The sequence below is a fragment of the Limanda limanda genome, chromosome 17 (genome assembly GCF_963576545.1).
Source record: "Limanda limanda chromosome 17, fLimLim1.1, whole genome shotgun sequence".
In the NCBI taxonomy this organism is placed as follows: domain Eukaryota; kingdom Metazoa; phylum Chordata; class Actinopteri; order Pleuronectiformes; family Pleuronectidae; genus Limanda; species Limanda limanda.
Window position 1 is genome coordinate 20,928,011 of NC_083652.1, and position 135,241 is coordinate 21,063,251.

General features: G+C 44.6%; 4 protein-coding genes across 4 annotated transcripts in view; all 4 read right to left on the bottom strand.

Moving 5' to 3' along the window:
- The window catches only part of LOC133023787 (transmembrane protein 235), a 5,293-nt gene extending 3,647 nt beyond the window's left edge, over positions 1–1,646 (bottom strand). Inside the window, exons 1-3 of the mRNA XM_061090859.1 lie at positions 1,478–1,646; positions 1,438–1,440; positions 400–477 (exon numbers count right to left, since the gene is read on the bottom strand). Of these exons, the coding sequence (XP_060946842.1) occupies positions 400–477; positions 1,438–1,440; positions 1,478–1,646 (250 nt within the window). The remainder of the gene's footprint in view (positions 1–399; positions 478–1,437; positions 1,441–1,477) is intronic.
- Positions 1,647–8,831: 7,185 nt separating this feature from the next.
- On the bottom strand, positions 8,832–13,263 carry fscn2a (fascin actin-bundling protein 2a, retinal). The gene is made up of 5 exons (XM_061090687.1): positions 12,441–13,263; positions 9,660–9,816; positions 9,444–9,565; positions 9,154–9,321; positions 8,832–9,037 (listed from the first exon to the last, which is right to left on the bottom strand). The coding sequence occupies exons 1-5, from the start codon at positions 13,261–13,263 to the stop codon at positions 8,832–8,834; spliced, it is 1,476 nt and encodes a 491-aa protein (XP_060946670.1).
- Positions 13,264–30,138: 16,875 nt separating this feature from the next.
- On the bottom strand, positions 30,139–105,979 carry LOC133023177 (BAH and coiled-coil domain-containing protein 1). Its single transcript, XM_061090141.1, has 28 exons — positions 105,759–105,979; positions 102,289–102,613; positions 70,517–70,699; positions 62,245–62,370; positions 59,595–62,039; positions 58,703–58,817; positions 58,407–58,606; positions 57,159–57,317; positions 54,309–54,625; positions 53,607–53,952; positions 50,566–51,504; positions 49,068–49,237; positions 48,160–48,296; positions 47,917–48,030; positions 43,005–43,119; positions 42,450–42,684; positions 42,142–42,330; positions 40,168–40,341; positions 39,757–40,040; positions 38,234–38,360; positions 38,019–38,133; positions 37,173–37,248; positions 35,047–35,155; positions 34,822–34,938; positions 34,556–34,717; positions 32,836–34,085; positions 32,454–32,690; positions 30,139–32,346 (listed from the first exon to the last, which is right to left on the bottom strand). Exons 2-28 carry the CDS (start codon positions 102,458–102,460, stop codon positions 32,137–32,139), a joined length of 8,823 nt encoding a protein of 2,940 aa, XP_060946124.1. The 5' UTR covers positions 102,461–102,613; positions 105,759–105,979; the 3' UTR covers positions 30,139–32,136.
- Positions 105,980–128,832: 22,853 nt separating this feature from the next.
- LOC133022689 (uncharacterized) lies at positions 128,833–134,262 on the bottom strand. Its single transcript, XM_061089556.1, has 3 exons — positions 133,748–134,262; positions 132,741–132,858; positions 128,833–131,510 (listed from the first exon to the last, which is right to left on the bottom strand). Exons 1-3 carry the CDS (start codon positions 133,762–133,764, stop codon positions 131,295–131,297), a joined length of 351 nt encoding a protein of 116 aa, XP_060945539.1. The 5' UTR covers positions 133,765–134,262; the 3' UTR covers positions 128,833–131,294.
- Positions 134,263–135,241: the final 979 nt, after the last annotated feature.

A 135,241-nucleotide genomic window follows, 5' to 3' on the forward strand; every position in this document is an offset into this window, starting at 1 on the left:
GTGTCTACAAGTCAACTGGATTTTACCCAGTGCAACCTTTTTAAAAGCCCTTTGATGCTGTCAGATTGATTTCTATAATTCGGGTATCCATTCATTTCATATTTTCTACTTCAGCAAGAGATGAAAATCAACCTGCAGAATATTGGGACTGCCTTGAAATAGCTTCTTGTCTCAGTCTGAGTTCACAAGGTCTAAACTCAAAATGTGCTTGTTTGCTTTGTGGCAAACACGTGGATAGAACTGTCTAACAGCACAGCTTGTAAATACAATGTCTTATTTCTGTTTTCCTTCCTTCTTTCAGCAGCCACCACAACCTTTAAATGACCACTGACAGGGATCTCTTTTTTATGTGAACTTTGAAATCAACTCCTGCTTCGGCTGATGAACAAATCCACTCACCGAGAAGGTGCCTTTCCAACTCTGACAGGCTGGACATGTTTGCCGTGAAAGAAGGGATGACCGAACTACTGTTTGCTCCTGAAAATGTCAAGGGAAAAGGTTACACATGACAGGATATAAAGACAGATCTGTAGGACTCTGCACGATTGCTCTCGGATTCCAAGCAACGTGCTATTGTTGTCCTTGAGGAGTGCAAATAATTAGATGTAGAAAATGCAACCTGTGATTAAATGAATTCAACAAGTTATGGTCGGTACTTTACATTTCTCTTCACCTGTGCATGTGTTGACTGTTTTGCACCAGATCAATTGAGTCAGTGCATGTTCCACTGCTGCCAATATCTCACAGGTGGCAGCTGCTTGAGACGCTTCACTGTATGTTGCCTTATTTCTTTCCTGGCAGCTACTTTGCGTATCATGGTGCGGCCACAAATTGAACGCCTCAAGCTGCGCAGCTAACAAGCAGATAACATTGCAGCTGTGTCGAAGAGCATCCTTTTCTCTTTGCAGCCTCCCCTGCAGGGGCTGATACAGGAGTCCCCACACAGTAGTATCAGTTATTACTTAGGGGGGTTAGTGGAGGGAGCTATTATGGGTCTATTATTGCACACTTAGAGGCAGCCCCTGCGGTTCATCACACTCACCAAATCTGAAGTGAAAAATTGAAAAAATCCATTTTAGAGCAATTGCTATTCATCATGTGACCAGGCTCCATTCATTCCAACAAACATATGGCACTGGGATGACACCTCCTGTGGGCACCAGCTGAGACTCACTTGAGAGTACATCAGACTCATCCTTCATGAGCAATGCCCAGTAATGGTGGGTATCAAAGATTCAACTTCTTTCTTTTTGAGACAAAATCAGAGGCAAAATCAATACTGACACACATGTACGTGCTAGCAGTGCAAACACTCCTGGTTCAATTTAGACCTTATGCAGATGTTTTGCCTTTTACGCACGACACCATTGATATTTAACTGCCCTGGCGAAGCTGTGCAAAAGTTGTCCTAAAAAAAATAAGCAGACGAATTAATACCCTCTTAATAAAAGCTTGTGCAAAGTACAATACCACATACCATAAATCCTCCACAGTCCAGAATGAGAACTCAGGTCGTCTGCGCCTGTGTGGTTGGGTTTAGTCACGTCGATGATGTACCAGTAGTCAGTCCCAATTGCAACTGCGAGGAGGCAGAAACTGAGCAAAGCTGAGCCCCCAGCAGCAACGATCACAGATCCGTACCTCATTGTAGATATCTATGGTCCGCACGCAGGAAGCAGGAACGCTGGAGACCTTTTATTTCACTGTAATCTCGCCCGACGCTCCAAGATGTGCGATGCGTAAAAGCTGTCCAAGCGGATCCTTCCCTGGAAAGTGTCGCTCCTCTGCGCTGCATGCATGTCTATACATGCAGTTTTGGTTGAGCTGAAATAAAATAAACAATCAATAAAAGACACAATAAATCATCATTATTTTTTAACATCTTTTTAAGAAAAAAAAGAAAAGAAAAGAGAAAAAGAAAGAGAGATAAGCAGGATGCGCAACTCTCTGCGCCAGTTTCCACCACACTGACTGATAATTGTGGCGGACAGCAGCAGCACTGCTCCTAATTTGACCAATAGTGTCCAACTCCTGGAGTAAGCCACCGTGTTTCCGGTACTGCCTTTCAAAATAAACGTCCAACCTAGAGAATAGATGTTGAGAATGTGTTTGGCTTTTACTTTTAGATGCAAAATAGCCAATTTCCGACTTCTGTTTGATCGTTAAAGTGTACTTGACTATTCAACTGTAATTTTAGCCTATTTTCACCAGTAACAGTGGCTGCTACTTTGACCAATCAAAGAATCAATTGTGACCCCACCCAGGCTTCAATCAGCATTCCCAGTATGAAAATGCAGCTTAGGATTTAATGTTAAACCAGACGTAATAAATAAAAATCAACAGTTGAGCCTTTATTGCTTTCACCTAATAATAAAGACATTTACGTATCCCTGGCTTAAGAGATGATTGTATTTTCATTTCCAGGTGGGGAAATTCTTATTTAATGTCGCTAATAAAGGAAGACAGCCACAACGTGCTTTGCGAAAAGGAGGAAAAATTCACCTTAAACTGATGCGAGGTGAAGTCACAGGCACCTGAGCCAAATAGCAAACTTTAGCATCAGATTGCAGGGTTGGTGATTCAAAATTAAACACTCAATGTCATTCTGCTTTTTTTTTTAGATCAGACAATAAATGTTAGGACAAAAAAATAACATAAATATCAATGATTAAATAAATTCAGAAATACTTGTAAAATAAATGGAAAAACTGTGAAAAATTATATTTCTGTAGCCCTACATTCATTTATTTACTTTATCAACATTTCTAAATTTATCTATCTATTTATTATGTCAAACATGAAAAGAGGATGCATTGGATTTAAGTATCGACTCATTACTGTAAACAACCAAACAAACAGACAAGGAGGTGGATGTGAACAACATAATATAGTATAATATAATTAGGGCTGGGCAAGTTAACTCGTTTTAATCGAGTTAACTCAAGTGATGAGTTAACTCGATTGTTTATCCGCCAATTATTTTCTTTTTTCCTGTTCTGCAGCAGTCAGCAACAGACTTTCACAAAATAAAAGCCTGACTTTCACAATAAAACAATAAATAATCAAACCTGAGTGAATGCGAGATAAAATAATTAATCGAGTTAACTCATCACTTGAGTTAACTGGAGTTAACTCAATTGAAACGAGTTAACTTGCCCAGCCCTAAATATAATATATCAGTCCTTCACTTCGAGTATCTCTATCTGTACCTTTTGTTGTTGCCAGAACGGAGCCCTGGTTGCCAGGTTGTGTGGAATTAGCTTCAGTGACCAATTGGGGTCAGTCAAATCTCTTTAAGTTTTTAGTTGTTCAGAGCTCAAAGCTAAAAGCCCATTCAGTTTTATCAGTTCTGTGCTAAAGAGTTTACACAGTATGCAGAGTCCCATTGGTTTAATGGCGAAGAGGACTTCTCCACATCCGTTCCTCTCCGTAGCTTTTAACAGGCAGCGCTGGGCTGGGCAGTTTCGTGGCTCTCTCTTGGATCCTAATTATAAATGGAAATTGGTGTCTTTCAGCACAGCATTGGTTTTGTGCTGCTGTGTTTCTGTGGCCTGAGACTCAGAGAGCAGGGTTTAGTAAGTAAGTAACCCTTTACCTAACATCTACATGTATATGGTACAGTATGTGGCTGGTGAGGTTGATCTGTGACAATATAATTATTCTCCTCCGACTTTCTCTGAAGCCTAACAAAATGAAATGCAATTAGTAGTTTCTTAATGTGTGTAATTATGCCGTGAGTTTGTTCGAGCTCAGTGGAGTCAACAAAAACCCTTTGTGGGTTTCACCGAATTCAGGACTTCTTGTTCTGGTCTGGCAGACTGTATGGAGATCCCGCAGCCGCTGTAATCGCTCTCTATTTGAGCCTAATCACATCAGTTCATCTGTACATAGAAGTTCTCTAAATATACAGATGGAGACCTTACAATGCAAACGAATCACTCACTGTACAGATTGTCACACTCCTTTTCACTGCACATGCCAATTAGAACATTTTCTGTAGAGCTGGAGTGCAATGCTCAGTCAGGGGTAATCTTGCAGGTGAAATAACTTTAACATTGTTTGACATTGCGCAAGATTTGTGCGGTTTTTTGGGGATGTGAACATCAAGGCTGTGGGTTTTTCCTTTCAGGCTGTAGGACCTGAAATCTGGCCTCTGTTCTCTGACTTTCTCTCTCCCTGTAAGAGGTTGTCTTTTTTAGACATACAATGTACAGATTCCATATAGTGCATTTACACTGTTTCACTGTCCATGTTGCATATGTGATTCTGATTTTAGAAGGAGGTGTAAATATGATAGATGATATTGTATACTCTATATACTTTATTCTATGAACCTTTCCCTGGGCAGGAAATCAGCTAGTGAATCCGATACAAAGCTTTATTTAGTTTTGGACTCATACATATTTATTTATTCCTAAATTGCTCCGAGCATTGTTTATTTGCAATATTCCATATGAATAAAAAAAGTTGAACACGAGCACTCTCTTTTGATCTACAACAAATAACAAATGGATTTCTCTCTAACGTTTTGAATTTTTTCAGACACTCACCTTGATGGAGCTAATCCCAAAAATGTGAGCTTGTGTGTCTGACAGCGTAGCACAGACACAATTGTGTTGTTAGTCCAGAAAACAACATTGACTGCAATCGAAGAACAGTGCCAGGAGTTCATATTGACGTCGAGCCATCAAGTCTCAACAGAGCTCCACATCTTTCCGGTTCTCACTCACACAGACACCCGGGTGAGAAAAGTGGGTCCCTTAAAATCAACACTTCTGATTTACTTTTAAAGCTCTGTTAGATTCTGTTTGCGAATACTGCGATCTTTGCCCCCTGGTTTTTTGTGCACCTTTTCCAAAAACTGAGTCTATGTGACGTCAAAGGGAAGTTAAGCCGTTGAAACAGTTCAGTGAGCAGTGGCTGATGATCAGGGCCAGTGATCAAGGCGTGAATGGGCTGTGATTCTCAAAGAAAACTTTTGCCAACGTAATCGTTGAATCAAGTCGAGTGTCAATTTAAAATCTGTTGCGCTTGAGAAAAGGTGACGTGCGTGTGTAAATGAAATACCAGGCTATGTTGTTGATGACTGGTTTGAAAACTGTCAGAGAAGGTGATGCCTGGAGGTTTTCCCATAGGTACTGTGAAATCATGTCTTTTCTTTTCTTTGAGGGCTTTTTACGTATTGTGTTTCATGTGTATGAGATGTTGAGTTGCTGGAAGTGTCAGCAGATGATCTCGAATGCAGTGACGTGTGTTGCTAACAGCTGTGTTTTTTGCAGTCGATGGCAGCAGGATATGGTGTTTTTTACAGCACCTGTCACTGAATATTGCTGCAACAGAATGAACTACTGTAGGCACACACTGCCACCCAGTGTAGTGAATGGGAAACGCTGATTGGTTTCTTCTATGCCTGTAATTTATGTAAGAATACCCAAGGAAGTGTTTTTCTATGGTTTTTGGTGTGATAGCGCTACATTGGAGGTATTTTGGAGACAAGAAGACACAGACACACAGTGGAAGAAGCATAAATGATAACACAAATTTTGTGTCAATGTTGTTTAACTGTCCCACTGTCACGAGTCAGGTTTTCAATTCAAATGTCATGTAGATTCAATCAAATTCTGACAAAACTGGAAAAAGAAAATGTGAATTAATTTGTTTCATCCATGAGTTTGAGGAAGGTTCCAGTATTCAGTTCAAATATCTGATGTCTCCATGCAGGTTTTTTAACAAGAAAATGTAACATGCCTAGTCTTAGGTAGCAGACCTGAAAAAGAGTCACCAAGTATAATACATAGAATTGATTATACTTCAAACTTATTATTAATTCTAACTCTTTCGTTGGATAAATTTGACTCTGGCAGGCATATAATTATCCACAGCTTGATCATTTGTTTACACACAGGAGAAATAAATGTTGAGGACATTTTGACATGAACATGAAAGGAGCAGAGTTACAATCAACCCTACAATTGATGGCTGCCGTCTTGATTACTGATTCAGAAATGTCACACATATTCATTTGTAGACATTGGCATTCAATTCTAGTCCCGAAGCCAACATTGATGTTGTCATGTGTTTATTGTTATCAACATGTTTAAAAATCATATTAACAAACGAATATAATAAAACAGCAAACATCTATATATCTTTTTAAAATACATTCTAAAATATGGCCAGAGTCTCTCTATAGAGCTGATACAGGGTGCGTAGGTGTCTGAGCCTTGCAGACCTTTCTCTATCGAATGCAAGTTTCACACGTCACACAACCATTGGTTTAAATATTGCACTTGGACTATTGCAAATTGTATTTCTTCCTGGAAGACAAACACCTACAGGATTAATTGTGTACAGGTTCAGTTTGTCCTCTGCACTGCACACCAACATTTGTTTCAAAACCAGAATCACGGCCTTGCACCTGTATTTCTCCGCCATCTAGTCAAGTTTTGATTACTCCCATGACTGTATTCATCAGGTTTTCTTTTCCACCCCCCCCCATTAGTGGGTGTTGATTGAGTCTAACAGAACAGGATGTGCTATGCTGTACAGATCGTGAAGCCCCATGACGAAATGTATTATTGGTGATACAGGGATGTTTAAATAAAATGTATTAGATTCAGCATGTGTCCATGTGCTTGACCTGGAGGCTGGTTCTGATTAACAGGAATGTTGCAGCAGTGACAGTATAGGGACTGCTTCGATTATGGATGTTGCAAAGAATTAGATACTAATTTTAAAATGTGGATGCTTCACTTTGGGCACAACGGAAGATCTGTACAATCACCACAGATTCAAGGTGGGCGCCTAAGATAAGCGTTACCCACATTTTTCTTCTTCGCCTGAGCTATGTCACTGAATAATGGACAAAAAAGTGTTTTAGCAGGACATTGTGATCTTTATAAATTTTATACTATTGGACATCTGTGTGAAATATTGTCACAATTAGCATATTCTGTCATGTTTTGTGAGGTCGCAGTGACAGTGACCTTTCACCACAAAATCCATTTCCTCCTCCACTCCAGGTGGGCATCTCTGCCAATTTGAAGAAATTCCCTGAAGGTGTTCTTGAGATATCACAGTTACGTGAAAAGGAGTGACGACCTGAAAAACATGAGGTCAATGGAATCTCATGACCTTAGCAATTTGATTGGCGTCAGGAGTATGTAATCAGTTGAGGGAGTATTGTCAGAGATTGGGCCTGCACTGACACAGAGTCAGTTGGAGGCTGCTGATCACATAATGGTTAAGTGCTGAAGACCGAAGGAGAAGCAGCGTTGACTGCTGGCCTTGAATGATGCATCACATCCAACATTATCGATCGACAGGCCGTGGCAATGGCAGCTCGCGAAGATGGCTGACCCCGTTAAAGCGTCAATTCTAACCCTTTTCATTCCTAAAAGCAAGATATATATAAAGCTTTTTAAGAGACAGAACAAATGATTCATTGTTATCGTTGCTATGTTAACAAAACCTCACAACATGCGTCATCAGTAATTCAACTGCTGCATATTTACTTGAACTGCCTAGTATGAGTTATGGAATGGTTTAGTGTTACAGACTGTTGTTATTCTCTGCAAATCATTTCAAATATTTTCCGGACTGAAGCAGAAATAAGTTTGCAGGTGATTTTCTTTACTGCACATTTCTCCAGTGATTAAAAAAGTGTTGAGCCAAGGTCTTGGGGTGTGAGGAAAGTGTTGATATCACACTTGCTGATTAAATTTATCTCGACTCACGAGTCAAGTTATTTCGGTCAACCTAGACCATTTTAATTCAGCCTTGCAATAAATTCTCCTTTGAATCATCAACGCAGTCCTCTTGGATTTGTAGTCCAGAATTGAAATGGATATAAGATGACGACAATTAAACGATTGAGCTATTCCCCTCGAAAACAAGAAGTGACATAGTACAAAATAAATAAATTTCATTGTTTCAGTTTGAATGTGGGTAATCAAATATTTCAGGGTTTCAATGGTCTAATGAGTTGTTACATTCCACTCATATGTATTCCAGTAAGTAGTTATACCACCCAACTCTGGACATAAGAACAGGGTAGAAAGGTTTACAGAGTGCAGTATGGTTTAAGGCCCCCAGGCAGAACACCAGCAAAGCACTTCCACCTGGTACATTAAAAATGATGTATCGTCCATCAGATCCTTTCAATGTGCTCCCCTTTTGGTTTCTTGCTTGTCCCTGACATGCCACACTGATAGATCACCATGATTGATTTTCAATGTGTTTGTGAATGTCGTCAGGACTGATGTCGTCAGGACTGACGTGTGTTATATTTGTTTTGGTTTTGATAGACAGAAAAACCTGCATAGATTTTGACCTTTAGAAGATATTTTTAATGTTTTTCTGAGAAGGCTAAACAGAGAAAGATACAACAACTTATGGAGCAACACAACGGTTAACTGTTAAACTTCTCTTTATTTACTGACCAGTGTGGCTGATATGTGTTTGTCACTGCAACTAGATTTAAAAAAAAAAAAAAAAAAAAAAAACGTATCTGGAAGCATTTGGACAGTGACTTTCAAATTTCATTATTTGTGAAATTACACATTTTCACACAGTGTGTATTGTAGGATGTTTGCATTGACCATTAAACATTTACAAGAAAAACACACACACACACACACATACCTCTCTAGCATTCACTTCTTCCCAATTATAAAAACAACAAAAACAAACCCGGCTTCGGATCGGGCACCGGGAAGCTAGTATAAAAACAGGCAGGAAAATGGTCTCCCGTCAGTTCGCCTCAATGAGCTGATAGAAGCGGGTTCTGCAACCACATCTTCGGCCCTCTTTGAGGACCCTTGTTGAAGGGATCAGTACTCCCAGAGAGAAGATGCATCGACACATGTACCATCACCCATAAGTGTGCCTCCCTGGTCTCCACGAAGGTACTTGCCATTGGAGCCCATGATGGCGACGCGTCCGTGTTCCAGGAACTCAAGGAAAAAGTCCTCCGGCTTCTCTCCATCGGAGCACACTAGGCCACTGCTAGACACGTACCAGAACTTTCCACTCACGCCTGCAGGTGGAAATCAGTGACTTATATTTCAATTTGTTCAATCAACAACCATTACCTAAAACAAGATACAGCTATATGCATTGTTGAAATTGAGTATGTTGTGCACGCACACTGACTTTTTACGTTGTAGGCGCCATCGTTGAAGATCAATGAGAATATGTCGTAGACGGAGCGATTGGCATCCAGTGTGTTGGAGCTCTTGTGGTGACACACAAAGCCATTCTCTCCATGGAGGATCAGCATGGGGCGGTTGATGAGTTTCATCAGGAACAATTCATCGTCACCTGCAGAGAAGGATAAATGCGGCTGAACTGCTGTGCATTTGGGGCATCAGAGCTGAACACCTGGCAGCAATTTCAAACCAACACGGCACTTGATGTCAAGCAACTTGCTTCAAAGCTCTTACCCACTGTATCGCTGACCGCTGAGAGCTGCCCGTTCTTCTTTGTGTACACATACTTTCCGTTTCTTGCTTTGAGCGCCACCCTCTGTCCTCGCCACTCGATGTCAAACATTGTGTTGACCTCTCTGGGGGGGAAAAAGACGGGTGGAGGGTCTCAGGTAAGCGGCGTGTGGAAACATTGACGAAGGCTCTATTCTCAAAGCTACAAGTGCATCTTACACTTCTTTGGCAGTGGACTGGATCTCTCCGTGAGACACGAGAGTCCAGTAGGATCCACCATTGGTCCTGAACATGGCCTTTTTGCTCTCCTTATCAATCTCCATCTGGAAGGTCTCCATGTCTGTCTCCACATCCTGATTGGCTGAAACACTCACTCCTGGTGAAAAGGGAAAAGGAAAACCCTGATAGTTGTGCTTTTGTTCAGAGGAAATTATGGATTACAACAATGCATACTCTTCAATGCCATTAAACCACCTGTTAAGTGCGTTAAGTGCATTAAGTACTCAAAATACCTCAGGTATTATAATCAGAGACTTGTGGGCAGAATGATAATTAATTTAATTACATCGGGGCCTCCTCCTCCTAAAGCAGTGTTCTACAGACAACTGACTCATTCAAGACTTGTGTGCCCCCATGTGGGCAGTGGATGTTACTAAGTCACATAAAGCATTTTATTTGGCAGATGAATGAAATGTCACAGCAATGAATTTCATATCGTCACATTATTTTATCTACAGAAAACACACATTACCTTTTTGTTTTATACTGTTGATATAGACTATATATAAAGATGGACAACATGACTGCTCCCCAAAAGTGAAGCTAAAGCATGGCTTGCTGCACCATTAGTCATTAAGCCTGCCTCCTCCATGTTAAATGATGGGGCATGTACTAAACTATATCAAAGACTAAACTACATCATGATTCTCTTGCCATTGGTCCAACACATATCGACAGGACCCCATCCCCTGTTGCCTACTGTGCAGATTCGTGCTCTGGATAGTGAGATAAAGTGGAGACATATCAATGACCTATATATTATGTACAGTCTATGATTCAGACCTATTTTCAGAATAATCCTGGTTGCTAGTAGCATTCAAGGGTCATCATAAAGGATAAAAGTGCTGCCTACTCCAGCGGCTGCATCACCTGAAAGTGCTTCAGCATTCCTGTTGAGCTGAGCAAATGATCTTCGGTAATGCACGGGCATCCAAACACGCAATGTGCTAACGTCCCATTACACAAACATCCAAATCCAAAGCTAACACAGAACGACATCCAAATTTTGCTTAATATTCTGCCTTTTCAATTAAATCAGTTAGAGCAACGTTTGACTTATCTTGAGTGCCTCACTTGCAGCCAACCTAGTGTTATGTACTTAATCCACATGTATTAACTCTGTCTGGTGGGGTGGTGGAGAATACACAGACACACAAAACGTAGCGGTGTCTGCTGTAGTTCAAATTAGATGCCACAGAAATATCCTTCAACCTTTCTCTTAAGCCTGTTACAACGCTAATCCCCCACAGTCACCCCTCCACCCTCCCTGCTCATTCGCTTGCTGTAAGTCCCTGAGTGGTGAAATGCAAATCTGCACCGCAGGGCCCACTAAGCAGCTTTCAGTGCCTTGTTCCTTAAAAAATGTGAAACTGCCACAAGGCCAAACGCCACAGTCAAAAATGTGATTCTTTGCCCCATATTATGAGGATGAAGTGCCACATTGTTGAAATACTGCCCCGACAAAAACAATTTTTATAGCAGAGTTCTGTAAGTGCTTAAACATAATGATGACTACAGTCTAAAGCTATAGTTTTCCTTTTTTTTCATTAATGCTGTTAGTCGATTTAATGGTGTTTTTAAAGCTTTATAAATCTGTTACAGAACAATGTTTACTCCCCTCTCCTCCCCACATTGTTTACTTGAGTAGTTTTAATAAAAGACAGAGCAGATCACATGCTGCAGGGCTTTGAAGGGATCTTGTAACTGATATGTCTGGCACGGCCTGGCTGAAGCTATTTTTTACCTCCACCTCACCTCCTCACCGGTCGATTTTAATATCTCATAATTTGGAGAACTTCGCCTGATACAAGACTGTAAAGAGGGAGACTCTGCAACGCTTACACTCCATTGGTGGTAATTGACACCCATGGGGCACAGATCCGCCCTGGAGTAATTTGCACTCTGCTTAATCTTCAACGGACACATGGTGGAAATGACAAAGCCCATTACCACAGTTACCTCCACAGCATGACTGTCAACCACTCCAGCATGTACAGTAAACAAGGAGGACAGGGCCTTCTCTCATTAGCTCCTAAATGTTCCTGATTTGCTCTTTAAGTCACTGTAATATAACTGTGAAGATCAAATTAATTCAGGGCAACTCCAGTTAATGTGAATCCCTCATTTTTATACACAGTGCGTTATTTTAATTTACTTCACACCCACAGTGGCACTGCTCCTCTCAAGAAGGTACAACGAGCATTCCAAGTACACTGTTGTGTCTCGATTCTTAGTCAGCATCAATAATTAAATCTACAAAATGTGTCTGTTTTCTTAAAAGTTTGCGAAACTCTTATGGAGATTAAACAGAGACACTCAGGGAACAGGATGCTGAAATAAGGTAGAAGACCAATGAGAGGAGAGGACCACTGATCTGAAACCACAGAGTGACCCAAGGTCTTACAGTACATGCTAACACAATGGTACACTGATTGAAATTGCTGTGCCAATTATGTTTAGCTCACCTGTTAACAATAATCTTTTCATGCCCCTTCGTTTCTCATTAGAAACCTCGGACTTGCTTAATTTTGAATATATTCATTTATTTTAAATGACCATTTGCATTCTCTACAGTCAACATTGATATCACATACTGCTGTACTGGATGGAGCCCTTCATTTTTTATAAATATCAAACTCTCCACTTTTAGCATTAGATTCGGAAGCACTGTATTTGCATGAATGTGTTTTTTTCCTCAAGACTGCACTACAAGCTGATTACCTTGCTTGACCGAGACAAATCTTTTATTGGCGGCTTGGAAAACTACTTGTGGATGACTCTCCTCAAGATCAAACAGCTCATCTTTTCCAGGCTTGGAGCATCGACCTGAGCGCAGCGTCCCTGTCGGACCCATCGGGGTCAGATATTTCCCATCACAGTCCTTAAAGGCCAACTTGCCCGATTTGAGCTCCAGGGTGAAGCTGGTATTATTGTGGTTCTCCTTCACCAGTTTGCCATCATTCCTGAGGAAACGGCTGTCACAGGTCTTCAAGCTGTACTTGCCGTCCAGGTATACCAAGGTGACTAGGGAGTCCACTCCCCAGGGAATGTTGCTGTCCACGGAGATCTCTCCATCTGAGGAAGACAGATGGGCGTAGCGCTTACGTGCCACACTGAGCAGACTGGCCTGTGGGTGTAAAGCCAAGTGGACGGCCCACAGCTCTTGTTCTCCAACGACTTGGGCAAAGCAGGACAGGTAATCAGCCGAGCCTCCAAAGTAACGCAGGTAAGGCTCCGATTGCAATGCCCATCGGCCATCAGACTGGGGCACGATAAGGAAACGGCAGGCGGGGTCAGGCTTCTCCGTGCCACACAAGATCTTTCCATCTTTGTCAGAGGCCAGGTAGCGTCCCAGGTGGCTGCGGAGGAACACCACTTGGCTATCTTGTTCGTCCTGCTCCAAGGTCCAGATCTGTTTCTTCTTCATGCTGGTGCCCGAGGCATTCACCTTGAAGCCAAAGGCCTCAGCGGTCAGGTAGCGGTTCTCATAGTTAATGAGGCCAAACTGCAGCTTCAGGGCCCTGTTAATTCCGTTTGTGGGCATGCTTGAGCAGGCCGCACGTCAAGATCGAGAGCAAAGAGACTTAGGACCAACAAGGGAAAGGGTGATGAGGAAAAGTGGTCATGAGAAAGAAAAGCAAGAATAAAATGCTTGATTTCTCCCTTGTTCCGCCTCTCAAGCTGTAAAGTAGCTCCACTTATCTCTCTAGATGAGTTGTGAAGTGTTCCTTCCCTCGTCACTTTCTCTCCTTCCCCAGAGGACTTGCACGGGCACTTGCTCCCTGTTCCTTAAGGAGTTAGGATTAGAATCAGCAGGACACAGCACCTCAATCCAACAAGCCGCTGACGTCACACACCAGTGCACCAACCACAAACCTCCCCTCCTCCCACTCCTTCGCCGGCACACTCTCAACGCAGGCTCCCTCTCTATCTCTTCCATATTTCCTCCTCATACTCTCATCCCTTTCTTTCTTCCTTCATGTTGTCTTCCTTCCCCTGGAATTCACACTGACACATTCATTTGTCAACCTCACTCCCCATTTGTCCACTCTCATATTGAGGCCCATACACTCGTAGCCACGCTACATCCAGCCTTCGGATTATCTTAGCTCTGATCTGCTGGCGAGCCACAACCTAATTGGAAAATGTCCAGAGAGTAAAGGTGCTTGTGTTTTTCCTGCTGCCTCTCCGTCTCGTGTGAGTCCCCTTTCAAGGAGATCTTGTCTACGATTGATTGCATTTTTCATGGGCATAAATAGAAGCACAGTTGGAATTATAATTCTTGTCCATGTATAAGTTGTCTGCTTGTTAAAGATTTGATGTTAAGATTTAAAATGTTTTCACAAAGAGCCTTTTTTTTTTACATTGCTTCAGACCATGTCCAAAATGCATGGGCGACTGATTTAGAAGAATAGACTTAACTCCAAAAGCAGTACAAAGGTTTCTTTAGTAAAGTTATAATCCCAGTTTTCCACATGCAGGTTCAGACAAGCTATGTAGCAACATTATGTTCAGGTTAAAGTCATCAGAGACATTTGAATTTGTGATCTCTGTGAGTTTAGCTTGGACAAATTTGAATAGGTCACATTTGAATGAACAAGCATTTCCCATTTGCCTTTCCTCCACTTACACCTTGGTTGACGCACAACCTTACTCTTTCTAATCCTTCTCTTTTTCTGTCAGTCCATTGACAATAGAGGTCGCAACTTCTTGCCCGTGACCTTTGTCACACTGCACGCCAAGATCAACCTTTGTAAGAGCATTACCACCCTCTGTCCCTCAAGTTCCCGGGGGACGTTGAGGACAATGCCAAAAAGACATCTGCACTGTAAATACAAAAACACAAAAGTCTGATTCAAGCAACAGCACAAAGAAAAAATCCTTAGGGTCTTTACTTTAGTTGAATACTCTAATAGTTTAATAATAATAATTAACAGGCACATCTAATCTATTGGACTTAACAGTTACGAGGGATTGGCATATTGAACCCTACCACATGGTTAATGCTCAAATGTAAATCTAAATATAAAGATGAGTCAAATCAAATTAAAGTTGGTCTGACAATGGTTATATTAATGTCACACAGGGTACATCCACACTATCTTCCCTTTTAAACCTGCGTGTTAATAAGAATACAACTTCCTTCCAGATTTAACTCATTTCACATAAACATTAACATTCATGGTTGGTCAAGTGCTTGTTGGTGATAATTGGAAACCGTTTGTCAATTTGCTGTAGGTCCTGTAGTTGCAGAAAATTATATGAACAGGAAACCGCAATGGCAAAGACCAGAGATTTCTTATCTTGGACTGACTATTAGCTGGAACTGGAACTGAAAGGTTGCAATGCTTTGCATTTCGTTGGAGCCTTGTGACCGATAAAAACCAATCAGGAAATGAACGTGCGTCATACCAAAAGTATTTTCTGTGCTTTCTGGTCATTCAGGTTAAAGGACTTTTGTTTATTTCTGTCGCTTTTCCTGTGAATAGTGAATTGCAACACAATGAAATCTCTGAAGAGAGATGATGTTGCTACTTGTCCCTCTCTATGATGATTAGTTCTTCACTCTGCCTTTGAGAGCAGCTTTTTGTTTATGAATCATACAAACTCAATCTTTTAGAGAAAAACTCCAGGTTAGCCTCCTCAGTCCCACTGTATTCTGACTAATTCAACCTCTAACCCTAACCCTAACCCTGTTTTGTTTTTTTCATTATCTCAGCCAAAACTCCTTTAAATTATTTTCATTCAATAAGGTAATCAGAAATTAATCATTTTTAACAACCCAAACTAACAAAACAACATATACAAATGCAACCATTACACAACCCCAATCTATCTTTTACAAATATACTACTGTAAAAATTTTTTCATGTATTTTCACCCTGTGCTCATTAGATGGCAGCATTGCCATATATACGTGCATACCAGCGTTTTACAATTACAGGTGTATGAGGCATTGACATTAGTAAATATAATACATCAATGTACTATTTAATTTGTAAATTATAAGAGGTGGGTGTCCCTAGATCTATCTATCTATCTATCTATCTATCTATCTATCTATCTATCTATCTATCTATCTATCTATCTATCTATCTATCTATCTATCTATCTATCTATCTATCTATCTATCTATCTATCTATCTATCTATCTATCTATCTATCTATCTATCTATCTATCTATCTATCTATCTATCTATCTATCTATCTATCTATCTATCTATCTATCTATCTATCTATCTATCTATCTATCTATCTATCTATCTATCTATCTATCTATCTATCTATCTATCTATCTATCTATCTATCTATCTATCTATCTATCTATCTATCTATCTATCTATCTATCTATCTATCTATCTATCTATCTATCTATCTATCTATCTATCTATCTATCTATCTATCTATCTATCTATCCAACTATCCATCTATCCATCTATCTATCTTATTTGTTCTCACCATAGCGTGATAACAAGCATATATTATGTATTATTTAACTTTGAGACTGTCCATGCTGATTAAATTGACGACACAGTCAGTGAAAACCGTTGCTGTGCATATGTAAGAGTTCTGTCAAATATTGGACAAACACACCAGTTACACTGCTTGGGTAATCTTTTGTTTTGAGCTCTGGGTCTACGTATTTTTTTAATGGAAATGGCTCTGGGTTTGAAAGATGTCACTGCTTACCAGGCTGAGTCGCCTCTTTCGGGACACAGCCCAGCTTTCAGTTAATTGTAAAAAAAAAAAAAAATAATAATAATAATAATAATTAACTTGAATCATTTTCTTTTTATAAATCTGTGACCCAAAGTAAGTTTGCTATGTTTGTATTTACACACAGGAGTATTTTTAATGGTTGGTATGATAATAATAACAAATGCCCAGTAGATGGCATTGTTGACTTTAGATTGTAGCTGGTTTGTTTTCTCTCATAAATTAAGATGCTCCTGTTCACTGTGTTATCCAGAGAGACGAGAAATATCTAAATATGTATCTTCTCTACCGGATAAAGAAGAGTCTCATCAATTAATCCATTTAAGGCTTTTCTTAATTTATTGTTATTTTTGTTGTTGTTGTTTTTACAAACTGCTGGAACTTATATTTGCAGGAAATATGGAAAATTGGAAAAAAAACAAGCAAAGATGATTAAAAAAAATTATTTCACAACTGCCTGGGTCCAAATTAGACATTAAGTGACTCCACATAATTTGGGTGTTTCCGATATTCAAAATTAAAAATGTGAAATAACCATGAAACTGATCTAATGACCTACTATCACTGATATCCCACGAGTCTCTGATTATTGAAATATTTTACAAATGAGGAAAATTGTTCTTCTGTCTTTCAGGTACTCCTCCTAAAGGTCTGGCTTGCCCGACGCTCCAGGAATCCTGGATACCTGCAAAACATTTAAACTGTTGTGGTCCAGTGGTCAAGCACAATTTCTCCCCCTCTGTTTCTGTCTGGGTTGTCTTCATTTCTTTTTTTTATCGTTATTCCACACTCTTCTCTCTCCTTCCTGGTATCCCCTGCCGGAGGTCCCAGTCAAAAAGAATAATAAAACCTTTTTACCGTTCAGCTCTAAAAGAAAATGATTGAAGGAGGGGAGAAAATGAGTGAAAAGGTGGCTGGTTACTTGCAAACACACATAGCCGTGCACGTGCACAGGCGTACACATACTGTATACATGCACTCACACACAGATCAAATGGTGAGCTGAGGTCTCCCCCAGGGCATGAACATGGATTAATGTGCCCAGTGCGATTATTTAATTTATAACTGTCCTGGACCTTTTCAGATAAGACCATTTTTCAGGTTGCCATCCATTAGTACCTTTAGACTGCATCTATTAGCCTGCCAAGCACTCACAGCTCCATTTAAAGGGCCAGCGCACTGTTCGGCTTGCTATTGAAAGCACTTTCACGGGAGTCAATGTTGTCTACTGGCAAATTAAACCCAACTAACGCTCAAAGGACTAAAGTGCAAATGTCTTCATCTGACAAATACACTGACAGAGTGGTCAGACCCAGTAAATTCCACTTTGATATGTAAATTCTTCCCAATGAAACATCATTAGAAAGTTGGCTTTACAAATATTTGTTGGATTGAATGCATTTTCTAACGAACCTTTTTCATTTTTTCCTTATAAAAACAATTACGATAGTTATTGTTCATCAGTATTCACCCACTGGAGGGTTTATTAAATCGTAAATGTAAAACTAGGTCAAAAAAAGTGTCCTTTCCTTGCTGTCTTTTGCCCCCCCCCGGGACCCTACTGCGGCCCTCTCTAAATCCAGCAGAGGAAAACGACCCTTGAGACATGCAGTAAAAGTAAAAATGTAAAATGGCTGCCTCGGCTGGGATTCTCCTTCCTCAGCAGCTTGGTGATCACTGACCCCATTAATCCAGGTGTTCATTCATCTACAGGACGATCCTCCCACAGGCCGTTAACGACTCACCCCACCATGTTTGCCCAGCCCCAAGCCCAGCCCAGCCCCTGGACTCCTCGCTCCGGCTCTACCCGGTGTAATGAGCGCGGCCAATGAGCTAAGTGTGGGCAGCCATATAAATGAGCCTCGGTAAATGTCAAGCCTTTTAATTCTCAGTTGTAACGCCACATTTGTGTTGTAGGCTGTCATTTGTTTTTGGAGGGAGCCAAACTTGTTAAACCACCACCCCCTCCTCCTCCTCCTCCTCCTCCTCCTCCTCCTCCACAGTCGCCAAGGAGCGAAGACGGAGGGCCGCTCATGCAGAGAGAGACGGTGGAATAACTTAATTGGAGGTTGCACCGTCGCCAGTGCCGCACATTATTGACGGAGATACCTCAACGCTTAGGGAAAGCAGTTTGTAAATAGGTGCGGAGTAAAAAAAGCAGTTCCCCATCGATGTTGCATGACCGGTGGTGGCCGCTGTGTTTGGCCGTTTGCCGACTGGGGTCTTGTTGCGATGCAGACAGGGTGAGCTTTAAGGGACAGGAGCGCTCATGTTGATGTCATCCTTTGCTTACCGGCTCTGACAGCAGGGCTAATACGAGGCCTCAGCTTCTGCCATCCTGACAATTCCCTGTCTCTTTCATATAAAGTGAAACGATCATGTGAATTACAATGACAGGTATTTGTGTGTCTGTAAAAATGTGCTTCTCTCTCTCTTTCTGTGTGTGTGTGGGTGTGTGTGAGGGAGAGAGAGGATGTCTATATGAGCTGGCATATGGAGCTGATTCGGATGATGCTTGGTTGTTTGTGCGTGCATGTACAGTACATACGTGTTTCAGTGTCTCCACATGTTGGCCTGTTCGGTCAAAGGCTTATATATATACATGTGTATACCTGCCTGTTTGGAATGGGCTGTTTGCCTGTGGTGTCTCTGGCAGTAGCTTTCTTTCTGAAACTCTTAAAGTGCAGTAATTGAGCCACAGCAAGTGAAGACCGGTCGCACAAAGAGCTGTTCACCTATTTACTCAAAGTTGGGTGAAGAAAAAGTTGTATTTGTCGTTTTTCAAAAAGCAGCACATATTGTTATTAACGTCGACGTGATATTCAAGAGTTCAAGCCGCCGATGCTACAAAGCGCTGGTCGCCAGTTTATTCAAAGTTTATTTTATGCATTTTATTGCATTTCCAAACTCAACACTGCACTTCCTTCGGCCCTGTGCGCCTAGTGAGAAGCCGATAACGTGAACGGTTCTCATGATATGAGTTCCACATACGAACAGACACACAGAGATTTCTGGAATTAGCAGATAAATATACATCTTGCCATTCTTCAAAAGCCAGACGTATGACACAGGGAAATTCTCCTGTGCGATTTAAACCAAAGTGAGTAAATACTCTGAGCTGGCGACACCGTCTGCGCACTATTCTGCTCCCGTGTTGATTTCAAACCCTCCGTTCTTCCCGAGGATCAGAGGAGCATGTTTGTTCAGCTTCCCGGCAAGATCTAATAGCCGCAATGGGGGGGGGGGGGGGGGGGGGCAGGTTAGTACATTAAAACAAAAAAAGTTTGCCCTACTGTCTCGAGAGACGATTACACACGGGGATCAAAGTCAGTGCTACGGTAGCTACTCATGGTGACACATGCGATAAATATTGGTGCTGATAGCTAATGGAACTGGCTAGAGGACGGCAGTTAGGCCGGGAGTTGGAGTACAGCGGACGATTGGAGGGAAGAGAGAGTGATAAAAAAAAAAGGAGAGGGGGCCTTTATTATGAAGTGTGAACTCAGCCAAGCTGTATATCCAACGTCTGTCTCCATAAGCCCTGAGCACTTGGTTTGTGTTCGTCTACACAGAGAGATGCCATTTGTCCTACCACACACACACACACACACACACACACACACACACACACACACACACACCCACACACACACACATTCCCCTCACACAGACTACCGTAGCTTGTCTGACAAATTGAGCACATTTGTTCACTGGGGAAATGTTCATTGAACAACTGGGTCTTCTCCCCGTCTCCTGTTGTTTCTCATTCAGAGGTTTCCTCCCCTCTTCCTCCGTCTGGGTAGATTGTTTACAGCAGGAAGTGCCTGGCATCCACTCACTTGGCATTGGGATACTGAGTGACTTGGCTGATGCCGGTAGCCCAACATCATTCACACAGTCCCAGGGCCTGCTTCAATGCAATTCATGTGCTTTTGGGAGACATCCTTACCCGAACAGAGAGCGTTTTTGTTGATTATTCCGTCTGTTTTTGATTACATCCTGGCTGTCGGCGGAAATGCTAGTGGACAATTTAGCTATCATTCCGAGATTGGTTAATGGGGCCCGGGCTAGAGGTTTGTGTTTGGGTTCAAAACAGTGGGTTGGCAGAGATTTTTCAGTTGTTACAGCAATGAATACGGCTCAGAAAAGTGTGTGGACATACAAGTATGTCATTCAATTTAATTATTTTTTGTCCGACAAAGCTGTAAATCATCAGACGCTTAATCCATCTCAAGACGTTTTTGGCCAGGCCCTGTTGTTTGTCCAGCTGTGTGGTTTACATACTGTAAAACAGAGGAGATTGGCGTCTTCAAGGTGCAAACTGAATTTGTGGCCTTTGAACCCCCGAGACGGATGTTGCATGGTCGGAATAGTGCTAGCTTCTGCATAAGTACTCCAATCGCTCTCTGCTGAGGTGCTAAGCCTCCTGGGGCTGTTTGTGCTGGGTAAGCTTGTATTTCCTTGAGCATGCACCACCTGTCAGCAGACAACACAACTGTGTGCGTGGCTGTGTGTTTGTGTGTGTGTTTGTATGTTCATGTGTGGACCTTCGGAGCGTCAGAAGCCACAACTGGTGGCACAAGTCAAACCCATGTGTTGTTTTCAGTCTACTGTACAGCAGCGGGAGGTTGGCATTCACTTGTTGAGGAGCTTTTAGACTGTGTAATTGTCTTTCCAAGAGTGTTTTTCGCTTATGCTATTGCATGGGTGTACATGCAACTTTCCCAGGGGGCTACCTGATCCTATTACACTATCCGGCGCACATCAAAGGGTTAAGAGCTGTCTGCCTCTATAGTCATTAAGCCCTCTCTTAGCCACAGTAAATCAACGCTGTGCCGCCAACAGCTGCTCTGATCACCTATTAAAACTTCCATAATGTGCCGTGTGTACAGAGTGGGGCCTGTAAGCCGACACTAGCCAATAGACCCCAGACAAAGGCCATCGCGAGCCTCTCATCTGGTTCCTATGGTCTGGATGGAGAGCTGAGTGGGGTGAGATGACAGAAAAGCCTTGTCATTAAGGACAACCGCCTCAGGGCTCAAAAACCCAGCAGATTACAAAACGGATATGTAATGTACTCTGGATGTATTTATATCTAAAGGCACCAGAGTTTGAGATGTTATCAAGTCTTTAGTCCAGTTGGTTCGGAGTCTTTAAACCCTAATATATTCAAAGCTGGAGATTTCCTCAGCAAATGCCTTGTAGCAGCTGAGAAAACGTTTTATCTGATGCGATGGGAGCTATGCATTAAAATGAATGCACCACACGCACATGAAACAGCTCTTAGAATGATGACTGGGTGTCAGCGATGGACTGGAAAACGAGCAAAAGAAATTAATCTGAACATTGATGCGGATGAACAGCAGTTTTCTCCACTGATCCCCATGAGTCAAGGGGGCTTCACCGCTGGTTTGCTCGCTGGCACGTATATCAGTAGCAGGACTAACTCGCTGGATGACTGTCAGTCTGTACAGAGGTGCACACTCAGGAGGCCTGTCTCCATGGAGACACAAACAGGGCACAAGGCTGCCTCAGGTGAACGCTCTGTGTGGCTCTGCCAACTGAATTGGTCCATTTAGGTTTCATTTTCTTTCTTGTCTACATCTTTCTGTGTCTCCTTTTCTTTCACTTTCTCCCCCGCTGTGGAGCAGCATGGCCTGATCCCGACTTTTCTATCTCTTTCTTTCATTCACTCACTCTCTGTTTCTCTCCCACTGACAGGTGGATGGGCTAATATTCAAGAGCAGATATAAGGTGAAATTGGCTCTCCGTACATATCAGCCGTAACAGGCCATTCAGGGAATGGAAGCCGATTTTCCTTCCGCCAAGGACGCAGTGATGTTTGTCGGCTGATCTCATGGCGCGGCCTGAATATGTTGTGCCCTTGCCTTTCCTCTCTCAGAGAGATTTCTTTTCCTTTATTCGTCCTCATCTCTTTGACATGTTTTCTTCTTCTTCTTCTCCTCGCTCACACACTCAGATAGTCATATTTGCATCTCACCTCTTTATTAAGCAGATTGTATATGGCTGAGGCTGTTTCCTTCATCACAAGGTACATTTTAGTGCTTTGAGTTTGTTTCGAATTTAGCACACCAACCCCAATGGATTTGTTTGAAGAAAATGAGAGATGTCTCCAAAATGTCTGATCAAAGCCTGGTTTAGTTGCCCAGAGGCTTCAACTCATGTTGATGAGATGTCCAAGTGCCACGGAGCTTATGACTGCAGAGTATCTAAGCAGATTGTATATTTTTAAAAGTGTTAGATGTAAATGAGCAGGAGAGGAGAGGAGAGTAGAGGAGCCATCCAGTGATGGATGTGTTTAAGGGCTCTGGAAACCAGGGCTAGCTGGGGCGAATTCTTTTATATCCTGCTATGACTGGCACATTTATACACACACATAGGCATGCATGACTCCCCGGTCTGCCTATCTCTCTCTTGCGCTCTCTTTCTTTCTAATATGCTTACTTACTACTCGTGCCATATATGCTGATATCCATTTCCTCCGTGGTTGAGGCTACCAGAGAGGTACGCCTGACGTGAAAATTGGTTGTGTGTGTGTGTGTGTGTGTGTGCAGTTTAAACCTCTGTAGACATGTGTCTTCATCACCCTGAGAGGTCCCGGGTCGAATGTGTATGTATTTGTTTCGACCACCTGCATCCCATGATAAGGAGAGGGATTCCTTTCTCTCTTTTTTTATTATTTATTTATCTTGTTCTTTCAGGAAGCTCCGCAAGACGACACAATAGATCAGATGTTAAACAAATGAGTTAATTTGTCCATCTGCTGTCAAAGTTCTTGGAAGATGTCTTTATCAGCCGCCTGGTTTCCCTTCCTGCACAAAATATCATTGCAAGTCTCTAATTGGTTCTCAAAATGAATAAAACCAGCAAAAAAGGACATTGATGGTGATTTTGTTAGAAATAAGCGTTTCCCTCAGTCTCTGATTAAAAATGCACAATTTAAACAATTACAAATGGTCATGGTATGTAACATTGGTCGCCAGGGATCAGCGTGGGGTCATGGGAGTTGTTGCTGAAAATCAACCTGACGCAACTCAGGTGTAAATCATGTTCACGACTGTGGTTGAAGTTTTATTTAATGTTACGTTCATTCATTTTTGTGATCCATTACGTCTGACCAATAGAAACACACGTAAAGCAGATATGAAGTATGAACGCGACTAAAATAAATTTTCCCACTACCTTGAATAAAATTGGGGATTTCTCTGGCTTATAACATTGGTGGAACCGTTTTCGATGATGAAAGTGTACAAGTCAACAAAAAATATTGTTTCATTTTCTATCTTGAAACCAAAATGTAGTGAGATGGAAGGGGAGCTGTAGCTCTCAGATCATGAGGTGTTACTGGCCATTGTAAAATGGATGATGTTTGTGTATTTGGCACTGTATACTGTTACCATAGCAACATGAAATGGATGGATTTTTATCGTTCATGTCACTCAGGTCAAAATTAGTGCACATTAAAAGGATTAGATTGGATGGTACTGGGTCTTTATATGTGGTACTTAATGTACAATATTACTGTGTTAATCAACACAACTACACACACAACAGCTACACACACACACACACACACACACACAGCATGATGTCATTCCACATATTAGCACTTATATACACATGAAGCACCATATAGACCAAGACGGGCCCATACTCCACTCTGGCCTTCGGCAGCAGCTATTGTATAGTGATGAATGGAGTGTCTCCTGTCCCTGTAGCCACAGGGCCCAGGAGCAATCTGCCGGGAGCCCAGGGATGCACGGTGGCCTTTCTTCCAGGTTTCCTGTCTCCTGACTCAGCACCAGCTGTGCACAGCAGCAGGAAAAAGAACATGCGAAGGGTAAAAATACTTCAGTGGAGATACATAGTGTAGAATGACCCTATGGCAGTCAGTTAGAGAATAGTCTTACTTTCACCGGACAGCCATGCCAGGCAGAAGAAATATGATGGAAGGATTGTCATGGCCCCTGTGGATGATGTCATGAAGGAGCAGGAAATAAAGATAATTAACCGAAAAGGATGGAAATGCAATTTGTTTTGTAATGACACCAAGAAAAACCCCTTATTCTACTGTAGAGCTGTTTGTGCCAGTTTAGTCGAGATCATCTGGATATGATTGCTGCTTGTTTAACTCACCACCACAAAACAAGACACTTAATCAAAAGCTGAACTTGGCAAATTTGTCTTGCGGTTTGCAGACAATCTCTGACAGTTGCCCCGGCTGACTCCATGCCCAAAAGCCCCTCTGGCATTTAAGAAGGCTGAGCTTTATGGCGACAATGGCAGACGTGCCAGCAGACCCAGGCAGTCATCGTGGTAGCGACCGCGGTGGGCTGTCAGAGAGAGAGCTGTGTGGCAGCATTGTGTGGTTAAAGCGGCTGCTCGCCCCATAATGGAACAGCTGTTTGGAGCGCGGTGCACCAGGGTGCTGGGGCACAGAGTAAATAGAGGGGAAGAGCAATGTAAACAGAGATGGGATGGCGGGAGTTAGCGGGAGAGGGGGTAAACACCCCCGAGAACTAGACGGAGGGGTTGTCGTCACAGGAATGAACAAACACCACAAAAGAGGAAGGTGTGGAAAGCAAGGGGTGAGTTTTGTGAAAGAACAAAATAATAATACTCTATTACAGCCTCGGGTCCTGTATAATTATCGACTAAATTGTTTTTTATTTTGATGGGAAAGATAATTACAAGAATTAGGACAAGAGTCACACCTGCTTCCTCGGAGACCAGTTCCAGTAATTCACTTTTGGAAAGGTAACACTATAGTCTATGGATTCATTACCAACTACACGTCTTAATTCCATTTGATTTTGGGCACAACTAATTAATGGAGTTCATAGCTGATCTCTGTTCCAGGAAGGCCAAAGGGCTTCCTTTATTATTTATGAGATATAGAGTGTAACCAGCTGTTCAGCACTTACAAATTGGATAGTATGAGAAGGCGCCTGACCCTTTTTATTACAGGCTGTAACTTTTCCTGCTGTTGTTGGGTCAGTAGAGTGCTGTGGACAGTGAGAGCACAACTGTGGCTGTTGGCACAGTAACGTCTTTGCAACACGACAAAATCAACACACACGCACACACACACACACACACACACACACACACACACACACACACACACACAGTTTTGATAGATCAAACTCAAGTTCAGGTAAGGAGCAACAAGTGACAACCAGGTGAACTACCTTAATTGTTTTTTATTTCACAGAATTTAGAAAAGATAAATAATTGATCTTTTTGATGCAGAGAACCATTAAAAAATTGCATCCATCTCATGATTGTGCAGCAGAGAGATTAAGGCCGGATACACACCTGAGAGAGTTTGAGACCATGTGCTCATTGAATCTCCTTTTTTCTAAGCTGTTTAAACTGGAAATGACCCAAATCTACTTTCCTCTGTAAATAGACGTATGAACCATTGACTTTATATAAAGATGGCCTATATGAAAGTCCCTCAAAAGTGAAGCCAAAGCATCTCTTTAACAACTGGCTGGCTGCAGAGGGTCACAAACCCCACCTCCTCCGAGTTGGTGGATGGGACATGGAGCAACCTAAAAAAGTCAAAGCACACATACAAAAATTGTCTAGAAAAATGTTTTTGTCATTTTAGGTAGTTCTTACCACATTGCTATTTGTTCAAGCGTTCATATTTCTGATAAGTTTGGTATATAATTAATTATTCAATGCTATTAAATCAGAGTGAAACATTGTTGACAGCTGAGACTGGCTCGTCCACAATATATTGGCTTCATTTGAATCTCAATACTCATCTTTATATTCAGGATGAATTTCTCCTTTTCTGGACATTTTCCATGATCATTCATTCAAAGACAAACATGTAATACTGTGAAAAGCTCTTTTAGCATAGCTGATACAGAATCTTTACAAGCCACTAATAATGAGCAAAGGAGAAATGGAATCGAGGTGGCTTGGCTGGATGTGGGCCACCGTACGCAGCACAAAGAGCCGTTGAGTGGACTGTGTGCTGCCGTGTGTGTGTGTCAGGAGAACGCATTAGTCCAGGATATCCTCACGAGGAAGTGTAGGTATTTGAAAACAGCAGGTGGTTCGGCATTCAGCGCACCCCCCAAAACCTTCCATTACGCATGTTGTAAACGTGCACGAGCTTTCAACTTTTGGAGGTTTCCAGCACGTGAAGCAAAACGACGGGATCTTGTTTACCACGGAAAATGTTTCAAACTTTCCTGTAATCATCGCTTTTTCATTTATTCAATCTTAAATAAATGTATGTAGGCATCAAAGATATTCTATGTTTTGCTTCACTGAGTAATGGAACTGCTTGAAAGCCTCTGCGTTCACTACAGTCCGGACGGTTGAGGTTGTTTTACAGTGACTGTAACTGCTTTATTATTGATAAGCTCAAAAAGGAACGATCAAGGCTTTAGCGTTCATGAAGAAGACGCAGTCAACATCTGAGTGATGTGTTTGTCGTGCTCTCTTCTCCCAGCACCCTGTTAAGACCCAGGACCTAACCTCAAGACCACTGCTGCGCACGCACACACACACACACACACCTACATGCACACCAGGCTGCCTGTCCCCCGTTCAACCCCCTCATAGCCAGGGGCCAGACAGGGTCAACCCGGGGGCGAGAAATTTATGAGGTGTAGATATTTGTGCAGCAAAGCATTCCTCCTGTTGACACTGTGCAACACAGCCTAGATGCTGAGCGAGCTGAACCAGAAAGGCACTGAAAAGTGAAGCAGACAGGCCGGTCCGTCAAGTAACACAATCCAGGTTGTCCACCAAATGAGGAGAGAAATAGACGACTCTGACACATTGACTTGTGTAGGTGATACAGATGCAGCATGGGCAGTTGACTTTCGAAAAATTGTCCCAAATAAATGCAACTTTGATTGTTTTTATCAGAGCCCTTATGAATCTTATCGCCTCTGCAAAGGAGGTTATATATTTTATCCCTGTCTGTTTGTTTGCTGGCTGGTTTGTGTGTTTCTTTGTTTGACTGCACAAAAAAAATAAATGTATTTCCATTAGCTTTGAGAGAAGCACCTATTCAAATTTTAATGCGGACACAAGGATTTTTGCATAGACTGATTCATGCATGGATCTTGATGAAAAAAACAGGCACATTTAGGGAACTGATATCACTAAGGGTGAGTTAAAAAAAAATGTTTTGAAGGGGACTGTTGGGCCTTGGTGGAGGTACGCACTCTGAGAGCCATTCTATTTAACTCTGGCAAAGAGCTTTAATGAAGGTTTGTTTGTTTGTTAGCAGAATTGAAGCAAAACAACTCAAATGATTCCCATGAAATTTTGTTCAGGGGTTTGCTTATTCTTTTTTGTTTTATAAATTTTAAAGCATTAAGAGATGAGGATGTTTTATTGCCATATTTGTTAATTTCTTAAAGAATTATTCATGGGCCATTTAGGGGACTGATATTTATGAGTGTGTTTTATTTGGTGCAGATCCAAATAAAAATCAGGATTTAGTGAATTTAAATGTGGGTGAATTTGGGCCTTGGCAGAGGTGTGCAGTCTACTGAGTGCCATTCTTATCCTGATTTGATGTTTTTAAGCAAACAGAAGTAATGAAGCAAATCCGCTGGAAACACAGAAACCTAAATTCCCCCCCACCCCCACACGCACACACTCATTAACTCTGTTCTCAGCTCCAGCGGTGAGGAGAGTCCGTCCTACCCGCATGCCGCTGATACAGGAAGGGCCCCGGCTCGGACACGGGGCAGTGGCCACAGTCAACACAAAAGGTTGTGGTGGTAAACAGCTCTGTTTGTGTTCGATGGGCTGCTGTTAGGGATGACTGATGTGCCCATTAGCCCCTGTCTAGGCATTAGGGGGAGGGGTGGCAGCGCTCTGGCTCAATGCAGGACAAAAAGACCCCTGGGCCTGCAGAGAAAGGTCACTGACCCACATTGTGTCTCCTTCGGGCTGAGCCAGTGGTTATTTCCCGTATTCAGGTTACAGAGATTGGCTTTGTCCAGGCAGATGAGCGTGTATGCAAATGAAACGATGCAGAAGAAGCTTATGGATAATGTAGTGGGATAGATGAATATACCTGCTGCTCCAGATAATGAATGGAGAGGGGTACATATTCTGCTCCCATTTTTAAACGACAAAAAATTCATCGTTCTCTATATTCGAGTCAAAATTAGACTGCAAGATTATTTAGTGTGATGTAGCATGCTTTTTGTTCCACTAGAGAGCGCCCTACTTTACATATACTCTCCATTCAAGAGATATGATATGTATACCTATCCCTTTATTTAGATGAGAAACAATAATCTAATTTGTATAAAATTGTACTCTTTTGTTGTGATATTTGATCATTAAATTCTTTATAAAAAATCTTGATCCTAAATGAATTATTATGTCCTTTGAGTTACACCACAAATACAAAAATTGCACTTTTCTATATCACGGACAAATCCCCCACTGAACGCTGACACAGTTGTTCAAGGACCTTGGGTGAAAATGTAGTTTAACTCAGCTTCTGGCTCCACCTCATGAGTTTCTACCACCCCAACAAAGAACCAATTCATTTTAAAAGAAAAATGGGCAAATGTATCATGAATCATGAAAATTTACATTTCTCACTGAATCAGTCAACATCATATTTTCAGAGCTTGGCAGTTAAAACCCGGCAGGCTTTATTTGATGCTGCGACAGATCCGGCTCTATTTGCTAAAGAACTCAAAGCTCACATAAACTTAGTTCAGCCAGAGACACTCACATCAAAAGATTTATCGCAACAAATAAAAGACTTTGGCGGAAAAAGGACTCGTGCTTATTGAATTTTGCTTAAATAAATCCAAGTAGCCTCAAAAAATTCAGAGGGGAGCATGTTAAAGCTCCCAAAGGGGTATAAATAACAGAGCCCCCCCTCCCCAACCACCACCCCACACTCACACACTCACACACACACACACACATATAAATGAGATATGTGATACACATAATGCATAGCGAGGCAAGTGCTGCTATCGTCACGTCGAGTAATTAGAAACTAGAACAGGTGCAGGCCGGGGGAGGGTTACGGGGGAAAAGGTGTGAGCTGGATATGTAGACCCCTTTAAGACTTGTTGACTCGACTGCTGCTGATTGTTTTAGTCGAAGGATCAGCTGACGTCGTGCGCACCTCGCTGTGAGCTTGTTGCTCCATTTATGTTCATAAACTTTCACAATTGCTGTTTTTCTACTTCCTTTTAAAAATGCACTGAAACCCACCTTATTCATTTTCAGGAATAAAGTGCTGCTGCTCGTCACGGACTGAAGACATTTGTCTCTTTTGTGTCCACATGTCCCATTTGAAGGACAAAAATCAATTCATCATGTTCATTTATATTCAGCTATTCCACTCTGAGGGGTCTCTCTGAAATATCTCACACTGTTTGTTTCTGTCACTTACAGTGAGGAGTGGCTTTCTAATGTCGACGCAACCACATTCATATCACACACACACATGCACACACATTGGTGAAGGTAGGGACATTTGTACTGCTTTGAAGATTTTGTTATTTGTGTTTTCATGCAGAGCAAAATTGTGCAAACTGATAAATTCAAGTTTTTAAAATAGGTGAAAAATGCTGAGTGTCACATTCATGTGTTGGTGGGAAACGGCAGATGGAGTCAGATGAAGGGGACAGAGCCAAAAATAATGGAATTAATTCACAGAGGATTGTGGATGAGAAGAATCCAGTGTTGCTTTATTTCTTTTCACTACATGGCCTCTACAAGACCAGTTTTATTTAAGAAATGCAAATGCGACATCACACCAATAAAAACAATGTCACATTCTCATAAAGCGCTCTTGGCATGAACAAACAGCAAAAATGACAATAAATAAAACGTTGGCCAACAAAAACAAATAAAACTTTGTGAACAAAGAATACTTAAGATTGCATAAACAAAACAAAAACAAAAAAAAAAACAGACAAAATGTACTTGGCACAAATTAAATAAACTTAAGGAATTTTTTAGATTGAGTGAACCAACTCTATGTCCATTGCTTTGTGAATCTGATTGTCCTTCACAGTTAGCATTTGAGTATGTGCGTGTACTGTACAAAATAGACAAAGATGGCTGATGAAACTAAAATATAAGAATTCCAACATTGTTGTCAGCACTCAACATCTTACTTTGTCAGTACCTTGACCTTCATAGTCACACTCCCGGCCTTTAGCTGCAATGTTTTGTACTAAACAAAACTGCAGGTACATGTGCAAGAAACCATTGTCACAATGCAAAGCCAATATATATGCAAGTATATGCAAGGACAAGTATTCTTAGTTACCAGTGATTTCTGATTTGAGTTCAGTACAGGTGCTTGACATGTTAAATTTAAATAAAGAAAATAAAGGTATTAAAGACACTTTGGTATTTTGTAAGTAATAATGTGCTGAACCAATGCATCCATGAGAGCAATGCAAAGGATCTAACCCATTTTCATGAAAAGACCCAGTCTTGTTCTAAATTGATTTGAGTGGACATTATTATAGTGATGCCAGGACACTCATCACACACAGATATTGTGTCATAAGGGTTCACACATATCATTACTCTTAAACCATTTTTGACCCGTGATTGCAGTCCATTGGGATCTGCCTCGTGACGATGACCAACTGAGAGGTACATAAATAATTTTTCTCTTGTTTTTCTCTCTCATTTGTTTTGTTTTTTAAAAGGATAACAAAAAATGCAAAGTTACAGAACACGTATACCAAAAAGCCACTTGACCTATTTTAAAACAGGATGACCCCTCTCTCTCAGAAAGTGTGTCTCGTCCCGTTGTAGACTAACTCCTTCTGTCTTTGTCTGTGCTCTGTCTGTCTCTGTCTCAGCAGGGCATATGCAGTGCAACACTAACATCTCCAATCTTGACTTCCCAAAGCAAAGGAAAAACAAGGTCATGTATTTCACACCCATATAAAAATAAATCAATCGCAAACATGGAAAGATACATCTCATATATATACAATAAACTCCTATATAAAATAGCTTTTATGTACATATAGACAACAGATAACAATACAATAACTGAACTGTACAATGTACACCTGAACAGTTAAGACAGGCGAGAGGTACTGAAGTGTATGGCTTGATTGGGAAAATTTCAAAAATATTTACAGACATCAACTTTACATCCTTTACATGTTTTCAACTTCCCTGGAATGAAGAGGTCTGGGAGGAGCCCCGTGCCTCACTTTCGTTTCCATTCCCTCAGGTAAGGCTACCTTTAAAGAATTGGTCCGCTGCGACTCTTCAGCCTCGTGGTATTTTGCACAGTCCATCGCAATCTCAGCTCTCCTTTGGTGACACATGATAGGAGCTGGAAGCATAAGTCCTAAAACCAGTTATGAAGCTGTCAATCACATGGGATCTATTAAAAAGAGATTAGTTCGACGATTGAAACGCCACTTATTGAATTTTGCGACGCCCAGGAAGACCCAGACATTCTACTATTCCTCTTGAAAGGATCAACCAGTTATGGACATCCCCTTAACAAAGATAGATGCCAGTAGACTCCAGTGTGTAACCTCAGACAGCCATGCATTGGTGTTGACATTTAGTCCATGGGACATCGAGGCATGCCCAAGGAACAATTTTGCGTCTTCCAGTGCTGAGCTGTCATATCGGTAAAGTCAGAGGAGTTCTTCAGTAGTGTCCTCATGGAGGCTCAACACAGGATGGAAACCCCTTCAGCAGTGACCAGCTGACCAGCCGTGGGGTCATACGTCCCAGCCAGGTAGTAGAGGTCTGGGGAGGGACTGTTCGGCTTCTGAATGCGAGTCAGACATTCATACTCCTCCCTGCTCACCACCTGGCACTTGTGAGAGATTGTCTGGACGTCGTTCTCGTCCTCATGACATGACTGGTACAGGGCGTGCTGGGTTATGAAAAGACAAGTTTAGTTTCAACATTACAACCAACAAAGAAAGAAAGTCATTTGAAATAAAAACATCTCTAAATGTGTAATCCTCCACGATTACTTACTTTGCCATCTCGATGCCTTTTGCCTAGCTTTGTCTCTTCCGGGTGGTAGAACCATTTGACTTTCACCACCATGCTGGAGGTCCAGGATTCCCAGAGGTTCTCAATTCGACCAATGTACGGGAGATTAGGGCGTCCAGCTGAGAGGAACACGGCACAGTCTCCCACTCTCACTGTGTCTCTGCCTCGTACAATGGCCTTGTAGAAAAGTTTCCTGGCCTTGCCCTTAAGACCTCGCCTCTGTGGAAAACCAGACACTTTAGCCGATGTTTGATGATGACAATTTATGATTATTATTGATATTTCTTGACTTCTATTGACTTAGTATAATACATTAACGGAAATCTTATTTGGTATGCAGTAGAACCAAGGATGTGCTATTCACCTGTGTAGGGTTTCCTGACCATTTCCACATTTGTCGGCCTGCTAGGCATGCAGACATTTTGGGCCTAGGAATAAACGAGTTGTCATCAGCGAGCATCCTCGGCTTCTTCATGAATTCTTTAGGTTTCGAGTTGGAGCTGCTGCATTCTTTCCTCTTCAACGACTTGCTGTTGGACATCTGGTCCGTCGTGCCACCTTTGGTATTGGAAACAGCAACAGCTTTGGCCACAAAGGATTGCTGATGTGACCTTGAAGACGTAGTGGGTTCAGACGGTTGCAGGAGCCGCCGGTGGGAAGACAGACAACTCTGCAGCATTAGAGTAGAACTTTCCTCATCCTCTGAGCTGTAGGACGAATCGTTGTCTGAGGAACAAAGGCTGGAGCTGGAGAGAGAGCCTGAAGAGGAGGAGCTAGAAGAACCAGAAGAGGAGGAGGAGACAGAGAGACGAGAGAGGAAACGGCCAGGTGTCCTAAGTCCTCCTGAGGCTGCAGCCAGTGCAGCCCTCCTCCTCCTCTCCTCCTCTTCTTCTTCTTCATCATCATCATCCAGATCAGAGTAGGAGCTGTTACAGTCTCGGTGGGAGCTGAAGCCCAAATCGCCATAGTCCCCCAGACGCAGAGAAGGGGAGGGCTTTCTTTGGTGTGTGGTTCCTTTCGCGAGAAGTTCGACCCTGGAGGCACCACCCTTTTTGTTGTCTTTAACCAGAAGGACTGGATGCGAGTAGGCCTCTGTCGTGGGCATACTACTCACACTGGAAGATCCACCTCGCAACAGTAGAGCCTTGCCGTTCTTTGTCTTTGGGGAGGTCACTCCTTCATGATCTAATTTGACAAGAAACTCTTGTCCAGACTTCCTACTCCTTGGGGACTCATCCTGTCTGCGCTTCTGGCCATACAGTCCACTTCTGGGGCCCAGAGATAAATCTGGACCTTGCCCTGAAGACTGAGTACAGAAGGAGGAGTAGCCATTTGCAATACTGCTAAATGAGTCCACCTCAAAGGAGCTGCTGCTAAAAAGGCCCTTGGATGGGACTGAAGCCATTGGTTGGGTTTGAGGCAAGGTAAACCGGTCATCCTCCTTCCCTCTCAGCACCTTCCTGGGAGCCCCATTGAGTTGAAAGAGATTGTCGGACGTCCTCTTTCTGGTGTTGGTTAATAAGGGCCAGCCCAGGAAAGGTGAAGGATTTTTATTGGCACTCTCAGCTTGTTGCTGCTGTTGTTTTTGTTTTTTCCCAGAACCCTTTGGTCTCCCTTAAATGAAGAAAACATATATAATATGTTTTAGCCACACAGTCCGATAAACAATATGTCCTACTGCTTCTTTATTATAGATATATATAGTTCATGCTGACAGTGTGAAGGCGATATATTGACTTTTCTCTTTTCACGCCACCCCAATTTATGTGATTGATAAAGACAGAAGATTATAAATAGTTCTTAATATCATGAATATGTCCAAAAAAACAACAAAAAAGACAAGTAAGCTACTTGGAATTAACACCTGTCTGACTAAGTGTGAATAAGCACAACCATTCAAATCGTAAGAAAATACAGCATCTTTCTACAAGAACATGTTTTTAAAAGATAAAGCATCAGATTAAATAGAAAGAATATTAAAGAAGAAACATTTCCATATGATGTGCAGCTATAAAACATTTATTAAAATGTTTCACTCAATGTAATTTGAATTTTATAATAAAATAATTGGTGCTCATTCTTACCTGGTCTTCTTTTGTGAACATTTAGTGTTTGACTACTTGTTAGAGTATTGATAGTGTTGAATCTGTCAGAGTGTCTGTCACTGATGGGGGCCTGCTCCAGACTGGAGCTTCTCTTGGTTGTTGTCCCACTGGGTATCAGCAGGGCAGGAGATGACTCCCCACCTAGAGAAGAAGGGGGTAGAATATCATTAGCACTTAGTTACAGGTGGACAATACATTGCAACATAAAAGGACAATTCCCAGACACAAAGAGAGGAAACACCCACAGTGAATCTGGTATCCTGGAGGCAGGAGGCGGATGTTTGGGACGGAAATCTTCCCTCGGTCTCCATCATCAAACTCTACCATCACCCCTCCTTGTTTCCCCTCATCAGATGAACCAACTGTAAGGAACAAATTTGCACTTAATGATGTGTAGGAAACAATGGTTTGTATATGCAGTAAGATATTAAGTTGAAGAAAAACCGAGATGGAAAAATCTGATGTCTCACCTCTGCGGACATTGCCAGGATATAAGCAGCGTGAGCGCTCGCTCCAGTAAGCACACACCCTGGTTCCTTCGCTGAGCAGAGCATCCGACTCTGGACGTATATCCAGGACCTGAAACCCAGACCAAAACATGATTAAGATTCATTACATGCTGCACACAAGCACACACAGACCGACACATACACATAAACACACACACACACAGATACACTGTGAGAGCAATGGAGCATTGTGCATGGGCAGCCACTGTGCCACGTTTCCAAGCGGCACTTATCTCATGCCAATGTGCCAGTCAGGGCTGAAAAGAACGGAAGCCATGATGCAGTAAATCCTGACTTGCTGAGTAATACTAAAGAGGGCCTGAATAGAGGGCTTGTGATTGCAGGTTGCCAGATCTTCCCTCCAACAATGCAGGCAGCCCCAGCATCCGCCACTCAGTGGGGGCTCTTTCAGGTTGCTTTCATTTACTGTTGCCATGGCAAGGGACCCTTTGACTGATGAGGTGTGGATGTGGCGGTAGAGGGTGGGAGGGACACACGGGCTTGTTAAAAGGGAGTTCAGTGAAAATAGGGGTATTGGTGTCATATAAATGGCTTTTGAGCTAATTTATAGACAAGAAGTATGGCATCATTAGAGCCAGCTGCTATCGGATGAGTGTTGAGATAAGACTGGAATCGCTTGAATGGTGTAGAACTTCCAGGGGAGAAAGTGATATAATATGAGCAAGGGTAAATCGATGGAAATAGACATAGATAAGCGTTCAAATAGTAAAAGGATGCTAGGCTAGAATTTGTGAAGGGGAGTATCTTTAATTGCAGGACAACACTAACCTGATGAATATTGATCTTGGAGACAGTTAAATGTTATTATAAGTCTTAGCCGATAGAGATTAAAATAATAATAAGGAATTGGACTTCTTTTATGATTTTGTTCGAAAGATCAAAATAAAAGTAATAGGAATTTTATTTGAATCTAATGCGCCAGGGACAAAGTGTTAATCTAAAAAGTATTAGCATTTAAATGTGCGTACATTATGTCCTGAGTGTTTCATTCTGTTTTAATTAAAAAAACATTATGGGTATGGCTATTGAGTGCTCAGGACTTCCAGTGAAAATGTTTGCTAGTTATAACCCTTCAAAAAAGAAGCAAACGGCTCAGGTCAACACATGCTGCACTTAACCATAATAACAGACATTTCAGCCGGTTCTAAAATATGTGTACAGTTGCAGAAATTACTATTCATGTGATCACAAGACACTGTTATCTTGCTCTCATTTGTAAGTCCAGTCATGCCAGTTAAACTCTGCTCTTCTCTTCCAGGGTCCTCATGTCCGTACAATCCACTGTGTGCAAACACAACGAGACATTTCCATAGTTAGACAAGATGTGGGTAAGGAGGACTCTGTGTTCGGAGACCATAGTCCACAGAGACTGAGTCAAAACAAAAAGAGACGACAAAAGTCACTTAAACATTAACTCTACCTTCTGGATGCAAAGCACACCAGGAAGTGCAGGTTAATTCAATGTGAATGAATACCAGCCAAGAATGTGCTGTGGGTTCTATGATGTATAATTATGTCTCATTATATGGATGACTGTAATTGTATCTTAATAAGAAACTGAAATGGGATTACAAATACAAATGATCTCATCCAAAGGGAAAAACGTGCTACAGCGCACAATAAAGAGAGCACCGTTGTTGTAATATATATACATATATGTGTGTGTGTGTGTGTATGTGTGTATATATATGTTTTTTCAGTCTTTAAATTACTTTGGCCAGTAGTGATGTAAAGCTCACACCATCTCCCATTAAAACTCCAAAACCTGAACGCATCCAGGTGTTTGCGGCATTATTCCACCCAAAGCTATTTACAGACACTCACACACATAAACGTAAAGAGGATTGTGAGTCAGTGATCCTGAGAGAGAGTCGAAGGACGTTGAAAGAGAGAAAGCAAAGGAAGTGACAGAGCCGCGCAGAAAGGCTGGAAGGAAACGGAGGAATGCAAAAAGGGGTGAGAAGGACGCTCAAGAGAAATAGAAGAGTTGCGCGACCGAGAAGACCAAACAAGCGCTAGCTCTCTCTGTAACAAAGACTGTTTCAGTGCAGCGGGGGTGAACTCACAGCTTCCTGTAGCAGTTGCTCCAGCGAATAGATTCTTGGGCGGTTTCCTCTTTCACCATCGATAACAATGCTGAAGCTAAAGAAAAAGCACAGATAAGAAAATAAGAGATGAGGTTATTTCCAGATGCTTGTTTTTATACTTGCTTGATCCCATGTCAAAGGTTACTCCCACTCTGCTTTTGTAAGAGCATCCCTTCGCTGATTGAGCCAGAGGAGCTGAATTGATAACCAGAGCTATGTATGAGGCGATGTGGGGTTTCTTATGTAAGGAAGACACAGGCTAAAAATTTGGATACTAGAGAAAACTTCTAGTCCTCTCATTTCTTGATTGTAAAGACTAATACATCTAATTTGCATGAGTTCTTATGATTTGTTGCAGTCTAGAAGGGTGTATTTGCATTAGTTGGTTCACGTCATTGTAGCAGAATGAACACTGAAAAAGGAACAAACATTTCACTGTAATTTGAAAGAGGGAAGTAATCTAGAGCTGCTTTCAGAGGTGAACTGAAGTCTGGAAATTTTCCTGAAATTGTCCGTAGCGGCAGAATGTGAGAACCAAACTGACTGAATCACTTGATTTGAGCACTTTCTAGAACTTTTCCTTCCAGTCTCCTGGTAAAATGTCTGGACACTGTCAGCATGAGCCAATGTGAGAATAGAGAGGACATTTTTTGTGAAAGCATCTGACCCACTCAATCTCCTGCTGCATTACTCATGCATGAAAAGTCTGGAAAATGTCCTGATCCAATTTTCCGGACACAAGTTCATGTCTGAAAACAGCTATAATCTTAAATAGCTTTTTAATTAACTACATGGACATGTGAAAACCATTGCTAATGTGCATACATGTCTGGGAGCTCCAGAGTGTGGATCCGGGCGGCGTAGAGAAGCTCATCCTCCTTGGAGATCAGCACCTTCAGTCCATCGGTTAAGAGCTCTTTGGTCAGGACACAGTTAGGAACTGCATGAAGAAAAGCAAACGTGACGATTAATATTTCAAAATCACTGACGTTATCTGTTGCCGGGAACACTATTGCAAGAAATGCAGTGTACTGTCTTACGTTCAGGGCTTTTGTTGAATGAACAGCTGCGGTCTTCCTCCTCTTCTGAGAAGCTGCTGCCATCCATCTGAAAGCCCTCGTCTGCCGCAAAGCTCTCCAGAAGCCGACTCACCGCTCGTCCCTTTGGCTGCAGAATGGAACAGACGGAACGGACAGAAGAAGAGATGGATGTGTGGATGGATTAAAAAAAAAAAGTTAAGATAGAAAGTGTGATGAAAGATAGGAGAAACTGTTTAGCGTGCAACTCAAAGTAGCAGCTATCCACAGGGGACTTCACGGCGCCTGTATCATGTCCAATCTGTAGCCATTTTAATCCAAAAATGTTTTTCACTCTTGTCACAGTAGAAGGTGTGAGACCCCCACTCCCACCTCTTTCCCACAGCTCTTCTCCCAGCCTCTCCTCCCATAGGTTGGGCTGTGTGCAATGTGCAAATCACTATTAATAGTTCTACAGTCCAATTCGTCAGGGTGACAGAGAGATATCGCCAGATTTGTTCAGAGAATGTATGACAGGTCACATTTTCATACGTTTGGATTCAGTTTGGCAGTTTCTATGTGCCTGGTTCCTAAGTGAAGGCTGAACCAAACACAGCCCACAGCCATGAATGTCCAGAACTGGCCGACAGCATTGAGTTGCTGATGAGGCCATTGGTCAGTTACAGGCGGCCAAGTGTTGGGAGTTTCCCCATTGGCTGTTGCTATTGAAACTGAATAGCACACACAGTTTCTATTACGTTATCAGGGGGCATTTACTTTGCCAACTTGGCGAATTTGTGGCTGATTTACCAGCTTTTTCACACCCCCTTAGTAACTTTTTGTCAGAAAAGCGCCCCAGAGACAAACTAATGACTTCCTGGACGAATGTCAGCTTCTTTCCGTAGACGACAGTCGCCAGTATCGCCCCGTTAAACGAGAAGCTCTCTCCTCTCTCCGTCTACTATTCCGTTGCAGAGGAGTTGAGAAGCAGGTTTTTAACCAGGTGGAGACTGTGAGACAAAAGCTAGTTTTCTCAAATGCAACCCCGGACTTTTCTTGGTTTTACACTAAGGAGCTGTTTGTGTGAAACGCAAATGACTGAATCAGGTGAACGAGACTTTAAAACAGATTTGACTTTGCCCGCTCCTCGAGTACAACGTCAATGTAATGTGAATTCTTACTAATGAATGGCTGTATTCACGAGTCCTCGGCTAACAACGAGCAGACGACCAGTATGTCTCCTCTATGTGCGAAAACACATCTCACGTGGGCCGTCTCTGGTTATGTGCTGCATTTTTGAAAGGGCAACTATGCCGCAATGTCCACATGGGATTCAAGACATTTTACAGTTCAGATAAAATAGAGCATGGGCAACGCATACCCTGAGTGTGTGCTGTATTCAAACCCATCAGGGAATGCTAACTTATAAATCAAATAAACCTTAAATGGCATTTCATAATGACATCATCAAAACGTATGCATCGTAGGTTTATGCAGCTGCTCTCATTCTGTATATCAAAATGTCTATCAAATGGTTTGTTGCTAACCTTATTGATGGCCCCTCTCAAGCTGGTGCTCTTGCGAGTCGCCCTCTTTAGCCTCTCACTGGTGGTGGGGAAGGTGGCCAGTCCCATGCTCCTCCTGTAGCGTTTGCCTCTGGTCCCCAGGCCGCCCCACCGAGGCTCCTTAGACCGAGATCCACTCGGCCTTCTGACGCCTTCAAGCCGGTGATCTTCACGCCGGCTTTTGACCGCAGGGGCCAGGCCCATCCTACAGGGGGGCTTCTCCCTGACTTTGACCAGTCCCTCCGCTCCAGACAGACACTGGGAGGCTGTGCGGTTCAATTAGAGAAACAGACTCAGACCAAGCCAGGAGGAGAAACACAAAACAGATGCTCTACCCTGAATGTGAGGGGCAGTTTTGTTGACTCATAAATCAGTTTCAAAGTGCGGCCTTACCATAAAGCTCCTGTCTCTGCTTTTTGTTCCTGGCTTTCTGATTGGCCTCCAGCTTTACAATGGACGAGGGACTCGGGCCTGTCATGGAGGAGCTGGAAATGACGTCTCTGGGGGGTAGGGCTCTGTAGTCTTGACCTTCATCAGTATCATAACTGCCTTCCTCTTCGTCGTCATCTAATGGAGACGGAAAAAAACAATACAGCACAGAGATGCTACTATTAGGTGCGTTTTATGAACCCACTTGGCTTATCAGATCCAGCTCTCGAAGTCATTACCCACCAGTGAAGTTCTTTAACTTCCTCTCCATCATTCCACAGGCACTTCATTAGCATATAAGTAAATAGTTTAACTGTTCATTGAAATGATCTATGAGGTGCTTTGCCTCCGTGGTATTTCCTGGTGTGAACCCACATGCTACAGTGTGCTGGGGAGTGTAGGAGCGAGCGAGTGTGTGTGTGCGTGAGTGTGTGTGTGTGAGTGTGTGTCACTGCACTTTCTCAAGCAGCTCTTTGGCGCAGTCAGCTAGTCTCCAGGGCTGTCAGAGCCTCTCACAGGCGAGTGTCCACAGCTGTGGCTGCACATCTAACCCAGATCAGCCAACGAGGCCGTTCGCCGAGGTGTCAAATGTCCATGCACGCCCGTCTCTGTTACCAGACGTTCATCAACACCTTTTCACTCACCTCTCATTGCTTTTAAAGGTGATTTACAAATTAACAATAGCATGCTGGACATAAAGTGGCAGTGCAGGACACCTGATTCAATGTGTCAGCGATACTCTGGTTAAACACACACTTGGAACAAGTTGTGTGTGCTTCAGGCTCTGCGATCATCACCCAGGCCAAAGAGGTTTGGTTTGTTTGTTGGTTGATTTGTAATTTTGTCTATACGCCAGATTAAAGGTTCAGTGTGTAAGATTTAGGTGATAGGGATCTATTGGCAGAAATCTAAATCAATATAAACAGTTATCCTTGTGATGTTTTCACTAGTGTGTAATTATCTAAATTGTACATTTGTTGTTTTCTTTACCCTTGAATGGGCCCGTATGATTTAAATACTTAAAATTTAGACCGGGAGCAGGTCCTGTCTACAGAAGCCACCATGTTGTTTTACTGTATTCCAAACTGGACCTTTCGAGTTTTATAACAACTGAAGGCTTCCACAGGTTCTCTTTCAGACAGATTTGGACGGGTGAGGTGAGGGGTATTCAGCTGCAACATGCAACTTCACCACTAGATGTCACTAAATTCTACACACTGAACCTTTAAATAGAAACAACTGAACAGATTAACATTAAATTGAATGGTAGTAGGCTGTTTTCACAGGGAATAATTTATGAATCCTAATGAAAAGAAATCTGGCATATTTAGGAGACTTATATCTATGAGTGTGTGAAATTTGGTGCATTAAGGGGAGTGTTGGGCCTTGGAGGAGGACTGAGCTCTACTGAGTGTCGACCTTCATAGGTGGCTTTTCAGTCATTCATGCAACGCTTTCATAGAACAGAGAATAGGAAGTCCCCAGTTGACCTGATTCATCGGTCTATAGATGCTTTCAGACATTCACTGAACTCTGCAGTTCCTCAATATTTTGTGTGAACGCAAATGTTCAAGTATGAGCCTTTGCGGTTTTCTGCAGACTTTCTCTGCCTGGCCCCCTAGTTGATAGTCAGTATAAATTCAGGAGACTTTGATGTGAGAAAACAGCAGGGGATCCCCCACTGAATTCACTGCAAGCAAGTGTGTGTGTGTGTGTGGGTGTGTAGAGGGGTGGGGTTGATGACGTTCTAAAATGCAACAGATGCAAAAATGAAAAGAACCCCAAAAGAAAACATTAATACACCATACAGTAGGGGTCAAGGCCAGAAAACATGCCCAGGTCTCTGTTGCTTTGAGGACATGGCTTACCACTGAGCGATGGGTTGCCAGTTTCATTACCTGTCAGTGTAGAAACAAGTCTCTGTATTCACTGCCTCACCTTGATCAGAGGAGTCACTCTCTGCAGGGGAGCTCTCTCCCGCTGCCATGGCGTCCTGTCTCTGGCCACGGACAATCCTGGATCTGGAGGAGGAGGAGGAGCCCTGTGTAAGGCTGGTCGATCCCTTTTTACGTCCATGTCGCACCTGCCCAGTCCAGCTCTCCTGGGGGCTGCTGTCCGCACTGGCTCCTGAGAAAGTTTGCGAAAACAAATCACAGTTCAAATGTGAGGCAAGGAATATTGTTTGGACATTCAGAATTCAATAATTGAACAAAGCAGCGTGGGGGCGGAAAAATCTTTATTTCTACCTGTGTCACTTTGTCCCCCTGACTCTCGCCGGGATTCCACCTTGCTTGTGCCCTGGCTTCTGTGTCCGTGCTTGGGGTTAGAGTTGCAGGGCGAAACCTCCTTGTCCGTGGAGCCGGTCCCTGAGAGGTTCTTCTTACCCTGGGCTCTCTGTTTGAGCTGAGCCACATCACTGGCCAGCTTGGAGCTGAGCACGCTGTGAAGACTGCTTTTTCTGCAGCCCTGCGCTTTTATCTGCTGCAACAGAGAGAGAGATGAGAGAGCCCGAGACGGCCCGGTTACACTCCCGGTCACAGCAGCTGCAAAAGCATCAGGACGTCAGAGGGAGAGAGGACTCTCATTTGCTCCCACACAGAAAAAGAAAAAGGAACGGCAGAAGCCTCAATGAAATAGAGATATTAATATGGAGAGCAGAGGATTTGACTCCTGGGGGTAGCACCTAATTAGAAATGGTGTGCAACAAAAGAGTGTATATCAAACACAAAGAAACAAAGACGGCCTTCTTTCATTTCAGGTTGCACAGAGGACAAGAGGGAGGAGGACAAGGGGACTCTAACCTGTGAGCTGCTAAGTCGCTCAAAGCCTCGACTGGACAGCCTCTTCTTCCTTCTCTGGCTGTCTCCTCCCGCTCCGAGGTCCTCAGGCGACAGCGCAAGCCCCGCCCCCATGGACCTGCCAGTCAAAACCAGGGAGATGCATTCATTAGAGAAAAAATGGTGGCGGTTTTGCAAGAAGAAAGAGGGGCTGGAACATCACAGGGGAAAACAGAGTTGAGTCACCTCTCTGTGGGATCTGATAACTCTCCTTTCTCTGTCTGATGAACACAATGACAAAAAGGAAGGGAAAAAAAAGAAAGGAGAGCCCAGTGTCTGAGCCACACACTTGAAAAATTGGGATCTAACAAGGACCCTGGGATTGTCTGAGGGCAGTGTGGCATAATGAGCCTTAACGCCACATCTAGGGAGTGTCCTCGCGGCCTGTGAGGCGCCGCAGAGCTTTGAAAGATACACTGAACGGTTGGAGGGCATTGCGTTTGTTTGCGGCTCCATTGTTCTCAGCGAAACAAATCCGTGGCTCTCCAGTTGCATTTTCACATCACCGTGGCACACTCTTTCCCCTACGCTGAGCAGCATCACAGGCCGGGCCACTCCAAATACCCCCTCGAATGTCCCCCTGGAAGCGTGCCCACCCACAGACCACACCGACGTGAGCCCGGCCACGCTCAAACAAAAGATGAACTTCCCCTCTCTCCCGGTGAGCGAGCAGCCTCGGCATGTCACAGAGTAAGCAGTGTTTTTAAATGTAAAATGCTAAATAGATTTGTATTTATATAGCGTTTTTCTAGTCTGATGATGACCACTCAAAGCGCTTTACAGTACAGTTTCACATTCACCCATTCACACACACACATTCATACAGTGCAGCACTTTGTTATTCTATGGGGGGCCATTCAGGGTTCAGCATCTTGCCCAATAGTCCAGGCAAAGTAGCCCATTTTGGAGCCAAAAATAGAAGTAATTGTAAAAGAATTTTTTTCAGCATAGATTATTTCTATGAGGTGTCCAGAACAACATACTTAAAGTCCTAAGAAATCCTAGTTGAGGAAATATGTTTAATTCTCATCAATGTGTGCCAATAAGGCCAGGCAACAATATACCCCAAAAAGGTTATTTTTTTCGTTTACTCCTATCAAAATGAAACTTTACACAATGAAATTATCATTATCAGTAACATTTTTTGTATTACAAGTTTCTTTGAAAATTAATTTTAATATGCAAGTGAGCTATACACTCATCGAATATGCCCAAAATACACCCAGCTCATGTGCTTGTCAAATTCATTTCAAAAGAAACTTGTAATACAAAAAAAGTTACTTTTCATAAATACTTTTACTATGTAAAGTTTTATTGTGGTAAGAGTAAAGGAAAAAATTAAGCCTATTTGGGTGTATTTGGGGCATAGTCGATTAGTGTATAGCTCATTTGCATATTCAAATTCATTTGACTTCATTTGACATTCTTGGGACTTTTAGTATGTTGTTCTGGACACCTCATAGAAATGATCTATGCTGAAAAAAATTCTTTTACAATTAGTCGGTCGGAAAACGCTACTTTGCCTGGACTACAAGGACACTTCGGCATGCAGATGGTTCAGACTGGGGATCGAACCGCCGACCTTCAGGTTGGAGGACGACCACTCTACCCCTCAGCCACAGCCACCTCTGTGTTAAAAGTACTTTTAGTACTTGGCATAGTTCAAGTGATAAAAATAGTGAAATAAATCTCAGACAGCTGTTAATTAAGGACACTTTATCATTTTTTTTTTTTATTAAACTAGTTATCTAGAGTATTCCTGTTAACATGGGCTTTCCTAAACTATAACTGTATCAGTGGGAGGCTGCAGTTAAAATGTATTGAACAATGTGACAAAGATAAATAAAGCATATCCCGAATTTTCATGTCGCGTCTTTGTTTTTGCACATATTTCTGTGACTGCACATTGAGCAGGGATCAAATATGTGGAGGCTTCCCTGTCGCGTTCAGCGCAGAAACACAACCCGTTGGCCTTGATCGTGTGTGAATCTGATAATGGGACTGTGTGTGTGCGCGTGTGTGTGTGTGTGTGTGTGTGTGTGTGTGTGTGTGTGTGTGTCAGTGCACGTCTGTAACAGAACGTGAGGAGAATGAAGGTGATGGTCCGGGAGTCGGACTGTCTGCCCGTTGACTGACAGCGGAGCGACACGCGGGCGGCGGTGGAGTGTGAGTCGTCCCTGTGAGGCAGATCCCGCCACGGCTTGCCTCGCGCTGCTGACAAACACAATGTGACAGAGTCCCACCCCCACTGTTGGGGGGGGGTTGGGGGGTTGGTGGGGCTGAGCGTACAGTGACTAATTAAACAGAATTGATTAGCGGGGTTTGCTGGCAAGCAGAAGTTCTCCGCAGCCCCCCCACCACCACCCCCCTCCCCAATCAAAGTAGCACCACAAAGGACCCGAGTGCTCTACCCAGAGGGCATAACAGAGGCACGCACGAAAAAAACAAACAATGCCGGGGATAAATGCTCATAAGCGCACAGCTGCATCCATACCGAATTGTACAGATGCATTCTAGTGGCAGAAAACTTGGACTACTGGCAGAGAAGCGGTCTCTGGTTCGATGCTGGTTCGACTCCACGGTTCGTCTCCTCGGAGTTTCGGCGGAAACTTGCCTGGATGGTGTAACGAACCCGGACCCGTCCAAAGTTCAAAAGGACTCTTCTCCCTACCCCGTCTAGTGCCCCTGAGCAAGGCACCTTACTCCCCCAACATCTGCTCCCCGGGCGCCGTACCTGGCAGCCCACTGCTCTGCTCTGCAGTGTGTCCTGCACCAGATGGGTGAAATGCAGAGGACTAATTTCCCCAATGCATGAGTGTGTCTTTGCATGTTTGTGCATGTGTGTGGGATTAATAAAGTGTATCTTCTTCTTCTTCTTCTTCTTCATAGAATGCACAGGCAGGGAGGCACGGATCCATCGCTGGCTCCGGCTCTGCCACACGCACTCCCTGTGGCTCCAGCTTAATAAGCGAAGGAACGAGATTGGCCGGGGCTCTTACCCACTGACCCACTGCCCTCCATCATAGCACCCAGGCATCAGCGTCTTGTAGTGCCATGAGTGGCAGGTGCAGTACACGTTTTTTTACATAACCCTGCCATGTAACGCACCGTGGGGCTAATCAGTCCCCAGTCTGCTCGCCTGTTCCCGGCTCAGAAGTGTCATGTCATTCTCTGCAGCGTCACACACACACACACGTATCCGCAGACACTAAAAGGGAGAACAGCCTGGATCCCTTGAAAAGTAAAGTGCCTGAGCTGTGGCTCAAATTTTAAACACAATAGAGAGTCACACACTGCGGTTTACTGTACAACACCCCTCCACCGCACTCCGCTGCAGGGCCCGTTACCCTTTCATTGGAGTGTCATTGTCACCCAGCATCAGCGTCCCCACTCCGATCAGTGCTGGCCTGGCACGGGGGCAGGGGTGCACGGGCGGAAGGAGAGTGGAGGTGACATTGCAGGAGGGGGCAGCTGGGAACGCTACGGACCGTTGCCCAGAAACCACAGTGAGAAACGGCAGAGAGGGAGGAGAAGATGGAGGGAGCGAGAATGCTGCGAGGTGACATTTGGTGCTCTAAGCCTTTCCAAACCCTGACGACAAGGCTAATTGAAGCCTGACAGCGAACCTTTATCCCCGAGGCCTGTTTGGTTTATCAGACGCCGTGCCACACACAAACAGGGCCTGATCCCCCTGTTTTGACTAAAGCTGACACTTGAACTTTTAAAAATGTCACCGGCATATTTTGAAATAAAGTAGGGTTCTTGTTTCTTGCATATCCCTCAGTCTTCTCCCCTATTCTTCTTCTCCTGTTCTTCTCACCGTGTTCCGCTAACTGCTTTATTATTTTTTTTTCTTCTTTCACACACACACATGTTGCACGAAAGCTCGAAATGTCAGCTCGAGTGCCTGGACTGTCGGAGCGTCACACTATCCCTTGGACTCCCGGTGACCCCGTGGGGCCGTAATGGCAGTGGTGTGTCACATTCCTGCTGCTGGGACAGATTACAGGAGAATTCACAGTACTCTAATTACATCCTCTGCCTGTCATCTCCCTGCAGCCAGCCAGCCCCCCCCTCCCACCTTCCAACACTGCCCAGCTAAGCTCGACATGCACCGAAGTCAGGCCACCGTGGTTTGCAGCTTGCCGGGTTGAAACCTCATCCGAGTCCTGGGTATGTATCGTTTACATATCACACATACACCAAATATCCTTTGACTCCCACACACACACGCAACTGACAGCAATCACGCACCAATAAACATCAGCGTTGAATTAATCAGAAGTGGACTTCCTTAAAGGGACTCTTACCTTTGTTGCATTTGAGAATTACAGCACATTCAAATCATCCCGCCTTCCTCCAATGCCCCACCCCCTCGTTCCCATCAGCTGTGTTTTTTTGAAGAAACTTTATTTACAAGCAGACTTACAAGCCACTGCCTCCGCGCACGCACGTGAGTTTTTGTTTACCAAAGCAATGGATCCGGATTCAGAAGCACCGGTAAGTTATATACATTGATGACCCGGGCCCGGAACATCTGTTTCCATGCAGCAAACAGACAGGTCTGTCGGCCAATAAGGTCCTTCGGTCCGAAGAATTTTATTGGTTGAAGTTTTCACTAAATATTATGAGAGTGAAATAATTGTTTGTTTTTACTCCTGGTGGGTCTGTCTCGCATTTTAGAGTGTCATTACCTTATTAATACCAATTTAACCTTATCCAAAAAAAGTGTCAAAATGCAACAAAGGTAAGAGTCCCTTTAAGTGGTTCAGCTGTATTCTCCTGTTTCCTGTTTATGCCAGTGAGAGGCCGTCCCTGTATGCCAGTGGCACAGAGCGGCTTATCAGCAGAGACCGACCGACCGACCGACACTCACTTGACTTTTCTTTGGCCCTCCGATGAGGACGCTGGACCTGAGGTGAGGGTGGGTTTCCGCTTCCTCGGCCGCCCCGGTCCTCGTCTCGCGGGGCTGCGAGGGGTTTCCTCCTTCCTGCTCGCACATGCAAGATGGAGAGGTCAGAGAGAGGAACTCCTGAGATTCATTATATATTGACACACTGTTATCGTGAAGGGTGGAAATGAGCCTGAGGTGGAGGGGGGGGGGTAAGGTCCCACTCACTGGTGATCGTGCTTCCTCTGAAGTTTGGCCAGCTCCTTCTGCTTCTCTTTGTAGCGACGCTGTAGCTCAGCCAACTTCACACGCATCGCAAGCTCAGGACCATCCATTGTTTCCATGCTGCCTTTGGCCGGGCAAACCTGAAGTAGATAGATAGATAGATAGATGGATACTTTATTAATCCCGAGGAAAATTTAGAACATCCGGTAGCTTATACAGTTAACACTTACACACCTCACTGACATACATACATACATAAATCACATACAGAGAATATATATACAGTAGGGCTGGGCAAGTTAACTCGTTTCAATGGAGTTAACTCGAGTTAACTCAAGTGAGTTAACTCGATTCATTATTTTATCTCGCATTCACTCAGGTTTGATTATTTATTGTTTTATTGTGAAAGTCAGGCTTTTATTTTGTGAAAGTCTGTTGCTGACTGCTGCAGAACAGGAAAAAAGAAAATAATTGGCGGATAAACAATCGAGTTAACTCATCACTTGAGTTAACTCGATTAAAACGAGTTAACTTGCCCAGCCCTAATATACAGATACAGGAATGGGATGCAATGATGTGATTGTGTCAGTGTCCAGTAGGGAAGTGTTCTTGTGCTGCTGGGAGTGGAAAGTACAATAAAAATATATATATCTATATATAAAACAACAAAAATATATACATATATAAATATATAAATATATAAGAATATGAAGTGGTAAAGTCCGTGCATGGGGTAAAGCCAGTAAAGGGATGGACAGTGGGTTGGTATATAATAATGAGATTAGAGGAGAAGAGTAGAGAGTAGAGAAGGGGAGTACACATCGGTAGTAGTTATTTTTAGCATTAAAAAACGACATTTCGAAAGATTGCATTCTTTACTTTAACAGTGGACGCCGTAGCTGCAGACTTACTGGTTCGTTGCGCGGCGTCCAGCTGCACTTCCGACGCAAGTTGAGGATCTTGCGGGCGGGGAAGTGTGGCCCTGAACCCGCAGCGCTGTCTTCCTGGGAGCCCATCTCCAGTGCACGGGCCGTGGCCAGGGTGGCAAGGCTCTGGAGGTCAAACATCAGAAACTCATCGTCTGTAGATGGGAGGGAAAAAACATGGATTTAGTTCACATTTATGCTCGATTTAGATACACTAAAAACTTAAATTTGTCAAAAGACACTCATGGCAAAATATATGTGAGAGGGTGTTTGTGCATGCTAGTGCTGCGTGTGCACATTAAATGTCAAATCTTGCATATGTAGTTCCTGATTTCAGCAGAGACCGAGGTGTGTTGTGAATAAATTGGGAGGGACAGACGTTGAGGGACATTATGTATATCCAGACAGCATGGGTTACTGCATTATCGTGGAGCTGGAGAAATGTGACACCGTCTTATGTCTTTACATGAATTCAACAAAAATACTGATTCTCCTTCCTCAGTCCTTGTTTTGGTAAAGACTGCTGCTGCGGCATGTTCCACTTCTCCGAGCTGCCGACAGCATTGCATCACAGAGACAACATCACAGACTCTGGAATCAGTGGATGATACCTTTCTTTTTGTTTTTAAAGCAGCCTCTATTGGGAGCAGTTAAATGCATTAGGATGCTGTGGTAAACACAAAACATCCTTTTGCATGGATAAAAAAAAACAAAAAACACATTGCGCTTTGAAAACAAGGAAGCTTTTAAAGGCACTTTAAAACAATGGGGTCTAATTAGCCAGGCAATGCCCCAGGGTGCTGAAAAACATCGACTGCTTTTGTGATTATACGCTAACTTTCAGTAACATGTTCGGGAGAGTGGAATGCCTACCGGTGTGTTTCCTTTTTTTTCCCCTTTTTCTTTTCGTTTAAGTGCGTATTTGCGGTTGCGTGTGTGTTTTATGTGTGTTTGGGCCGTGCGTGCGTGTGCGTGTGCTCGTGCGCACGTGTGGATCACGCAGCGGCAGGATGGAGAGACAGAGAGAACAGCTCCCTGAGGAAAGCTGGAAGGGAGAGAGAGAGCGAATGAGAACGGGGGAGGTGTGCACCCCTCGCCTGCCGTTCAGCCCTGTCCTCCTGCTTCTCCTCCCTCTCCTGAGGCCTCGGCATCGTTAGAACAGCCTTTTAGGAAAATAAAAGTGCCTTTAACACACCAAAGACGAGGAACGGCAAGCAGGCATCTAGACGGCTTCTCTGGGGACGTGTTAGAATCCACCAGAGGCTCTTTAGACCAGCAGGAAGAGAGGAGAAACTGGGAGGGAACTGCAGAGCTACCGAGGCTAGGCCTGGGGGGGGGGGGGGAGTGGGACTTTGTCACAGAGGATGCAAAAGGAAAAGGAGTGTAAACTCTGAGAAAGAAAGAAGAAGCATTCTGCCGAGAAGTGTGTGTTCCTGGGTGCATCCTAATGTGTTTAGGTAATGGAGGACCAACTGTCCCTCACCCTGGCTTTTCCCACAGGCGCGCTTCCGCTGCTGCAGCTCCAGGTCTGCCAGCTCGCTCAGGAGCTCCATACCCTGGTGGGGGTTGGGCGGCGATGGAGCGACTGATGGGGTGCTGAAGGGATACAAGGGGAACGGAGGAACGTCTGTGCAGAAGGCAGCAGCAATCAGCAGCTCCAGACTCCAGTAACACGGCACGAGAGGTTTTGGGGGCGCAGCGACAGTTGCCTGGCTCGGGCTCGGAGAGGAAGCTGAGGCTGGGGAGAGACACACAAGTTCCACCGAGGCGTCATCAGCGGTCGTCTGGTTCTCGCCCTGCTGCTCACTGTCCTTAGCCCCCTCAGGGGCCGGGGACAGCGGCTCAGCGGCTGCAGGGGTAGCTGGGTCAAGCTCAATGATGGTGGGCAGCTCGGGCTCCTGCTCTCCAGGCATGTTGACCTTTTGAGCCGGCTCCACCTGGGCCCCCTCCACCAGCGCCCCATCATCGTCTTCCTCTTCCAAGGTGATGACAGACTCTGGCCTTTCCGACTCCTCTGTCGACAGGGGGACCGGACAGGAAGCAGCCTCGCACACTGGGCTCTCAGCAGGGGGGCAAACCAGCACCTCCTTCTCAGAAGGTCTCTGCTCCTCCGCCTCCTCCTCTCCAGGCACATAGTTGGCTGCTACCTCCGCCTCCTCCCTCTGCTCCAGAACTGGATCAACCACCGTTCCCGCCTCTTCCTGCTCCACTTCCTCGGCCGGGATTGGCTCTGAAAGAGGCCTGACCACCGCTTGGCAGTCTAGCTCCTCCCCCAGCCTGGAGAGAGACTCAGGAGCATGCTCAGCAGGCTCCACTTGGACTGCTTCCAGGTCGGCTGGCTCAGCCAGTCCAACATCCTGAGGGGAAGGTCCGCTCCTATAGCCCATGGCAACAGCAGGGTAGGTGTATCCTGGAGGCAAGTCTGTGAAGAGAAAGAAAAATAGAGAATCATTAATGTTGGCGAGTGGATTCTGATGAAACCTGCCACAAAAATATTACATAATACGATTAAGATACATTTATTTGTCCCAAACACATGCACAAGCACACTCATGCAAGGAGGGAAATTTAACCTCTGCTTTTAACCCATCTGGTGCAGGACACAGAGCAGTGGGCAGCCATGTACGGCGCCCGGGGAGCAGAAGTTGGGGGAGTAAGGTGCCTTGCTCAGGGGCACTAGACAGGGTAGGGAGGATCCTCTTGTATGTTTGGACAGATCAATCCAGGTTCGTCTTTTTGTTGTTCCTCCGTGGAGTCGAAACCAGAGACGAACCAGAGACCTTTTCTGCCCATAGTCCAACTTTCTGCCACTAGTCCACCGCCTCACATGCAGTTATTTTCACCATCTGACAGTTCATCTGATTCATTACAGACAGCACCATTTTTCTTGAAGCGATTGTTACATGCGGAGGTGATGAACAGAACTCAAAGTCTTGCTCTTCAGGCCCACTGTGAACTTAACTCCCTTGCTACCTTCGAGGTCACGAGGGGTGAAAAAACAGGAAAAAGGAAATGAAGTGGCACGCTGCCTTGATCTCCCAGCAGTGGGATGGGGAGAGGACCACATGCAACCTTTTGTGAGTTTAAAGTTTTTTTTGTTTTTTTTTAACTGGGCCAGGCTTTTGGTTTATCCGAGCGCCTGACACAATTCCTCTGGCGTGCGCCGGCCGTTAGCTCGACATTAATGATGATGAAGAGAGTGCGGTGCCCGTGGGGGTGGAGGAGAGGGAGGGCTGCTATTGAGGTGTTTCTCAGTCATTACTGAGGTAACGGTACTGGAAAGCCCCAGCTCATCTGGCAGTCATTTTCTGCAGCTTAGAGCTGTTCGGTCAATCAGCGGCTTGCCAGCGGAGTCACCCACACACAATACAACAACACCAGCAGGAGAAACAGATTGTTTAAAGTGGCTATTCCATTTACTTTGGGTATCATGGACAAGGTGCTGCTATATCACAGAGTTCACTATCATTATTCTGTTGCCGCATCAGACTTATTCAGTTTGTAACTGACTGCATCTCAATCTGATTCCATACAGCATGCAGACTTTCATGTGATGCTATCCGTGTTGCTCATTCTTAAACCATGCTGGAAACTGATAAGGCAGATTTGTATAGTCTCGAATAGGGTTGCAAAGGGGAGGAAAGTTTCCGGTAAATTTTCGGAAACTTTCCGGAAACTTTCCATGGGAAATTTAGCTCGGGAATTTTGGGAATTTTGAAAAAAAATAAAAAATAAGCAAATTAAACGCTGAGCAATAAAAACATCATTCAAAACTCTATTTTAAAGATGTATGGAACGTTGAGTTTCAACCCTCCACTGTGCATTCTTCCATCACATGCACAGATAACTCCCAGCATCCTTCACTCTACAGCAGGGCTATTGAGGACTGCTGTAGAGTGCAGGACTAGTCAGGTAAGTTTCCATGATATTACTGGGGAAAATATATTAGCATGCTGATTGAGGATTGTTCATCTGTTCATCTAGCCTATTTCCATTCATTTATCCATCAATTGTAAAATATGTTTACAGACGATTCCAATTGTTTGGCTAACTATTTTTATCTCTTGCATTGCATTAGTGTTTTTTTACAAACTTTTTTCTCGTCTTATTCTACAGAACAATGCCACGTGCACTATCTCATGTGTGGAGACATTTCACCCCATCCAATGTAGAATGAAAGGCTGTGTACATTTGCAAATACTGTGCAAAGACCTATGTTAAGAATGACACAACGATGCAGAAGCATATAGTCAAGTGCCCAAAGCTTCCTCAGGGCTCAAATCAGCCATGAAAAAACAAAATGTTTATATTTATGTCTGTATATGACAAGTTAAATACAGTTAGTATAAATTACCCACACCATTTACAGTTTATTCCCGTTAATTCCCGTATATTCCCGTTAATTCCCGTATATTCCCGTTAATTTCCGTTAATTCCCATGGAAAGTTTCCAACTTTGAATATTCCCGGAATTTTGCAACCATAGTCTTGAATGCATATTGGTGCTTTTTTTTTAAATACTCACCAGGCTCCAAAGACTCTGGATAAACCTGTGGGGCCTGAGCCTCCACTCTCTTGTCCTGAGAGTCGCCCCCCTTGGGCATCTGTGGTGGGGCAGGGCTGATGGCGGGCGAGCGAGGGGCCGCTGTGGGGGGGCTGAGAGCAGGGCAGGGAGTCGAAGGAGTGCTTTTGGGATGCGCTCGCAGGGAGGGGGACTGGCAGCAAGGGGACAGGTGAGCAGCACAGGCCCCGGGGGGAGGGGTGCTCCTCTGGGGCGGGTTGTAGGAGTAGGGCTTGGCAGGTTTGGACGTTCTTGGTTCCGAAATGAGTTCCTCCAGCTCAACCGAGGGCTCGTTTGGCCTCTTCTGCATCTGTGGCATTAACAATTTAATCATTTTCATTTCATACATCCTCTGAAGGGTCCAACAGACCAGTAAATCCTAAGCAACTGATTTTGTATAATAGCAATTACATTATCACTTCATCGCAATTTAGTCGTTGACATAAAAAGCTACTTTCTCCTCAGCCGAAATTCACTGGTGAAATCAGCACATCCCAGAAAAACATTAGAGGAATTAAAAATAGACTAAAGGGTCGTGTGAGAATATAAGCTGACTCATTACTCGCTCTATTTGAGACTTGTCCTATTTAGTATAAATGGATCTATGGCGGCTTATGTTGATTGAACTCTCATTATGTTTCTTGAAGATTATGACTGTGTAGTCACCTGTGCATTTTGAGTGGCTTGATGTTGCATGTCCATGCCGTGTGTAGCTCTGTGCTGCTGCTGCTGCTGCTGCTGCTGCTGCTGCTGCTGCTGCTGCTGCTGCTGCTGAGGCTGAGGCTGCAGCTCCAGCTGCTGTGTCGGGTGGCTCTGGTGCTGATGCTGATGCTGATGTTGGAGTTGTTGATGCTGCTGGAGAGCGTACAGCTCCTGTTGCCGTAGAAACTGGGATCGGGAGTACACAGCAGGGTGTTGCATGTGGGAGGGTGGGCCCCGGGCGCCGTACACAGGGGGCCACAGCCCTTGCTGCTCCATCACATCTAATGAGAGAAAAAGGAGGAGGAATGTGACAGAGGCTACCTTAGAACAAAAACACAACACTTTCCATACACATCAACAACAACACAACAGTTTCTCATCCATATGTCTCATTATCTACCTCCCACACAACATTTCCGGATGCTGAAACCATTATGGATCATTTAAAAATCATTGAATTCACATTTTATCACAACGACAAATCTTTGAGAAAGGAAAAAAGCTGAGATTTTCGACTTCCTGGAACAACATCTCCCCAGGCAACAATAATCCCACACTCTCTTCTGCTCTGAACAACGGAAAGCTGTCTGTTAAGAACTGCCTGGAGAATTTGCTGGAATGCAGTAAAAAAGTCATGACAATGATGAAATGCGAACAGATGATGGTTATAGACTGATTAGGGGTCAAAATACTGGGGGTGGCTAAGCGGGTTTGTCTCGCCGGAGCATTCCGTTGAGCCTGTTCGACGAAGAATCCCACCTGCCCGGCCAAACCACAGAGGGGGGTCAGCGAAAGAGCTCAGCAGGAAGTGTAGTTCCCATGTCTGTGATTGGACAATGTTTCTCAATATGTGGCTTTGAGGACTAATGCAACTTAAAGATGCTGCTGCTATGACAGAGGTCCCACTTGGGTATTAATAGGCCCACACAGTAATATGAGAAAAACTGGCATTTTTCTATTCTCTGTATTTAATGGACTTTTCCCCATAAACCGTTATGTCCAATTTGACTCACTCTTCCACCCTTTTTGCTGAGACACTGCAAAAATCCTTGTTCAGTGACATAAAGTTGGACACACAAATGTTTCCTGTGGGAAAGCTTGATGCACGTCCTCTCTCAGCTGAACCTCCTGTGGAGTGCAGAAGGAAACATAACGCCGAAGATTGTGGGCTAATTAAATTTTGCAGCCTGTTCACCGAATACGTTTCTACAAGGACTTTTGAGAAGCAGCCTTTCCTGTACTCTCACACTTCCTTTTCCTGCTTGTGTTGTACTCGGTGTATACATGCAGGTGTGGGGGAGTGTTTGTGTGTAGCCTTTGTGTGTGTTTGTGTGTGGTGGGTGCACTCTGACCCGTTGAGAGCACAGTTCCTGTTGGGCCAAGCAGATGGTGAGCAGGACATTTTGGAACAGTAGTGTGTGTGTGAGAGTGTGTGTGCCAGTAACACAAACACAGACTCACTCACATGCTGCCTCAGTGGAGCCATAGGCATGAAACATAGGTTCGGGACGACAATTTTTTAGGGATTTGTGGGGGATTTCATCCTTGGACGAGTGTGAAGTTGGGGGAAGCAGCTAGAGGAGGAATGAAGCCTCTGAACATGCAATGTACATTTTACATTTTCTCTCCTAACAGAAACCCACTGCTTATCATCAACCAGTAACAGTTAAAACCAGTAAAATTAACACATGATGATTCATATCATCACACACATGCAGCTCTGCTTTTAACACGGTAAAACAGAATAAAACCTTCCTGGGTCTACTGTTTTTCCGATTTATTACATATACCTCTTTTACACCATTATGAGCTGGTGTTAGGGTCGCAAAGGGGCGGAAAGTTTCCGCTAAATTTCCGGAAACTTTCCGGAAACTTTCCTTGGGAAGTTTAGCTCGGGAATTTGGGGAATTTTGAAAAAAAATAAAACACGCAAATTAAACGCTGAGCAATAAAAACATCTTTCAAAACTCTATTTTAAAGATGTATGGAATGCAGCACACGCTGCACGTTGAGTTTCAACCCTCCACTGTGCATTCTTCCATCACATGCACAGATAACTCCCAGCATCCTTCACTCTACAGCAGGGCTATTGAGGCCTGCTGTAGAGTGCAGGACAAGTCAGGTAAGTTTCCATGATATTACTGGGGAAAATATATTAGCATGCTGATTGAGGATTGTTCATCTGTTCATCTAGCCTATTTCCATTCATTTATCCATCAATTGTAAAATATGTTTACAGACGATTCCTATTGTTTGGCTAACTATTTATATCTCTGGCATTGCATTAGTGTTTTTTTACAAACTTTTTTCTCATCTTATTCTACAGAACAATGCCACGTGCACTATCTCATGTGTGGAGACATTTCACCCCATCCAATTTAGAAGGAAAGGCTGTGTACATTTGCAAATACTGTGCAAAGACCTATGTTAAGAATGACACAACGATGCAGAAGCATATAGTCAAGTGCCCAAAGTTTCCTCAGGGCTCAAATCAGCCTATGACACAACAAAATGTTTATATTTATGTCTGTATATGACAAGGTAAATACAGTTAGTATAAATTACCCACAACATTTCCAGTTGATTCCTGTTAATTCCCGTTAATTCCCGTTAATTCCCATGGAAAGTTTCCAACTTGGAATATTCCCGGAATTTTGCAACCCTAGCTGGTGTACATGGGAATTTTTAAAATGCGGGTAACGCAGTGTGTGAGGCTACAGATGCATAACTCACGTGCACTTGGCTGACTTGTTTGTTTTAAGTGAAATGAAAAATACACTTGGCTTTGCAGGAGAAACGAGGGGTATGACGTACCCAGGTGATGGGTTGTGGGGTGGGCAGGGGGCTCATTGGGCAGGACCACCAGCTGGGCAGAGGGATCCTGAGGCAGAGGCAGCACCGGCTGCAGAGGGCCTTGCATGGCTGCAGAGAAACCAGGGGGCAGATTCTGGTGCAGGGCTGTATGACCTATACCTGGTTCATGGAAAGGATGTCAGTTTAGATCATACCCTTCATCGTCCTCGTAAAAAAAAACCCAGCTACTAACATTCTATGACTGTTGATAATCAGTGATCCAATGAAAGATGCTTAAGTGGAAATTATTGTTTTAGATATTATTAATAATGACTAGGGTTGCAAAGGGGCGGAAAGTTTCCGGTAAATTTCCGGAAACTTTCCGGAAACTTTCCGGAAACTTTCCTTGGGAAGTTTAGCTCGGGAATTTGGGAAATTTTGAAAAAATAAATAAATACGCAAATTAAACGCTGAGCAATAAAAACATCATTCAAAACTCTATTTTAAAGATGTATGGAATGCAGCACACGCTGCAAGTTGAGTTTCAACCCTCCACTGTGCATTCTTCCATCACATGCACAGATAACTCCCAGCATCCTTCACTCTACAGCAGGGCTATTGAGGCCTGCTGTAGTGTGCAGGACTAGTCAGGTAAGTTTCCATGATATTACTGGGGAAAATATATTAGCATGCTGATTGAGGATTGTTCATCTGTTCATCTAGTCTATTTCCATTCATTTATCCATCAATTGTAAAATATGTTTACAGACGATTCCAATTGTTTGGCTAACTATTTATATCTCTGGCATTGCATTAGTGTTTTTTTACAAACTTTTTTCTCATCTTATTCTACAGAACAATGCCACGTGCACTCTCTCATGTGTGGAGACATTTCACCCCATCCAATGTAGAAGGAAAGGCTGTGTACATTATCAAATACTGTGCAAAGACCTATGTTAAGAATGACACAACGATGCAGAAGCATATAGTCAAGTGCCCAAAGTTTCCTCAGGGCTGAAATCAGCCTATGACAAAACAAAATGTTTATATTTATGTCTGTATATGACAAGGTAAATACAGTTAGTATAAATTACCCACAACATTTCCAGTTTATTCCTGTTAATTCCCGTTAATTCCCGTATATTCCCGTAAATTCCCGTATATTCCCGTTAATTCCCGTTAATTCCCGTTAATTCCCAGTTTCCAACTTTGAATATTCCCGGAATTTTGCACCCCTAATAATGACCAAAAATATCAAAGTCCTATTACCATAAGAGTGACCAGTCATCCAAAGTGATGGACTCCCAGTTCTTGGCATCCAATGATGGTGAGCAGAATGTGCAGCAGGATCTCCTAATTGGCCAGACTGGAGGGAAGTCCCGCCTGGGACCATGAGATGAGAGGTGAGGTCACCGTGACAGCTGTTCGAGGGATGGATCCGTGCAAACTCCACCCTTTCCTTGTTATCCCTGACATCAGAAAGAGACAAAGATAAAGAAATAAAAATGAAGACCCGGGTAATGAAGATTTCCGTTGTGTATGAAGGAGTGGGTTCAGTCGTTCACCTGATGTATGGATCTCTCTCTCTGTCCAAACAAGTTAGAGTTATTTGTTCCCCACTCATCCTCTTCCTCTCCTCCTCCGTGGTGGGATCTGATGGATACATGGAGCGGGGCAGTCCTGTGAGACAAACATTAACTTAACCATTAGCTTCCACTGCTGTGTCTCTTGGTGAAGATCTATTCCCAAGTCTCACACCATTTTCAAAACACTGTTGTGATTCACAAGAGACTTGAGAGAATGTGCTCATTAGTTTGTCACACCCAACAGATATTTTATTCTACTCTTCTAAAGCCACCTTTTCTAGCTTTCTATTTTCTGGCCTAATGCTTGTATCATTCCTGCATTTGTTCCTGAAATTTGTTCCATGAAATCAGGTAAAAATCTGTTGACATGCTTGCTAGGAAATATAATGGAGAAAGATACAAATCTGTCAGATAATGCATGTGGAATATTTAAAAGAATGGTGCTTGGGCTGGTTAAATTAACAAACACGATTGTGTGTTTTGCTTTTTGGGGCCAAATTTAGGAATCTTGATATGATATGATATTAGTAGTAATAGCTTTTCATTTAATTTGACTTTGATTTCTTGGGATTCAAGAATAAATACTTGTGAAGTTTTATTTTGTTTAAATGTATAAAGCTAAATAATACAGAATGTGTGTAAAGTTGGATAAGCATGTTTTGGGACTGTGGAGCAAATTATAATCAAATCTTGTTGATGTAAAAAGCCAGCGAGTATTACATTTCAAAAGGGTCCTAATGCATTCACCAACTGACGATTTTGTCTCATCATTGCAATTAATGGTGAGAGTAGCCAATACCTTTCACGATTTACAGTTTTATATCTTGTTTTATAGTCATGTTTTTGCAACAGGTAGATCCTGACTGCTTACCTTTCACAGAAGGATGAACCCTGCCCTGCCGGCTGTTGGGATGACCTTCTGCTGTCCGACAAGTTGGCTCCCTTTGTCTGGCCACCGCCACGGCAATTCCTACCGGTGGCTGCCGCACCTCACTTTCCCCATGACCTGTTTCCCCAATATCTCGACTCCGCCCACTGTAATCAGGGCGCTCGTTGTCGTTGGCCGGGCCCTTCCTGGAAGGTAGAGTCTGTTTGTTGCCCTGCAGTGCACAGCTCCCACCAGCAGGACCTGATTTGAGGTTTCCCAGACCCCCAAATGGGCTTTTCTGGGAAAGGAGCAGTGGCTGTTGCTGATTGCTGTACTTTAGTAAGCTTTTCATGGCACTGCTCTCCGCCTGGGTTGTACCCTGGGGCTCAGGCTGCTGCTGCTGCTGCTGCTGTTGCTGTTGCTGCTGCTGTTGCTGCTGCTGTTGCTGACTGAGGGGAGGTGCAGCCAGAGGTTGTGAAGGAGGCAAGCTCATACCCGGCTGCTGCTGTTGCTGCTGCTGCTGCTGCTGCTGCTGCTGCTGCTGAGAGTGTTGCCCACCAGTGCTTCCTAACTCCATGTAGGACTTCCTCTGCTCCTCCTCAGGTTGTGCCATATGGTGGGGAGGCCTCATAGTCCAGGGGGGCACTGGGGACTGCTGGTGGTGGTGCTGACCACTGCTGTTGTTGTAACCATAAGGAGACATGTCCATCTTTCTTTTCATTTCCTGACTAGTCCCCTGGTTCAAGTCTGCGGGAGAAGAAGCTTCGGGGCCAGGTCGGCCATGTTGCTGGTGGCGTATCCTGGCGACCTTTTGACCATCTCTCTGTAAGGAGCAGCTAATTCCTGGACTAGGGCCATGAGCTGCTCCAGCTCCGGTATGCTGACCCATGCTTTTATTTCCAAGAGGTGAGGCATTAGGTGGGGGTCCTGGATGGGAACAGTCTCTGTAAGGGGAAGTGTTTACAGAATGAGATACAGGGTGTCCAGCCTTGGGCCCCTGGGGCAGCGAGGATCTGAAGACATCCATGTCCACGCCATTGTTGATGCACTCAGCACTGCGTGATCGTACCACCTGGTGCTGCTGCTGCGGATGTGGGGGCTGTTGCTGTTGGGGAGGTGGAGGAAGCTGTGAGGGCTGAAGATGCTGGTGGTGGGACTGCATCCAGTCTGGAGCCTTCTCTGCCTTTCTGTAAGCGTGCTGTTGCTGTTGCTGCTGCTGTTGCTGCTGCTGTTGTTGCTGCTGCTGTTGTTGTTGTTGTTGTTGTTGTTGTTGTTGTTGTTGTTGTTGTTGTTGTTGTTGCTGCTGCTGTTTTCTATGCCAACTATTATGATGTCCACTGCCTCCATTCTTTTCTATTACCTTCTCCTTGGTATTACCGCCTCCCCCTCCATTGCCCACACTGTGGCATTCAGGGTTACCAAGCTGGAATGGCCCACTCGTTTTGTCCCCCAGATCTGCCACAGATGGCACAAAAGTAGGTCCTGTGACTTTAGGCTCTCGCCCCACATTGGCTGCCCCCCTCTCGTGTGAAGCAGGGTTGGCGAGCGGAGCAGAAGGGGGCGGACAGAAGAAGTCCGGATGGTGGTGTGTATGGTGGGAATGATGTGGGTGGTGTGGGTGGCTGGGGTGGAGCTGAAGGCAGTGGAAGCCCCCCGGGTGAGGATGTGTATGGGGGTGAGCATGAGGATGCGGATGGGGGTGTGCCCCGCCTGCAGCAGAACCCATGTGTAAGGGTGGGGGTACAGAGTAGGACAGAGAGTGGTGGAGGGGTGCCTGACCCCTTTCCAGACAGTCCGAAGACTGTTCACTTATCCTCATCTCCCCACTTACCCCTTCTTTGGTGCAGCGGCTATTTCCACTGGACACCATATGTCTGACCTGGCTGCTCCCCCCACCTCCCATTGCCCCTAGGGCTGTGCCCTCTCCCCCACAGCTGGACATAGAGGCCTTAGCCCCTGCCCCAGTTCCAGTATCTCCATTTTGCATCTTGCCATTGTGCAAGCAAGCACTGAGGGGCTTGCCCATGCTCTGAGGATGTTCCTTGCTGTACTCCATTGCCAGTGATGCCTTGTGCCTCTCCAGGGCCCGACTGTTGACCTCCTCCAGGGGCAGTGGGTGCTGTGGATAGTGTGGGTGCTGCTGATGGGGGTGGGAATGGTGGTGGTGTGTGGGCTGGGGTGGCTGATGGCTGTGGTGCTGTTGCTGCTGATGTCTCTCCTTTGCCTCCTGTTTGCTACTGGACCTCTCCTTGTCCTTCACAGGTACCACTCCTCTCTCGCCAGACCCCTCTTTAAGACCCTTATGTAGACCCGTGCCCACCCCTGCATCTCTGTCTCTGCTGCAGGACACCTGAGAGTGGCCTGAACCTGCCCTGGACATTGGTGGCAGACTGTGATTGGCTGAGATGAGAGGAGGCTGGGACGGGAGACCTCGAAGGTAGAAGTTCTCTGTGAGAAGAAGGAAGGCAATGACAAACGCATTAGTGAAGAAATCAAAAGACAATGACAGAATTTGATTATACAGCTTTCATGATAGTGTCCCTAGGCATTCTTATATCAGTATCCCACATCAAATTACACCATACCATGTTGAATAAATTGGATTTAACTATTTTATTTCTGTCTGATTGAATTTAATCATCTCACGTCTCACCTTTTTGGGTGTCATAGAAACGGTGCTGCCCATAGAGAACTCCACTGTTGGCATGGTGATCCAGGTGGCTCATGGGAAGGAAAGTGTGGGCCAGACTCCCTGAGAATCGAGGATACCCTGGAGCTGCTGAAAAGGATAGTGGAGAGAGGGAAAAACAGAATTGATAAGACAGGACAATAACCACCACGATGCAGTTATCCGGCCTAACCCAGTATAATCCTTCAGGTCCAATGCAGCTGGTGGTGTTCATACGCAAATAAGTACCGGCTCTGCCTGTCATGTTTGCCTTTCATGCCTGAGTTTACAATGTAAACAATACAAGACAAGCTTGGAGATTGCCGTGGTGTATGAAATTTGTCTTTGACAGATATGGCCCCTTTCTTTATCTCTCTCTCAGAACTGGCAAAAGCACCTCTATCCATCTGAACAAAGCGATGCGGACGGGTTTGAAGGTTGTGTTTGTAGTGAAATGAGAGGTGGGCGGCTGACCTTTACTAACCCACATCACGGGTAAAAGGTCATTCAGATGCTGGGCCTGGAGGCCAGTAAGCCTAGGCTTATTACATCCAGCCCATCTGGAGGACGTTTACTCCACAACCAAACACAAGACTCATTTTGCCACGGGACATTCAAAATCACAAAGGAAATGTTGAGTAGAGGCGAAAGGAGAATGTAAAAAAAAACATGGAAGAAGATGAAAGCTCATTATGATATTAGGACAGAGAAACAGCATCGCTATCACAACCCACTTCTACTGCAGCTGGGTAAATATTACATCTAATATTTGAATATTATTCACACTACTGCAAAGGGGAGAGGTAGTGTAAATCAAAAACAGGGTATTATGGCTATAATGTGATACAAAAAGAAGAAAAAATAAAACCAATCTATTCACCATGAGTGAATCCGGATCTAGACAAGTTGTGTTTTTTTGCAGTAGTGTTTCTGTGTGGGAAAGACCGGTTGGCTACCGTCCACCAGCACATGCGCATCTCAGTGACCTTTACGTCCAGGTGCTTCACGTCTCCTTCTCCGTGCGTCTGCACCTGTTTCACCCTGAGCGTCACTTCCAAACACAAGTCACAGATGGAATGAAGGAAGGGGGAGGGGCAGAGCGAGCGGAATACATGACTCTGGGAGCTAAATGAAAGACAGACGTATTTGTGTTGGCAAGCCTGTGACCTGATCCCGTAAAGCGCAGATGCAGTGTGTAAGCAGCGCAGTGGTTTTTTTTTTTTTACGTCAGCTCCGCGTGTTGAACGTCTCACTTTCTGCCAGTGGAACAATGGGACCGATGCTGTGGGACCAGCTCTGGGGAGGGAGGAGTGTTATGGTGGGCTTAATGACCTCGTCTCAGAACGGCCTCCGCATCCTCCAATTTTAATTAATGAAATGCATAGAGAGGGCCAACAGCCCTGCAATAACACAGGAGGTGCTGCTTTCCGAGGACGGCAATGGGGCGATAATTATATACCCTGACTTTTTCTCTCGGCTTCTTTCTTTTACCTATTTTTCTACCTCTCTTCCCTCTCTCCCCTTTTGTCTCTGTTTCTTTATTTACAGTCATGATTAATATATGCGTACACATTTATGCCAATTCATCTACAGATAGAGGAAGGGGAGGCATCCTTTGTTTAAGACGTTTTTTCTCTGATTTGGGGAGGGAGAAGAGCAGAGAGCTGGTTGGCAGTCTTTATCCAAGCTGAGAGAGGGGCTTTTTTTTTTTCTTCTACGGCAGCATGTTGTTTGTGAGCGTGACGATCGACGGCGTAATCCCTTTTCACAGCGTTGTCTGGCTGTGCCCGATAATGCCAGCCCGCTCAGTTTCAGCATGCCGTCCACTGGGGCAGCAAGAGGGGGACTGCTGGGCACGGCAGAGCCCATTCAGCCATTAATCTGGCCCGGACAAGGGAAGCTGCTGCTTCTGCTGCAGGCGGCGTGAGCAGGGTCTTAGTGCAGTCTGCTGACTGCACAGCAGCCCTGCTCTCTTTTGCTCCCTCCACACATTCACACATAAACAAGTCAGCATCGGGGAACTGAATGACAGAGAGGAGTTCACAGCGCATGTCATCCTTTCCATGGGCAGAGCAGGGGCAGCCGCAAGAGGCAGAATGAACAGAGGTGCGTCCCATGGGGGGAATGCTAGAAGTTCTGAAGGTATTTCTCACGGCACAGTGGGACGAGAGAAGCAGGCCAACAAGGAGGACAAAGAACAGGGCTGGATATAGAACAGCACCGAGAGGCAGAGGAGAACTAAGCCTGCTGAATTGGAGGCAGGCGACAGAATATTAAGATAGCATCCCCTCTCCACTCCTATCGCTCTGAAGACACCAGCTCATACAACTACTGATGAGGGTTTCTTCATTTTTGCTAAAAGGCAAAATAACACAAAGGCCAAATTGTATGCTCTCTATGGGAGAATGGCTGTGCCATTTCGGAGATAGAGAGATAGAAGGACAGAGAGACAACGTGGCAGAGGAGGACCAGGAGGAGAGGAGCAGGCTGAGCTGGCTGTCAAGTCTGCTAATTGAGAAAAAGTGACAGAACCATCAAGACACAGAGAGGGAGGAGAAGCAGAGAGAAGACTGGAGCTGTTTGGTGGAGGAGGGGCAGTGCTGTGGTGGATCTCCTCAGGTTTGACTAATTGAAAGGAAGGGATGCAGGCTGGCACGAGAGAGAGAGAGAGGGAGAGAGGGAGAGGGAGAGGAGAGAGAGAGAGAGAGAGAGAGAGAGAGAGAGAGAGAGAGAGAGAGAGAGAGAGAGAGAGAGAGAGAGAGAGAGAGAGAGAGAGAGAGAATGAAAGAGGCAGCAGTGTGTAAGGGAGGAGAGAGAGGTGGGGGGTGCAGCTTAAATCCCACAAAAGGAAAAGCTAGCAACTGCTCACAGAAGGAGAAGATGGACAACTGAAGATAGGCTTGGAAAGGCGTATCAAACAGAAGTGGATTAGACAGGTGTGTGCATGCATGTGTGTGTCTGTCTGCGTGGAACGTGTGGACAGAGATATGAGACGCCGATTGTTCCTGGCAAAGCGTAAGAAGTCATTTGGGCCGCAGCCAGCTGGCCTCAGGCCTGGGAGGTGACTGCAGGGGATTTTTTTTGTCGTCCTTTTTTCGCCTTTTTTTAATTTTATTTTTTGCTCTCAGTTCCTTGCATGAAAAAAAAAACAATCTTTCAAATGCTCCATGGGCCTAATCCTTTTTTACCAGGTGTTATTAAAAAAACAAACATTTTACATTACATTTATTAAAGCAGTCGCTACACGACATCTGTCTGTTTTTCCCCCCTGTTTTAAAAATGTTCTACCCTCCTTCCTGCAGCCACAGTCATACTGCCGCTCCTCTCTCTGGTGTCAGTGAGTCCACATCTCCCCTCGGCAAATGAACAGACAATCCCATGTATTGTGCACACAATGGCTGTTACAGTACTTCAATCAATCAGACGAGAGACTCTGAAACAGAAAGAGCTCTTTCATTCCCCTCTCCCCTCGGACATTGTGAAAGCCACTGGTTTAGTTCTTGGCACTTTTCACCTTGCACACATATCTCAGCGTTTGCACCGCAGTCCACTGTACACTTTAAACACAATCAATCTTTAAGCAAAAGTTACCACAAAACCAAATCTGTCGACTCTCTGTTGGGTGGAGATGTTATTTATAGCTGTGCTTAATGTGTCACTCAGCTAATGGTTTGTCACTAATGCTCCCAGTAGCGATGTGGTCTGTATGCATAACTGGCCCTCTCTGTATACATACCCAGACCATGTCCGGGCACATGCGGACTCGGAGTTAACAACAGTTCTGCTTCTCTTTGGCTCCCAGATTCTGAAACTGAGCTTTAAAAGCTCTTTACTTGGAAACATTGGGAAATTATGGTTTCATTTTAATGTAGACCAGGAAAAACATGAGCATTTATGATTGACAGCTTGTTTTTCAAAAAATAGGTATTGTAAAAGTACTTCTGCTTTGCCAACTTGACTCTGTGATAACTTCTTTTGTCTTTCAGTAGCAAATCAGATAATACACTTGCCTCCTTATGCATTTATTTTCCACTTTCTGTTTGAAAAAAACAGCTACAAGAGCATAAAATAGTAATATGATCAATAGAAAAACATAAATCGTGTAGCCATGTTTGGCAGATCTATTTGTTCACTCACATCTTTTATACTTTTTTTCCACTAAGGAGGTTTTGATTTCATGCCAGTTGTGTTTCTGTTGGGAGAATAATTTCACTCAAATAATCTGGTGGAAAGTTAGGGCAAGGTTGTCTAATTAGTTTTTAGTAAAAAGTCAGTTTCAGTGTCAAATCCAGGAAAAGAAAATGTTGGATGTATTAAAAATGGAATAACAGAAATACACGGCCACATGTATCTCTTGATGTCTATCACAATTTATTTTTAATCTAGATTCAGAGAAGATTGTAAAGACCTAAAAAAAATCATCTCTAAACGTTCTTTTGACTATAGCGCTTGTCATGAGCTCTCTATCCAGTTTTATGCTCTGATTTTATGATAAACCATTAAGATCTCTGTCCCATACGTTTTTTTTAACCAGATAAAATATTTGCATAATCCTAACGGTTGAATCTGAAGGGAATCGAGCGATTAAATGACACCTTTGGCGACGTACAAGGACGCCAATGTCTTGGTATCCTAATGACAGATTGGGGGAAACAGATCCTGTATCCTGAGTGGACACATCGATTCCACAGCCTAGTTTGGATTTTCTTTGGAGCAAGTTACACCAACATCTTGAGCAGCCTCACCACAGCAGGGCCTGTTGCAGCCTAAAGGGGTTTTGCGAACTCACCGGCGTATTCAGACGTCAGATGTCACAGCAGGCTTTTGTTTTTGCAGAGAGGGAAAATGCAGTGTTTGCACACAATGCACAATTTTTACTTTGTCCAGTGGAGGAGGCTCTGCAGTGGCAACAAGGCACTCCTTCATAGAGCTCCTTCTGACTGAGGTTTCAGCTTCTTAGCCATTATCTTGCTCGCCACAAAAACTTGCCTGCATAACAAAGTCTCTGAGCGAATGTGGTGCTTTGAAAGCTGCTTGTTGGGAAAAGCCAAACTCCCCCAAAGACTGTTATCATTATCCATGGGTGTTTGTCCTTGCAACTCACCCAGTTTACAGTGTTCCAGCTGCAGTGATGCTTAAAACTGGTCTTTTCCTAGGCACACTGGCTTGTCACTGACTTGCCATTTACTTCAATAAAGAATGACGGTTGTCACATTTTTCTTGGAAGGCATGACATTCTACAGGTATACAACCAGAGGGGACCAACCCTGGAGGACATAAGGGTCAACTAGTTAAGTAATTTTCTCTATTCGGAGGATTCCCACCTCGGGTCAGTTTACACGCTGCCCCTTCTTGGTTCATTTAAAACTATGTTTCCATTCCTGTGCAGTTGATAAGCAGCTTTACGTCTCCATAAGCCTGATGTCTGTCATCACCCTGCGAAGCTGGACGAATGCCGAATGGAGAACAAACACTGAATCCCATCTAACTCAGTTCTTCTTAAACGCTGGGGGAACTGAAACGTTTGGTATCGATCCAAAGCAGATTTAAAACTAACTCAATGATCTAAGTCTACACATATCTGAACCCACAATTACACAAAACTTTAGATTTAGACGTCAGTGTCTCATATTTGATCCAGACTCATATATTAAAGCTGATATCACAAAGAGTGTGCATTTGTATTTACATCTGGACTTAGTAGTGACACCTTTTGTTCTCCCTGTCTCGACTAAATCTACCATTAGCAGATTGAAACTTGTACAATCAGTGCTGATGGGATATAAATCAAGACTGGAAAACCTGATCATATTACCACTGTCCTTATTTCATTACACTGGCTTCCTGCACATGTCGTCTTGGTCAACTGACTCCAAAGTAAATTCAAAACATGATTTGCATCATACCTGTTTGCAGATACACACTGGTTTTATATACAGACAAATGTATATTGTTGTATTTTATAATAAACTCAAAAATATAATAATGACATTTTTAAAATTATGTTTTATATCCAATCATCACAATTTTTAATTGTTGTATTTTGATATTGTTGTTCATTAGAAGTCGCTTTTTGTGCACAGCCCTTTGAGACATATTTGGTGCCATCAGGCAATAATGAACTTTGGGGGCTTATTAACATTTGAATTGGCTCTTTTTAATTCCAAAGTTATTTTATGAATAATAAGATTTATCTGTTCTCCAATAATAATAATAATTGTTAAAATAAGCAAATAAAATGTGCTAATAGTGATCTAGCCTGCTTCATGTGCTTACAGACATCTAGTAAAGTGTTTATTCACATTAAGTGACTGATTATTAAGTGACTGGTGAGATCATTTCTTTATATTTCCTTGATACATTGTCGATTTTTGCTCGAAAATCTGTGACAAACATGTCAGAATAAAGACAAAGACATTCTACACCGTGACAGGTATATGCCAGAGACATGACGATCTCACAAACTGCTGTGCTCGGCTTTGCATGCAAGCTTTGAAAACACACTTGCAAAAAGAGGGGGGGGGGGGGGGGAATCCAGAGAATATTTCTTCAAGGCTACGAGTGACACACTAATACACAAGCTCACACGCGCACAAGCCAGCGCCGGCTCCGCTGCTGCTGGGGTTCTGCTGACACCCGGAGAGAGCAGGCGAGAGTCTGGGTAATTGTGCCGCTCATTTTGATGACTTGCTTTTTATGCAAAACAGGAAAAAGACAATATGCAATTATCTTGAGGAGGGAACAGCTGAATGTGGTTGATGAACAGTCTGGATTCAATCATGCTCTTAGTGCGTTATATGCAATTAAACTGCAATAGAGATAATGGCCTCCGTTGCCAACTGAGTAATAATCCCAGTCATAATCACCTCCATTACTTTTATTAGGCTTGGCATTATCATCATCACTCTTATTAATATTATTCTACATTTCCACAAGAAGAAAGTCTGACAATGAAACCCTGTAAACTATAAAAGGTAAAAGAGACACTGATGCTTCCAAAATGAGTTTGGAGGGGAAATGCTTCTGGCCGAGCCGACATGTCATTCAAACCCAGTCTTCCTGTCTCCATGTTTATTTGAAGAGGTGCCGAGTTTCTCGTCCTATCACTGCTGTCGGAGCGTGGGACACTGACTCAACCCCTGGGGGCCAGGACATGGGAGCAAAGAGGGGGGGAGTGAAGGAGGTAAAGGAGGTAGGGGTGACTGGGAGGTATCCAGTGGCTTAACACGGACAGCTTCTCGGCTGCAATCGGCCCTGGCAACATATCACGCAACCGGGACGCCACTGATCAGTGACCACAAAATAAACAACCCCCTCACCCACCGCTGCCCCAACCGCGTGGGCTAACAGCTGGGCTATTTTAAACAAATACATGAAAGCTGAAATAACGAATCTGCTAAAAATGGCCTGTGGGTAAAGTCCGGACCCAGTTCTCCGGACTTTATCCCGCAGGTCCCTTTTGAAATCTCTCTTCCAGCTGTCTTGTATTTGTTTATTTTCCAAGAATAGCCCAAATCAATTTGTACTAGGGGGGGGGGCCAGGCGGAGAAAGTCAGCAGAAACTGCGGAGGCTCTGAGTTCACACATACATGTCTGAAAGCAGCTTCGGTGGCTAAGGGTGGTCATCACATCGCGTAATTAGCACAAAAATTGCAAACAGCTAAATTTAACCGGAGAGCAGAACACGGATCAGGTGTTTGCCTTGCAGAGGTTTCACATTTATCGCTCGTCCTTCACGTTTGAATTCCTGAAATACCTGAGCAGTGTGAATGTGTTGTGTGTGTGTGTATAGCCGGGGTTTTGTGATGCTAAGAGTGAGAGGGGGTGGGAACCAGCCTATTAAGCTGTGAAGGATACACCAGCTGAGAGCGCTACAAACGTTTTAACTGCCCTGCGTTTGCACGTGCTGCCTCGGAGCATTCCTGCTGACGTGAATGGAATACCGCAAGATTCCTTGGCTGAACTTTTGACCCTGTGTCCCCATCCAGAAACCATGGCACTGTGCTCCAGCCCAAATTTATTGGGCCTGGGCCTGTGCCTATTTTCGGTTCACAAATAAAAGGGTGGGAGCCGGGCTCTTGCGAGACAATTACAAGCCTTCGCTTTGGCGGAAACCTGACACGGACCCAAAATACACAATATCAGAGGAACAATACGCCCTGTCAAGCTCTGTGCCAGTACAAGACGTGATCGGTTCATCCAGACAGTGTGGTCAGGTGAGAACTGTGGGCGTGTGTACGTGTGTGATTGGAGGTACCTTCATGCGAATGGGGAAACCAGATTTGCGAGGCGCCGGAGTGGGGTCCGCCCCGGAAGGAAGGTGAGGAGGGCGAGGAGGGCGGCCGGGAGGGGTGAGACGGGTGGGAAGGGGGGGAACCCAGGCTACTGGCCAGAAAGGTCCCCATGAAGGAGGCGGAGGAATTGCCCATCAATCCACTGCCTGCATTCCCACGGGGGGGACAGAGGTAAGGAGAGAAAAGGTGGTTAGAATCAGAGGAGAGCATGTAACACTGTGACCATGAGTGTGACCAAAAAGGACAAAAAATTAAAACAGAAAAGAAACTGCAGCGGATTTAAAATGCAGATGTAAAACGTCGGAACCCCATTGGCCCTCTAGGTGGAATCATTAAACCAGGCAAATTTGATTGCTGTTGAGAGGAGAAGGTGAATGAGTGTGTGTGTGTGTGTGTGTGTGTGTAAGCAAGAGAGCGAGCGAGAGAGAAAAGAGTGTGAGACTCTCCTCCCCCTCTCTGACAGCAGAGTCCTCTCCCCTCGTCTTCTCTCCCCATGGGCAGACAGAGGTCTCATCTCACAGCTGAGTACACACTTTCTCAGGCTCTCTCCCTCTCGCTCTCACACACTTTTGCTCCCACTCCCCAGTGTCCCTTTCTCAATTTCTCTCCCTCCCTCCATTATCTTATGCTCTCCATCTCTCACTTTCATGCCCTCAATCTCTCTCATTGCTCTGCTCCATTTCACCTCCTCTCCGTCGCTCTTTCATTCCTGCTTTCTCTCGACATGACTCTGACAATCCTGTCCTCTGCTTTGGTTCCATTTTGGTGTTTTGCTCCCTCTCCTTCGCCGCCTCTGCTTTGTCACCGAGGCGCCTTTCTTCTCTCCTCTCTCTCTTTCTTGGGGCCGTCTCGATGAGCCTCTTCCCCGACCCTCATTTTCTCCTCTTTCCCTCCCTCTGTCCCTCTTTTTTCCCTGACACATAGCATTGTGTTGCTTTGTTCTTTACCATAATGATGGCACCAGCAGAGCAATCTGTCCCTGGCTGGCTGAACTATGTGTTTAACAAGACTATGATGAGTAATTGACCATTCGTAGCAACGCCCGTGTGACTGGGGGCTGATTGTCTATTATGCATTACTGGGCAAGCTGGAGAAAACACACTGATTAACCACTGCTTAAATTGCGTTCCCATTACGCGCCCGCCAGTGCACTTGAGCGAGGGGCCCAGGTGCCCGGCTCTTTGCACATTCATTTCCCCCAAGTCACACTGCCGTGAACACTCATGCATATGTATGAAGATGCCTGGATGAGAGCTCACATGCACATACTTGCACAAACACACATTATTGTGCGCGCAGAGCTAGCTGTGAAAACGTTTGGGGGGAGAGCAACATGGTAAAAATTCATTATCGGCCCCCGATGACAAGCAGATCTAACACGGAACGCTGTGTGATGATTAGACTTTCTTTAAGCATGAATCAGCCCAAACATGAATCGATCCTTTTCTGGGAGTGGGAGAACAATCGCGTGGAAGTCTTAATCAGCCCGGCAGTGAGTGAGCACATCCACAGGGCAGACAGCCGGGATAAACCCATCAGTCTGCTGCCTGCTCCTGCACAGCATAGGCTATGGCTCAAGGGCCAGAGCGCAGGAGCATGCAGAGGCACGCATACATATACACACACACACACACACTTTACACAAAGAAATAGGCAGGGATGTGCTCACACAAATACATCATACAGACACACACCGGTCACACTTTGCACCACAGCCCCAGACAGGTGGAAATCCCCCAAAATCCCAAACCTAACGGAACCCAAAAGTGAAAAACTACCTTAAAACCCACCGTGTGTGTGTGTGGGTAACATGTTGGTCACACACTAAAACTATAACCGTATTTTGTTCATGAGAGTCAGATTCTACAAAGTCTGTGAACATTTTAAATAAAAGAATTTTCCTGATGTGCTACTATTTGGACAAAAATACAGAACAGAACCAAACCAGACACCAGGTATTCAGAGAGAAGACCTCTGCTCCTGCCCAACAGTTACCTTATGAAACCTGATTTAAATCCACTAAATTCAGATTTTTATTTGGATCGGCAGCAAATTGTCAACACAAATTAAGTTTAACCCCCTAAACATGCATCCAGATCCATGAATTATTCTCTGAGATATCAATGAAAATCTGGAAGAACGCTCTCTCACAATGTTGAAGACGATCAGCCCCCTGATCCGGATCTGCACCAAAACCAAATGGCTTCTTCTTTCCTGACCCCTATCACATTCTCCCACCAAGTTTCATGGAAATCCATCCAGTATTTTTTTGGAGTAATCCTGCCAATTTACTGACAAACAAACATAACCTCCTTGGTAGAGGTAACTACATTTGCAGAATAAAACAGACCAAAATGACGAGGGCCTAAAATATGTTTAGAAAGACCTCCAGCCGCAAAAAAATCTGTTTCCGTAGCAACATCGTACATGTAGGTGGGGAGGCATAGTGAGTTAGCCTGATGACATGCTACACTGTCCGTCCCTTTCCCCCCCTTGCTCCTCCGCTGCCACCTCCTATCACCCCTGTCCCTGTGGAGCGCTCCTGGCACAGCCCCGTGGAGTGCAGGCTGGGGGTCGAGGGAGGAGGAGGAGGAGGAGGAGGAGGAGGAGGGGGTGTGGATTATGGCCAGCATGCTCACTGGGCACACATCCAGCCCCCATCATCCAGACACCCAAGGCTCCTGTATGCCACCGCCCGGCACATTGCTCACTCGTCAGCGTCGTCTTCCTGTGCGTCGCCCCCAGGAACCCCCGGCTCACATAAATCAGCTAATCCCCCTGCATTATTAACAGCCATGCCCCAGAGAGAGAGAGAGAGAGAGAAAGAGAAAGAGAGAGAGAGAGAGAGAAAGGGTGGGAGAGACATAGAGTGACAGGGAGAGGCCGCGAAAGCCCCTCTTCACACACCAAGAGGGGAGAGGAAGCCTCTGCCAGGAAGACAAGGAGAGGAGAGGGATGATAATGTACATGAAAAAGGAGGGATGACTAAGAATGTCTAAGCTGATGTCGGGGGGGGGGGGCGAAGGAAAACATTAGGACAGTCTTGGATCAATACAAACATGAAGCCGTTCCCACAACACGACTGGAGCAAACGTCTTAATTGCCATAGACTAAGTGAACGGTTGACCACTGGTCCGATCTGAGCTGGCACTCATGAAGCAACATTTGAATCCACTCTTAAAATATCAGTCTACTTAACATGTCTGACTTTCATCAAGATGCATGAAGTTTTAAAAACAAAACCCCAGCTTATCTCACCAGGTTAAAGAAAGTGGGAAAAAACTTATTCTGGATCTGGCTCCTGATCCGGATCAACACTAAATTAAAAGGGTTCTTCTCTGACCTGCACCTCATCTTTCCACCAAGTTTGGTGATAATCCGTCCAGTCGTTTTTTCGCATAATCTTGCTTACAAACAAACAAACAAACAATTGTACAAACCCCTTAGAGATGGAGTAAGGACATAACTTCCTTGGCGGAGGTAGAAAGCGGTGGCCCTCACCTCTGTTACCCCGGCTGTTTGTTGCCTCCTCAACCTGTCACTCACACTAAATGACCCCTCCCTGTGTTGTGTCCACTGTTTGCCTCCTGCTGAGAAATGCGCCGAGCTGGATTCCTCTGAAATCTCCTGTCTGTTCTCTTGCAGTTTGCTCGGGCGTCCTCATACCACTGCACCTCCACCACTCACGCTGAGTTTATATGATGCTCTCCCTGAACCTATTGAAAGCTTTATGAATCTGAGGTGTTGGTGAGAAAGCACACAGGCTGTAAAAGAGCTCTGGTCTCCCTCAGTGCCGGGGCAGTTACAGTTGGGGTGCACAGCAAAGACGTGAAGCAAAGGTCCGAGAGGTGACAGCACCAGACTCCCCATCACTGTTTATTTAGCAGTTTATCAAACGGTGACATGGATCCATGCCTCCTTGTGTGTTTTCTCGTACCCCTGTGTTGTTTCTTGAAAACCCTGTTTATTTATTTCTCTAGTGCTTAAGTGGTGCCAGCCGAGCCCTTGGATGGGCTCTTAAGAAAATCGGGTCATGTGCATCCTAATCGGCGCCGATCCCTGACAGCGACGAAGATTAATCCTATTAGAGAATTAAAAGAGAGGGGAGCACTGGGAAGGGGGAACCCCACCTCCTTCCCTGTATTTAAACATCCCACGCTAACACCTTCACTTACAAAGTTGTTTTCAAACGCAAAGCCTTCTGTGAATTTTTCTAGACAGAAATCATTTTAATATGCTCGTCAACATCATTTGTTCTATGACTAAGGAGACAATGAGGAGACAGCACCTGTCAAACATCCACTATACACCAACATGCAATGTAGTAATATAAATGTCCTTTAAATGACACACGTATTTGCACTGGAATGAACATACTGGAGAAACCGGAGAGACTGTACTTAGCTAAACCCAATGGCTGTAGGACCTCATAGAACAAACTGTGAAGGGGAAAAAAGAACATGACAGCCACCAAACATGTTAGCATTTGGACCTACTTCAAATGAATGCTGCCGAGAGAAAAAAAAAAAACCTGAATGTGTAGTATCGTTAGGAGAGAAGACCTGCGGCTACAAAACCACAAACCTGTACAGACGCCTCGAGGCGCAACGCACAGAAATTCAGGTAACCTACCATTAAGATGTTCAATAACATACGTTTATGGCCACATTAAGCACAACGACTCAAGGCAGTGTTGTAATAGTATCTATTAGCACCTCACATTGCTTAAAGGGATAGTTCACTGAAATATGAAAAATCACTCATCATCTGCTCACCACTATGCCGATGGAGGGGTGGGGGAAGTGTTGGAGCCCACAACACACTTTTGGAGTTGAAACAGCGTTGCAGCAGAATCCAATCCAATTAAATTGGGACCACTTCTTCAAACGTAAATGACCTTGTTTCAAGAGTATTTTTTCTGATGTTTTTTTTCTGTTTAAAGAATTGGTCACGAGGGTTCTTCAACTGAATATTGGATTTGGCTGCAACGCTCTTGAGGTGTGTTTTGTGATCGGCATAGTGGTGAGTAGATAATGAGAGAATTTTAATTTTGGGGGGAACTATCCCTTTAAGTGCATTAAGCATGCTCTGGTAAACCACGAACAAATGAAATTGCCATAAACATTACAAGTCTAGACAATTTTGAAAGACCGGAAATGCCTATTTGTACTTATCTACTGGTTATTAAAATGCAAATGATCATTTCTGGCTTCAATAAAGTCGTTCTCTGCGCAGTGCTTAGTTTAGGATCATATATTCTATGATCAATTCTACACTGTTTAACACAAGCTAGTGTTAAACTTTACCACTAAGGCCTGAACATTTTAAGAAGTCCTTAAAGGTCCTGACAAAAATGAAGCTTATGAGGGTTGGATTTTAGCACTGGGCTACTGTCCGCGGCTTCTTCTGGTTCTAACGTGATTCACTCAAATTGCATCTGAGTTACTGAGTCATTCCGGAATGAAATAAAAAATGTGTTATGAAAGCACCTAAAGTTTGACTACGCTGCTCATTCTTGGTCTGGACTAGAACTAGACTGAATTGTTCATGTTTTTCTTGGAATAAAAACCTCTAAAATGTCCTGATTAGAGATAGAAAAATATGGCTAAATATGTCTTAAAAACTGACTTGTAATCTGGAGAGAAAGACTGAGACAGAATTAACACCACAAAAAGAGACAAATGCACAAATATTGCAAAAACGTCACACGTGGAGGTGTTAACTAGTCCTATGGTTTCTGTGCCCCTGCCCATTTATGGAAGTGAAGAATGAGTGGTTGCTTGGTGTCTTAACAAGAAATCACACAATAATGGGATGTAAAGGGATTCATCAGAGTGTGGGCCAAGAAGTGATGTGAAGAAGAAGAAAAAAAAGCTGAGAACACATCGAGCACCCACCCACAACACGTTGTTCTTTTGAATGCTGGGAATCAGATCAAGATTTTCTCCTCGAGAAATACACACCTATCTGCATGCACTCCTGCGCTTGAACGTGCACGTACACACACACAGATCTACGACTACACCTATTGTCTATGAGAAGATAAGGCACAATTATTTCACCATGCATCATATTTCCCTGTCTGCTCTTGAAAAACCAGCCAATAGGTAGTCTTCAGCGCTCCGTCTTATCTGGAGACGGCAGCCCGAAGGGACGGATGGACGTGTCGTCTAGACAAGGACACCAGACAGACGACGAGAGATGAGAGTGATGGTGACAGGAGGAGAGGAAAGACAGAGAGAAAATTGCAGGTGTGACTGCATCAACCTGTTCTCCACAGCTCAGTTATCAGCAGCCACCGGAGAGGGGGGAGGATAGAAGAAGTAGAAATGCCAGGAGATAAAACGCACGTACGCACACAACACACACGCACAACACACACACACACACACACACACACACACCAATAGTTTATAAGACCTCCTGTCACAGAAGGAGTCAGTGAGCACAAGGCAGCTGAGGTTGTACAGTAAGTGGTCAGTGCCATAAGGAAGCCGGCTCCTCACAACACACCCTGAACAATCGCAGCTCACGCACACACACACACACACACACACACACACACACACACACACACACACACACACACACACACACACACAAACACACACACACTCTCAATCTGTCACGTCCGCAGGCAAAAGCACAGCCTCCTTTCCTTTTTGTCTTACATAAATCCAATGTCTATTCTAATGTCCCCACGAGTCAAGCGATCAAAGAAAGAAAACCTTTGGTTATTTCAAGGGCAGCTTAAAATCCAGCAGCTGGTTGCAGAAGCAGCTCTGACACAGAAAAATACAAGACACAAGAACATGTGTGAGGAGAAGATGACGGATTTCAAACAAGTCTTCCAATCCGAGCCCTGAAGAATCTCCGTGTTGGAGGCGAGTCTCAGAAATTTGACTCAGCAGAGAGACTGAAGACAGAGAGAAATTCTGAACGTTTACTTACCCAGTACAAACATATCGAGCAGGATGTCTGTTGGTAGGAGAGTTTCACTCTCACTTCAGTGTCTGTCTCATCAGACTTTCCTAGTGATGCGGTGGCATGTTCTGCGGTGGATTCAGACGCCCAAGAACACGAAGAAGCCAGCCAGACTTTCCACACACATATCCACTCATAAACACACAACCTAAGTTCGAGTAACGAAGGAGGAACTAGAGTGGATTGGGCAGCCGCACACACACCAGTGGCCCCAGACAGACTGAACACGCTACCCTGAAGGGCCGCTGACTCAACCCAGCGCCGACTTCCTCCCAATAAAACACAGAAGGAATTTCAAATGGCTACCAAAGTGGGGGGATTTCCTTCAAACAGTCAAAGTCATCTTGAAAACATTAGCGCAACTGGTAGCCAAATTCCTCCTGACTTCAGAAACAACTGTCGCTTTTTTGGGGGGGGCGTGGGGGGGCGTTGTTTTGTTTTGGTAGCTTCGCCCCCCCCCCCCCCTCTGCTTTCTAAACTCCTTTCCCTGACTCTGTCTATTCGGGGTCTGTGGGTGGTTGGGGCTGAGAGGAGCTTTAGCAGGAGGCTGGTCTGATCAGAAGTATACTGAGTGAGAGAGAGAGAGAGAGAGAGAGCGAGAGAGAGAGTGAGAGAGAGAGGCGGTCCAGTCCTGGAGCCGAGCCCAGTGCAGGGGTGGGGGGGGGGGAAAGTGCCAGCAGCGCACGCCTCCGACACTCTCCACACGGCGTGCCTGTGGAGTGAGTTTAGTGGATGTGGTCAGTGAGGGGGTGAGCGGAGAAGTGGAAAAGGGAGCGGGAGAAGCAGCTGGAAGGATGGATGCAGGGAAGGGAGTGAGAGAGAGAGAGAGAGAGAGAGAGAAAGAGAGAGATTGACTCGCACTGCAGGGCTACATCCAGAGGAGGGGTAAAGGGTGCGAGAGTTGAGACGAGAAGAGTAGATAAGTGTGGGGAGCTGTGAGAAACTTTGAGAGCGAAAGAGCAGCAGAGAGTGTGTGGGAGTGTGTGTCGCCGAGCATATGTGAGCCTCCGTGTGTGTGTGTGTGTGTGTGTGTGATTGTGTGTGTGTGTCTGTGATTGTGTGTGATTGTGTGCGCGTATGGTGGTGGTCTCGCCGAAGTTGCCAGCCTGTGTTTGCAGAGTGGCTTCGTGGTCAGCCACTTAGTTGTGATTGCAGCGATTGCGGTTAGAAAAAAAAAAAGGGGGGATTGGGATTTTTTCTAAGCCTCCACGACAGCAAGTGTGTTTTTGGGTCGGGCATCCGTACGTCACTGTGACCTCACAGGGCAAATGTTTGTCTTTGTAAATGAGATATCTCTAGAACGCTGATAGGGAATCCTTTCACATCGGGCACAAACATTCCCTTGGACTCAAGGATTAATTGATTAGAATTTGGTGGTCTAAGGTCAAGGTCAATGTGACTTAATAAAACACATTTTTGGCCTCTTAAAGGTGCTTTATTAAGATTGGCCTGAGAGAATTTCTTCAGGTTTGGCACAATTGGTCACTTGGCTTCAAAGATGAACTGATTATATTTTGGTGCCTGGAGGTCAAAGGTAAAGGTCACAGTGAATCCCGATTTCTGTAATTGTGATATTTAAGGAATGCCTGAAGTGAATATCATTACATCTGGCACAAATATTCACTTGAGCCATTTTCAGACGTGACCTGCGGGTAAAATTCTGAGAGGTGGAGCAGCCGGATGCAGCAGACAGAGGCAGGAAGTCACGTATTTAGTCCACTGCAGAGATCAGAAATGGTGCTTATCACCCGACACTTTCGTCAATTTGAATCACCACAAACGTCTTTCCCTATCCCTTGCTGTGTTCTCACATCGGATTCTCCTGAAATTCTACAGACTTGATTCTTGGAGGCCAGGCGGAGAAAGTCAGCAGAAATGGTGGAGCCTCACACTCAAGACATTTGTGTTCACACATGCACCTCCTTCAGAGTATCTGCAGAGTTCAGTGAAGGTCTGAACGCAGCTTTGGACTCATGGAGGACCTGATCACAATTTGGTGGTCAAAGGTCAAAGCAGCAACACAACATCGTGAAGAGCCTCAGAGCCAAACTCCTAAGAGCCATCAACTTAGAGAAGGAAACTCGTCCGTGAAGGAGCAGCTTCAGCAGCTCCAGGACCAGCTGAAAGAGAAAGACGATCTATAACTAGAAGAGACCAAGAAACGGCAGGCACCCAGCAAAGCCTACACTTAGCCGAGCTCACTGAATTTCAGGGCAAGTGTGAGAGTCTGGAGGCAAATCTGCATCAGGAGTCGGCTGAGCCTGAAAAAAGGTGGAGCAGAGAGGCAGGGGCAGACGAGGAAAACCAGGCTGTGAAGGAGCAGGTCAAGAAGAGGATGCTTGAGGATGAGCACACCCCAAAAAAAGGATGCGCTCATCATAAGTGAAACCTTGAGAAGGGAAACTCGTACTAACAGCCTGGCCATGATCAAGGTCAAAGAGAGGGAGCAGAAGAAGAGTCAGGAAGTGTGTGAGACGCTGGAGGCGAGGCCGCAGCAGGTGATTAGTCCGACTGAGGGAAGGAGAACCGATGAAAAGAGGCTCTAAAGGAGAAAGTTCACAATCTGAAGGAGGTCCAGATCCAGAAAGAAACCATGAGATGGAGAACGTTGGGAGGAGGTGGAGAAGATGGGTTGAGCAGGTGGAGTCGGTGAAGGATGAGGACGAAGATAAACTCCTAGGCCAGGAGACAAAATTATTATCCAAAGGAAGAGAGGAATAACTGGACGTTTGCCCTTACGCCACCCACCCCTCACTCCTCTCCTCCTTCTCTCTCCCACCCCTCACCCTTTCTCTACTCCCAACAACACACCAGTCACTCCCACCTACAACACCAACCGCCCGTGATGTATATATGTAAATTAATATAACATCTACCTGTGTGTGTCTTGTGCTATCGGGAATAATTTATTGTGTGAATTACTTCACGATGAAATAAGTTTTCTTGCAGGAGCGATTTGCACATAAGGGAGGTCGGGCCAGAACACGCCGCCCACTTCACCCAGCTGTTTATACAAATACAAGTTGACATGATAGGGATAAGAGATTCTAATCCTAAACAAATTAGTCCAACTGGCTTGTCGCAGTTTGGCAAGGAGCCTGAAAACAACAATGGATCCTCACAGGCTGCGATGCTGAAAACAGACAGGACCAAAACGTCTGAGGGGTATGCTGTTGTATATACTGTGGCTGAGGTGGAGAAATGTCAAAGAACATGCATCTCTTCTCTTCCTCTTTCATTATAAGTGCAGGAGTCTGCAAAAACTTGGACAGACGAACTGAAGAGGAAGTGTTTTTCACTTTAGGAGACGATAAGACCTCAGATTGTGTAAAGCCATTTTCAGACATGAAATAAGGAGAATGTCCGTTCAATTAAGTCTGGAATTTCTCAAGAAATTGACTCTCAAAAGTGAACAACCAACACGGACATCTCGTGTTTTTTGACCCCAGCGTCGGCCATTATCGACAAAAGCTGTCGACATCTTTTACCTGATTGTCACTGCTCTTTCAACCAGAGATATTTGTGTTCTTTTAAAAAGTTTGGAATTTTACATCTGTCTTGTGTTAGAAACGTCATCAACATCCCCCACTCGCTTCCAGTGAATCCTCTGGATGATTCCCTGCTGCTTTCTCACATGGACTCATTTGGACATCATCCTGAGTTCTTACAAGGGGGAGGGGGGGGGCGGGCCACAGAAACGCTGCAGAAAGTCCAGAGCCTCTAACCTCGGAGATTTGCGTTGACACGTGGTGAAGGTTAGTTGATAATCTGGGGTTCCGTGCACGTCTGAAGGCAGCTAAAGTAAGAGCTGGCTAATAGGTTTGAGCGCTGTGGTTGAAGGTGACACGGTGAGACCAAGCAGCTGGGGTAAGGGTGAGGGTAAGGGTTAGGGTAAGGGTGAGGAGGTGAGAGGTAAAGCACGGGACACGGCCCACGGTTCAAGTTCCGTGGAACCGATAGATTACAAAAGGAACCTGGACATTAAGTCACCTTGACGTTAACGGCTAGACAAACGGCCGAGGGAAAGGTCTGGGACTTGTTGAGGTGTCCTCGCTGTGATCCGTGTGAAAGTGCGGCCGTGTGCTGCTGAGTCACTGGGCCTCATCTGTGGAGAACATGCAGGCATTCCAGGCTGGGACACAGGAGGTGGGAGGATGGATGTGAAACAGCATCGGGACCAGGCCAGGACAAATGAGCTCAAGGCCCATTACCTTCCTTTTTACTCCCACCCACACATGCACACTCACATTCCCTACGCCCACAACACACATTTTAACAGCAGACACCAGGAAAGCGGTGTCAACGCTCAACACAACCGAGCTCTGCTTTCAGTTTCTTACATTCCCTCCTCTCTGTTCTGTCTCTGAGATCTTAAATGTTTACGATGAAACGCAAAGTGCACGTGACAGCTCTGCTTGGACTGGACATTATAAAGCGTTTCTCTCCAAGCGCCACCTTGTAATTTACATCAGCATTTTACTTTAATCAGCCCCCCAACCCGACCTCTATGTGACCTGCAGAAGCGGTCACATTTTTTTTATCATTTGGTTCACATAGAAATTAAAGTGTTTCTTATGGAACGGCAAATAAATGCTCGACATTTTGCTGAGAACTTGCAGGGCCAGAGGCACTTTAGACTTTGTATACAGGGGAGCTCTGCACTCCTCAAGGAGAACCATTTGTTATCTGTCCAAACTTCGGTGAGTGTGCTTGTTAACTGACCCATTGTTACACAAGAGCGTTCCAGGGCCATTCGTTGAGTCCCGGCTTTTTTATTCCTGAGGCATGAAATTGTGATTACCATAGTGGGGCTCATCCATCTCGTTCTCTCATCCACACATACACAAACGCTAAACATCCGCACTTTTATTTAGCTTTCTCTCCCTCTACCCCTAGTTGTCTCGTGAAAGACACACACACACACACACACACACACACACACACACGCACACACGCACACGTACAGCAACACACCCAAACACTCAAAGAGCCGCCCACAGCTGCGTCAGGCCATCTCTCCAACAATCCAATCTGTTTTCTTTCCCATGATGTTTCCCATTGGCACGGAGAGGAGAAAATCAGATTTACTCCCCCACAGGGCCCATGCAGTTGCACCGATATGGAAAATGATTTCAGTGCTGCTTGAGCCCATAAACATTATTTTGGTCTCCCCTGTTAATGACACATTTCTTCCCAGCATTGTGAGTCCCACAGAGGAAGGGATGAGTGTAAGGGGGCGAAGACGGAGGGAGGAAGAGGAGGAAGAGAGGAGGAGGGGGGAGGAATCCTCCAGGGCCTTGCATACAACAGGGGAGTACTTCACCCTTCAGACTGCATCCTGACATCCAAGACTTCTCTCACCCTCTTCCTCTTCCTCTTCCTCATTCTCACACACACACACACATGCACACACCGCTAATCAACCATGCAAGAACGTAAAATTGTCACAGCCTTCAAATAAACCCCCCGAAAAAAAAGAATCAAAGCACAAAGACATCTCTGCTGGAGAATGAGCGGAGTCAAAGAGGGATTTCTCACCTCTCTCTCTCTATCTAGCTGTCAACCTGATTCCGAACACACTGCATTTGGCTCCGGGGCTCAAAGCAAAACCCCACTGCAATTGTGTCATACGGCCCACATATCTTTTATTGGTGGTACAGCAGACAATATAGCTCCCCCCTTCCTCCTCATGAACACAGGAATAAAATGTGTACTTTTAGAGGTTAGTTACAAACACTCTCTGCCCCGGGGCGTGTTATCAACGAGAGGAGAGCGCGCTGTAGCCTCGAGTCCTGAACACAAGTCATTTATTATGATGGTGTTAAAAAAGAGACTCCAACAAGCCAATAGCGAGGCACTAAACCTCCCATTTGGCATCCATTAAAACCCATCTGCAGGAACAAATACGAGGGGGCGAACAGGAAATAGCCACGTTAGATATGACTAGTGTCCTCCACTTTTAAAATATTCTCTCACAGGTCTCTCAATCTCACGATAAAATCCCCCCAAAAAAAGAATATGATTTTCATGGTTCTCCTGTTCCACTGGAAACATCACATGGAATGCTCTGGATCTGGTTTGTTTTACAGCTGATGACTGATCCGTCTAAATCCATTTGGTTTTATTTCCTGGCCACGAGGACGGATGGGTGAGTAACGGCGGATTGCGTGCCACGGTTCAGCCAAAGCCTCGGCTCAGCCAGCGAGGTCAGGGACGCAGGTAGTGGGGCAGGCGGGGGGGAGGGGGACAGCAGATTAAAACACAAGCTCAGCTCTCTTCTCTCTAATTGGTCCCCTGTTAACTTTTGAACTTAATTGGTTAATTGAGCTGTGGTTAGACTGGGCAGGTTTCCCCTCCCTCGGGGTGACCATACGGCTCCAGCCTCTCAGCCTGGCACTGCCTGGCACACAGGAGGTGGCTGCCTCTACCTCCCTCCCCCTCTCTCTCTCTCTCTCTCTCTCTTGGAGCGTCCCGCCGGCCTGGTGACGAGGAGTAATGGTGCCGCACAGGAGGCAGTAAAACCGTGTTTTTGCGAGTGTGTTTTAGCAGAGATTGCACCCATGCACTGCACATGTGCTTGTGCCACATCAAAGCCGCTCTTTGACTACCCGTTCCTGGGTGGTCCGAACCGCTCTGCTCTCAGCCAGCGGTGCTCGATAGATAGGCTTCGGAAAAGTGGAGTGTGGACGTGGGCGGATGTTACCTCAGCGCAGAGGCGAGCGGGTTCTGTTGAAGTAACTTTGCCTTGGAGGAGACATGAGCGGCGTGAGGAGGCCGGACAGAAGTGTGGTGCAAAACACACACAGATAAACACACAGATAAACCCCAGAGGCATCACGTTGCTCGCGTCTCTCCTCTGGATGTGTAACGACACCCACAACACCACATCAATCTGCAAGCAGCTCCGTTCGACGGGGCCGATTTTGCCTGCTGTCGTCCCATTTTTTCACTTTCATCCCCTCCTCGCCCCCTTGCTCCTTCAAGCCCCATCACTCATCCCCCTTCTCAGTTTTCCCCTCTCCGTCCTCACACCCTCTCCATCATCCCGCCTTCCCCCTGCTGCTCAGCTCCATATTCCTGTCCTCTCTCATCACCTCACTCTCTTCCCTCGGTTGCCATCATCCGCACGCTTTAAAAATGGAAACGCTTTCTCTTCATTTTTTGAGCTTTTTAAAAACCACTTTCCCCTCCCTCACCCGCTCTCGTTCGTCCGTCAGGTTTTCTTGAGGCCTAGGTGGGTAATGAACGTCTTGTTTTATGGGGAGTCACAGGTTGACCCCTCCCTCTGTCAGAACCGCCCATAAATCAGCATCCCACTATTCAAGTGGCAACCAGGGTTTTTCGGTATGTCCTGTCCTCTCTTGTCCACCCATCCTCTCTCCCTCCCTCTTCCATCTGCGACCCAGCGCCTCCTTTAGGTCACCGGGAGCAGCAGTGGACTTGACCGGCCCGGGGCGAGGAGACTGCTCGCTGCCGTCCTTTGCGGTCTCTCGGACTGGCCTGTGATATGATAAAAGTCCCGGAGTGATGCGTGTGAGAGAAACAGAAGGCAGCCCCCTGCTCTGGCTTCTCTCCGTCTGATGTGTCCTGTCAGAGGCGCAGAGACAGAACAGTGCCGATAACGGAGGCGAGAGCCGCTGTGCCGGGCCAGCCAGTCCAAGGTCTCTCTGCAGCCCTGAGTATAATTTGCCGTCGGCTCACAAGGGGAACAAAGGAGTTTCATTCTTGCAGCGTTTAGCCAAGACAAACGCAAGCTTTCTGTTCCGATAACCCACAGACATGGTTAGGGGGAGGCACCAAGTATCCAAGGCTTAATGATATACAGTATTACCTTGTAGAGAACACGCTGTACAATCACATGTGCATCCCCTTGACTTCTACTGCTGCAAACCTCGCCCATAAGGACAGTCCTCCAGTTGGGCCATACCGTTACTGTACTTCTTCCCAACTGTGGCGGACCACGATGTCAAGTGTGCGCAAGGTCAGCCAAATCACACAGTCAATTCTTTTTATGAAATGCATGTGACAAACCGGGCCTTAAAGCTGAGTTATGTCTCCCGACCGCTGACACTGGTCATCCGTGGAATGCCGCTGCCGGGGTCCGCTCGACATCTGCAGCAACACACTCGAGCAGAGGCGAGTAAAAAAATTAGGAGCATTTCCTGCAATCTGCACGGAGGAGAGAAGGTCATCTCCATCCCAACGCAAACAGATGAAGTGTGACCTAGAGCAGGGCAGCCATAAAAAAGAAAAAGAAAAGCCTCTCCTCTCTTCCAGCTGAGCAGAAAAGGCACAATCCAAGGTCAAAGCAGGGAGACGGAGGAGGGTGGGGGGTGGTGTGGGGGACGGGTGGGGCTGGAGGAATGGAGGGATGGAGGAGGAGGGGGGGGGGGGTGCTGTATTATCTTGATCAACAGCTCATGGCTTGTCTGTCCGGTTGGTTGGGTGCATAGCTGCCATTGCAGTTGTCCATCTCCCTTTGCAGTGATCACATCCAGGCAGCTGGACAGGTGGGCAATCGCACGTTACACCCCCCCCCCAACTCACACACACACACACACACTTCATCTGTCTGTAGGTCATATTCAGAAATGGCAGCTAGGAGGAGGGAGGCCTAGTGGGGTAACAAGAGGCTCGCACCATCTGATCGAAGTCAACAGATGTGTTGCAGCTGCTCTTTTTGGTTTGCCACAGCACATCCTCAAACCAAACACACACGCACAGTTACACACTCGCTGAAAGAGACACAAAAAATACCACAAGCTCACACACACACACATGTTAGTGGGATGAAAATTAAAATCATATATTTTCTAACTGGACATGTTCAATAGCACCAGTGGCTGTGTTTTGGGTCTCAAATAAAGACCCGGAGTCCCAGAGCATCCATTAAACCGACTTTGAACAGCGTGCCTACGAGCGCACATGTTGGCTTTTCCTTATTTTTCTTTAATATACGCTTCGCACTGTCGGCCATAAAACATGTCAGCACCTTCGCGTTGGGCCAGAAAGGCTCTGCGGCTACGTGATGGGCCCCGAGCGGTGGAATGGTTTTTTGGAATCTGCGGAAGGGAAGGCAACGAGTCTTTGCAGTGGATTTTAAAGAGAGGAAGCACAAGGAAGATGAAGCGCAGAAAAACCTCGGCAGGTTATCGCAAAAGCCAGTGGAAGCCAAAGCTTGGGTCTAGATCTGGCAGGGGCCATAATGTAGCGAGAGCGGGAGGCAGGGGAGGGAGAATAAAGAAGAGTTATTAGGGTGATGTGAGGCAATGAGGGGAAGAAGGTCTAGTAGGAATGTTTTGACACAGAAAAATAGCAAATGTGACACAGGTACTTAAACAAAGGTTTGAAAAGCAAACTACGGTGATCTTTCTTTCTGTGCCCTCTCTCCTTTGCTACTCTTTCTCTCCGCTTAGACACACACACACCACGCACACACACACACACACACACACACACACAGCGAGAGTCGCAGCTGCAGCTTCCACAGTCTCCTTCACGTGAGCCTGCAGGCAGAGCTCGTCTCATGACAGTCAGACTGCTCTCCTTCGCACGCCAGGTCCAACAGTGTGTTGAGCCGAGTCCAGGTCCTTCACCCAGATTACTGGGATCCTAATCATCCCATTATTTTTATGAGCTCACATGAACACGAGGGAGCCTGGTGGTATTATTAGCCCACACTGGGACCAAAACTCAAAGGTACTACTTGCTGCACGGGGTTGAATTATCGGTTGTGATTGTTGCGATGTGTCGAAATCAGCAGCAGCAGCTTGGACTGGTAGCACCGTGCGACTCATTCCGTTGCAGTCCCTGTGAAAGTGTGTGTGTGTGTGTGTGTGTGTGGACTTGTGGTTTCTATCTCCTTACTGTATTTGCTCTGGCACTGTTCTATTGTAGGGCTGGGCTTTGCTCTCCTTAGATAAGAGAACAGATATGTCAACACCGAGGGCTGTGAAGGAGCCGCCTGGTCATGTTGACATTCTACTACACTGCTTATTTACTCTGACCACAGAGTCAAGCCATCATCTAGCCTACGATGCACTAATGACCGCGCCAGGCCTCATGGGGTGGAGCCCCCTCCTGGCCCTGCGTGGTACTGGCCCTCTGTGAGGTGACAAGGAAGATGAGGGGGGTGGGGTTCGGTAATGGCTTTTGAAAAACCGAATTTAAAAAAAAAAGGCTCGACAAATGCTTCCAACAACACACACAACCCTTTGTGGGCTCCAGCAGCATGAGTCTGCATATTGAGCGGAGCTGAGCCGCCCTATCAGCAAAGAGCCAGCGGAGCAATCCATGCATAATTAGGGAAGGGGGGAGGGGGTTAATTGACTTCTTTGAGAAAGATCCTGATTTCTATCAGCCAGTCCCATAATCATGGGAGCCAGGGCTCTCATTAAGCCCCCCTCCCTCATTTATCTATCTTCCCCTCTAACCCTTTGCTCTCTCTCTCTCTCTCTCTCTCCCTGCCTCGCCTCACCCTCCCACCCCCGACTTTGAAAAAAGGGTGAAACCCCAACCGCTCCCGCAGGACACAGCGGGCCAGGAAAGGGTGAGGCAGATTTATAGCTAGCACCTAACTGTGAGTGAGGTGCACGCCGGCACACAAACACAGGGCGAGCACACACACTCACGAGCACACACACACACACACACAAACACACACACGGTAAGGCTCCAGACTGCAGTTGACCTGACTGTGACCTCAGTGCAGTAATGTCCTGGCTAGCAGGTATTAGCAGCAAACCTCGGTCGTATTTGTTCCTGTGGCTAGAAATGTTCTGCACACACAGTCCCAGTGTCGCACGTCAGATTCAGACGCAGGGTTTTTCTTTTTCTATTTCCAACAATAACGCTTGAACAGCAGTACAGCAGCAACGACACCAAAACAAGTGCTTTGAATTATTTACCGGCAGGGAAGTATACACGGTCTAATGACACGCATCCTCACCACAAACAAAGTACATTAAGCTGGAATGTCAACACGCCGGCGTAACGTTCAACCGTGAATATTTACAGAAACATATCCACAAAGAGACGCCTTATCTGCAGCGAGGTTTTAACCAGAGTCAGACAGAAACCAGCTCCCTCCTGGCTGCTTTCCTTTTCTCATCCCTCCCTCCCTCTCTCCCTCCCTCCCATATCCCTCTCTGATCTTTGGGAGCAGAGGAAGACTTCTGGGGAAAAAAATCCACCGAGAGCGAGTGAGAGAGAGAAAAAAAGGATGACGTGGAGAAGAGAGATGAAAAGTGACAAATGAGAGATTTCCTTCACAAGCCCATGAATCAGTAGACGCCGGGCAGGGGCAGTGTGAGGCCTCCCTCGAAAAAGCCAAACTTTTTGTTTCTTTCACGGCCAGAGCTAACCACCCCTCTCGCTTTACACGCACACAAACACACACCTACACAAACATATGTGCAAACTCATACATACACAAGAACACACACTTTCTCCTCCTTCCTCCTGCACACTCTCCCAGATGGTGCGTACTGGAATGGCGTCCCTTTTGCTCTCCACCAGTCTGGTTGTGGCGCAGGGGCCTTGCCTGACTGGCACAGAAGCACATCTCATAAAATCACTTACACTTAAGAGTAAGCGCACGGCTTGAAAGCGGCGCGCCTTCAAACCGGTCCCGTTAAAGAGCGCACGCACACGCGGTGAAATAAATCCCACTCGTTCTGTCACATAAAATGCAAAGGGATGGAGGGCTGGGGGAGGCAGGTAAGCGGGACAGGCAGTCGAGGGAAGATGAGGGAATTGAGATCTTCAGAGCATTTGCTGTATATGCGCCCAGTGGGGTGCCACACACTGGGCACGGATTCGGGAAGAGCAGAGGCAACCTGCTGGGTTTGGAGGTATCTGCTGAGTTGGTGGGGATGAAAAGGAGTGAGCGATGGGAACAACTGTCAGCGGCTCCCTTTTTTTTCCAGTTTGTGCGACTGAATGTGGACCATTGTTGGATGTAAGATTAAACAGCACTGTCGTTAGAGTGGACATATGCGCTGTGTGAGGAAGGCGGTGGCCCGGGTGAGCTGGGAAGCCTCCGTCAGTGCGGAGAAACTCGAGCCCCGTGTGGGACGGTCCCAGGGACTGGTGGATTGATGGAGATCCAAAAGGACTTAGGATCTGCTTTCATTCTGAATGTTCGCCATCTGCTTGGCTGGAAAGAGAACCTCCGAAAGCTGGAGAAGGCTCTGTCAACCGACAGATGAGACAGTAAGCCTAAAAGTGTGTACGTGTGTTGTGTGTGTGTTTGTGCGTGTGTACTTGTGCAGACAGTGTGTCAGTATTGATCCTCAAAGCAGCTCCGCTTTCTGAAAGAAGATCTGTCAAATGGGGATACACACATTTACCCACACATGCAAAAAAAATGACTTTAATACATCGCAGACCTTATAGCTTAAGAAACCCTCTAATACAAGAGACATCTGCAGGCCCATCATATGTTCCAGTACGCCCAACCACCCGCTCCTGCCCACGCAGACTTTACCGCCATACCAGAGGTATTGATCCATCCAGTTTCCATGTGTGCAGACGACTCCGGTCTGGCAAATCCCTGTTACCACGGATGACCACTTCTCTCCTCATACTTCAATGCTCTGTCACACATTAGCGGGGGAAGTACAGACACGTCGTCCACATCGACAAAATAAAACCCAACACATGCTTGTTTCGTTTCCTGACAACCGCTCACAAATCCACATGTGTACAATCAGGCCCATCCTCGGTCTGCCGCTGACCTCCCGGATGAGAACAACATTCCCTCGGATAGTCCTTGAAACACTCCAGCCCATCTCCGACCCGTGACTAACCCCAGGATGTCGTCAACAGCGATGCACACAAAAACATTCCTGTTTATACCGTTATTTGAAAGTTGTCTCTGACCCGGTGACCCCCCCTCTGGAGAAACAGCGGGGATGTCTGCATTGCTTCGGTCTCGTTAAAAAAAGAAAGACATAACATGGGCAGAGTGTCCTGATGAAGAAACAGCCGATACACACTCGTAACTGTCGTCCCAGATGCTGGGAACTCGATGTGATTTTACTGCACTCGCCAGCAAAACAGTGAACCGCAGCTTCTGGTAAACGGGGGCGTGGGCACACCTGAGAACAAGCTGTTCCGAAAGCAAAGAAAAAAATTAAAAAATGCAGCTTCTTAAATCCGTTAGCTTCTTATTTATGCAGCAGATTACAGTATGCCGCTGTATAAACCAATCGTTGTGTGATATTATCTTGATTGCTGTCCCAGATATATATCGGCTAATCAGCGTTGGAGCGGGTGCACGTGGATTTACTGCATCGCCGCAGCAGCCTCGTGCACAAGTGCAGGAGACGGAAATGGACGGAATATAAAACGCTCAGGGCTGAGGTGGAATTAGGCACCTGCATCAGCCCCCCCCTCCCATCCATCCACCCCCACACGCTGCCCTCTCAGCTGCCTGCCACTCTCGTATCCGCTCTCACTCCCTTTCATACAATCGCTCCACAACGCAGCTCCTTTGATTGCGCCTTCCCGTTGGGCATACACCGACAAACACAACACATGCGCGCACACAAAAAACTCCCAAGCACACAAAAAAAACACTTCTTCTCCCTCAACGCTCAAGAGACAGTTGCGCCAGCTGAGTTTTGATTTAGGGAAAAAGAGAAAAGTTGTCTGCACTACAAATAATGACAGGCACTCAAGACACAAGCAGAACACAGTTATCGCATGGAAAATACATACACACGAACGCACACACACGTATGCAAGCGAAATGCACAACGCACAAAAACGCAGGAACCCACTCTTACGAGCAAGTGTAATCACAGAGGCAGACACCCACTCACAGAAAACACACACACGCACACACACACACACACACACCCTTCCATTATGCTGTATAACCAAAAGGCATTCAGCCATTTCAGCAGCATTCTGAGAGCCAGCCAAGTGAGAGGTCTGTCGGTGCATTAGCCAGCATGTAATCATAGCCCAACCTCACTGCAATTAGAAGTGGTTCTAATTCTTCACTGGAAACACGGCCTTCTCCCACCGCTAATAGTTTACTTTACTCCAACAGCTGACAGACCCGAGCCTGCCTCCCCGCCCCGGCTTCCTCAACTCACACACACACACACACACACACAAAGACACACACACACACACACAGAGAGAGGCACACCCAGAGCTGTAGCTTGTCTGTCAGCATGGGATCATCAAAATGGATCCTGGGAACGGTTCCCTGTCATGTCCCACTTGTGCCGCATCAATCCCACGAGTCTTTAGGGCCTTTGCCACAGTTCACCTGAGACTTGAGGCCTCCTCTCTCTCGCTTTACCCAACGCGACGGAGAGAGATGACTCCTCGAAAAATCATGAAACAACTGCGAAAATAAAAAAAAGCTGAGGGCTCTCGGCGGATGAGGCGGGCGTGCGAGGGGGGGGGCGGGAGATAGCGCCGGGGAAGCGTTGGCTAATGAAGACTGAGGAAGAGGGAGCTATACTGATGGTTGCTATTAGCCTGTGAGCCGGTGCACTTGGGTGTCACTTCAAAGCATTCTCCGCTATTAATCAGAGGCTGTCCCGCCCTCCGGCGAGGGCCCCGCTGGCTGTGCCGCTAACTACCCCCCCCCCCCCCTCCCTCAACATCAACACAATGGAGCCATCATTACGGCCGTTAACGCTACGCCTCGGTCAGACAGCGCACCTTTATCTCAGTATACACGTTACGTACTCGCGGCCAATTAATTTACCTGCCATGTCTCAGAGTAAAGGGGGGGGGGGAGGGGTGTGTGGTGGAGGAGTGTACTCAAACCCACGCTGCCATTATGGAGCGGTTTATGTGTTCGGGGGGGGGGGGATGGGAAGCACCTGGCTCAGGTTGCACGCAGCAGGGCTTTGCGTTTGGCCTTGGGGGCTCTTTACGAAAACACCTGCAAGAGGCTGCAACCTGTCGGGCCTGTAGACTCCGGAGCGTGACTATGTTCCCACAGCCCTATGTTCCCACAGCCCTATGTTCCCACAGCCCTATGTTCCCACAGCCCTATGTTCCCACAGCCCTATGTTCCCACATTTCTAATATTCATTACGAAATTAGGCCCTATGTTCCTACAGTTCCCACATTTCTACCCCGGCCTGGTAGTTAAGGGTTCACCATTCAATAGCTGGCGATTTGAAGGAGCTAGCTAGCTTCCAAACTCTCTTGAGCTCAACAACGCTAACTCTAACCCTAACCCTCTCTTGAGCTCAACAACGCTAACCCTAACCCTCTCTTGAGCTCAACAACGCTAACCCTAACCCTCTCTTGAGCTCAACAACGCTAACCCTAACCCTCTCTTGAGCTCAACAACGCTAAACCTAACCCTCTCTTGAGCTCAACACCGCTAACCCTAACCCTCTCTTGAGCTCAACACCGCTAACCTTAACCCTCTCTTGAGCTCAACACGCTAACCCTAACCCTCTCTTGAGCTCAACACCGCTAACCCTAACCCTCTCTTGAGCTCAACACCGCTAACCTTAACCCTCTCTTGAGCTCAACACGCTAACTCTAACCCTAACCCTAACCCTCTCTTGAGCTCAACACCGCTAACCCTAACCCTCTCTTGAGCTCAACACCGCTAACCTTAACCCTCTCTTGAGCTCAACACGCTAACTCTAACCCTAACCCTCTCTTGAGCTCAACACCGCTAACCCTAACCCTCTCTTGAGCTCAACATCGCTAACCCTAACCCTCTCTTGAGCTCAACACCGCTAACCCTAACCCTCTCTTGAGCTCAACACGCTAACCCTAACCCTCTCTTGAGCTCAACACGCTAACCTTAACCCTCTCTTGAGCTCAACACGCTAACTCTAACCCTAACCCTAACCCTCTCTTGAGCTCAACACCGCTAACCCTAACCCTAAACCAAACCCTAACCCTCTCTTGAGCTCAACACCGCTAACCCTAACCCTAAACCAAACCCTAACCCTAACCCACTCTTGAGCTCAACACCGCTAACATTAACCCTAATTTTCAGAAAAATCTAGAAATGTGGGAACATCGGGACTATTTTTTCAAAATAAATCTGATAACATAGGTCTGTGGGAACATAGGTCTGACCCTGTAGACTCAGCCACAGCCCTGCCCGGCTCAGGCTCTCACCTGGCATCACGAGGCAGCCAAACTGCCCCCCGGCAGACCCCCCCCCCCCCCCCACCTCTCTCCAGGCCCCACTGGCTAACAACAGCCACTCAGCTGGATATCAGCCACCAAGCTGGAGGATTAACCACCGCACTGGCCCTGTCCCATTTATACTAGATACATTTTTTATTCAACGATAATCCCCCAGCATCAAATCGTTCCTCCTTTTGTTTTTGACCGTTATGATGGACGGCATTTTCTGCCGGGGTCAAGGCGACCGGCCCCCGGGCGGGCGCGAGGAAATGATTCTCTTTTTTTTTATATATATCGGGGCGATTGTCAACTAAATGTAATGAGGAAAAAAATACATCGCCTTGTTTGCCATTACTCGCTTCTCTTAAATTTGCACATTCATGTTACATGAGGATGAGAGGGCTTACAATACAAGACACTCCCCCCTCCCCCCCCCCATCTCCTGTTGTACTGTACTGTGAGCCTGCAGACTGGAGCAGCACTGAGGGGATGAGATAACCGTTCACCATTGTGAGAAAAGGCTGTCAAAGCTTTTTCTTTTTTTTTTTTTACTCGCTCTCACTTCTCTCTATCTCTCTCCCTCTCTCTCCATTTGTCTCTCCCTCTCTCTCTTTCTCTCGTAAGAATATAAAAAAGCCGGAGCAGCAGTTGCAGAAATAGTCCTGTTTCTATAATTAGATGTAAACAGACGAACCAGACTCTCGAGCTCGCTCTGTCCCACTGGCCCCACAGCCTCCTGGGAAGCAAGATGTGTGAGTGTGGATGACGTGTGCGTGTGTGTGTGTGTGTGTGTGTGTGTGTGTGTGTGTGTGTGTGTGTGTGTGTGTGTGCGTGCGTGCGTGTCTGCCTTTGTATTGCATCTGCTTGCAATGCACCAGTAAGTGTATGACAGCATGTGACAGTGTGCATCTAGTCTTGCCCTTGTCGTTCTCTCTTTCTCTCTGTCTGTCTGTCCCTTTATTGTGCAAACACACAAACCCAACCCCCCCGTCCGCCCCCCCTCCCCCACATCCCCCACGGGGTAGGTCAGTGGTCGTACATGGCTAGCGGAGAAAGCTAATGCATGCGGCACCGGGCAGACAAACACACATCTGTTGCTGAGGAGCCAGTCGCTTGCCCCAGATCCTCGGGACACGTACAGTATCAGAGAGAGGAGGCAGTGTAGCCTAGTGGTCACACCAGGCAGAGGGGACCAAATGAGATAGAAAAAAAAAAAATCGGAGTGAGGTAGTGAGGTAATGGGACAGAAACAGGGAGGACATTGAATGTAAAGGAAAAGGGGGGAGGACCACAGGGAGAAGTGGACATGGCACGGACGTGGATCTTAAAGCGAGAACATGCTCATTAAAGAATCTGTATTGTAAAAGGAAGTGATTTGACAAAAACAATTAAATACAGGAGGGATTTCGTTATATTCAAGCAGAAGAAATCCATACGAGAGAGAGTGCAAGAAGAAAAATAAGAAAGAGAGAGAGCAACAAGTCCCCTTTGGATTGAGGACGAGGCAGCTGGATGGATCGTCCCGAGAGACTTATTAAAATGGAATTCCTGATGCTAATCTTTGTTTTCTCACAAAAGGGCTGACACATCCTTGAGAGGCATACTGCATGTATATTTAATGACAAATCTCCGCATATATTTAGCAGCACACCTCATTGTTTGGTACCGCGTGTCACCACCGCCCGCTGCACCGCTGACAGTCACCGAATCGTGGCCCATTATTTGAGTTTATCTGCTCTCACTCCTGGCCCTCCCAACACGTGGATCATAGTCAGCCAAGTGAAAACTAGGGGGGAAGCTCAGAATCGAGAAAAATATGGAGAAACAAGAAGCAGAGAGGAAGAGCTGCACAGGAACAACAACCGCGGAGCTCTACTTCAAAATGAATCCTGCACATTAATAACTTGTCAAGCCAAAGTCGTTTACGGTTCTGCGTCCTAGCTACACTTGAGGTGTGCATGAAGCCCACGTAGGGGAATTCATAGTTGTGCGTAGGTGTGTGTGTGAGTCACGCTGCAATTACAGCGCTAAAACACTAGTGGCGCTAGAGTTTCTATGTCTGTGATTACGTCAGAACAATGGCTATTTTTCTCGAAGCAGATCGTCAACTCGAAAATGGTGGCACGTCTGTTGATGCTACCAAGGAGACCAATCACAGCTCTTGCTGTCTGCAATGCCTCAACGCGTATTACATTTTAGGGAGGTGCTAGTTGGGGTACGACGTAGGGCCTAGCGGAGGGTTCATCTCTACACGTAGGCTACAGAATAGCTTCGACACAGATGCATGAATCCGGCTTTAGCAATGCAGCAGAAATTTTCAGCCTGTTCTTTGTAGAATTTTGCAGATCTGGATAAGCACCCTGTACGCTCAACTGTTAAATAGAAAAATTCTGATTTTAAATAGATTGTTTATGTGCACCATTAGTGCAGCACAGTGGGCTGTGAACGCATCACGCAGTGGAACCGCCACACGAGCTGCATCGTGAGCACGAGATCTTCGGCAGATCCCGCAGGGACAGACTCAGACGTTAGAGGGTTAACAATGCACCTGTCTAGGCCTCACAGCCAACCACAGGGTGCCGTGGCTGCAGTGGGGCGGGGGGGTGTTGTCTGGAGAGCGCAGACCGGGATTCACAAACGCACGCAAAAAAAAAACAGCCACCCAAACAAAACCACACACACGCTCATACACCCCATGTGCAATCAGCATTGTCTCTGACCACAAATCTGCCAACAACAATAGGGCAACGGCCCTTTTTTTGTTCTTTTCACTGAACGATTACAATAATAAATTTGAAATTAAAAAACAAATAATCTGGATTTTCTGCTTGAGCCGTTAATAATGTCTAACAGCTGTCACATGCAATACAGCCATGCGCTGAGGTGGGCCTGGGGCTGCCTGACGAGAAGCAGCCTGATACTGGGAGAGAGGGCGGGAGAATGAGAGGGAGGGGTGGGGGAGACAGAAGGAGAGAGAGAGAAAAAGAGCAAAACCAGGAGAGAGATCCAAATCACAAACAAAACAGCAGTGGCTGACTTTGGGTAAATTAATTCAATCAGTCTATTCAATCTCGCAACAATATATTTTTGGTCCAAGTAATTTTTTTTGTTTGCACGTGCGTATGCATATGTGTTTATCATGCAAAGTGATCAAATGATTTCAGCCGTGTTGGACTCCTCATCCAGCTTCTCACTTCCTCATATTTAGTGTTTAAATAGATAGGAAAGGTTTTGAAATCTAATGCCCTGAAATCCGATACAGGAAGGTATTACCCTGCCCGTCGCTCTCACCCGTGGGTCTCCTTTGTGTTTGTCCTGTGTACACGCCCCGCGCTCGAGGCAAGGGCTCTGTGGCACCATGCCACACGGTGAAGTGTGGGTGGCGGTCTGTTTGAAGAGCCCGTCTCTGTGGCAGCACGGCCACTCGCCGGCCAAAACCCTCTCGCAAAGCCAGACCCCTAATTTTTTTTGCCTTTTCTTTTTTTCCCTACTCATCCAAAGCCCTTTTTCGTTCTGTGGACCGTTTTGCTGATGAGCAGAGACATGCAAAGAATAAAAAGATGATTACACCTTTTATCTGAAATCGTATCCGTCACTTTTACCTGAATAGGTGCTCGGATAACAGATGGTCTCCCTTTATTTTTTGCGGGGGTAATTGGAAGTTAAATATTAAGGCAATTTCTGGGGCTTGCCAAAGTTTTTAAGGTATGCAAGATTGAATTCATTCAAAACACTAAGTGTGTGATGCCCTTGTAACCCAAACTAGTTGCAAATATGGAAGGGGACATACCCTTTCTGAGAAGGATGACCTTGCCCTTGCAGGTAATGTGGACTTCCAGTGGGAGCGTCAGGGGAAGGTGACAGATGGCGACAGCACTGGGCAAGGTGCTATTTGAGCCAGGTGGAGGTGGCAAAGCAACACCTCCACCGTTCAGGGGGACTCCTGTGACATCGCGTCTGAACCGTGTCATCTCACAACAATCCACAAACGAGCCCGACAACAGGCCAAGGTTCTCACCCTGTTTTTTGCAGAGCTGGAGCATGAGAGGGGAGGGAGGGAGCGCACGAGTCCGCAGCCAAATGGGACTTGGCCTAAGACCCACGTTCTGTCACTGCTCTTCCACCACAGTGGCTCCCGGATACAAGAATCCCTTTAATGTAATATTTAAGACAGGTTATTCAAAATGTCAGGTTCTTTTTTTCCTTTTCGCTCAGGTAAGTCTTGTGAATTCCTCTCTCCAAATCCAGCAAAAGTGTTGCATTTAAAAACAACGGACTGACACAGGCTTTCAGTGGAGTCCTGAATAATCGCTCTGAGCACGCAAGACACTCTTGTCACTACTCTTGTCTGGGGTCAACAAGGATGGGGGGGGGCCAAGTGTACGAACTGTGAGTGCTCACAACACAAGAACCACAAGGCCAAGAAGAAGAAGAAGCAACCCTTCCCACAAACAACCCTCACCCACTCACTGAGGTTTATTCTTTTAAAGACCCTGGGTTGTAACCAGCTCTTTGCGAACTCCGCCAAACACCTGTGTTTGCCTTTGAAGCGTCTTCTCAACAACCACAGACCCATGGGATGTTCCAGCAATGACACGTTCAATAAAAGTCTCAGTAAAGTTATTTATTCCCCTTTGGAAAAAAACAAAAAACAGGAGTAGGCAGACAACACAGCTAACCTTTGAAGGGGGAAGCTGCTCGGATATCCAGCTAGGACATAAAAACCAAGGGAATGCCAGGGACATCCTACCAGAAAACAATAAAGGGGGTGGAAGGGACTGTTTTTTATCTTTAACAGCAGCCGTAAAAAACACACACAAAGCTGGGGTCTGCAACAATGGCCCGGGGCAGGGGAGGGTGGCTAGAACAGAAGTGGCAGGAAGACCACCTCTTCCCAGACACAAGGGTCTTCCTGCTGGAAAGAAAGGAGACAGAGAAACGGAGGGGAGGAGAGAAGGGACCAGCTTACGGAAAGGGAGACAGAGGAGATGTGAAGGAAGGGGAGGCCGAGTGACGGGATGACATAAATATGACCTTTGATTACGTGGGGTGTTTAGAGCATAGCTCAGCCACGGACAGCCTCCGAACCTCCTGCTGCTTTCACACAGCCACACCTCAGCCAGAGCACACTGATCAGAACAATATGGCTGAAAGATGAGCCCCCAGCCATAAATGCCAGCAGTAAAGACAGCTCCACTGTGTCTCCTGTTCTGACACTATCCAACATCTGAATCCCAGCCTCACGGCCAAGCGAGGACTGTCTCCAACCCAGCACCACAGCCAACACAAGATAGAATTACTGTTCCAAAGTCCTTGTAAATGAACTGGCTGAATTAAACGGTATTAGATGAGTTAACAGGTCTGTGGGTCTCAGGGTTTCAGAAAACACGCGCACAAAGAAGTTGCTCCAATGTCACATTCCCAGAACACGGTGCAAGTGTAAACTATAAATCGACCACCTGACACGCATTACAAATGACTGACTTGTAGTGGGTGAAGATGGACAGAGGCAAATGCACACTGACAGAATCTCTGCCAGGGCCGAGGAGCACGGCTCAGTGGACAAGACGGCAGGAATGCACGTTCGCGTCTGTTGTTGCCTGATTGAAACCAATCTCACCCCTGTCCGTGCAAAACAAAGACAGTAAATTTCATTCCAAAATATGCTGAAATTCTGTAGCCCGGCGAGGAACAATGCCAGGGTGTTGCAACCACCATCACTCTTTTTCGGCGGCGAGGGTGAAGGTTTGCGCTCAACAATAAATACCTCTGCAAAGTCAGAGGAGCCCTTTCAAGGAGCCACATCAGAAACCCGCCTCCGAATGCATTTTTACATCAACGCTGAAATATTCATGCTCTTTGTAAAGTATTCATGTGAACCAGTGTGCAAGTTAGTCCCCGGGGAGAAAGTGGAGAGAAACTGAAGGGATACAATACACTCGGCAAACAACAAGCTCAGTTGTGCTAATGTTGCTAGCATACAGGACACTGGAGGGGACACTAATGACCTGCGCTGACAAGATGAACAACAGTCTGAAGCCGGTACGTTCAGACCAACTAGGAACATTCGACAGTTGTTTCATTGTACAACTGGCCTTTATTCATTTATAAAAAAACTCCTAAAAGTAAATACACTCGAAAAGAATACTTAATATTACACTTTTATTACATTTTGACCTAATTAATGGAAATGGCTTTCAAAACCTAATTTTGTTTCTTGTGTCACAAAGATTAAGATTTTAAATGATGTACTGTTTTGATGAATTACTGTCTTAAAAATAGATGTCAGGAATAATTGTGAATTATGCCTCGTGTCCAATCCACCTACTTGCATCATGACAAGCTTGACATTTTCAAATATAATTAAAAAAATCACAGATTCAGCAGAGCGCAATACCAAAATATTATTCCAACAGAGCCCAGAGGAGATTTACAAATTGCGTGAATTTATGTCAAATTATTCTCCATTATCCTCAATCAAACACCTGAAAGGTAAAGATTTAACTCATTTTCCCAAATCTTGCCGATATTAGAGAGACTTTGTCTCCAGTCACACCCATGTAACCGACGAGACTGGGGAGAACAATAAACCACCTGTGCTGCTCATTGAACAGTGTTGACATTTGGAGGGTATGTATTCATGTTGGTGCAGCACAGCAATACAAAAGAAACACCAAATCTCGTTGGTAAGCACCTGTACCCTGTAGCCAGCATTAGCCTTCATGCTCTCAACAAAACATCTTTAATAAAAAAAAAAAAAAACACATATGGACGCAGGCACTGTGTGTGTGTGTGTGTGTGTGTGTGTGTGTGTGTGTGTGTGTGTGTGTGTGTGTGTGTGTGTGTGTGTGTGTGTGTGTGTGTGTGTGAGAGTGTGTATGTGTGTGTGTGAACTGCCAAAAGCAAACATGAATGGTGAGAGATGAATGGTGAACAGCGCCCATGAATTCTCCTGAATGACTAATTATACCTCATGCTCAGCACGGTTTTGCAGACGAATTCTGGATCCTTAGAAACACAATGAATTTGGAAATATCTTTGATTAGCCTGCCACAACACTGCCTGCAGTTTAATAAGATATTAAAAGATATAAATAAACAAACACACAAATAAATACATAAATAAAATGCAGAAAAACTAAAAAACTAAATTCGGTGATTGCTGTATTTAACCACCTACATCAACCACCTACATGTAGCCCTCGGGATTCAGTTATGAATTTTGCAGATACACTTTACATAAAATAACTTTAAAGAGCTCCGCTTTCGTTGCTTCCCAGTGACCTGCAGATTCCTCAGCTGCCGCATCATAAACATGTGTTTTTAGAAAGAACATTTACATATTTTCAAAAGAAGATGCTTTCAGAGATGTAGGTGTTTGATGCAACCAATACTTCACTGATGTCCCTTATCTTATCTAGAGCCTCTTTTGTTTTACATATGTGGACAAAATAAAAGCAATGACAGCATTTTGTGATCCAGCCCATCATCACAACATCTGTGCATTTTTTTTTTACGTTTTCCTGACATTAAATTTAAGAAAAGGTTTAATTAATTAGATCCAATACAACAAAGAGACACCAATTGGAGCAAAGATAATTATTAAAGGCATCACCAAGGATTTATTCAATTTTATTTTTTAATTTATTTTGGGAGGATTATTGTATGACACCATTTGACAATACAGGTGTTTCTTTCATTGTCTCCACACCCTGATGCATTTTAAAAAACACGTCTCAGCAACTATAGATTATTCTGTTCTCTGTGGACACAAGTGTGTGTCCTCGTGTTTTGTAATCGAGCACATTTGGGAACACAACATTCACAAGTCCACATGTTAAACCTGACTGGTGCACTGTGAACACATTTGCACCCAGACACTTCCAAGCCCATGCACAGCAGGAGGGTTTTCTACAGCAGTGCTCGTCCTCCTATAGCTACAACCTCCAGTCCACACACAGTGAACCCAACGCAGACCTGCTCGTCCAGCTTCTCCCCTTGCATTGCTTATGGCTCTGGGTTTGGCCCAGGGTTTTATGGGTAAGCGATGGCATCAGTGTGACTCGTATCAGTTTTAACGTGAAGTGACAAAATCTCATTTTAGATTCAGCTGCATATAGCCAGTGGGAAACCAGTGCCAGCGTGTCCAACTCCATACAGTGCAAAGTAAAACAGACTTCAAATGCCATTTTTAAAAACCCAGGCATTTACCTAACTTATCAGACGGCTGTTTGTTTAACTAAGACGCCTTTATTACCTTTAGAGATATTTAAGCTACAAATGTTGATTCAGCTTCATCAAAATTCCTCCGAGGCCTCGTGTAAATCACATTTATTAGCTGATATTTGAATAGTGAAACTCTGTCAACAGCCACACCTGAGCCTAAGGTTTATTTAACACACAGAGCCTCTCTTTTGTGCAAAAAATAAATCAGCTTTGTGCTCCAGCTCCCATGCAGGCCACAGCCCCTGCACGCTGAGAGACGCACAGGCAGCGGTATGAGGAGGAGAGCATGGGAAACAACAGCCCAGCGCAGAGGTGGATAAATGTTGCTCCAAAATAGAAAAACACACATTTCAGTTGCTGCTCCATTGTGTGACATCGTCGATGCTTGGACTAACCTGAGTGCGGAGCCATAGGTATGTGCGAAGGGTAATATTTCCCCGGCGGGAAGTGACCGGCGTGCTGCACGGAGCCGTGGCCCGAGGGAGCGATCCGAGAGGCGGCTCGGTGCACCAGGGCGCCCCGCTCCGAGAGGAGGTGCGCTGGAGCAGCGAAATCCCGTCCTTCCATTCCGAGGAATGTTGAGTAATCCGAAATTCCGGATGGGGCAGGTCAGGAAAATCAAATGCAACCCATATAATAATCCTTTCCTTCAGATCTATGTGTTGCATTCAGTCGACTGCAGGCTTATCCAGCCCAAAACGGAGCCCCCGATCATCTTTTCTGTCAAAAAGGAGAAATTCAAAAGCAAAAGGTCCATTATCAAGAAATAAAATTAGTAAAGCCCAGTTAGGAATTACACGCTGCAAAAATACTGACATTGCATTATAGCCAAGTCCTTTGGAGATGTCAGAGAAAACAAGTAATTAGTAGCGGTCCATTGCGTTTGGTTGCACTGGCCTTTCCTCTCGCGTCAAGGGTTCCTGTTTTCTGTGCGTAAAGGTGAAATCTCCTAAACGCTGAAGCTGGAAAGTCACCGCGGATGCAAACGAGCAGCGAGCTCGTCCACAAGCCCAGTGAGCAGCCACCAGCTCTATCGATCAGCCTGGGATATACAGGCCTGACATGCATCATATGGAGAAGAGCACTTGATATTCCACAGACACACGCACGACGAGCACACTGGCGAACGTGCAGGATCCATATTCCTTTCCCTGGTTAATAAATAATAACCGTGTGTTACATTTTATCCAAACCACGTCACAGACAGCAGTTGTCAGCTGTCACTCTCGTCCAAAAATCACATCGTGAAATATACAACCTCTATATATAAATATTCATTCTTGTGTTTTTATTTGTATGCTGCAACAATCTTAATCAAAAGCTCTTGGGTTGTGTTGGAGGCTGGAGTGTGTTGCAGTGTTTGGGTGGATTCAACTGATGGAACAGCCCACATCTCAAGGTGAACAACGCTGCCTGCCTTCATGCCTCCCTCTCTCTCCCTCTCCTCGTCCTATTGTTTCCGATTGATAAAGGCGGTTCTTTTCTCTCTCTCTCTCTCCCATCCCCACCACCACCACCTCCACCCCCCATCCAGATCTCAGCACATTTCACGTTCGTGGTCCATCCATATGACATGAATGCAAAACACACAAGTTGTGCACCATCTGCAAACTATACCCCAAAAAATAACCCACTTTATAATAATGAATAAAAAAAAAAGGTATCATCCATCAAACAAATTGCATCATCAAATTTAAAGAACATTCACTTGTCAGTTGATAAGGAAAGCAGATACTTCATAGTGATAATTAAAGTAAGAAAATAATCATGATAAAGATTCATAAGAGAGATGCTTCAGCTCCTGCAGACATGGACTCTCCCTCTCTACCTCCTTCTCTATGTGTGTGTGTGTGTGTGTGTGTGTGTGTGTGTGTGTATGCTTGTATGCTCATGCATGTGTGTGTGTGTGTGTATGTGTGTGTGTGTGCGTGTGAATAACTGCACTCTCACTGCCTTGACCTAGTTCAGGTCAGGTAATCAAATGGAGTATAGTAAATACATTACAGGCAGCATCCTCTGCCATGCCACAAAAATAGTATTATTTAGTCGAGATGGAGGGAGAGAGGGGGAGAAAAGGTGGGACTCAGTTTTATCAATTGAAATATAACGTGGTGTAACTTCACTGAGAAAAAAATATATATAAATAGATATATGATTTCTGTGTTAAGGTGACAGCCTCAATGGTACTGATTAAAAACCAAAGCAGGCTGGCAGAGGGCAGCTTCATTTCGTGGATCAAATAAATTAAATATACATGGCTGAATTTTCTAAACACAGCAGAGACAGAGGGAGAAGGAGAGAGGGATTGTATGTGTGTGTTTGTGAGTGTGTGTGTGTGTGTGTGGGTGGGTGTGTGGGTGTTTAAATATGATAAATTCTCAGTTTAGGGGCCCTTTATGTAGAGGATACTGTAGAGAGGCCCCCAGCAAAAATATAAATTAAAATACTACAAATTTAAATGTGTGAAATACATATGTAAACTGTGCTGTGTGTGAGGATTGGGCATATTCTAATCAAATAGAAGCAGTTGCAGCCTCAACACTATTATCTCCACATGGAGCCAGTTACAGCCAGAGCCCACAATTCAGAGCTGCGTTTAATTCCCCTCCACAGAACTCTGGGACTAAAATGCTACGAGGCGATGAAGCAGTGAAATGTCATGAAGTTGTGTGTAAAACGTCGAAGAAGCCTTGTTGCTGCATGTGTATCTGTGAGATGTGTGGGGATCCAAGGTGAATGGCCGCCCGTCAGGAGGACTGCCTTTGTCTCCACACTGAGAAAGTGCTCTGCAGTCGGCCATTACCTTCCCCTCGCCATGCTGTATGTAGCCCTCTCTCTCCTCTCTCTCTCTCTCCCTCTCTCTCACGCAGACCCACTAACAATCAAAGCTATGGAAATAGAAATAAATGCACATTTTGCAAACACGCACACGAGTCTTTTTGCGGGGCAAATGTACATTCGTGGGAATTTAGTCGCAGTGGCGTTACAGGCTGAACCACCGTGGGTGTTCCTGCTTCGTTTGTTCCCTTTAAAATGCGCGAATTTCTTCCTTAAACCAAATAAACTGTATTTAAATAAAACAGAAAAATCCAACGATCGACGCTCCTGGTGTGATCCATTACGCAGCGGTCGGTCTCACTCGCAGGAGCCAGCGATAAATTAAATTACTGCTGCGTTCGCCCCGGTCGTGCTGCGAGGCAGGCGGACCTCCGCGGCCGTGCGAGCCGGCAGGGAGTGCACCTCGGCCGGGGAGAGAGGCAGCGTGGCCCCCCTGCTCCTTCTCACTCTTTCTCCCAGCGAACAATTCCGACTGGATTTTTTTTTTTAAAGGGTAAAACAGCCCGGACTATAACCACCGTTATCTCACTGTTAAATTAAAATTAAAAATGTAAATTTCGACATATTATTAAATGCTCTTAGGTCTCGATCGAAAGCACAAAACGATAAATACATCAGCAAATAAAACTGGGCACGTTTGGAAATTGTAGGATAATTTTAAAAAACATCCACAAAATAAGTCGTTGGTAGAAACTACATATTTTATATAATTAATAAATTGCCCTTAACGTAAATAATAATTATATTGATGATAATAATTGTAATAATATAATAATAATAATATTTGAAATGTATGTATATTTTGTCAGCTCGTTGTATTAAATCATTAGGTTTTTTCCACAGGAAACAGATATCCTGTTTTGTTATCTTTAAAAACTGATGCCTCTGCACTGTCTATAATAGACAGCTTGTCACACACAGGATTTTGGACTAAATGGTCATTTTTACAGCGAGGAAACGCAACCCTGTGATATTCCCGGTGTAATGAAATATATAAAAAGTATATTAAAAAAAAATGACTACTTACTGGTATGTTAAATCCTTGCATAACAATAAATAATCAAAATACAAAACACAGAGAGGGACGCTGCGAGGCCGGGTGCGCCGCCCATTTAAACAGGAACTCTGGAGTGGAGCATGTGGCTCAGAGGGAGCTCCTACAGTATCTCCATCTGTGGCTGAGCAGGAGCCCGCTGGTTCGGTCTATGGGAGCGGTGGGACCGGGGCTTCCGGCCTGGCTGGATCGAGGCTCCGATCTCCGAGCAGCGGTTTCTCTCCCGGTGCAAACTGCGCACCTCGCTTCTCAGGGGCAGGGTAAACACGGCCTCCCATTGGTCGGATACCTGCATGCCCAATGAGCTCCTGCCGCCCGCCCGGGGACACGCGGGCCTCTGGTTGGCCAACAGCGCGGACCAATGGGAAGCCGGCTGGAGACACTAAACAGAGCAGGAAGCGCCAGATTTAAAGCACGGGTCGGTGTGATTCTCTCACAATGGAGCTCAGTGCAGCCGCGGATCAGCCCCGCAGATAACGCAGGTTCCACCGTTCCAGCGGTCATAGCGACGTAAACACCAAAATAATATGGTCACAGCTGCGTTTAAGTTGAGTCCAAAGCCCAAATTTAACTTGTATTAGCGTAATGTTCCAAATATAAATAAAAAAGAAGCATAAAATCCTGATCTGCCTCGTGTTAAGCCCAACTTGGGGAAGACAGTTTTCTGTTATAAAGCACCCTACATTTGGAATGAGGTCCAAAAATCTTTAAAGTTGTGCTCATTTGTTTCATTGACGAAGTTCTCGAGTCTGGTCTCATGTACAGCTCACTTCTCCTGCAGTGACTGTAACTGCTAGTTGACTTGGCCATAGTATTTTATTGACAAATTGTTTTCTACCTTGTATTACTGTGTATATATATATATATATGCATATTTATTTCATTCCTATTTATTCAATGTATTAACTTTTAATGTATCAACTTTTTTATTGTACACTCGTCACCATTGTAAATGAGGGGCTTATCCCTCAATGTGTCTTCCGAGGCTTAAATAAATATTCAATCAATCAATCAATAAAAGATGAGTAACGTAATGATGGTAATAACTTTCGGTCATATTCCTCACAATTCAAGTATTGCATGTTACATATTATCTACTGATGCTTATGTTTTTACTCTTGCTGCTGTAATATTGCAAATTTCCCCATCGTGGGATTAATAAAGCATTATCTTATCTTGGATTATTCAAAAACAAAGTTTCAAAAGTGCAGTACAATAAAACTGAATTGCAAGAATCCAAAATTTAATTTGAACAAAACAAACCAGATGAGACTCTTTAAAATGAAACAGTTTTTAAAAAAAGGCAATTAGATCATATTTGAGGAGAGATTTAAAAGAATAAACTGTTGCCCTGAGTTCTCCAGGCAGCGGGTTCCAAAGTGGTGGGGCCCCCCCGGGTAGCAAAGGCCCGGTCACCTTTAGTGACCAGATGAGATTGTAGAGATGTTAATCGGGTCCTGTTGGAGGATCTCAGGCAGCGTTCAGACTGATAGGGGGTTAGCAACTCACTTATATAGGCTGGAGCCTGACATCAGCTACTTATATTATAGTAATTAAAAGCCTTAAGTCTGAATGCATGCTAATACATGAAGGCCTACACCAGATCATGTTTTAAATACATTTTTAAATTTAATTTGACATTTCAATGACTAACATTCATAATTCCCTAATAAATGGGTGAAACAATTTTTTAAAAATATTTTCCTCCATGACATTTGCCTAAGAATTTACACACAGCTCAAACATACGAAGAGCGTTAAAGAAATAATGAAGCTGAATAAATTGTCCCATAAAACAGTGGCCTATCTCTCTTTTACAGATTAATGGCTCTATGTATATTTCATTTTAAGTTAACAATTCAGGGCATTTATAGCCCACATTAAACACTCACCATTCTTGTGTCTATATATATATTTTTTTACCTCCTTCTTCGGAGCCAATAGAGGCTTTTTTTTTTGTTTTTTGGCAAATGCTTTCGGAACCAATTTCTCGAAACTCCTTCACTGAATCAGACAGACAGCACTCTGATTCCAATACCCCCCCCTCATGTTATTACTACAGACTTTGGTTATTACATTATGCTAAATGTTTACAAATGAACCCCCCCCCACTCCAGTCTCTTTTTGCATGTGCTCTTTTGATTGGCTGGCGCGGTGCCAGAGCATTGTCAGTCACCGAGTGTAAACAAGGCTCTGATTGGCTGTTGGCCAGTCCGCATTGGGCTGTCTTGAAAAAAAAGAGGCAATAACTGGCCCTGCGGTTTCAAGGCGTCCCGGGTTAGATGATGAAAGGGGGATAAAAAAAAAAAAAAAAAAAAAAGAGAGAGTCGGTTTCCAGGCGCCCCAAAGGCGGACCCCTATTGGCCCTGAAGCCATATGAGTCAAGCGTGAATCAAAGGGAATACTGCAGAGAGGGAGAGAGAGAGGGGGGGGGGGGGCGCGCAAATTATAACGTTGGATATTTAAAATAATCGAGGTTAGTTTTCGGATAACACGCAGACGGACGGCGTTGATGGAAAGTTGCGAAAAACGGGGGTGGGGGGGGGGGGGGTGGGGGAGAAAACAACGATGGTCCCGCCGAGGAGAGAGAGAAATCCGCACGGAGCGTTTTTTCTTTTTTTACGGTGTCTGTCTGCATTGAAGGTTTGTCTTTGCGCTGCTGCTGCGTTCAAATGAGAATCACGCTATAGTAATAAATAACACGCTGCGTTTGTTTTTTTTTTACGGTGCATTTTTTTTTGGGGGGGGGGGGGGGATTACACTGGTGGAGCGTTGCGTGCTGTTTTGTAATGGTGGTCGTCCAGTGAATTCGGATGAGGGTGTGAAAAGCTTGCATGGAGCCAGCAGAGCTTGATCTGAACGTAAAGCAGCCCAGCACTCACTCTCATACGAAACGTTTTCTTTTCTTTTTTTTAATCACACGTTTATTTTAGCAGGATAATTAAAGCCCATTCCTCATTTTCCATCTATTTATTTTATTTATTTACACAATTTCACAGTGAGGTTTTTCCCTGCAAAAATTGTTTTGGGGTCTCTTTTAAACAACAGATCATATAAAATAACCCAACCCATCCAAGAAGGGAAATTCTATTTGTAGATTATTTACACTTTTTCTTTGTGTGTGTGTGTGTGTGTGTGTGTGTGTGTGTGTGTGTGTGTGTGTGTGTGTGTCCCCAAGCCCACAGCAGAATTTTTTTTTTTTTACATGGCCTGGCAAAATTAATTAAAACTGTGTTCATTTTTATTTAATTAGTTTAATTATTATTTGGAGCAAATTAAACCTCAAAAGTCCTATTTTATTTATGTATGAATATTATTCAATTTAGTTTAATCTCTATATCAGGAAACATATTTATGAAATTATCTTTATTCGCACACATTAATGTAGAGGGTTAGATTTGTATGTATTTATTTGATGGTTTACTCTTTGTGACCATGATGTAATTATACAGTGGACACAATTTTTTGGGGGGGTTTCTTTTTTTTATACTGCCCCTTTGTGAGATTTTATAAAAGCTTTGCTGCTTTGCTCTAATGCAATATAATGTAATATATGTTTTTTTTATTTAAGAAGGTGCTGGAATTCCTTCTCATCATGGGCTCTTCTCAAGTGAGTGCATGGGTGCAATGTGAAACAGTCAAGGAGGGGGGTTAGCTGCACGAACACACACACAGACACACACACACACACACACACACACACAAGTGATAATTAAAGCAGAGTGAGTGATTTCTTAAGAAAAAAGGCCAGTTTTACGACGAGGATTGTCCTTGATCAATGAAGCGTTGATGATTGACAGCCTGCGCCTCCCACCCACATCTACAGTTGAAGAAAGGACCCATGGATATTTCTTATACACAAACTCGTTGGCTGAATGCTCGTATTTCCACATATAAAATACACAAGACCACTCTACGCATGGCTGATCATTTGGAGCATCTGACAATGATACATGATTTCATGTTCTAAAAGTATTGCAATGGTTAGTTAGCACAAGTTGGAAAAAGAAATATGGCAAAGTTCGAAGGGAAGATTTACAAATGTTTTCCTTCATGAAATAATAATATCTAACATCTTCTAAAACAGGGGAACTCATGGGTTTGTTTTGGTTTAATGCATTTAGTCAAGATAATTCCACAAACCCACAGCCCAATGTAACATGGACATGTTCACAATGGATACCCTTTGACCTTTGTTTGTGTTTATTGTGTTTGTTTGTGTGTGTGTGTTTGTGTCTGTTTGTGTTTGTGTGTGTGCCAGCACTGATGCATGCACATATAATCTGACTGAATATCAGTCGATATATTTTTAAGATGTCAGAAATCAGTTTTATCTTTGTGCAGAAATATGAAACATTTTGTAAGCAAGTTTAACAACTTAAAATAAAAGGTTTTGTTATGTTAGGTGGTTGGATCATCGGAAATGTGTGTGTGTGAATGTGTGTGTGTGTGTTCACTGCTTGAATCCTGGTAGCAAATGTCAGAAGCCTAGTGAACACACTGTTTTTAGACGGCACCCATGTATTCACTTCAGAGAAAGAAGCCGGATCTCACCCACACACCAATAAAACTGTTGATTTTATTTTTAGATATATTCTCCCTGACCGAAATGTACTTTTTTTTTTTTTTTTTTTTTAAAGGGCAGAAATTTCAGTTAAGTTGTTACTTCACATCCCATTTCCTCTAACTGAAAACAAAAGATCTGTGGAAGCGTGAATGTCAGACAAACAGTGGAAACACACACACACACACACAAAGACACACAAAAATACTATTTCTATACATTGACCGCTTTACATAAATTGAGGGTATATTCATTACAAGCTGATAAATCCCGTGACGCCCTCTGACATGCGCTGTTGTCCCTTCTCTACCTTTAAGTTCACCGACCCAAGCAACCTGACGTCACATTTTAACCCCGTGATTACCTCACTGTTTCCCCCTGTTTAGCCCTGCAGGCCTAAAATGGAAATGACAACATTGGCAAAGTTCATTGTCAGTTACACAACTCTACGCTTTAAAAAACAAGGATAACAACGTTTTCTAAAAGTAAACTGTGTGTGTTTATGCTCATGTACGTGCCATAAAGCCTGTATTGAAACTAATGAATTCTATTGATTCACCCAGACCCTGTTCAACAATCTGTCTCCATGTGCTAGTTGAACCCAGTGTGTATAAAGATGCAGATATCAGCATTTCTCTGATGTGGCCTGAAAATGTCACCTCAGCCTGAATGTGTGTTTAAACACAAATAAATTAATAAAGTTTTAGTTGATATTCTATTCAAATTTCTCTCTCGATCATTGCGTCAGGCTGCATCACATATTAGGTTGTGATGTTTTTTTACTCAAGTCTTGTGATAGCGGATATCTAACACAGCTGTTGAAGGCTTAACAACGCACAAGAACAACCCTGTGTTCCCACTATGAGACTCATCAGCCCATGTTGTTACCCAGGATATGCAGTAAGGGGTGTTGGGCCGGGGTTGCCTGATGCTTCCATGGTCATGTGACCAAGATGGCCGTTGTCACTAAAAAGCTCTTGTCTGAGAGAAGAAAAGAAGGTCTGTGGTGTGATTGATTTCTCCCCCAGCTGCAGGTTGGAGGAGCATTGCGTAAGCGTCACATGGCCGAACTGGGCAGCGATCATCAAGCCGCTCAGTTCAGGGTTCCAGACCCAGGTCTGTCCGCGGCTAAGTCAGCGCAGCCCTTTGGGCTTCCTCCGGTCATTCACAGAGCCCGCACATTCATTCCACACAACTCAGGCTTTATCCTCCTTCTCACACGACAACCTCCGAATGCTTGTTAGAGTCGATTTATCAGGATAGTCTGATACCTCTTGCCAGTTCGATAGAGAAAGAACAGCACACAGTTTCAAATGGAGGTGAACTGGTGCAAATGAAGACTACGTGTTTGTCCTGGTTAAATTACAGAGTGTGGCCTAGGTCAACAGGTAACAGGCTGCTAAGATATCCTGCATGCAGATGAGTTCAGAAAAACATGAAGTATCACAATGAGGAAGAAACTAAAGGGAGTCATGTATCCGAACTGAGCATTATCCGCATGTTCTTTCAAAGTCAAAGTATTTGCTATGAAGATCATGACACCAGACAATAATTAAAAAGTGACAGAATTCTATAGATAGATGCAAAAATGCCTTTTGCCACCAGCTCCCAAAGGAAACATGTGACACTTAAGATGATTAAAAGCCTTGTGTTTCGATATGTATCCACAGCATCTACAATGACAAAATGAGAAGTGCACTTAAGTAGGATGATGTTAAACTTCCATGACTTCTCAAAAAAAATGTAACAATCAAAGTGCAACTAAGAAAAAATTACCTACTAAGCATTTTTTTTTTCTCTTGCATAGAATATACGTCCCAGCATCCCTTTCTCTCCTCATGTCTCTTCGCTCGCTGCCATAAATCCAGCTCTGCCATCATACCAACGAATCAGTTTATATGACATGTATATGCTTTTCGTGTGAAGTGTCCAATTAAAAATGTCCTCTGCAAGGCCTGAACCAGTTTTCCTGGTTGCCATTCGCCCCCCCTCCTTAAAGCAGATGGCCTTTCTGTCATATTAATTTCACATCCCGATGGCCGATTGTGGTTCCTACATAAAAGTGATGAGCCGTATTTCAGTGCCCCAGCTGATGGGACTCCCAAAGATATGGGTGCTCCTTTTATGGATCTTCAAATATGCAGTTATCACTCTCGCTGCCCACCTGACAAGTCTGCAACGTCTGTCAGAGATAAAAGTTTAACAACGCCAGATCACCGCAACAATGCTGAAGTAGGGAAGAGGAGAAACAGCAGCGGACGCAGTCAGCTCAAAGGGCAATCTGTGCTCTAAAACCCTCAGAGTGATATGATGGTAGAAGATGACTCGTGAGAATAAACGGCTTTGCGGAATCTTTTTTTGGAATTGCTCAAATGTTGCTGTCTGATCCAACATAAAAGAGATAGAAAGAGAGAGTGAGAAAAAAAAACACAGATCTTCACCATCTTTTTTTTTCTTTCCCCCCTTCAGATTCAGCCGTAGCAGTAGGTTGTCACATTTGATTAAACTACTATATGCATATGAGAATGAGAATCATTTGCAAAGAGCAGGACCGACTTTAAATATAGTCCAAATACAGTGGATGTTGTCGCATTATTAATCTGCTCCAGTACATGTCAATATGTCTTTTGCATAGGGATTTTTTTTCCCTGTCAGAAATGTAATATCTTTGTAGTAATTTAAAATGAGAGTTTGCACGTCTCTGCCTATGCATGTGCATCACTTGCCCCTCTGACAAAGATATTGCAAAAGATTAAGTTAATATTATTGTTTGACCAAGGAACCATGTTGCCCGTCTTCAGGAGGACGTGACACATGGCCTCGACCAGAGGACAGAATAATGTGTGGCGGAGTGAATGGCTGCACATGCTCATTAGTTTCATTAATCACCGGGGACAGAGATGCCTAATGATAGAGGGACCAGGGACTTCACCGAGGGCAGGAGGAAAAGGATGTGACAGAGATGAAGGATTCCTGGAGAATAATAACATTTGGAAGATATAAGTTTCTTTCAGATTCATTTAAATTGAACTGTTTTGGGTAATCGTGGCTCTGGCAACATCACAGGGATTGCTGGAAACGAAAAGCAGAGTGTAACTAACAGCTAGAAATTATATTAATCCAAAAAATTACAAAGGATCCTCTTTACAGCAGCTTGTGCAGCCCTAGGGGAGCATGCACACCACTTTGGGAATCCCTGAAGCAGCTTAATACAAGTGACCACGAGGCAATGAATATTTTCCAGAATGATCACACATTTGTGACTGTACACCTCAAAGCATTGAAATGTTTTTCCTTTTTAGCAGGAGATGCACTTGACAATTTTGACACCGATCAGGACTCATCCACTGAAAATGACAATGAGGCAGTCGAAGAAACGAAGCAGCGTGTACCAGGCCAAGACTGATTCAGATGGAGCAGACAATACCTTCAACACTCCGGTTGATGTTGTTGAACACTATGAAGAAGACATATCTGATGATCACCATACTATACCCCATCCTTTGATGAGTCCTTTGAAGGTTTGATCAGGAACCATCGAAGGATGTCATAAGCTATACAGACTATACCCACTCCTCTGGGTCTCGGGGGGGAAACCGTTGAGCCACTTTGCGACGGCCATTGAAAATTCCTCCAGAATACGTAAATTTCACCACTTTCTAACTTTCTGCAAATTTTGGTAAGAAGTTGAGCATGTTAAAGTCCTCAAAGAGCAAATTCATTTGCCTGAATAATAATCCATACAATTTCAACAGGGCCTCACGTCTGTCAGTGCCTGTCACTGCTCGGGCCCTAATAATACCAGGCCTAATTGTCACTCTAAATTGTCATATCATTATAATTTCATGTAATGCTCTCACTCACAGTGTGAGGGGAAAACTGGGACAAGCCTGTTTCCCCTGAGGAAACAAAGGATCTCTGTGGGGATCAAATAGGTGTGCGGCATTTTCTCACAGACGTTTGATTGTGAACTGAGAGACTCCTCTGCCTCTCACATTCCCCGGTCGTCCCTTGCCCAACATAGCATGCAGTTAATGGGAGTAGCCGAGTCTCGCACCAGATCGCTGGGTGGAGAGCGACGGGCGTAGCTCCTCCGCAGCCTGTTCGGTGGGAGCGAGAGGCCCTGAGCTTGGCCGTCCCTGTGCAGCAGCAGCCGAGGCCCCTGGGATAGACGTGCACGGCGAGGGCAGGCTGTTTGATCAGCACATATTTTTAATTGGCTCCGGGCACCCTGGAGTGTCAGCATTGCCACGGAGTAGACTCCTATTGCATCTTTCCTAATTACAATCATTATAAATTCAAGGCACATCATAAAGGATTAAATGAGACTTGTGTGTGTGTGTGTGTGCGTGTGCCTAGGTGAGTGTTTGTGTGTGTGCTTTATCTGTTAGTGTGCCTGTGCATGGGTGCGTTGTCTCCTTGATAGCTAACATGTACAGCTTAATTGTTTTTCTCCTCAATAACAGTAGATGAGTAAGGGCTTGAATCCTGGTCCACTAATCAAATTATATGAAAGGGAACTTCCTAACATATTCACTCTGAAATACCGTACGTCTGTTAAATAGTCATAATGAAAAGAAGAAAAAACTTTGGGGAGTGTCGAACCTGCAGCTTTATTGAATATTCACATCTGTCCCGCTGTGAACGACAGGTGTAACAGGAGCAGTTTGTCTTATTTGAAATAACTGGTGTCACACAAACCGTGCAACTCTGCGGAGAATTATTTCTAACAGGCTTGGAAAACAAATGATCTGGAGAAAACGTCAATGTTTTATTCATCGCTACTTTGAGGGAAACAGAACTGGTTCTTTCTTGTCTTAAATTAGACTTAGAGACGTTGATGATATTGTGTTGAAGCGCAGTCCGTTTGGTTCCTCGGAGCCAGAATAGGAGAGGGTTCAGTTCCCTAAACAAAGGAGGCTTAAATCTCTTAAATATCTACCAGCGCTACTTTGCCCCCGAGGGACCAAAGCAACAAGGCAGCGTTTCTTCGGTCTGATATTGGAAGCTAGAGTTCACGAGGGCAAAATGCATGCGATGACTATGGAGGGATTTTAAGAGCCGGCTCTGTTTCGAAAACATGCCCCTGAAGCCTCAGCACACACCCTGACACAAACATTAAAATCATATGACATATGACAGAGAAAATTACTACAATTTATAAAGGTAATAACCATGTCTGACCAAAGTAAGAGATGAATATCGCAGTCATGAGCCATTACAAGAACCTCTGCAGCATTCAGGGACAATAGATAAGTGTTGGACAGAAGCCTCTGAGCACAAGCCAATAGTTACCGGGGATCGAGACTGATAATGTCTCTGGTGGAACACAGTGGGACTTCTATTCCCGTCAACATCCAATAAAACTGCAGCCGCTCATATAATAGTTAAAGGACATTATTGTACAGCAGTGAATGGACATGCTGTGGGGAGGCAGACACAACAACTCAACAATGGATGTTACAGAAAAGCCACAAGGTTTACTCTAATTCTTGCGGTTGGTGATGTGAGGACTAAACTAGTCCCAGATGGAAATGTGCAAACAGAGAGAAGTGCAATGTTTCGATTTGTCAAAAAATCCGACGCAGATGGAAGAAACGCTGTTATTTTCCCAAAATAAAATGAATCTGGATGTTTCTTTAGTTCCTCAGCGTTTGCTCGCAACCAGCGCAACAAGAGTGAATACAGGGAAGAGGTCGGACATTCAAAGCCAATGTGTGGATATATTTTGGAATGCGATCGCTCGGCTCCTACTGAGTCACGGAGGATGGACCACAGAGGAGCTGTGGCAGAGGAAAGAAAGTGAAAAATGGATCAGACAGATGAGTGAGGGTGGGGCGTCTCTTCAACCATCGCTGTCCGGAAAGAGTCCATTCATCATTCTCACGTCTTGGTGTCACGGCTTTACTTTGGCAATGGCCAGAAGTGTGGCAATGAAGACACGGAGGATTGATGAGGTGCAGGCGGGGGTTGGCTAGCAGGGGTTCGGGGGTGGAGATGGTCAAACCAGATGTGGTGTGAGGTGGGGCTACGACGGACCACAAGCGGGCACCCGATGAAGGTCATGATGTTACCCACTGTCCCCATTAACCATATCCATTCGCGGACACGCATGAATGTAGGCCGCGAACAGAGACTGTGGCGTATTCATGCATATTCATGACAGCTTTCCACCAGCAGGGACGCTTCCTTGTGATGTGGACCCCGACCTTCCGGAACTCATGACACTGCAACTGTACCACAAAGACAACACACTGTGGTTAATGTAAAAACCTGCGCAGGTAGACGTGTGCTCATCAATTTTTATTGCCAGGACTTGATATCTCTTTTAGCTTAACTCACCACAAAGACTGGAAGTGGCAAGAAACTCTTCATCTGGCTCTGTCCAAATGTAAGAAAATCCAGCACCTCTCAAGTAAACACTTGATGTCTTATTGGTTTAATCCACACAAACTAAATAAAAATCTAAATTTGTCAGTTGTGGTTTAAACACAAACCAGTCCAGTAGACGCTTTGGCTCAACAGCATCTGCATATGAATACCGATAAAATAAAAATAATATTTCTGTCAACATATTCTGTCTTTTTTACCTATTACCTATTGCATTCTTTATGTTAAAAATCTTGTCTATAGCGTCGGCTCATTGTGGGATTTTAATAATTTTATTAAGCTACAAGCTACCAAGTTCACAGCCTTATAGAAATCAGTCCTCTTATTGTCTGATTTTGTTTTCATCAGGAACCATGAATTATTCCCTGGGGACGCTGTAAATATCAAAAAAAGGCTATCTCACAATGTTAAAGAAAGTTTTAAAATATTTTAATGGATCCCTAAATTTAATGGGTTCTTCCCTGACCCCGGTCCATCCTTCCAAAAAGTGTCGAGGAAATCCTTTTGGTAATTTTTGCTAAATCCTACAAAAAAAAACACCAACCAACAAACAAATAAAGAAATGGATGGGGGTGAGAACTTAAACACCTTGGTCAATTGAATTGAATCAAATTAAAACGAAATGTGTCAGGCTGCACCTTATAGACTGAATTTAATATTAAAGCTCAGTTAATCTCTTCTCTGTTGTACATCCATGCCTCAGGTGCACACAGCAGACACAATGATACACACAGTGGATATTCCTGGACTCCCCCTTGTGGCTAAATGTCACACAACTGTAAAAGACTACACTCTGCCAGACAAGGAATACACAGAGAAGTGAGGGGGGGGGGTAACTCAGGCTGATTTAAATTAGTGCCAAGAGTAATATCCAAACGTGTTTCCTCTTCCTTCCCTCCCTCTCTTCTCACTCCGCTGTGTAGCGTAGCCCCTGCTGGCACCGGGCGGACTCCGAGGAGTGCGGTTCTCCCAACTCAGTAGCTGATCAGAACCAGGTGGGTCGGCCTCCATGTGCTTTCCATTTGCACAGGATGTAAATGGATTCAATTAAATCCAAATGCACAACCTGTCAGCCAGGGGGAAGTGGCAGACTTTCAAAGGCCATTAGATTATGGACAGGATTTGGAATAAAAACTTCACTGGCCCGGGATTGTGCCATTAAATTGGTTGATGTGAAACTATTGAAGTGATTTGAGCTTGCATGCTGACTGAGCGATAACAACGTGGGTGCAAAATCTGTCACACGCACACACACCCTCCCAAATTGTCTTTAGCAGCCCACCCCATTCTTTTTCCGTCCCTCTCTCATACACACAGACACACAAGCGACACACACGCAGGGCTGTGAGTGTATCCTCAGACATATTGCGAGTGGCCTCACAAACTTGTCTGCATTAACAAACGGGAGCTGTTACAGCTTTTAAGCCAAACGTCTCCATCAGTCATGGCTGTTAAGAAGCCCAGCCGTAAAAATTAAAGACTTCCAGCAAAGCGGACCAACTGTAACACGTCTCCTTTGTTTTGATTGGCTGGAAAAATGTGATGTCCACTGTTAACATTCGGTTTCCCTCGCCGGCCCGTGTAAACATGTAAAATAAAGTAAATTGTTAGCCTGCTGAGGTAAAATAAAATCACATATATAAAGCAGCTCTGTACAGATGTGTAAGGCCGAGCAGATGTGTCACCTACAGAACTGTTTTCACCCGTCATGCATTGTGGAGGGGGGGGTCGGGTTGTTGAAAACAAAGGACTTGGAGATAGAAGAGAGGGTTCACGTGACCTCCTATGATTTTAATGTAGTGGGCCTTTACTTTACAGGCCTGATATAGAAGTGAATCAATGAGAACATTTCTGAGCCATTATTATCAATCACCATTGCTTATGACACCCTAATGAGCTCATTAGATAAGATGAACAGCAGATTGATTGCAAAATGGGCCAAGTAAAAAGTAAGATGTAGAGAAGCAGAAGGTGATGGAGGAGGAAGGAAATAGGTCTCGTGTTTCTGCAGAAAGAAGAATGGGTGAGAGAAATTAAACGAGTAGGAGACAGGCCATATGTCTTGGACTGCATTTGTATAATATCAAAGTTCTGTCAAATTCAAATTCTTTGCATCTTTTGACTCCGCTTAGCCTCCTACACAGGCCATAATAAGATCACATAGAGGACCACTGAAATATCATCAAACCTATTGACAAAATGATCCCACATCTCTGACAGCTATAGAGATTTTTGGACTCGGCGTGCGTCTCCCACACACATGCAACTGCTGGTGTTGGCCGTCTATGATCCACAGAGGAAAGCAGCTCAAGGCAATTCACTTGCTGCTGTGGACCCGAGAAGGAGGGAAAGGCGACAGGTCAGAGAAGTGGAGAGAATAAAGGCGAAGTAAAACAACAGAGGGAGGGAGCCGCGGAAAGTCAGTGGAATCGCAGAAGAAAAGAACACAAAGAAGGAGGGGGGGAAAAAGGATGTGTACGAGAGTGTAAACGATGTGATTTGAGCAGACATTTGTTCCCCTTGGGCGAGGATGATAGGCCATTCTGTCTGAATCGGGGGGGGAAACGTAAGAGAACCCTGCTGGTGCTGGATCTTGGCTGCTGTGGCACTAAAGTGGATTGAAAAGTGAAAATATGTAAGAGAAGGTCAGTATAAAAGCAGCAGCAGCAGCCTTCTCCGTTTCCACCCAGGACGGAGCAGATGTGCTCACGACTCCAGCTGTTGCCAGATGTGGATGCGGCACCATCTGCAAGAGCTGTTAGCGCGTGTGCACGCTGAAGTGCACGTGTGGATTTAAAGCAGGCACATAGAGCCGCAGCTCACACGAGTCAAACTGAATAACGATAATCGCTGTTCTTTAAGATTTAAGTCTCACAATCACCTCTCTGATTACTCCCTGTCACCCTCAAGTTACAAGTTGGCCGGAAAATACATCTGAAAGTTGAAATGCTGTATACGTTCACATTTCTGCATTGAAAAGCAGATCATAAAAAGTTGCTGCACAAACACACTTTCATCTTGTGTGTGGTCGATTACAGTCTGATGACTGCGTCTATTCATCAGCACATCCACACAGACAGCATTCATTACAAGGTGAATCAAGAACATTGACAATGTGCATTTCTATATTAGCACAGTTGCACACACACATATATATATCTATCTTTCATCTTTCACTCTTCTTAAGGATTATGTGTCCATTCATTTGGCTGAAAATAACCAAGAAGTAAAAAGAAAAATATGATGAAGGCTAAAAAGCCAAGAGATTAAAAGGAATAAAAAAAAGTGGGAAATCATTCCTTGTGTGATCCTCGAATATAAAACCTAATGAGACATACGAGTGTTATGAGACCCCGGGAGATGGCAGATTAAAAATGTGCAAGGGCGATTTCCACCAACAAAGCGGTCGCTCCACTGCTGTGCCCTGCTCCACCAGGCAGAGAGAATGGTCTGAATAGATTTCAGCAACCTTCATAAAGCCCAGACTAAAGCCACTTCACAAAAGGGAATAGAAACCAAGCCAATCAATTAATACCCCCCATCAACAATGAGGAGCATAGAAGGGGAGAAATGCTTTCAGACCTGGTGGAAGTCTGAAACTTGCTGGGTTCCATCGGCCTGTGACATTGAACAACAGAGTCAGGGTCTACTCTCTGCATGTTCACGGCTTCTTTCTTCGTGTGTGTGTGTGTGTGTGTGTGTGTGTGTGCAGGTGTGCGTCCCCTAATGTATGTGTGTGTGTGTGGGTACGTGCGTGTCGAACGGCTACATTCAACAGAGCGCTGTGCTCTTTAAATGCCAATGAAAATAAAGAGAGGGAAATTGTAGGCACTCCGAAGCAACAGGGAAAAAAACCAACAGAGCGAGACGGAGAAAGCAAAACCTTACAGCGCCAAGAGAGACTTCATAAGGTTTAGCAGCCCTCCACTCAAATATATGGCGGCCGTAAATCCTCCACTTAATGTCCTTTGGGCTCCACTTTTTATGGGTAGTGACAATGACAGTGAGTGACTTCTTTTAAAAAAAATGTTAATCAACATAACAAATTTCAACAAGGCTGCCTGGACAAACTCCAAGGTTTGCTCTTTCTAAAACTCCCATTCCAGTAATGAAAGTTGACATAACGCTCTGTTGCACTACACAAGACGTTCTAAGGGATGTAAAATATTATGTTTCCACCCAAGTATGGAAGGAGTAAATCCTTAAATAGAAAGCAGACAGGTCCAATACATGATACTTGAGTGTTGAGAAGGTCCACACTCCATGAAACAGTTTGTCTCGGGTTTCGTGTCTTGGCATCGTTTCCAGACTCCAGATTTTGTTCTAAAAATTACATTTATTGTGACAGGCTCGGAAGCAACATGCTCCTTAAGGATAAGAAGTGAAATACGCCGCTCAGGGATCGAATGTAACAGCAGCCGTTGTGAGGAATGGTCCCTTTCAGAATGATAAATTATTAATGCAGAAAGCTGAGGAGACTATTTTAATGTCGTTGGTCAAACTACGTCATCTCAACTCCAACAATGTATCTGATTAACCTGGCATTGTTATAATGTCTTTTCAAGCAAGTAGTTTACATGGATATTCTGTTAAAAGTGGTTCAGTAAAAGCTAAGGTTTGACGTTTAGGGAAATATGCTCATTTTCAAAATTGCAACAGCAGCCGTTAGCTTAGCAACCGCACACAACAGGTGTGGTGCAGCCCTGGTGTGACACTGTGACAATATCAACCAATCAGCATCCCCCGAGGCTCACTACATAATACATTACATTGTGTCCGTACAAAAATCCAAATGGAACAACAATTTGTCATTTTAGCCCCCATCGGTCTTACGAACTGTCAAATTGACCATTTATGATTTCTTGGCTCCGAGCAGTTGCCAGGCAACCAGTGGAGAATCCTGTATTTCTGAGTGTATCCGCTATATAGTGCTCTTAAAAAAAAATCCCACACACAAAGAAGAAGTGCATGATGCCAACAGCAGGCACACCCCTCTCTGTAGCTGATCCCACAATGCAGTGCTCCACGTGTCATGGATGCAAAGATGACCACGATTTAGATAGTGTTTGCATTGATGCTTTATATCTCATTATTAAAGGAATGTTATTAATGAATGAAGGAGTGGGAGGACACAGTTTTGGTTGCTGTCCTGGTTGTGTGTTGTCACTGTTGAACAGAGCCGGGCTGTTTCTCTCTTTCCAGTCCTGGTGCCAAGCTATACGCTATAACCACCTCCAAGCTGTATTCTTTTATTCTTTAGACCGTCATGAGAGCGATCTCCATCTTCTCTTCTATCGCTCCACTAATAAGTGTAATTCCCAATATGTCAAACCATTACTTTAAAGTGTTATTGCAGCTATTGAGTATTGCACTTTCATAAAGCTCGGGGCCTCAGAGGAGACAGATTTGAAAAAGGAGTGGTCGAAATTTAAGCAGAACATGCCAACATATCCTGACTCATTGTCCCTAGTACGGGTTGAACTTCAACAACTACAATGCCCACAATGCAACTGAGCAGTATATTATCTGACCACCTCCTGCCTCTTAATTCCCCAAGACAGTGTGGCACTGAGTCAGCATTATTAAGTTGTGCTCCTCATGACGACTAAACTGAACCACATGCAAAGATTTCCCCTTGAAATCTGGTAGAATAAAGCGCTCACCAGGTGGAAATATTCAGGAACAAACCAGAAATTTTTCATAAAATGTTCAATCTCCACTTAGCTCCGACAAAATATTGATGTTTTGCTAAGAATGTCTAACACAGCAGAAGACCGTCTTTAGAAGAAATAAGAATAAACATATTCCCTTTTTTTGTTTGCCTTATTGAAGCACACCCCATCAAGTCTTGTGTTGGACGAAAAGACTCCTCTTTGTGTATATATCGTTCATGGGAATGCGTTTCTTTTCTGGTTTGGTGATTTCTCGTGTTTTTACACCCCCCCTCCCACACACACACACACATACACACACACACACACACACTTTGAAACTGGCCCAGCATAGACAAGCGTGCTCCTTCATTCACTGTGGCATCGGGGGGTGTTTCGGCAATCGTGTGCATGCCCAAACAATACTCAGTCCAAGGATTACTCACTGTTTTCGTTGGAGAGTCAAGTTTGTTTTTTCTATTTTGTCCATATATCCATGACTCCACACACCCAAGCGCTGTGATGCTGTGATGTCAGCCTCCCGCCACCCGCCCCCACCCCCCCATGTTTCGGGTTTTTCGCAGACAGTCTTGATGGCTCATCAAGTTGTCACGGCCTTGCAGCTTTTTTTACTGCATTCCTTTCTTTATGTCCTGAGAGGGTTTTCCTTTCTCTTTTTTCGACTGAGCCGTAAAATGAATCCGTGAATAGTACAAAAGCTTTGAGGTGCACTCAAGGCCAGGTACGTTGTGTTGATATTGGAGGAGTCCTGCCTTCCCTCGGAGTGTGATGCCACTTTGGTGCCCGGCCTTCCTTCTTTTTGGGGGGGGCGTCGGGGGGGGTCGCAGTCTTTGAAAGTCCGCCTTAGGTTTTTTATGTGTGTAAAAAAACAAAAGGGTTTTGTGCAACATTAGAGATTGCAGTGTGGGAGAGGGAGAGAGAAGGAGAAAGCAAGTTTGGTCGCCATGGCCTTGGTTTCATGTTCAACAGAGGAGTGATCATCCCGAGGAGGAAGAGGAGGGGCGGGGAGTGCTGGTGACTGAGTGACTGCTCGCCCGGCAGACATGATAGATGTCTTTAATAACCTCTGGCTGCTTTTTTAGTGTCCTCCAGGATTTGTTGTTATTAAGATCCAGGTCTTATTATGATGACCACCTCTTTCACCGGCTCCCACATCACGCCGGGCGTCGGTCCCAGGCAGTCAAAATAAACACAAAGGCAAAAGGCTCCCCCCCACCCCTTGGACTTGTGCTGATGTGGCACTTGTTGATGGTGCCAGCGTGTCTCAATCCCGACCCAGGAATACGTGGCTTCACCAATAGTCAGCGGTTTAGGAGAAAACAACACCCCCCCCCGTATGGTGATCACCTGTTGAACCAACTGAATTCTGCACTGCCGAGCCCCTTGGACACTGATCTAACATCCCCACAGTACAGGGGAGATTGGAAAGGCAAGTTTAGGGTAAATGGTTATAATGATAATGGCTTTATTAAGCATTTCCATTATGAAAAGAAAGCAGGCAGGAGTAAGAGGTGCTCATTGCCAGTACGTGTAGGACCGTGGGACCCATAAGAACTCATGCTCATCGCTGCTGAAAGATAAAAAATCTGCAAATAACAATCACAAACACTCTTCTTCAGTGTGTCTAAGTAGCTTCGAGCTCCATCACAAGCAGAGATTTGGTAAGGGCCCATGTTTTATTAATTTGCAGATGAGCTCAGCTATTGATGGCGTTGGCCGCCCATGGGTTCAATTAGGATAATACAAGGAGATGGGCAGATTATGGGCAGCTACTTAAGTGCGAGTATATCTCTTCCTGACAGTTATAGTCCAAATGCAACAAATTGCACCTTGGTGGCTGTGAGCGGCGCCGTATCGGTCCTGCAGTGATGAAACATGCCAGTGCGGCAGGTCAGCCGTGTAGAGACAACACACCAGGCGGTGGGAGCCGTGCGGCCTGTCCTCTCGGAGCACACAAAACAAGCCCAGCTGCGGCCGATTCCCATTCACTTAATAGGAGCCATTTAGAAAACAGCGGTACACGGCGCTGCGCTGAGTGCCCGGCCAACCAGTCCCACTTAGCACGACTCTCTCTAAACTATTACTCCCCGGCAGTCCCCCGGATTAAAAAGCCTGAGAGTGTCGACAGCTGAACAGGGCGAAAACTAAAGCGCGTAAACATCACGTTTTACAAATGCAAAGACAGGGTGTGGGAATATTCTCCCGAGCAGCCGTAAAAGGAGGAATGGTTGTGGTTCTGTGTGTGGGACAAGAAACTGCTCACAGCCTTTCTTTCTGTCTTGTCGGGTTGAACATTTATTATGATTGATCGCGGCCTTGACTGTAACTTCGCTGTGCAATGAAAACAGTCTACTGTACATTGTCTCTGGAGCACATTGTGTGAAATTGAATAGCGGGGCCATAAAGTGGAACTGGAGACAGTGACCCAAGCCGGCCGAGCCTGTCGGTTATCTCGCTTTTCTGCTCGGTACGCTCGGAGCACTAAAGCTGCACGCCGCTCTACAGAGAGCGGCCGAGCTCGGTTTGCTTTCCTTTGCTCGGGGAAATGACGATTGTTTCTCAGCGGCATCAGGGCAGCGTGTTTAGGCTACAGTCAGTGAGATAACCCAGGTCTCCTCTCAACAGCCTGACAGCAACACTTGGGGGGAAAGAGTGAGCGCTAACGGGAGCCGCGTGGGCCCGGTCCCAGAGAGGATGAGGAAGAAGATCCTCCTAAGTTTGTGTTTTTACTCAAGAGCAAGTCGTTCCTGTCTGAGTGCCGTGCCTTAATAGCCACGCGTTTTGTATTTTAACAACCTACTCTCCGCGAATTGAATCCCCTGGCTTCCTCTGACAGGTGGTGGGGCTGTCAAGACACAAAGCAAAAAAGGAAAAGAAATCGAACTGAAATCCAGTTTAGTCTGTCAACACAGTTGTTAAAATAACGAGGAAGGCCTGCGGAATAAAATGTAGTTTGCCTACATACGGCAATATCCCCTGAATATCAATCCATCTTAATTCCTGACCTGTGAAGCACTTCATCATCCCGACCCACCAACCCTACCCTCTCCTTGTTCGCCTGCCACAAGCCTTCCCTAGTCCCCGCTCCAGCCAGGCCGGGGCGGTAGGCCACCGCTAATGTGCTCGGCAGGTCATTAATTCTTCCGATGGCCACGGGGGCAGCAGAGCAGGGCGGGCTTTGTTGTTTGATATCAGGTGGAATGGTTGATGGGGGGAGGCAAAGCAGATGTTTGTGTTGGCTGCTGAGGGAGAACAGCGTCGTCGGTGCCAACCCAATCACCATCCCATGCCAGGCAACAGCTGCCCAAACACAACTCAGCCAAAGTCTGGCAAAGGGAAGCCAGGGTGACCAGATCAGCTTCGACTCTTCTTCACCCAATGAAATGATTATTATCACTTTGGAATGTTCCAAAGCCTGTCACATGAAGGACGGTGCCGTGACCGCTTTCCTTTTTGTTTCCCCAATCGTCCCCTTGGCTGTGAGATTATTCATGGAGATTTTTCGAAAAACTGAAGGTGAACTGATAAATATAAGACACACGCGGTAGTTTGTGAGCTTGTCGGTGGTTTGTTGTGTTGTTGTGAGGAGCTGATGTTCTCCGTGCTTATTTTGCCTTTGAAGACAGATGGGAATCTCAGCAGAGAGGACACAAAGAGAAGGAACCACACACTCACCCAGATATTTTTTCCGCTGGCCACAGTAAAAATATAACAATGTATGCGCATACATAGACCCCAGAACAAGGACAGTTCATTTAACTCTCTCCTGCCTCTCCACTCAACTGATATGAGCCATTCATCACCGCCCACTTTCATATCTGTGTGCTGCATGGAAAGGACAATGAGGGTATGCATGTCTGTGTGTCTGCATGTGTGTGTGTGTGTGTTTGTGTGAGGGAAAAGAGATGAAGGATAAATATCTTCCACGAATCACACACATTTTGATCCTGTTGTAGAATTACCCAATATTTATTTATCTGATTCAGACTAAGAGGAATGCATTTAGTGTGAGTGAACACTGAGAGAGTGCTGCCCTCTACTGTTCTTTTCACAAACAGGAAAACGTTTTAATGACCAACTACAACGGTTTCAAATGGTGTAAATACATTTTATGTCAAAAAAAGTGTTTTAACTTGTGTCACGTTCGTTTCATGTTGATTAATTTTGTGTTTTCCTGTTGAAAAACGACTGACCTATTCAAGCTGATCATAAATCCATAACAATGCATTTATGATCACTTACTGTTGTGTTAGACTTTATCAACTTAATTCCTTGAGAACATTATAATTTTGTTTTTGGCTATTTAGGGCCTTCAGACCACATGAGCATGTTTTCAGATAAAAGAAAAAAAGGATAATATATGGATTATTCTGACTGTAAGAACCCTTTGTGTCAAAATCTAACAATGACTTTTGTTTTAAAAACCTTTCATATTTTTAAATAGTGGCACAAAATAACATCTGCTGTTGCCGTGTGCCCATCAGATGAATAGACCTGTGCCTCAATAGCACTAGTTATTAATTCTCATTGCCTTGAGATCAAAGGATTAAATAAAAAGTTGATGAAAACCATCCACGCCCTGGTTAAACAGAATAATTCCAAAATAATCCTAATGCTTTGAAGCCCCACCTTTAAACTTGTGTCTGTACAAGTTATTTAATATATTCTGCTCTAGAACTCTGTAAACAACAATTTCTATTAGTGAGAACTCATAACTAGAACATTATGAATAGCTTGAAAAATTGGAAACCACAGAGGTTTCTTTGTATTTGCATTTTAGGGCAAATTATTTCTTAAGTATGTTCTAAAACAGAAATGTGGATGATCAACGGCAAACGGCTGCTAATTGAATTCTCAGCTCCTTAATTACACTTACCAGATGTGCTGTTTTCTTCCAGATACAAAAGCCTGTTTAAAAAAGACAAATACCTCATGATGATGCTTAGATGGGTTTACTTATTGTTCACTAATTATGCCTTCATGTCGCTGCGCTGTATATTTGGAAGCCGTCCTTCAAGATAATGAGAAGGGCTCCACCTGAGGAAAGACGCAGAAAGATGGTTAATCCTGGATTATCATTGGCTCGTTTGTCACCTCCAACTTGGTTGAGGTGGAGCGAGGGCATCAAAGGCGGCGAGTAATGAGGACCCACTGCAGCCAGCGAGGTAACCGTGGTAACGTGCGGTGCATTAATGTATGTAATCTGTTACCGTGTCTGTGACAAGACAAGGACATGTAGTGAGCTAATTAAAGAAACCTTTCCCTGCTCCTCCCTTAGACACAGGTCATATCTCATTAATGATGGTCTCAATGCATGGGGAGTCATTCATTACCGGCCATTTGGAGGAAGAAGAGGAGGTGGTGGGGATTCCTGTATGCACATACTGTATGGCACGCACAGCTGGCAGGTATTTCCTCAGAGAAACACGATATGAATACAACCAGACGAACCAAGCATCCACATATTTGAGATTTATGACACAATTTAAAAGAAATTCCACGTGTTGCCCTGACATTTTACGCTTCTGTTAGTTATGTATATGGGTGGATGACATGACGCATGATTTTTCTGTAACTAAGTGTGAATGTCTATTTAGATGCATTTAACCACTTAAACCACACATGGATGTGATGCATATTATGGTACTTTGTTTTAAACTTATGATTTTGTATGAAATATCTGTTATGTTTTGATTATATTTTAAGCTGAATATGCAAAATGTCCTGCGGTGTGAGCGTAACATAGCTGAAGCATTAAACTTACATATTAACAAAATAAACCAGAAATATCTTGAGCAGGTAATAACTGCCTTGGCATTATATTGTATATAATGACTTTATTAATATTAGGTTTTAATATGCCCAAAACTAGTATATTAGTATTTACAGCAAAATAACTTTCGTAACACAAATAATGTCCTGTGGCGTGACATGGAAAATCAGATTTTTGAAACGGCAGTTACATGGACAACTATAGGGGCCCTTAGTTTATCCCACTACCAGGAAGCCCCCCAGATGTTGGAGTGTACTGTGTATGCTGAAAGGTGACTGTTAACCTCTGATTAATTTCATAAATTTCACTCTTTCAATCAGAAAATGAATGTGTGATTTTACGAATGTCCTGTAGTGTGACGGCTGTAGTTAAAAATTTGTTTAAATTTTTTTTTTTTTTTTAAATTTAATTAAACATATTAAGGTTAAACTGTGTTATTCTTCAGTTAGCATAATAGCTAAGGTCAGTCTTGTATAGCAATGACTCAAAATGATGAAAATGTCCTGCGGTGTGACGGCCGGTCACACCGCAATGAAAATTATACAAAAAATCCGAGGAACACTAGCAGTTATATAACAAGTATAGCAATATAAACAAGTAGGAGCATGCCTTTGTTCAAAACATTTATTTTATTTTTTAAATGATGGGATATTTACAAGAAAAAATATAATTAATGCCAAGTTAATGTCATGTACATTTACTAGATACAAAAAATATTTCATTGAAAAAAAATAAAAACATTAAGCTACATTTACAAATATCCATTTCTGACACACCAGCCAAAAACAACAGAAAATAAAAGAAAAAATAAACAGCTGAGCTAACTCCCGTGATAAAAGCTTCGGGAACGCCACCCGACAGGAGGAGGTCCGCACAGGGTCGCGGTCAGTGCTCGTACCTGGATGTTCAGTGCACACGGACATTAACACAGCGACCATTGAATGCTAGTGCACAGGCAGAAAGGCTCATCTGCAATTATAACAGCATCTTTGTGGCTTCAGTGATATTGCAAACAAAGCCAGGGCAATGTCTTTTTTGTTTCTAAAGGCTGTACTGTAACCGCCCTCAGGACTGACACAACTGTATTTCCCTTCAAGCTCAAACGTATCATCGAAAGGGGGGATAAAAACATTTGAGTGAGTCTAAAAGGTTGTAGAGTTCATCAGTCTGACTGTGGTCGTTTTTTAACTTTGTGGTCACTAGATGACAAAAGTTACAACTATCACTATTCTCTCATAAATCTCCACAAACATAATGCAAACCTGCTGGTGGATATTGGTTTTTCGTCCACACTCAACTTGTTAACTAATTGCTGACCGGCACAAGAACAACATTACCCACCTGTGAGGAGACATAGTGACGTTACCTCCTTTGGTTTGCAGTTGCATCAGTTTATAATAGCAACAGTGTTCATCTCCGATATCAAACCCGAGCAACATTTGGCAAAGCTGCTGATTATAAAAGGATTACTCCCACGTCACAATCCAGAGAGTTATTACTGACTGGACAGCAACAGTGGGGCAAGTCCTATAAAAAATGAAATGTTACGGAATGAGTGTTGAAGTGGAAATTACGCCATTGGTTGGCCGAGCGACTGCGGGAGTTTCCCCGATTAGCCAACGCACTTTGAATATAATTTTTAATGACATCGTTAGGGGGCCTTCTACAGTCAGTGTTGCCATCTAAGCATCTTTCTAACTGTATTTACTTACTTTTAAGACTTTCCTAGAATCAAGTGAGTTTGGGGATTTAGTCTTAATGGGCCTTTCCTCAATCACTTCTTCATTCAATGTATGTGAGGTCAGAGATTTAGAGAAAAGCAAACAGATAAAGGGCTCAAACGTGCTGACACCAGGCAGAATGCAAATACGATGCAATCAAGTCATAAATATACAGATAAGCACATTATGTCATCGAGCAAATTTTCAAGTAGGCTTTGGCTCCTCTCCTTTAGTTGTTAACAAGTGGTTCCACTATAGTTTACGTCCTCAATTTGCACATTGACCATTCATCCAGCCACATACTGGACTAGGTTTGGACCTCATCTTGTCTAATGATCATAAGAAGGCCAGATGTTTAAATCTTGAGCCGACAAGATTTATATGTATTGTTTTTTATATGTGATGTGAAGAAAATAAAACTGAAAAATTACAGCTTGGAACCAACATCTGTGTAAACTACTGCCAAGGCTGTGCACTGTTTTAAAAATCAGGATTGAATTCGGGTTTGAAACCAGATCTGCATTACAATACACATCTGTGCTAATAGTTGAATGTGGAATAAATGTGCGAGATACTCTAACTTTAAAATAAGGAAAATTAGCTAAATTATTTTAAAAAACAACAGTTTGGCAGTGTCATTGAATCAGTTTAATTTGTAATCTGTGCAAAAATCCTACTCACTTATTTCATGGACTAAATCTCCAAGACATTTAACTGAAATCTACGTACAAGATTTAAATTACTCTATTCACTATCAAAATAAGGACAGGTAAGAACTTCCTCAGCCAAGTTATCACCCATGGCTTCTACAACCCCAGAGTCCCTGTCTGAATATGAGAACCAATGAGCAGTCCAAGACAAGTGCAAGTCATCCCTGAGACTGGTCCATGAACTTCCACAGACGTCAAATTCAGCATATAACAACCCTGCTGGGAAACTAAACAAGTCACACTGACCGGCCTAAGAATTGGGTTTGGTGCCATTTGTGCAGCTCCAGTAGCTCTACTTTCACACAACATTTAAGACAAAAACACAGGGATTCATCATCGTCATCAATCAATCAATCAATCAATCAGTCACTAAAAAGGCTCTTCGAGCAGCATGTAAACCAAACTGGTCAGAAATCAAGTAGATGACAAGACGATGTTTAAGTGGATCACACAGTTATTATTGCTAAAATGATTATCGCTTTGTCTTATTTGAATGATGAACACCCTCCAGATACCTGACCAGGAGCTGCTCTCCGTCCACAGATATGCAGAGCTGTGAGATTTCACTGTAACCGGAGATGGGTGGGGAAGAGCCGAGTGAAGTGGTCGAGCATGTGGTGCTCCAACATGCTTCAGGGCCTTGGCCCCCCCCCGGCCGCTGACAGATCGACATAAAGTCATCACGTGTCTCGGAGATGGACTCGGCTCTCTAGGCTCTGGAAGTGCGCTTCCCTCAGGAGGCGGTTGATCTGCAGGTAGGACACCAGGTCTGTGGGGCCGGCCTGGTCTGAGGAGTCTCCAGAGCTGAGGGGACTGCAGGGGCCCACAGCACACCGACTGCTGCAGCTCCCGGCCGCATGTTCCGGACTGCCGTTGCTGCTCTCACTGTTGGATGACTGAAAGGCAGATGTCAACATTAGCAGCGTCCTTGCAAACCTAGTTCATTGATTAAGACCAGACAGATATGAATCTCTCAGCATCCAAGGCTAGTTCTGTGTTCATGCACAGTAATGAATGAAGGTCCACAAGGTTTTGCTCTGACAGAGTTAAGGCAGGCGCATGCTTTTGCGTTTTCACGGGCCCGGAAGCGTAAGAGCCCTTCCGGTACCACTTAAGTACTTACGTAGCCCTTCTTACGTGCTTACGTGCGTCGCCCAATTTTTCTAACTAGACGGCAAAGCTCCGCAAGCGTCACGTAGCCGGCAAGGCTGTGATTGGTCTGCTAACTACATCATTCCCGGAGTCGCATTTCCGGTTCATGCCCGATAATACCGGCGGAAACAACGGAAGATTTAGAAGAACAAATATGGACCAAATAGAAGAGCACTTGGCAGATGAGATCCGAAACTATGTCCACTAGTATAACCCGTCACTGACTGGTGGATTTGTCCGCCAGAAAAAGTCTCTGAGGAGCCGCGGCGGCGATGTAAATAAACGGCTCTTCTTCGTGCCACACACGAAGAAGAGCCGACCTCGACAAAAAACATTACTCCGCCTAGTGTTCTGGCGGGGAATTGCATGGTAACACGCGCAACGCTTGGAAAACCATGAATGACAACGAGTCCTGCGTCACAACTATGTGAAAAGCCGCAGACGCCGTTGCAGAAGCATGCGCCGGCCTTTACTGGAGTTCACCAAGAAAATAGACCGTAAGTGCAAAAATATAATAAATACGCATTCTGCACAACTAACATGCAAACCAATATGTGGGCTATGTGGAAAGCTGGACTGATTGAAGTAGAAAAATGGATTCAGTCACAGTAGCTCAAGACAACTATAGCACCTCCTGTGTAGACATGACATGTGTCCACTTCAAAGCAAACTCTTCTGTGGTTTCTTTGTGGTGTTAAAGCTACAGTGGCCAACACGAGGCACTGGATCTGTGCAGCTATTGTTGTCCAAACTGTCCAATAAATTGTACCCGTCTGTCAATATAAGTTCAAGTTTACACAACCTGCTTGTTTGTACTTGAATTAAATAAAAAAGGCATCAATGTGTTTGTCCTTTTTGTCTCAGACCCAGTGAACCAACCCACGGACATTAAAGGAACCCAGGTCCCCACTTAAAAAAACAGAAACTGCTGCTCCTGGAAATGTGTTTGGTTTGCTTCTGTTTCTTATCTGTACCTCGGAGTCCCATGCATCCCGGCCGGGCTCCGGAGAGAGAGGGGGGGCTCTGCTCTGCCTCTTGGCTTGGGGCACCAGGTGGCCACCCTCCTCATCACCAGCACTGCGCTGTCGTTTCCTGTAACGCAGCAGGCACACACACATTAAACACACAAACGTATGTACACAGCATCTTCCCTCATGGATGATCGGTCTCTCCAGTCTATTAGAGAAAAGAGCAAATAGCTTCTGGACAATGACTGTGGACTATAGTGGATCCGGTCCTGATGCTGGATCGTGATCTTGCTGGCTGCTGACCAGAGACTATGATTGCAGCAGGACTACTTGACATATAGTATTGAAGTTATCCTTCAATAATGTTTACCCTCATCGATGCTGCTAAAAATCTTTAATCCCGATGATGTTTTCCTACATTTGACATCTATTGCACTTCTGTCCGTCCTGGGAGACGGACCCTCACATGTGTCTCTCTGAGGTTTCTACACATTTTTACCTAAAAGGGTTTTTAGTAGTTTTTCCTTACTCTTGTTGAGGGTTAAGGACAGAGGATGTCACACCATGTTAAAGCCCTATGAGACGAATTGTTATTTGTGAATGTGGGCTATACAAATACAATTTGATTGATTGATTGATTGATTGATTCTGGCATCAGGGTAAATCTAAGAAAGGTGTGATCCACTCATATTTGTCTGGTTCGGCCTCAGTGTTTACAAAACACTGCTGACACCATATAAATCTGACGCCTAATATTATTCTGTTGTAGCCAAAACAAACGTGCTGTTACCAATAACCAAGATCAAGTAAAGTAACTTGTACAATTGTCATACATTTCTGTCGTTGGTCATAAATGCAAATGCTGCTGCTAGCACGTATGCATCCTGATCACCTGCTAGCATAACGCTGTGTCTTTGTAATGGCTGCTGAGAGAGAGACGATTAAAGGCCAAAGTCACTGTTGCATAAAAACCCTTTAATCGACCAGTAATCGATCGATTCGGCCTCGCTCACCTGTTTTCAGTCAACATATGACGACGATTGATCGGTTTCCTCTTTGTGTTTGTGCTGATCGGACCGGGGGGGGGGCGGCTGGGTGATGTTATCGACTTGGTAGCTTGTGTGCTGTCAGTCGACGGCCTAGCACCCGAGTTAGCTCCTCTTCTTAAACGTGCCTGGTTAGCTACTTACGTCGAATAACACAATCATTGTGTCCTCACTAACACAACTATCAAGTAAAGCAAACAACCAGAGACACTAGTAACCCACAGCGGGCGCTAACGGGCTAGCTAGTTAGCTAAGCCTGGCGATTCACCACTGCCTACAAGCTAATGCTAACGTCACAGCTAGCCTTATTAGCTGCTGTATATTCTTAATTAGTTATTTCCAGTAAAGCAGATACTGTGGAATTAGCGTAGTTTGTCTCGCGTCAGGCTAAAAGTCTCTGTAGCTTCACCCGGGTTAAACTGCGGCTCTTTCAGCTCGATGTTTAGCCCGAGATACAACCGACCGCAGCACCCGTGTTTACATGTCACCGCGCATGCGCACAGACCAGGAACGGTGCCTTTAAGGGCTGTCGGACAAATGCAATATCCACAATGCTAGTGTGTAAACCGTGATTTGTCAGAGTATAACACAGTGACAAAACCGTTAAGTATAATACGCATGATAACTTTAATAAAAATAATGTTTAATGAAGTTGTCATACTTATTTATTTGGACTTTTTAGGTTGGAAGTTTACTAGTTTCAGATTGAACTAAGGCGCTTACGAGCAGCACTTCAACGCAACTTATTAAAAACTGTGTGCTGCTCTTGCTCTGGAATAATTCATATTTATAAAATAACTGCTCATTAATGTATTTCGACATTCGAATTAGCAAGAAATGAATGTAACAAGTCGTATCCTGCTTTGAAAATATATTTAACATAAATCAGACATTGCAATTGGCAATTTGGCCTAACACGATATGATTTTCCCCAATAGAAGTCGCTGTTTACAATAGAAATATGCTATTAGACACTTTGTAGCCGGATATGAAAATAAAATAATAGCGAATTGTGTTTGCAATAAAACATGTATCTAGAGTGTAACATACAGGAGTCAGCAGCCCCTGTCCCTATAAAGGCATAAAGACAAATGCAATATCCACAATGCTAGTGTGTAAACCGTGATTTTTCAGAGTATAACACGGTGACAAAAACGTTAAGTATAATACGCATGATAACTATAATAAAAATAATGTTTAATGAAGGTGTCATACTTATTTATTTGGATTTTTTAGGTTGCAAGTTTAATAGATTCAGATTGAACTAAGGCGCTTACGAGCATCACTTTAACGCAACTTGTAAAAACTATGTGCTGCTCTTGCTCTGGAATAATTAATACTTAATAACTGCTCATTAATGTAGTTTGACGTTTGAATAAGCAAAAAATGAGTTTAACAATTGGTATCCTGCAATATAAACATATTTAACATAAATCGGACATTGTAATTGGTAATTTGGTT

What these genes read in the sequence shown, in the direction of transcription:
- fscn2a (XM_061090687.1), bottom strand. Translation starts at nt 13,263, where the DNA reads ATGCCCACAAACGGAATTAACAGGGCCCTGAAGCTGCAGTTTGGCCTC. An exon ending in ATTTGTCTCGGTCAAGCAAG is followed by an intron (nt 9,817 to 12,440) that starts GTAATCAGCTTG and finishes CCTTTTCACCAG; the next exon opens with GAGTGAGTGTTTCAGCCAAT. An exon ending in AGCGGTCAGCGATACAGTGG is followed by an intron (nt 9,322 to 9,443) that starts GTAAGAGCTTTG and finishes CCTTCTCTGCAG; the next exon opens with GTGACGATGAATTGTTCCTG.
- LOC133023177 (XM_061090141.1), bottom strand. Translation starts at nt 102,460, where the DNA reads ATGGAAGGACGGGATTTCGCTGCTCCAGCGCACCTCCTCTCGGAGCGG. An exon ending in ACTCTGGAGCTCCCAGACAT is followed by an intron (nt 37,249 to 38,018) that starts GTATGCACATTA and finishes CTTTTTCTTTAG; the next exon opens with CTTCAGCATTGTTATCGATG. An exon ending in AGCAACTGCTACAGGAAGCT is followed by an intron (nt 35,156 to 37,172) that starts GTGAGTTCACCC and finishes TCTGGGTTTCAG; the next exon opens with GTCCTGGATATACGTCCAGA.
- LOC133022689 (XM_061089556.1), bottom strand. An exon ending in GGGATGCATGGGACTCCGAG is followed by an intron (nt 131,511 to 132,740) that starts GTACAGATAAGA and finishes TCTGCCTTTCAG; the next exon opens with TCATCCAACAGTGAGAGCAG.